Below are 144,179 nucleotides of genomic sequence, written 5' to 3' on the forward strand. Positions count from 1 at the left end.
GGCAGGATCCCCTGTTTACACAAAGTCCTACCCGGTCTTGCAGGCCGCCCCCCCAGAGGATCCTTAGATGTGAGGATGAACTGTGCACGGCGCAACCGGGGATTTGGTGTTTTTGTGTATTTTTGATTTATGAGATCTTTGAGATGACAATTTCTTTCACTGAAGAAAGGATAATATGTTCAGCACCCGGTATTCACTATGTGAACATGCAAGAAATTGGGAGGACATTTCATGGCCAGAAAGCACAAAGAAGGGTGCCACTAACCCCAGAAGTGTTTCTTTATGTAGTACAAGTGGTATTAGAATGGCTTCTGCAAATACATGACAGATTATTGAGATTACCAAAAGGATTCTTGTTTAGACTGGAGGTACCATGGATGTGGCAGAAGGACACATTTTAATGGTTGAATTACAAGAAGCATAGAAAGATATGACAAGGGTGATATAACATAGAGTTGATGACGAAGGAGTACCTTGGTGCACAGTAATAGCGCTTGACTCAGCACACAGACTCACTGACTTAACTGATGAAAACATGTTTGAAGATGATTATTGTGATGTTGAGGTGATGTTTAGCATTTGTATTACCTACCAGTTACAACTGGAATACAGAGAGGTTCCCCAAATGATATTATTGATGAGAAAAGTACCATCATTTTTGCAAGAAGATTTGGCAGATGTACCGAGTTCATTGTCGAGTAGCAGTCCATGTGATGTTGGCCTTTTAAAAGGACTAAGAGCAGTAAAGATAAAACTGAAAAAGGGTGCCTTCTTACCATGAGTAAAACAGTATCCCATGTCAAAAGAAGCTCACAAGGGTATTGTTACGCTCACCTTGTCTCCGTGGGGGCTTCGAATCCAAGCGGGGTTAAGTGGTCCGTTTTCCAGCATGGTTGAGCTCCACTCCCTAGCTGGTTCACTCAGGTGCCCTTATCTCTGCTTGAACTGGCCCGGAGTCAGCTTCCTTAGGAATTGTAATGATGTGCTCTCCTTCCTGCTCGTCTCGGCAGGGGTTCAAGTTGCTCCTCTGAATAGTGTTGCTGCACTGATTCCGGTGCAAAGTTCTTATGCTCCACTGATCTGTTACGAGGGCACTTGGATCGAGTTGCTCCACTGATCCGGAGCAAAGGTAAGTCTTTCTTGTTTAAGTATGCAAAAGAACACTGTTCGTTTATTCTCTGTTCCCTTGCCAATGTTTTCTAATTCTTATGTCTCTTCTTTCAACAGGTTCCGGACGTCGAACTAACTGTGAACAGCAGAAGCACAGATGAAGCTTCCACATGAAGCGTTGGATGGTGTTGAAGGTATGTAAGTTGTGGTTGCAAGAGAGAACTGTACTTGCAAGCTTTTCGTCTGAACTAACCTTGTTTGCTTTTCTCTTCTGTCTCCATAGACGCCGCGGGTATGCAGAAGTTTGAGCGGGGCATCAGAGATGTACCGGAGGTTGGATCAGCTGTTGTGTGAGAGGACATAGGTCGCGGACCACTGCGGATGCCGTAGATCACCGGGTAAGTGTCAGGTAAGCTGAAATCCTTGCGTGGTTGCAGGATTCTAGAAGGTCGCGGACCACTGTGGATGCCGAAGGTCACCAGGTAAGTGTCAGGTAAGCTGGAATCTTTGTGTACTCACAGAATTCTGGAATTGCTTTCAGATGTCAGCAGAGAGCGTTCTGCTGCCATGGGCAGTTCAACACAAAGCGTCTGACTGGGCCTGTGCTGGGTTTATATAGCCAGGCTCGGCCACACCCAAGATCTTGGAGCACATTCTGCTGTCCATGCCCATACTTGCCATACCCATTCCAGAAGAATGTTCAGGCCTACAGACAGCCCATGTTAGTTGTTCAGCTGGCTTCATACTATGAGCCCTTCCTTGATCTCTCTGGTTTTTAAACCCGACCGGGTGTCTTTTAAGCCCCAAAGTCCGAAGGGCAGGATTGCTTTGACTCTCAAAGGTGTTGGTCATGACAGGTATCTATGAAACTATTGCCGCTCCCGTTTGTGACAGGGGATACTACTGCCTTCAGAATCGCTATATATATATATATATAAAAATATATATATATATATATATATACTGGATCTATGCTCATTGAACTATACTGGTAAGTCAGAATTCCCATTCGTGTCAAATCCAGCCACAAAATTATGTAACATACCACATAAAGCCCAATGATTTACAGTGATCGATTTGAAAAAAAGCTATTTTCTAGATTTCTGTACATGAACATTTGAAATATTTGACTGTGTTTACTTGTCGCAGAATGAGATTACAGCACAACCAGCTCCCACAGGGGTACTGTGAGTCCCCAAGTGTTTTCTACGATGGACTTGGGAAATGTAGAAACAGGCAGCACAATCATAGAGTACGTGGTTGACGTAGTAGTTTGAAGTGCCACACAGGAAGAGTGCAGGAAGGACTTAGTGAAACTATTGACAGTATTAGCTGACAAAGCATACAAAGTGGACAAGGAAAAACTGCAACATTGTTAGGAAGAAGTATTGTACTTGGTCCAGATAATATAAAAAGAAGGAAGAAAGGTGACACATGAAAGGGCAGAAACTATTACCAGAACACCCCGGCCAAATGCAATAAATGAGTTACAGCAGCATTTGGAACTCTGAAATCATTGTTGTACATTAGTCTTTGACTACAGCACACATATTCACCCTCTCTTAGAAGGCTCAAAGAAGCACAGAAAAACAAAAGCAATATTGTGTGGACAGGTGAGATGACAGATTAACTCAAAAGAGCAATATGCACAGCTCCTGTGTTAGAGATCCCAAATTATGGTGAAGATTTGTTCCTGTTCTCCCATTTAAATGGAGTTGTGATGACAGCTGTTCTAGCGCAAAAGACTTCAATGGGGCTCATACCATTGGCATTTTACAGCGGGATCTGAGATCCAATAAGGAGAGGCCATTACCCATGTGAACAAGCATTGGCTGCAGCAACTTTTGCAAGTGATAAATAATCTAATATAACAATGGGGTTTTCAGTAACATTATATGTTGAACATGCTCTTTCGCTATTCTTGAAAAGCCAAAAAGCACACTGACTACCCAGAGAGCATCTGGTTGTGAGATTATAATATCTAACCCAACAATAAAAATTGTCAGGTATCGCATAGTAAATCCTGCAACATTCATAGCAGAAGCAGTGCAGGTGGGAGACAAATGTACATGATTGCACCACATACACTGACTTTTATGATGACGTGCCCCATGTTAAGGAGAATGCCATAGGGGGCATCATTCTCTTCGTTGATGGGTCATCAATGATTTACCAAAGCTCTGGACTAAGGCATAGTGGAACAACAGTAGTGATGTAAAAGAAAATGGAAAGTTTGAAGTGGTGAAAGTGCAGGATTGCCAGCACATTTTTCCACACAAGCGGCAGAATTGGTTGCCATGATTTTAATGATTGAAGTGCTTCAGGAAGAGGCAGTAACAGTGTACTCCAACTCCGACTGCATGATGACAACAGTACACTCAGGTCTGTCATGGTGAAAAAGGAAGAGCTTCCAGCACACCAATGGCACGCCAGTACAGCACACATAATTGTTAGATTAATAGAAGCACTTGAATGTCCCTCAGCAGTTGCCATAGTAAAGTGTGCACAGCATACAAGAGGCCTAGACATGATTTCCTGTGGCAATGAGGCTGCAGACACAGAAGCCAAAAGGGCAGTGAGATATTAGAATTACAATAGCCCCAAACAAACGCACACGTGAATGCAACCAGGTAATGAAAGAACATTTCAATACACTGCCACAGATCGTAGAGTTGCAAGGATGCACGTCCGAAGAACAGCAGGAATTGTGGAAGAAAAGTGGGTGTTCATTATGCCCCACATAGCTAATTTGGCAACACAATAATTTTGGATGTTATTATTGTCCTGGGTTCCCATAAGTACTGTGCATAAACACATGCTTCAAATGCTTAAAAGAGGTAGAACTAGAGGAGAAAGTCATTGTGAAAAATTAACAAGAAAGTAATGTACTGACTTTTCTCTAATGTTGGGACAAGTAGAAACTATCTGGAGAAACAAAGTGGTCTGAGTCCACGTGGTAGGCTATAGGAAAGCACTTTTGCATGCCCCACAAATGTGGTCACATCATTAAAAGAAGTTTAAAGTCTACCACCAATACGCAGAGTTAGACGAGGTGCAACTGAGGAACCGTCATTTTGTGACTCTAATGATAGGATATGAGATGATATGATAATGCATTTATAATATGCCTGAACACAGTGTTTCTAGGCACCATAAGACAAGTGAGGAAAGACATAGGGAAGACAAGACAATCCTAACAGGCCTTGTGCCATTCAGATCGTGCAAGTGCGACAATAGAAGTGCATGGGGAAGGAGAGGGGGTGGTGCAAGGGAGAGGAAAAAAGGAAGTGCGCTCAGGACAGCTTGACTCTGAGTAAGTGTAGCAGGGTAGTGTGGCTCTAGGTAAGTGCAGGAGGCAGAGGGGCTGCAGGGGTTACAGTCGCAGCCCCTAAGTGCATGGTAGGCCAGTAGGCAGTCCAATGAAGACTGGTCATGGAGGAGTCTGGTACCCAGTGAGACTCTGAGGGAACCAAGCAACCAGTCGATGCAGCAGACAGGTAGTAGCAAGGTGGAGAAGGCAGCAGAGAAAAGGGGGGTCTTGAGCTTCTTCTGGAACTGCGGGTGGCCCGGCTCAAGTCTGAGAGGGGCAGAGTGGCCGTTCCAGGGGGAAGCACCCACAGAGGAGAGAGATCTACCCCCCACTCTCTGCCTGGAGAAGCATCTATGTTGGAGGTAGCAGAGTGAAAGGATGTGAGAAAACCTTGTGAGTTTTTTAATAAGGTAGAGGGCGGTGTGCCATACAATAAAAGAGCCACATTTTTGAAGATGCGTTAGAATGTTGAGACCATATTAATGGCACAGGAACTGTGCTGTGTGTTTGCTTTCCGTTAGGTGCTGGCACTGACATTTTCGTGCCAGACATTATAAACAAAGACAGGGAGGAACACTGGTCTGTGAACAGAAAAGTTGCATTTTGGAACAAGGGAACGGGATGACATGACTTTGTCTAAAATGGTACATGGTAACACCTTTGATTTATTCCTGGAGTAGAATCTTAAGCAGGGTACACACATGACAGGACCATTCATTTTGGGCCTGCATGTTTTTTGTGTGTTATTGCAGATGGAATTTTGCTTTTAAAATCCTAGGAAAGGAATGGCAAGTGGGTACTACCCATAGCTTTTGAAGGTAAAGAAAAACCCTTCCTAGTTTTTTCTGGCTTACATTGTTGTGGTGGCTCCATGAAGTCAAGCTTTGACAGGGGCATTTGATGTGCCTTTTATGTCTTTGCAGCCATATTTATAATCTATTGTAAAAGAAAGTGATTGAAGGCAGGGCAGTCATTCTGTGCAGCATTGGTTCCTGTGCATTTGTGTACTGCCCTATTAAGTTTACTAATCAAGAAACTTTCTTTTGTGTGAGTATGCTGGTTCAGCCGCCCATTTGGAAATGACATCTCTTAAGTACATGTGTACGAATAATGGATTTCTAACCATGTTTTTGCTGTTGTACGTGGCACACTGTTGCAAACAAGAAAACAGTGTTGTAGTTTTCTGCTTTTGTAAGTGTAATTAAAACCACAAGATCAGGGAACATTGATTGACAGTGAGAGTTGGCTCGCTCCCGACGAATGTCCTTGTAACATTGTTTTTAAAATTGAATGAGTGGAAAGAAAGATGTAGGGTTAGGTATGTCTGAAGTAAAGTGTGGATGTGGTAAATGTAGATTCCAAGCACAATTCTCTACACATGATTTGTTCTAGGAGTTAATAGATAGTGTGGAATCATTGTATTGATTGTAAAGGGCTGACTCTTGATTATTTGAATGGCATTTGAAATATTTGTTATTTTATGTATTTGAAAAATAAAATTGGTATACAATGTATGCATTGTGTAAACTGCATATTGCTATAAGAAGGCTGCTAAACAAGCTCTAGTTTGGCAACGCTGCGCTTCCTACACAGCTTTTTGACCCAGGGGCAATCTTGTCCTCATAGACAAGATTGAGAACCATAGAACAGCTTTGCATAATCCCAGGGTAAATGGGCTTGTGGAGCGTACTAATGGTATAATCAAGGAGACAGTCCAGTTAGCTTGCTCAAATGGTTGGAAGGGTTGTCTATGGGAAATGATGAGGACATTCACAGATACCCCTCATGTTTTGACTGGTGTGTCACCTTTTGAAATGGTGAGGGGAAGGAAAATGAGATCAGAATTAATCACACACTGGATAGGTGATACTGGCAGCAAGCAGGCCATCGAAGAGGTGTCTGTTCAGCGTCTCATTAGGGAGGGAGATGTTGTGAAAGTGAAGAAACCTTTTAGCGTGCCTAAGGGATGTTCACAGTGCTTTGCTCATTTAGTAGTGGTGAAGGTTGGTAGGAAACATGTTGTGACTAGCAATGAAAAATTCTGGAGTTTGGACCACGTGGCTATTGTGAGGCATCCTGAATTAAGAAGTTTCATTGCTTATGAGTCAGACAGAAACATGGCCGGTAGGGGAAGAGGATGAGTGGTATGTGGATTGGCAAGCAGATGAGGGGGGGCAGTGGTGCCAGGAATACAGATAGTGGTCTATCCGGTTGGCATTATACTCCGGGTGCAGAAGGTGTTGTGTTGGAGGATGAACATAAGAGTGAGAATCTGAGTGCTGATGATATTGGGGAGGGGTCTGGGAGTGATGATTCCGGGTGTAGAGGTGGTGCTGGAGGCCGAATGAGAAGGGGAGGCCTGCAACATTAGATGATTTTGTGGTATATGGCTAGTTTTCTTGTGGACTAATCTGGTTAGTTAACCTTTATGCTATTATGTTAAAATGTGTGTGTGAATATGTGTATGCGATGACATTTGTACAAGCAATCATTAAGTCGTCATAATATGTTCGGTTGGATCAACACTTATGATTAGTTGTTTCTGGGCCTCATTAGGACCCAGGCGGTAAGGGGTTTATGGCGGCGTAAACAGCGCCGACCCTTACCGCCTGATTCCGAGGTCCCTTAGCGCCATGGAGGATTTAACACCTGCTTTTAGCAGGTGTTAAAATCCATGGCGCTAAGGGACCTTGTTGTTAATTACGCCACCGTAATTTACGGTGGCGTAATTAACGCCTTCCCCACTCCCATTATGCCCTATGGGGCAAAAATGGGAATGGGGAAGGGTAAATGGGGATTGGGGACTTACCGCCCCGCCAACCTCGGAATGGGGCGGTAAGTCCGCCAACCACCATGGCGTAAACATAGTTTACGCCATGGTGGTAAAGGTACGACCCAGGCGGTAACTCACCGCCTGGGTCGTAATGAGGCCCTCTGTCATAGTTGTTACATTTCTGTTTTATTTCAATTTTTATATAAGGAGAGACATATGTTGTATTGTGTACATCAGCGTGCGCACAGGGACATTCTGGAGTTCTATAATGGAATGGCATCACACGCAGCTGTTTCAAAAGGTTGACAGTTGGGTGTATCCTTGTACTGTGGAAAGAGAGTGTTGGGTCCTATTATGCCCTTATACTGAAAAAAACTAATTACAAACCTCATCATTGTCCTTGCCTTCCATTACCACTTACACCTCCCTCACGAGAGGGAGGTGCTCAGGAATGGGAACACACCCAGGACTCAGGCAGACGGTCAGTATTCCAGTACTTTCCTCTCCACCCTGTTGAGAACCTCCCCTCAGGGTCTCCCCGAATCCTTCCACCAAAGGGTATTTTTACTTCCACATTTTTGTTCCAGGCCAGTCCATGTGTGGTTGGTTTTCATTAAGCCCAGCAAGTGTGCAGATGCCATAGCGATCGGATAGACCTTGTTGACCCGTTTTATGAATTTCATCCATATTGAAAAACCCACATATGGAACATGGAGCCCTGGCCAAAGTTCATTTTTCTTCCACACAAAATAATTGAGCATAACAAAATGTAACTACACTAAACAAATGTTAAAACCACAACATCTCAATTATTTGTAAACATGTATGTTTAAGTAAAGAATTTCTGTTTGCAGATTGTGTTTTGGTGACCTAACTATATTTATGCTGTTACAGATGGTTAACCTATGAGGACGGTGGGTAATATTTGTCAAATTTTAGATCTCTTGTTCTGTCTTGTTTTCCTTCTCCTTGTATTTTTGAAGAATGTATTGTCTTTTTGCTATGGGGTTTTAGTCCTTTCAATTACAAAGACATACTTGAACATTGGTTTGCTTTCTTTCTCCGCTATATTTGTTAGGTTTGTTGCTATATCTTGATTTCACTTACATCCGGTATAAAATGTTAGGGGTCCTCTTTTTACTACTTCTTGTCCCATTCTGTCTGAATTCAGTTCTATCAACGGCCTTCAAGGTATCTCTTTCCTTTTCTTACAAAGCCCAGCCTTCTCCATCTCCACTTTAATTTGAAGTTTATTCAAATGAGCATGGGCCTCATCACAAGTTGGGTGGAATGGGTAAAATGCAGCAGTAATGCTACTACCACCACATTACTGCTCCGCCCCAACTATGAGCGTGCCGGAAAGCTTGAAATTTACATCCAGCTTTAAGATGGAGATAAATCTGGCCACTTTCCGTCCATTTTTTCAGCGCTATTACCGTGGCACTATTAGCGCCACAGTAATAGCATCCGAAAATGCCCCATTTGGTCAAATCGAGCCAATATGAATGGGGACTTAACACCCCACCTCAACTCGGGATCCGGCAGGAATAGAGCCGACTGGAGTTGCAGTAATGCTATTTGCTTTGCACAGTATCCCAGCGGATTTACCACCAGCATACCGCCCACATGTGATGTTGCCCTTTGGCTTGTCCTGTCCCCAGGTTCCTTTTATTAAGCGTGACATCCATGTTCACTCTGTTCACGGTTAAGATGACTCTACTGACATACGTTTCTTTCTTTTGTAACTGGAATAGATCATTTTGAATATTTTCTTTCTTTGCTCTTTCACTGCCTTCTGCCTTGATCTGTCATCCTGCCCTCTTATAGCGATCAGTTTATGGAGATATATCTGTTTGTCCCAAGTGATCTATTCGATCCTTTTCGGTCAACGCCCACCTTTGTAAATATGGATTGTAGTGATTGTATTGATTCTAACATTGTGAAAAATTGGCTTCTGCCCTGCAGGAGTGCAAGGATAATTAGAGGCTAAACTGCCCATTCAACCCTCATACATCTACAAATCAAGGGACATCACAATCATAAAGGTAAAACAGGCACAGTCAAGAGATATACCTCCTTTGCCTTTTGTCGTAACATGGGCACAGGGAAGGCTATACTCTTAAGATGGGTGTTCAGTAACCACCCAAACAGCGAAGTATAACAGTCCAAAATAAAGTTATGTGCAATCAAAGTTCTATAATATACACTTGATTAAACACACCATGTACAATACGAACTACACAAAATCACCCCTGAGGAAAGAACACATAAAAAGCATGAATAGTAGATGCATTTCTCTGGGTAATGAATCAGGGGTAAAGGCAAGCAAAAGCAACTATGTTCTTGAAAAAGGATATGCACTTGTGTGCAAAAAGGGTTCAAAGTGACCTAACCCATCTTTTGGGCCCGGAAATGAACCAAGGATGCAGTTAGCAGTTAAAAGTATCTTCTTTGCAGTTCTTGGTGGTTCGGGAGTGTCGAACCAGACTTCTTGGCACAGTGCGAAGATCGAGAGAGAGCAAAAGGCAGCAACTGCAGAACCTGAGCTTCAAATGTGTTGAAAATTCATGAAACATGCTCTAAGGAGTTCAATGGAAAAAAACACTAGGGTCCCGGTTGGCTTGGCTCTAAGGGTGCTGTGAGTCCCAATCGAGGGGCTCAGAGACAAGATGACTGCTTTTCATGTGCTCCCAAGCATGGCTGAGGTGGGCAAACAACTGCAGGGGTCTTTAAACACTGTGATGGCCTGGGTACCACTGTGGCTGGCAGAGAAACAGTCTTACTCCTACAGCAGGTCACTTCTTAGGTTGATACGAGTCCCACTGCAAGGTCTCAGGGACAAGATAGGTCCTTGTTCTCAGGCTTTGAAACACAAGGGAGGTTGGCACACAACTTCAGGAGTCCTCCAAGACGGTGGGTGAGGCCCTGGTTCTGCTGTGGCTGGCAGATAGGCAGGTCCTGTTCCAACAGCAAATCACCCCCCAATGGTCCCTGGGGATGGTTATGGGACAGAGGTGGTCTCTACCTTGAAACACCATCCTCCACCTCACAACTAGAGGACTTTAGAGAAGACTCCTCTCCCAGCAGGGTCCAGCATAATCTTCTCAATTCGCACCCGAGGAGGGTGAGCCAACCAGTCGGGTGGCTGGAACAGAGGGCAGGAATACACAAAATACGTATGATAAAAAAGGCTTTGAAATTTTCAGTGGAAGGCTCTGTGCAGCTGGGTGCCATTAGTGTTCCACAGCTTAATATCCCCATATAATGTATGCCTGCCCCATAATGAGATGTGTAAGAACATTTTTATAAAGTTTCTGAAACAAAAAGTTCATAATGTTAGAGAAAGTCCAGAATATGTTTTTGCTGCAGGCAGGGTAATTGGCAACTTCAGACGGACCAGATGGCTCTTGCCTGTCATTGATAGGCCAAACACAGTGTTTCAATCCTGCCCACCCCATGACATTGAATGTATTGCCATTAGCACTGTGGGCAGTAATCCTGTTCTTGATTTTTAAAGTGCAGCAGGCTTTTTGTGATTCATGTTTGCCTGCGTCCCTTAAAAAAAACAATTACTAACAATTATGTCTGCGGGAGGAAATTCCTTTTTTCAGGTCATAGAGGTGGGCTAGGAAGGGCACTGGTGAGGGGGAAAGGGAGATGGCAGGAGGTGGACCTGGGGGACTCAGGTGGAGACGGTTGAGGTGAGGAAACCCAGTGGAGGCTTGACCTGGGCCTCTACCACAAAAATGAAGACCAGAGGAGAGGCGCAGGGAGACGGTGGAACACAAGAGGTTACTTACGGATTTCATCTGCTTTTCTGGCCTCCTGACTGGCCAGTACCTCTCCCTCAGATCCTCATATATTATACAAACCTAATCGAAGAGCAAAGGGAGATCTGGATAGCATAGTGCCTTATTCACCTTTCCAGCATACAATGTCCCGACAGGCTACGTTCATCGAACAGTGGCCTGTCGGGGAACAACGCATGCACTTATGGCGTATCCAGGATGTGGGGCTGGTGGCAGTGTGAGCAGCGAGGTAAGGAGGTGGTTTGGGTAGAGATATGGCTAGGTGAATGGTTAATATGCCATTTTACGACCCAAATTACAGAGTAGTATATGTCATCACGGCCATAATACCAAAATACCACCCTTATAACGCCGCCCTAACCCCATTGTGACTCATATTAATCCCTTACCCCACTACCCCATATATATTTAATTAATATTTTCAGCGTTTATAGGTGTTATGTACCTCAGTGAAATGTACCACTCTGTTTTTTTTTCGGTAAAATGACTGGGTACCGGTGTATGTCAGTGCATGTGTGTATGGGATGTGTGTGTGTGTGTATAAATGTGTAACATATTTGGAACAGGAGGGTGGGTGGGGAGTCTGCAGGTTGTGGGGGTATCCCCCACGGAAATGATAGCATGTTGTAGGGTGAGAAGGAGGAGGTGGCAAAAAGAGGGTTGCAGGGTGATCCCCTGCATTAGAAGATAACAGAGGAGTGGGCACTGATAGGCAATGATGTTTTGATAGCGGAAGGTGGTCTATGCAAAACGGGTTTAAGTGAAAATGACCTACGTGGAAACATCATAGAACCAAGTATAGTGTATGTTTTTGCAGTCAGTCTATAGATGAAGACAGGATGGAACTACTGATATCTACTTTGAGTAAACATCTAGTGAACTTTGTGTATTCTTTGTGTAGAAGGAAAACCAAAGCTAGAGAATGAGTGGAGAACAGGGAAAATTAGGTGGAACATTATACTTTACAGACATGTGTCACTTTCAGGGTAGCTGCTTTAAAGAGACAGATTAAAGTGATAAAATGTCATGGAGTGTGTGATCAGCTCATTGGTTGAGCACCAGATGCACAGCTAAATATGACCAGCGGGTCACAGAAATAGGCTTTCCATCAAAAGCATGTTCCTTTGTGATAAAATACACTTCCAAAAGTGTCCTCTCATGGTTGTCAATATGATGCACTTTCATCTGAGAGTAGATGCCCTAGCCAAACTGAACTTTACTGAAGAATATGGAGGCAATGCTGTGTTTAATCGTGTACATAATGTAATTAGGCATTATGTAACAACTTACATTTTAAGAAAAGTAATTTCAGTGCCATCTCTAAAACAATTATGACACATTCTGATCCATGCAAAGCAGACAATAGTTAGCTTAGTAAAAGTATCATCGGATTATTGCTTATTTGCAATTATTTGAAAAGGCAACAACTTTTCCTGCCTAACGCTTCCAGCACAGGTCCCTGGCACTTTTAAGAGTTGAAGAGATATTTACTGCTGCACTCTACATTAATCTCTATTTACTTGCTTTGAACAAATGAAGAGAGGTGGGGACAGCCCGAGTGCAATAAAAAATCCAGGTTGAGCTGCATTTTCTTTGAATAGGGTCATTTAAATAGCTAGTTGTGCTACACAAGTATCAAAGTAATTCGTAACATGCAGAATTACATTGCAAATTGCATTGCAAAACTGCTTATTTTATACCTTGCAAGCTGATCTATAAACCAACTGAACAACTCAAGGCATATGTCTCCATATAAATACTCCCCTTTTCCCATATGTGCCATGCGGGCTTGGCCATGCCTCCTTTCAAAAGTAAATCCCTGATCTACCTTGCGTTACTGCATATTTAGACATATTGGGTAGCAAGTTTCTTTATTGTCTTTTGTGAAGAAAGGACTCACTTCTTTATTTCATGGGTATGACAGGCAGTAATCATGACAGGCCCCACCACATCAATGCCTCTTCTCTCACTCTGATCCTTTTTCTAACTGCCTTCTCCAGAGCACTTCTTCAAAACCCTTATTATCTTCATTCTGCATTCCACTCTAGTCCCATCCTGAAACTAAGAACACTACACATCCTCCTCCCCTTTATTTGAACGATAACAAAACCACAACAATATACAACAGTATGACTATAATTAATTTAAAAAAAATAAACAACATGTATAAATAAAACAACAGTGAAATATATTTAAAAATAAATACAAATATGCAACAAAAGATTAACATTCATGCAAAAGAACAGATGTCACAACTGCAGTAATATACACATACTTATCTACACATCATGAGTTCCTTAAATGTGCCTGGCAACCTGCGCACTCTAGTACTTTTCTTAATTCCTGCCTGAATGAAAATATCATCAGACCTAACATTCGGATCCACCGCCACATTACCATTTGCATTCACATAGTCCTCAACACTATTTCATTGTGCACTGGCATACACATCTCCATTAGCACTGTTGCTCTGTACCCTTAAAGGGTAATCCATGTGATCCCATTCTCTCACAATAACATTCTTGTCTTTGTTTACCTTCTCTCTCAACAATTTGAAAACTCTATTGAAATTCCACACTGTTCTACCTTCTACTCTGCACCTTTAAGACACTGAATACCTCTTACTGGTTTAGGATATCTAGACATCCCTTTTCTACTCATTCCTCCCTTTTTCACTCTCACCACATCTCTAACACAAAAGCTCTCCCTTTTCTTGGCAATGTTACCTTTAAACTTCTCATCATATTCTTTATATTTTTGCTGATTTACCCCAATCTTGTTGGACACAAAATCCTTGTCTACCATTGATAATCCTATAACATCATTCAACCAAAATGGGCAAAATGTACTGTTAGGTTCTCTGCCGCTCATCAAACTAAATGGAGAAACACCCATAGTACTATGCAGTGTTATCCTCATACTCCACAATACGATAGTCGCTTGTCTGTTCTCATCTCCTACCCCCCTCCCTCCCACCCCTCTCTATTTGAAATGTCACCAGGCCTAGTACGATAGTTAATTTCACATTCTTAATGTTTCAAGGCCTTGTAAGAATGTCATTGTTTTTTCCTCTTGCTCCCTCACTTGCCTTGAATCACTTTGAAACACGTGTGTATAGGCGCTATGCAAGTAAACTATCATTCACTCATTCATTCAAATCTCCCAGATTTTCTCTCCAATCCAGCCCATTAGCTAGTGCCAACTGAACACAATTGCCAATCACTCTATGTAATTTTTTTACAATTCCATTACTTTGGGGATGATACACTGAAGAATATGTCCACTGAAAACCCATCTTATCAACATACTCACAGATTTTGCTGCTGCGAAATTGTGAACCATTACCGCTCAAAATCACTCTCGATACTCCTTCCGTTCTGAACATCTTCTCTAAAAACTCAATTACCTTTTTGCTGTAACACAATCCATAGCTGCAAATTCCGGCCATTTAGTATATCTGTCCACTAACACTACCAGGAATCTTTTAACACGTCCCAGTCCTTCATAAAGACCCAAAACATCTATAGCTAACTCCATCCATGATCCATCCGGAACTGAAATGGGAGTTAAAGGTGATCTCTTAGTGACCATATTCTTATCACATTTATTACAAGCTGTACAAAAGCGCAAAAATCTCTCTACCTGGGTGTCCATAGCCGGCCACCAAAACTTTTCTCTTGTTTTCCTCTTAGTTATAGATAGTTCAGGATGACCTTCATGGGTCAACTTTATAATTTTCTCCTTTAAAACTTCTTGCTACCCCTCATCACTTCACCTACAATAGTTAATTGATCTCAAACTAGACAATAAACTTTGAATTCCTCATCAACTTTCTCAGGCCAACCGTCTACAATCCATTTCATCACCTGACTCAAAATGTTGTCTTCTGTACATTCGTCTCTCCATTTATCTTTACATACTGCTTTTAGCACACCACATAAGTATGTGCACATCTGATTCTCCCACAATCACTTCACATACTGGTTCATCCCATTCATTTTCTAATTCAGCCACTGTATTTTCCCTTTCTGTACTCTCCTCACAAGGCATTCTGGACAAAAAATCTTCAATACAATTCCTTTTCCCTGGAAAGTACTCTATCTCACAATTGTACTCCATTAATTTTATACTTAATCTGTCAATCCTTGGTGTGGCTTTAGACATACCTTTTACAGTTAATACTTCCACCAAAGGTTTATGATCAGTTTTAATTGTGAATTTCTCTCCCCACACATATTAGATGAAATGTTCTTCTCCCCCAACAACATGATGTTAATTTCCATTCAATCACAGGGTATCATGCTTCAGTGTCACTTATAGCTCTAGAAGCAAACATTATTTTTTCTCTTTCACCATCAGTTTGGGATAAAACAGCACCCAATGTTTTGCCACTAGCATTCATTGTGATTATAGATCTCCTTCCTGGTATGAAGCCACCTAATAATGGTGCATCAAGAATACATTTTTTACTATGTCTACACACTTCTCATTTTCACTATTCCAACAACATTTTACATTTATTTCATCATCTCTCTCAATGGTTGAGTTATTTCTGCAAAATGTTCAACAAATTTGTTATAATACTCAGCTAGCCCTAAGGGAGAATGTAAGTTATCCTTACTGGAAAGATAAGGTGCTTTTTCAATGGCTTCCTTAGCTTTAGATTTGGGCTTATAGCCGCCCTTAGAAAGCATGCACCCTAGATACTCTACTTCACTACTTCGAAACTTACACTTGGTATAGTCAATAGTCAACCCTTTTTCTTGTAATCTTTTCAAAACTCTACACACTTTTTGATCATGTTCTACCGTGCCTGATCCACACACCAATATTTCATCCTGGGAAACATACACTCCAGATATCCCTTCTAATAAGTGTGACATTACTATTTGATGAAATACTGCAGCGGCTGAAGCCAAACCAAACAGCATCTTCACATACCTATGCATGCCAAACCGGGTGATGAAGGTGGTAAACTTGTTTTAATCATGATGTAGTTGTATTTGGTGATAGAAAGCTGACAAGTCAATAGTAGAACATGTGTCAGCCCCAGCAATTAAATTCAACATTTCAGAGATGACTGGAAAAGGATACTTTTTCACAATTATTGCTTTGTTCAATTCCCTAAAATCAATGCATATCCTCACCTTGCCATTAGGTTTCCTGGTGACTACGATAGGGAATACCTACTCAGATGCACCCACTTCTTCAATCACCCCTTCATCCTTTAATCTATCTTGCTTTAACATCCTCTCTCAAAGCTATGGGAATGTGTCTCACTGCATGCAACATTGGCTGAACTTATGGTTTCACTAATATGTTATGCTTGTATCCTTGAAGTTTCCCAATTTTCTAACCAAGCAGATTAGTCATTCTTTCCTCTTATCCCTAACATATTTCAGCTCTACACCACCATTATTGGCCACTAATATAGAAATAGGTTCCAGCCCACCAGCATTCAATGTAATCTGTAGTTTGGCCTGATCTTCGCATCCCAATACATTTACACCTGTTGAGGCCACATATACTTTGACTCTGCTAATCTCCCTTTACATTCAATTAGCGTAAGTCTGTATCCTAATATCTGAATCATAGAACCCTCAAAGGCAACTGGATTCCTAATATATGACCTTTTAGGACAGGGTTAAAATCTTTTGAAAACAGTTCTTGCCATCTCTCTTTCATTATAATAGTATAAGGAGAACCAGAATCCACTGTAAGTTCTGATTTTGTGCCATCAATTTTGAATGTGGATTTAGGTGTGGCCTATTTGTTATTACTCCTAACCATCATGACCACGTCAACTTCATGTCCCCTTCTTAATCTTCCTCATCTTGTATGTACTTTATTCTTTGATTGCCTTTCTTATTCTTGCACATTATACTGAAGTGTCCTTTTATTCCACAACTCGAACATTTTTTATTCAAGGCCGGACAATATTGTGAATTGGCATAGTGTCCTCTCTTGCCACATCTAAAACATTTTTCTGTATATGTTCTCTTTTTGTTTTCTTCTCCATTCCTTTCCATAATATGCTTGGTAGAATCTTTATTCTTTCACTCTTTGTTTCTCACTGAATTAATTTCTTCATGTACTTCATTCTCCTTGACTGCATTCACTTTGGTCATCTTGGGTCCCAAATCATTTTCTCGATCCACCTTTTTAAAAATAGCCATTGCCTTGTCTTAAGACGGGTCACCACACATCCATAACCTTTCTTGGACCACTGTACTGTTAAATAATAATTTGGTCACGTATCAATTCATCTTGAGTCACTCCTCTGCCAAAATTGCAGCTTGTAGCTAATTTCTTAAGCACATTGCCCTACTTGTCTACGCTTTCACTCACTTCTTGTTTCCATGTGTAGAAATAATATCTATTTACTGCTACATTAGTTTTGGGCTGATAGTAAATGTCAAGGGCTTGTACGGCTCACTCATATTCATCAGCACCATCTCCATCTCCTTCTTCTTCTTTGCCTACTTGAGGGGGTAACTCCCTATAAACTCTGTGCCCATGTGGACACAACAAGTGTAACAGCAGCTTTTTGTTTTTAGCTGCTGTGAATGTTCTTTTGTCTATGGTGTCAATATAAATTTCCCAGTACTCCTTCCATACCCTCCATGGAATGGAAGGTTCTCCAACCATTGCTAAAAATGGTTGAGGTGGATGAATAGTGACTCCTTGCATCTTTCCTGATATTCCCAATAATTTCAAGTTCCTTTTTGTAATTGCAGTTTGATAACTGAAGACTCAATTTAGATACTTAGAAATATTTGATTATAGACAGTAATGGATGCAAGTTCCTTTTATTTCCTTTTAATTGTAGGCAGCAGTAATAATGTTTTCTTTACTTAAGATGGACTGTATAGCCAAAGTATAGAGTGTAGACTTGTTTGAAAGTGATTAGTAATTGTTTGACTATTTAGTCCATTCCTCGTTCACTTCAGAAACACTTCTTTGTGCTGCCCTGTATTTTCATAAGTAAAATCACTGAAATGCCTGTTTTTAGGATGGCTGTCGCACGCAATTGCACGCTTCATCGGTCCTTTACTCTAAAGTGCTCAGCGAACCATAACTCGATGAACGCTTGTCATTGGGCACAGGAGTGCACAAGTTTCAATTAATGCTGTATCAATGGGCGTGCGTGCACATAATTTATTCAGCAGCTTGCTATAAAGTTAATGTGTCGCAACGCGTTTGTTTCCCCTTCGCTCTGAATTTCCTTACTCCAAGCGCAATAACTTCTTGTATGGAGACAGACACAAAACTGGGAAAGTACCAGCAGCACAGTGGGGCCTTCAAGCATCCTTGAGTTTACTTCTTTGCATCACGGCATGACTTGCATCCCATCTTTGTCGCCATTTGAAGAAAGGACTCACGGTCCATATTTGTAACGAGAACACTTCTTTATTTCATAAGTATGACATGCTGTAATCATGACAAGCCCCACCACATCAATACCTCTTCTCTCACTCGGATCCTCTTTCTAACTGCCTTCTCCAGAACCCTTATTACCTTCATTCTACGTTCGAATCTGTAACTATACATTCTGCCATGCCACCCTAGTCCCAACCTGAAACTTAGAACATTAGGAACACTACACTTTGCATTGATGATTACTTTAAATCATTTTGTACATGTTTCTCTTGCCACTCCAGTTGCATCGTTTCATATCAATTCAGTATATCCTCATATATCTTCTTCATGACATCACTGTGGCATCATCAAATTTCACTCAGCATTACCTTATGTCCAAAGGTGCATGCTGACATCCTTCCACTCTCACATAATGAAGGTACATTCAATATGGTTGTCTGAGTGCATATCATCTCTCGTACCCTCGATGCAGTATAGGGACAACACATGGGCTTCCAGATACAGCTCTTCTCCTGCTGTTCCAGTATGATGGCGGTGAGGGTGCGGAAGCTAGGGAAAATGCATCTACCTGCTCCTCTTCATTTCTGTGTTTCATCATTTGCTCATTTATATTCAGCGGCATGTCTTGTCTCTTATGACTGTCAATGTTTGCTTTTTGAAGCACTCACCATTTAGGAATGTCTTCTGTTTCTGACAGCATAGTCATCATACATTATACACCTCCGAACATCTCCTCCTTGGTGACTTCAATATTCTCCTCGACTCCTCTGATGTAGTCTCTGGACTCTTCTGCATCCCCTGTGACTCTCTTTCCCTCTCCATTCTTCCCTCCAGTCCGATGCTCTCAGCCGGACAGATCTTGGATGCTCTTATCTCTGCAGAAATCCCCATCTACAACCCTCTCATTAGAACTCTCTCCTCGTCTGATCATGCTCTCCTATCCTCTCACATAGACCTCCTGGGTTCCCCGGCTAAGTCCCATCCCACACTGCCAGTCTCCTTCTCCATAATTCGGCCTATGAAGCGAGTGTCCGTTGCTGCTTTTGACGCCACCTTTACTGCCCCTCCTTCTCCTACCCCTGACTCCCACTCTGACACAGCCCTTGCTAACCTTCAACTCTCCATCTCCAACACTCTGGAAATCCTTGCCCTTGTCATGAGGATCCGCATGAAACCTGCCTCCAAGCGCAACTCCTGGTATGGCTTCAACCTGGCCTCACTGGGATGCAAGTGCAGAGCAGCTGAGCGGAAGTGGCAGGCTTCTAGCACATCCTCTGCCAAACTAGCCTGCTGGCTGCTCTAAAGGCAATGCATAATTTCCATCTGCTCGAAGAAGAGCACCTAAATATAAGCCTGCATTTCTGGGGCCACTAACAACATGGTTGAACTTTTCAAAATCTACAAGGTACATGCCAATCCTTTTGCAGTCTCCATTTCTCCTCTACCTATCCTCGCCCTCTGCACTTCTCTGACCTCTAACTTAATTACTAAAACTTAGGACATCCTGTCCTCTCTCTCCTCTAAACCACACCCTTCTCCCTCACCCGCTCTCAGGCCTTCTTGGCCCCTCTCCTCCTTCCCTCTTTCTCTCCCATATTATCTGATGGGGTTTCTAGACAAGTCCGCTCTATGAAAGTTTCATTGAGTTTATTTATTTGTAGAGCGCACCCAGCCCAGAGGCATTTGGGCGCTAATCTTACATATTACATAGTTGCAGACACTTATCTTACAGTTTACAATGTTATAAGTATACATTACATTTAGATCAAAGCTTGGCAAGGGAAACAGTATAAAACTAACACGATTAATATTTACAATAGAACAAATATAAACAGACCATAACAGTTCAGGGTAGGCAAAGTCTAGAGGAGTTATTGCATTCTTGCTCATGTAACCATAATTGTACATGTTTTCTGAACAAATGGTAGGCAGGTTCTGCTCTTATTGTCATGGGAAGCGCGTTCCAATTTTTGGCAGCAAGAAAGGGAAACTGCTTCCTCCTGCTCTTTGTAGATTGAACCTGGGAATCTTCAGGCAATGGGTCTGGGTGGATCTGGTGGGATGGGCTAGAATGCTCTGTACGAGGCAGTTGGACAGATATTTAGGTGCCAGGTCAGCGAGACACCTATGCGTCAGTGAAAAGATTTTGAGTACAATTCTTTGCTTGATGGAGAGCCAGTTTAGGTTACGTCTAGTTCCCGAGATATGTTCAGATCTCGGGTAGTTCATAGCTGATTTGATGGCATTGTTTTGTGTGACTTGCTTTTTGTTTAGGTTTCGTTGAGAGGTACCTAAGTAAGGTGCATTACAATAGTCAAGTTTGGACAGGACTAAGGCTCTAGCTATTGTGACGCAGTTTGCCGTGGATATGAATGGTCTGCATGCTGTGATTAATTTGTAGCTATAGGCAGAAGAGGAGGCAATTGCATTAGTTTGTCTTGTTAGTGAGAGAGCAGAATCTATGTAAATGCCAAGAGTTTTTACATCCTCCGAGATTTCTATTACATTTCCATCAATGTTAAAGGAGGAAAATTGTTTATCTAATTTGTTCATGTTAGCTGGGGAGCCAAGGAGGAGCAGCTCTGTCTTATCATCATTAAGACAGAGTCCATGCTTGGCCATCCATGCTTGTATGATGAATAAAATGTCATTGAGATTTTTACTGTCTGTGGCATAGTTGCCTGTGATAGGGATGAGTATCTGGGTGTCTTCAGCATAATTGGTATAGGTGACACCCAGATAATCAAGGCCATCAAACAATGGCTTTGTGAACATTTTGTAAAGTGATGGGGACATGCAGGATCCTTGGGGGACACCGCAGGTGACAGGTGTTGGTTCTGCAGAAGCTGAAGGTGCAAAGACCTATTATTGAGGAAAGATTGGACCAAGCGTTAGCTTTGTCCAAAAAATGTGCAGCAGACGTTAAATGATTACAGAGGACTTTATGGTCCACAAGGTTGAATGGTACTGACAGGTCTAATAGGAGGAGAAGGGCCATTTTACCTTTATATTTAAGGTCTTGCATTTGGGTCTTAAGGTCTCTGCACAGTTTCTGTCCTATGTCTAGGTCTAAACCCATATTGTCTAAGACCAAGGAGATTATGGGATTCAAGCTATTGTTGAATCTGCAGATAGGCTGCACGATCCAGTATTTTCAACAGAAAAGGTACTGTGGTAATAGGTCTATATTTGTAAGAGTTATTTGGATCTAGTGTTGGCTTTTTTAGAAGCGGAAGTACCCAGGCATCTTTTAGGTTATTGATACAATGCTGGATTTGAAAGATGCATTGATAAAGGCTGTGATAAAAGGGGTGAGTTCCTTGGTTCCCTCTTTAATGATAGAAGCCGAGCAGATATCTTCCTTGCAATTAGGTTTTAGTTTCAAGATAATGTCCTCAACCTCTTTGGTGGAGAGGGTGGAGAAATTGAGTTGGTTGTGGGTGTTCAGGTCTGGAGTCGTGGGCTTGAGTGTGGAGGATGCGTTGGTGATAGAGAGTTTTTTGCATTCTATTTTATTTTGAAGCATAGTAGTATTATCTTGTCGTGCTTTCTGAATGTTGGAGCACCAGGAGATGTCTTTGCTGCATATGTCAGATGGTGGGGCCGGAGATTCTAATTCTTTAAGGATGTTTAAGTCTTAGAGGGCATGTGCCTTTAAGTCTTTGGGGTCTTGAAAGCCAAGGTTCAGATCACCCATGAGGATAACTTGGGATTTTGTCTTAGTGTTAGTTGATAGGAGGAGCGAGATGTCATCTTCAAATGTGGAAGTAGGGCCAGGGGGTCTACAGATGAGATGGATAGTGATCGTGCAGGATGGTGAGATTGGTAGCTTAATGGATAATAATTCTGCTGAAGGCAAGGTTTGGTTGGCAGTGATCCGTAGGCCCAATGATGTTTTAGAAATAAAAGCAATACCCCCACCTTTAGTTTGATTGGAATCTCGGTTGTGACGGATGATGATGTAGTTATCCGGGATAGCAAGAGAGAAGGCAAGACCAGATGCGGCATGGAGCCAAGTCTTTGTGATTGCTAGGGAGTCGAGGTCCTGTGATGTTATATAGTTGACAATGTCTAGTGCGTGGGCTGGCAATGATCTAGCATTGATAAGAGCACCTTTAATCGAGGTAGGGAAGTTGACCAATTTACATTTACCTTGTAATGTACTGCATTTGGGTACAGGTGCATTGGATACTGAGTTCCTATATATGTTGGGTGCATTGGTGGTGTGTTCGAAAAAGGCGAGGTGTGCAGAAGAGTGAATCTGGAACCTATGCGAGCGTTACTGTGGTTTCCAGGGCATGGGCGGTGAGTTATAGGTGTTAAGATAGCTTGGTATTGTCTAGGAGTAGGTGCGATGCAACTACGGTTGTCTATGCGAATTGATACCAGTGGTGTGAGTTCAAAGGTTGCCAGAGGGTGGTGCTGTGGGAGTCCTAATGTGCGAGTATGGACAGATGAGGGCAGACTAAGAGGAGTGATGAGTGTCGCTTTAGGTTTTTCATGCAGACAGGGAGGTAGAAAGCATGTAGGTGATATGTGGGTCGATAGAGGTACACTAGATGCATGGATAAGCGGACACTTTGGGCCTCATTACAACCCAGGCGGTAAGTTCCCTACTTTACCACCATGGTGTAAACTCTGTTTACACCATGGTGGATGGCGGATTTACCGCCCCATTCCAAGGTGAGTGGGGCGGTAAATCCCCATTCCCCATTTACCCTTCCCCATTCCCATTTTTGCCCCATAGGGCATAATGGGAGTGGGGAAGGCTCTAATTACGGCACCGTAAATTACGGTGCCGTAATTAGTACCAAGGTGGGTTAGCGCCTTACATTTTAACGCCTGCTAAGCTGCTAAAAGCAGGCGTTAAAATGGTAATCAGGCGTTAAGTGTTAACGGCGCAACCCTTAACGCCTGGGTTGTAATGAGGCCCTTAGTGTTCTGGTGGTAGAATTAAGGTCAATGGTAGATGTGAGAGGGTGGCTATATCTGATGGTAGCAATTGTGGACATATATGTACATATAAGGCAAATAAAGGTGTAGGCTGTAATAGGAAGTATCATATGCATGACAGAGGATCTTGTGAATTGTGCTAAGGTCCTTAGTGTAAGGATGTTGCTAGTGGTTAGGCTAGCTAAGATATAGTCAATATAGTAGCTGAAGGATCTAATCATACCTTAGGAACTAGGTGTTATAGCGGTATCCTAGGCTAGTGCAAAGCTGAGTTTACTCTGATTATGGGACTGGGTAAGCTCAGAATAGAGCAAGCAGTACAGCAATGGGCATTGAATTGGTCACCAGAACTTAATATGAACTGGAGGATTGGAGTTAACAAAGTGGGCTAAATTGCATAGATCATCTAATACAGTTCATAACAACAAGATGCAGATGGTAGCGATTTGGTCATAAAGGCTGGAAGGCACTAATGCAATGTAGCTTCTCTGGCATATAATAATTAAAGCGGCTTAGAGCAGCAAATTGGTAACAAAGTTAGCAGTACTAGCCATGCGGTCTGAATGGCGTAGGGAATAAAGTACAGTTTAAACAACAAGATTCAAGTGTAAGCGAGTTGGTCACTAAGGCTGGAGTGCACTAATGAGCAGGGCTAACGATGCGGCTTCAGTGGTATAGAGCATATAAAGCAGTTTTGAGCAGCAAGAGGTTACAGTTGGCAGCAAAATTGGTCACATATTGAGCAGTGGTAGTGATATGGCCTGAATGGCATAGGGCATACAGTACATTTGAACAACCAGATGCAAATGACAACGAATAGGTCACAAAGCTAATAGAATCTGAGGGAACAAGGCAAATGTGCTTGGTAAGTAAGCTGAGAACAAGGTTGTGCCTTGCAAGGTGAGAGTAGCAGTGTACAGAATGGCGGGGAGCTTGATCACAAGCTTATAGAATAGACGTTATGTTAAATGGCAATGGCTTAAGATATGGTGTGGTTGGTGCTGTAGGAACAGTATAAGTCAAAGGCAGTGGTGCTAGCAGGTGCACTCAGTGCTGTAGGAGGCTGTGGCAAGGCAAAGGCTGTGAGACTGAGCATTACAGGACGTATGGCGTAGGAATCGGCTCACGTGCATAATAAGGGGTAGCGATGAAGGAAGTATGCTTTGCCGGCGCATATTGGGCTCACGTGGGACAATACACGTGGTTAAGAGATCGTTAAACTCGTCACTGAGTAGGCAGATGATAGTGGAGTTAGGATTTAAAGCAGTATGGACTTGCGGTAAACCATATGTGTATGGAAACAAAGGGAGGCAGTTTGCTTACCCTGCTGAGTGTGGGACGGTCAGATGAGGCTGTTTTGCTGGCCCCTGGGGTCTGGTACGGCCCGAACAGGTAGCAAGCCATTTTGTAGTGGCCTTCTTGTAAATGGCCAGCCAGCACCTTCCGGTTGCGCTGCTACGAAGTAATAGGCAGCGATAGCCTATCAGAGCGTGTTGAGGTGTTGCCTAGCAGCAGGTAAACAACACTACGTCAGCCATTTTAGGAGCTTTCTGCAAAGGCTCCGGTCCACAATTGATAAAAAAATGCTCTAACAATAAAGAATTTCTGTCGAGTCATTGCTGGGGTCACGGCCCGCGTCTAATCGGATTGGGGCACAAGATTTCAATCAGATTGAGAACGGATGATGTTGCGCACGCTTACCCTTGGTCCAGTGGGTGAGCGCTCGGTGAAGCAGCTTCTCCTGAAGCTGGAGCAGTGAAGAGGAGGATTAGGGCTCCTGCTCCCCCCCGTGACGTGGTGGCAAATAGGAGGCCCAGACAGGTAGCAAGCCTCATCCAAACAGTTGCTTCCCTGCTCCTACAGAACTATCAGGGACACCATTGTCTCCCTTGCTTCAGCCTTGGCTGATTTCTGCAATCACTCCTTTGCCACTGGATCCTTCCCGTCACTTCTCAAACACCCCCTTGTGCACTCTCTCCTCCAAAAGCCTTCTGCCGACCCTGACCTGTCTGGTAAACTACCACCCTTTCTCCATTATCCCCTTCCTGGGCAAACCCTTGGAGAAACTACCCATCTCCCAGCTTATCCACCACACTGAACCTGTTGGTTCTCTCCACGAGGCACGAGACCTGCACTCCTGAACACTTGAGTGTACTTTCCTCGGCTTTTTCGTTTTTTGTGAACAAAGTGAAGATGATTTCTCTGCAGCAAAATGTGTGCTGAATGACAGAAACACTTTTCACATATGCTCTGCGTCCACAAAGTAGTATTTCTATTAACAACTGAGTTGATTTCAGGATCACCGAGAGTGCAACATAATCACTGCACTGTTCAAAGACATTCCATTAGCATAGGACATTGTCAAAACTTCAGATGCGCACATGAAGCTGTGCAGCTGCTTTTCATTGTATGTCCCTTCGAGAGCCCACAGGCTAAAGGGATACGGACTGGCACAATACAGATATCTATGGCCCTATTTGTTCATTAATGAAAAGATACTTTACTATAAAAGTATGATATGAATCAGACATATTTGCTAAAGCCTATATCTTCCCGGTAAAAGTTGAGTTTTATTTTGATTCCTAAATCCCCATGTTACATCTCATTGCCATGCCCACTACTCTATCATACCTGGTGATGAAGTGTTAGCTCCCTCAATTGGATGCCAGGTAAAGCGAAATACTAATCGGTATTCTTAACGAGACTATTGTGACGTGAACCGATTTCATTGCTTTCAAGTTACCAAACATTGCCTCACTCTCCTTGGCTGATCTGATAAAAGAAAACTTTGCTGGGAATGATTCGTCTCTTCAAGCCTGATTGCATTTGGTTTCAGCCCCACTCAGGAAACCCTTTGTGTGGCTCAAGTGGGACATTTATACGTTGCCCGCACGTGGAGAGGCTGGTTTAAAAATAGCTGAGACCATAACAACTCTTTTGGAGTCTTCCTGACAGAGGCTGATTGAATAGGGGAAGGTAATTGCAGGGAAAGACCGTTCAGCTGCAGGATGCATGGCAAGAGAGGAATCTTTTTTTTTTATTTCTAAGATTTTATTACATTAAAAGCACACATTACAGATCAGCAATCTCAATGACAATAAAGGGCAAATGAATACTGTGGCTAAAAGGTATAAATCAGAATGTCATATTCGAATACATATTAAATGGTGAAGTGAAAGAATAAATCATTTGAGATTGATAGTGAAAGAAAAAGAGAAAAAAAGGGAAAAAAAGAATAGTCATGGAGTGAAGCTATAATAAAAACAAAGTCACTGCTATTAACACAGACAATGTTGCTGATGTAATACATGACTGGGTTAAACACGTATATCAGTTTAACTAGCGAACCAAGTATTGCCATTTCTTATCATGTTTAAGAGAGAGACGGTGAGTTGGCGAGTTGGCATTACATTTCTCAATTCCATGAACATCACATATATTATTCCACCATTCTTTAATAGAAATCTTTGTAAAATCTCTCCAATTAGATGTAATTAAGCGAATAGCAAGGAGTATGAATAGATCCAAAATAAATAATAAAATATGTTTTAATTTTCCCAGCATTAACTGCTAAACTACCCATTAGAATGTTGGACAAATTTAGAGGGATAGACATTTTAAAAATGTGTTGCAGAAAGCTGCAAACTTGGTCCCAAAAGGAACTTACAAGAGAACAATCAAAAAACATATGACTAAAGGATCCAGTGGCTGACCGACAGGACTAGCATTAGTCATTGTTGGATATCTTGGATATATAAAGAGTTTTTTTGGTGTAATAAAGGCTCTATGAGTGAAGAAGTATAACATTTGGATTAAATTTGCCGAAGGAGATACACTCTTAATTTTAGTCCAAATCTTAGACCATAGTTCACCATCAAAATGTATTCCACATTCTTCTTCCCATTGCAGCTCAGATGTCCACTTCATATTAGGGGATCTTTAACATATTAACATCCTGGAATGGATCCCTGCTTCTATCATTACTATGCAGAAGTACTCCTCCTTTGAATGCCTGGTCCACACTCTCTCTCTCTCTCCTGGACATTCTGGCTCTGTGGCCACTATCTACCGGCTGTCCCGCCAGGTAGCCTCTTTCCTCTCGGATTGAGCAGACTTCTCGAACTCCCTCCTCACCTCTTCCTCTCAACTTCTCCTCCTTGGAGACCTTAACATCCACTTGGATGCTTTTTGTTCTTCAGCAGGACTCTTTTGCAACTTCGGTGACTCTCTCTCTTTCACTCTCTTTCTATTCTTCCCTCTGACTTGACTCACTCTGCAGTACACACCCTGGATGTTCTGATCTCCTCACACCTCCCCCTCTACAACCCTCTCACCGCTCCTCTCTCCTGGAGTGATCACATTCTCCTTTCCTCTCACCTCTCTCTCTCTACCCATCAGGCCAAGCCAACTCAAGCACTGGCACCTACCTTCTCCGTCAACCGACGCATGGAGCGCGTGTCAGTTGAGGCTTTCACTGCTACTTTCACTCCTCCTTCTGCACCTATGGCTGAGTCACATCCTGACACAGTCCCTTCTAACCTTCATCTTTCTATCTCTGACACTCTTGATGTACTTGCCCCTGTCATAAGGATCCACTTTGAAAGGGGCCCCTAGGCGACCCTGACATCTATGGAAACAAGGCGAGTCACCACACACGATAGATACGCCAGACACGAGGTTGTATTCCCAAAGCTAGGGTTTATTGCAAAGCAAAAGTCTCAGTTGGCCAACTCGGTCTCATGCCCCGCGACGTGTATCTCTAGACCTCGAGGGACGCAAGAGAGTGAATTACGTACATCAGTTACATATATTCAAAATGCATATCAAACAATCAGCTATGACATGTTTAACACTCCCCTTTATTGGGTTTCTTTGAACTTGGTGTGATGATGGACATCTCCGACCACTATGACACCTTCTAACATCTATTCTAGTAACAATTTGCAATTTGTGAGTGCGAAGGCATTTTCAGTTGTTGAATAGAACACAGCGCTTCTGTTCTTGGAAGCGAACTACATACGGGGGGAGTTGCATTCCGGACCTTGCTATCTATCAGGTGCTATTCGCGTCCTGGGAGCTGACATGCTCTAGCGGGCTCAGCAAAGGGGGGCCGTGAGAAAGCATAATTCAAGCCTTCAGCGGTATTATTCTAACATATTCTACGATATAACGAGACTGGCTGGCAGCTGTGAAATGATTAGATGCCCTGCAGGTCTGCTTCAAGGCTACATTCGGGAGGGAGCCGGGCATTCTTCCTGGCGCTGCCTACGTTTGTGTTTCAGCGAACTCTTGTTATCCTCATGGCCCTGCGGCCTTATCCTTTTCACATACAGACAACAATGTTTCACAGTCGAGCAGTGTAAGCGGAAAATATACTGCAAAGCAATAGGAACAGAAAGCAATGAGCAATGGTTAGAAAACAAAATGGCGATTCTTACATCAAAATGGCCGTTCATTGGCAAACTAGAAAACCTATATTTTGTCATATCGTGCATGAGACGGTTGGCCCACGGCAACCAAAATGCGTTTGCGGCCTCAAAGTAGAGGTATCCGTATTTCTAGACTGACAACTTGAATCCCAAATCCAAGTGCAACGCTTGGTACGAATATGACCTTGTCACCCTTAAACGCAATTTCAGGGTGCCTGAGAGGAAGTGGAGAGCAACAGGTGCACCCTCTGATAAACTGTCCTGCCGCCTGCTCCAAAGGCAGTACAGACTCTCTGTCCTCACCAGGAAGAGAGCATGCATCCAAGGCCACATCTTTGCGGCATCTTACAACTCGGCTGAACTCTTCAAAATCTGCAAGGAGCTGGGCAATCCTGCTGCAGTCTTTACCTCTCATGTTCCCTCCCAGGCCCTCTGCATGGCCTTGGCTTCTCATTTCATCACTAAAACTCAGGACATCTGGTCCACCCTCTCTTCCCCCCCCCCCCTCCTGGGCTTCCTATGGCCGCCTCTCCTCCTCCCTTCTCTTCCCTTCCCTTTTTCACCCCTGACAACATTTCTAGACAAGTCCGTTCTATGAAAACTTTGTCAAAACAGGTTCTTCCTTGTTCATCCAGAACCATCAAGGACCGCATCGACACCCTTTCTCTAGCCTTGGCCGATTTCTGCAATCACCCTTTTGCCACTGGAACCTTACCCTCCCCCCTGAAGCACTCCCTTGTGCACCCCCTCCTAAAGGAGCCCTCTGCCAATCCTTCCTCTTTGGCTAACTATCACCCAATATTCATCACTCCTTTCCTGGGCAAAATCTTGGAAAAGCTGGCCATCTCCATGCTTAACCTTCACACTGAATCTATTGGTTGTCTCCATGACCATCAGTCTGGCTTCAAACGGCCAGAAGCATGGAAACTGCTCTCCTGAACATCCGTGAAGACCTGGTCTCTAACCTTGATTCTAATTTTCCTTCTGTCCTAAATTCTTTTCGATCTTTCTTCTGCCTTTGATACGGTGAACCATGCCATCCTGCTCAATCGCCTCCGTAATAACCTGGGTATCACTGATCAGGCCCTGGCCTGGCTGACCTCCTTTCTCACTGATCGAACCTCTCAGGTCCAACTGGAGTCCTGACTCTCGTCTATCTCTGTCTCTACCTGTGGTGTTCCCCAGGGGTCTAACCTTTCTCCCTGGCTGTTCAACCAATACTTGGCACCACTTTCCCACCGCATCGCTGCTCTCTGCTCCAACTTTCAGTGTTATGCGGATGACACTCAGCTCTCTTTCGGGCTCCCTTCAGCTGCCTCTACTCCTCCTCTCATTCCAGACTGTCTGTCTGCAATTCAGGAGTGGTGTGCTGCCAATGCTCTCTGCCTTAATGCCAGCAAGACAGAGATCCTCCTCATTGGAACACCAGATCCCTCCTTTCCTCTCTCTCTCTGGCTGCCCACTCTGGGGCCTCTTCCTGCTCCTACCTGTGAGGCTAAGAACCTTGGGGTCATCTGCAACTCCACCCTCTCCTTTTCTCCTCACATCTGTGACGTCTCTAAGAAGCCAAACTATCAGCTGCACCTCATCAGAGGTATTCTTCCTTTCCTCACTTTCCCCCAGAAGCTCACTGTCTCCAGAGGTCTGATCCTCTCTAGGCTGAACTACTGCAATAGCCTCTTTCTAAATCATCCTGCCTCTACTCTCCGTCCTCTACAACTTATCCAGAACATGACTGCAGGACTTATCCTTGCTCTCAATCCCAGGGATTGTATCCATCCAGCTCTGAAATCTCTTCATTGGCTCGCAGTGACAGCATGGATCAAGTCAAGACCCTCTGCATTGTCCACAAGGCTTTCTGGGTCCTGGGACCGCACTTCATCCAACTCTCTCTTCCTAAACACCTCCCTTCTTGAGCCGTCCATGCATCCACCTCCAACTCTCTGAGAGTCAGTCGCTTTTCCAAGAAGAGAGTTGGTGGCAGATCTCTTTCTTCATCTGAGGCCTCCCTCTGAAAAAGCCTGCCTGCCACTCTCAAATTTGCGCAGAACCACCTCTGTTCTGGAAGCAACTCAAGACCTTCCTCTTCGCTTCTGCCTTCTCACTTCCACTCCCCTGCTGATGACCTGTCTGATCAATGCACTGGTCACCTGGCCATCCTCTGAATTTGGGTCCAGGTCCCTGCCTGTCCAGTTGCACCTAGTACTGCATCTTGGCTCCCCCAGCCCTCCTGGTCTGTATCTGTAACCCTAGAGTCCCCTTTCTCTGTCACCCATTGGCTGTACCTTCTGAGTACCTGCGATGTGCCACACGCTGGCAGAACTTTTTTGTATTACCTGCACTTCTCCACCACCCTCAGCACTTCTCCCCTTCCCCTTCCCGGCAAATGTGCATTCAGAATGACACAAGGCCTTGTAAGATTGCTGTTTTGTCCCCCCTCTGTTTCCCCCTCCTTGTCTTGTTGCACCTAGAAACACTTGTGTACAGGTGCGTTATACATGCCATATAATATCATATCTTTCTCCTCTTCATATTTTGTAGAGGCAAGAGGCTTTGACGGTATCAAGAGTTTCCATGAAATGTAGTCTAGTAGGATCAGGAGCCAATTAATTAAATTCATTTCTACTTCTGGCATCAAGACAAGCATTCATTACATTGAGATATTGATTGACAGGAAGTCTTGGAGGTGAAAATGTAATTTTAAATTCTTCTATTGTAAGGATGTCGCTTGCCATGATTATTTGATCGATAAACGTAACATTTCTTTTTCTTAGAACCCCAAAGAATAGAAACACAGGCACAAGCATCATCTTTACGGCCTCTAATCTTGCCCACCATGTTAAATATAAGGGGGACGATGTAGTTACTGATTCATTTATTTTTATTGCAGATTTTGAAAATGTATCCTGAGAAAGTAAAGCGGCAATTGAAATACCCAGATATTTAATCGATATTGAGTTCCAGCTGAGATACTGATGTGCAAAATCTTCTTTCATGAAGGAAATACGAGGGGAACTTTGGCCATTTATAAAAATTGATGCTTCAGGTTCACAATGTGAAAGTTTAACCAAGTGAATGTCGAAAAGATCTGAGAGACAATTAATAATTTAGCTAAGACACATATGCCTTTAGTATCTGCATCTTTATGGAGAATTCCATGCCGTTTTAAGCCCTGGAAAAGAAGGTCTCACTCAACGCGGTCAAATGCTTTACCAGCATCAAGTGCAACTTCCATATAGACGTTTGTTAGATAGTTCTTTTTAATTATGCAATGGATCAGATTCATAAAAAGTCTAGCGTTAGCTGAGAGAAATCTTCCCTTAATGAAACCTACCTGATAGGATTTGACTAATTTATACATGAATGAGTCTATTCTATTAGCTACAATATTTGCTAAAATATTACAGTCAAAATTAATCAACAAGATTGGCCTATAGTTTTTGGGTAATTTGTTAACCTTGTTGTGTTTAGGGAAAAAGGACTAGGAGAGCGTCACTAAAGGAACCTGATGATTTGCCAACCTTGGAGAACAATGCATATAATGATTCTAGTTTTGGAGAAAGAGTAGGAGAAACATTTCCTAAAAAGTACATTGCAAGACCATCAGGTCCAGGAGCTTTACCTTTCTTAAGGTTTTTGATAGGCCTGGTAATTTAATTAATGTGGATAGGTGTAGTAAGGCTTCTTAAATCAATATTTATTGGGTGATTGTTTTTTAAACAATGAATAAAAAAAGTGAAGTCAATACTATAATGTATGTGCTCTGAGGTATACAGTTTTTCCATAAAATGTGTCAAATACATTCAAAATATATGTATCAGGGGTTACTACTTTGCCTAGATCATTTTTAACCACAGATATCCTAGTTCTTTCTTTTTTGACCTGGAGATATGAGGCTAGAGCTCTGCCTGCTTTATTAGATGTTTGATAGATTCTGGATTTAAACTTTAGTAGAACACCAGAGGCTAGTTCCGTTAGTTATTTTCTTAAAAGAGAAATGAGGAGCAAGAATTTCTTGAAAGAGAGTATAATTTGCTGTAGAATTATATTGTTTCTCTAAATTCCACAGTTGGCCATGGTGGGTTTCTAGATCCTTTTGGCATCCTTCTTTCTCTTAACTGAAAAATAAATCATATGTCTATGTAGAGCCACTTAATAGGTATCCCAGTTATTGGCAGGGGATGTTTCATCATCTTTATTGCTTTGAAAGAAAACATTATGAAAATCAAGGGAATATTTTTTTTAAGTTAACCTCTTGGATTAATGAGTTATTAAATCTCCATTGATTACTACAATTTCACAGTATTCCAATTCAATGTTGGTTATCATGGGAGAATGATCTGAGAGCATTCAATAGTGTAGTCAATTATTGAAGTTACTAACATTTTGGCAGGACAAATATAATTAATACAGGAGAATGAATCATGCGGGAATGAAAGGTAACATTTATATATGTAGGATGTGACATCTCCATGAATCAAAAACACCAGTTTCTGTTAAACAACTTGTCAATTCCATGTGTAATTTATTCTGTTTTATTTTAAATTGACAGGGGTATCTTCTATCTAAAACAGGATCAATAATATTATTAAAATCTCCGCATAATACCAGATTAGGGAGGTCAATTTGTAGTATCATACGTTTCAGTTCTCGCCAGAATTTGGATCGAGATTAGTAGGCCCATAGACATTAAAAATACAAAAGATCTGAGAGCCAATTAATAGTTTAGATAAGACCCATCTTCCCTTAGCATCTGCATCTTTATGGAGAATCAGGTAGTTAGTGCCTTTTTTAATTAAGATTGTCACACCATTATTTTCTGTGTGCCCTCTTATATTGAGGACAATGGATGAATGCAAATTCAGGATTCAGAATGTAAGGCAAGGTTTTCTTAAGGAAGAGGACAATGTCATCTCCTTCCACTCCATCTGGAAAACCAAAAATGCAGATGTTATTTCTACCATTTCTATTTTCCAAATCTTCATTTTGTTTTTGGCCTTTATAAGGTGGCTGTCACTTGTGCTGGTGTTTCCTTGTTAGTAGAGGCTTTAGTCTGAGCTTTTAGTGAGGCCATAATGAAGGGCAAAACAGATCAACTGGGACATATTTTAATTGCACTGAGAGCCCCTCACAATTTCCTGCTATTGCTCTAATTATATGTAAATGTTACAGCATGTCAACCATAAATTCTTGAGGAAAATTGGCAAAACAGTTACATGATATTGCACTGAGGCCAGTACCTCTTGCGAACAATAGAGATTAATGACAGATTGTTGAAAATAAAGAATTATACTTCATCAATGGTTAACTTATTCTTATATGACAGTTCTCATATAAATATCCCTAGTGTCCTGTCTCCCTACAACACAAGACCTATATCTGGCCTGAACATTTTGGTCGATAAGGCACCATGTTATAAAATCATTTGCTCAGGATAACACTTTTTAATTAAGATGTGGAGCGATGATTTGAACCAAATCTGCACTTTATACTCTTGACCACATATGAGAAAAGAGAACAACATGGGCAAACCAGCAGACAACATGGACATAAACTAGTGAGTTTAAAATGAGTGGTTTATTTTGTGACTCAATTTAATTGTTTGGACAAAGACATTGATTAGGTAATTGATCAGAGTTGTGCTGGGGCCTCCAATTCAAAAGCACACACCCATTTCTTATTGCATAGCTTTCTGACCCTTTGGGAGGGCTTGACACGAACATTGGTCCAATCACCACTCAACGCTGCATTTGCTGCCACGTGCTTAGACCCCATGTAGATGCACACCTGATAACAATGAGGTTTGCCAGACCTAATTCCAGACACAGCTATGCATTATTCCTCTTCTCATAACGATGTTAGTGGGGACTGACGAGATTGCCAGGCCACCAGAAGATAGGCTCTGTACAGGGGCATGGGATCCCACGAATTCTATGTGAGGCACGCTTGACAGCTCAGGGGCAATGCGTTGGTCTTGGAAGCAGGACAACGCAGAACAACACCGTTTTGAAACCCAGTCTTGCGCGTAGAGACTGGTCTCTGGTACTAAAGTGCATTATAAAAGATTATTAAATAATTAAACCTGAATTGCATTTAAGCCAGTCACTTGGTGCGAGCCCCCTCTGTCTCCTGTACCTCTATCTAAAATGGGTACTGTTTATTTGGGAAATCGAGTTAAAATGTTGTTTTCTGGAACCAATGGGGATAGAATGGTGCTTAATACCCTTACAAAACAAATATGTCACATAACTCAATGGGGGTCATTACGAGCCTGGAGAGGCTGTTTCTTACGGCCACTGACTTGGTGTCCTAGGTAAGTCACAGTACCCTCTGTTTTCTGGCACTTGGAGGACACGATAGTCAAGCCAGCCTTCTGCATGGCTTGAAGCACCTCTTCCAGCTGCACTGTTGAATACGGCAACGTCATCGAGGTAGGCGACACTGAAGACCTCTAGCCACTTTAGGACCTGGCTTACTATGCTCTGGAATATGGCAGTGGCAATTTTTAGTCTAAATAGCATAACAGTGAACTGATAATGCCCATCCGGGGAGAAGAATGCAGAGCTCTCTTTTGCAGGTTCAGTCAGACTGATCTGCCAGTACCAAGCCTAACCGATCAATCAGCTCATCTTCTCAGAGGATGGGTTGTGCATCTATCTTCATGACAGAGTTGAGCCAGCGATAGTCCACACAAAAGGGAATCTCAGTCTTCCTGCTACTGGACTTCTTGGGGACCAATACCACTGGGCTAGACCAGGGGCTGCAGAATGGCTCAATCACCACCAAGGCCAACATCTTGAAAACCTCCTCCTTGATGGTATCTTTGATCTTGTCCAACATCCGCTGAATCCTACTCTTCACCAGCTTGCTGGTACTCGTGTTGATGTCATGGACGTACCAATTGATCTTCCCAGGAGTCAGGGAGAACAGACTGGCCTACTGGTTCAGCAAACTTCTGGTAGTGCTGTCTCTGCTGTTCCGTGAGGTCTGGCAAGTGTTAAAAACCCTTGAGAGACCCGTCGGTAGGGAATACATCTAGTTCTCCATCTCATCATCTGTGACCAGAGCCAAGACAAAGTAATCCCGGCTGTACTGATGTTTTAGCCAGTTGACGCGAAAGACCTGATGCGTCTACCTCAGGGTCTTTGTATCAATATGGTAGTTAACCTCACTGATATTTTTCAGCACCACTTAGGGCTCAGTCCACTTGTTGTGCAAGGCAATGGGCATGATGGGTTCCATGATCCAGACCATCTGGCCTGACGTGTACTCCGTCACTTTCATCTTCTGGTCATGCCAGTGCTTCATGAACACCTGACTGGCCTTCAGGTCTGGGTGCTCTCTTGCCTGTACGTGGCCATCTGAAATTGAAGGCTGAGCACATAGTCCACTACGTCATGGAAATGATTTTGAGGATTGCCCTCCCATTTGTCCTGCACCAGACTGAGCAGGCCCATAACTGGATTTCCAAACAGCTGCCTTAAAGTACTGAACCTGACACCGCTCTGTGGCACCTCCCAGTGGGCAAACAGGAGGCATAGCAGGAAAACATCCCATTTTCTCCTGAGTGTTTCTTCTAGACCACGGATCATGCCCTTTAGAGTCTTGTTGAACTGCTCAAGAATCCTGTTGGTTTGGTGGTGAAAGACTTTGGAGAACATATAGGTAACTGCACATTCCTCCCATCTTACCTTCATGTACGTGGAAATTAAGTTTGGTCCCCTGTTGGAGACGACTTCCTTAGGGAATCCCACATGAGTGAATATCTCAATGAGAGCATTTGTAAACACAGGGGCCTTGATGCTCCTCAGGGGGCAGTCTCAGGTACCAAGTGGCGTGACTGACCATGACCAAAATGTACCTGTTCCCAGAGGAGGTTTACGGATCCAAACGACCCACAATGTCCATACCTATTCGCTCAAAAGGCCCCCCAACCATGGGTAATTGAATTAAGAGCAACTTGGTGGCTCTGCCCACCTTGCCAGATGCTTGGAAAGTGTGGCAGGACCAGAAAAATGCTTTTATCTTCGACCCCATCTTGGGCAAGTAAATGTGTCAGTCTTCATCATCCTGAGATGACCTGCCAATGGAATGTTGTGAGACAAGTTCAGAAGGAGCCTTCTGTGGCACTGAGGAACTATCAAATGGCAGCTGGTGCCTGCCCCATAAGTCTTGTGCTTACTGTACAGGAGTCCATTATCCCAGTACACCTTGAACATCCCAGGGGCCTCCCCTGGGGCTTGCTTCTCTGTTTACGCAGATCTGCCAAAGTGTGACATTCACGCTGTGCTTGGCAAAAGCCAGCCTAGCTTTGGCTCCCACCTAATGGCAAGTCACTCTGCTCTGGGAGGCCCTCGAGGTCAGAAGCTACAGTGTCCTCAACCTAAGATTACATTTCTATGCCTGTAGGCAACCCTGAGGTCACTGAGTTGTGTGTCACCGCAGAAGGCACTTCAGTGGCCACTAGACCCTCTCCGGCAGAAGCAGGCATCTCTGTGGACTCTGGATCTGAACTGGGTAGTACCGGTGGTCTCATGCTATCATCAACTGGAAGATCCCCTGGACCCATTGCCACCAGGGCTGCTAACAAGCTGCTTCCTTGGCACTTGATTGTGTGACCAAAGCAAACATTTTGACATCAGGTCTACCGTTTCCTAACAGACAGTGTACCGGAATGGCATCTTTAACAGTGACGCAAATCTGAGAGGTTTCCCGCCTCTAACTGAACTTCATGATAGCCCCTGGGCATCGGGTGAGACCATTGAATCCCCTAACTAACCTGGGAGGACCAGGGATTATCTGATCCTTGCACACCCACTGTCATTGGACAGCAGTGATACTTGTAGCAGTATCACACTTTGCTCCCATTAATGAACATTTGGTCCAAAAATATCTCTTTAAAAGCAGGAACTGGGGCCTCAGTGAGAGACCCAGTAATTTTCCTACTAAAGGATACAAGGGTGCATTCGGCCAACCCCAGGCCAAGTGGAAATGTATTGTCTAAGATGCACACATTGACCATATCTTCCTCTTAATCATCCTCCATGAGCATAGCATTGACTTTGGCTGACTTGGGTCTAACTTTGCAAGCAGGATTTCCCTTCCTATGTCTCTGATCTCCACAGGCAAAGCAGCCTTGTAGGGCTTTGAGTGTGGACCCCCCTGCGCTAGAGGTGTCCTCATTTCTCCTTTAGATGATGGGGTTTTCAACTTTGGCTTTTGGGGGACTTTTGGAAAGAGGGTGTGAACATTTGTCCTTACACTCTTTCAATTTATGGTTTTCTACCCTTTTGTCCTCTGATTTGGATGCACAAACCATGGCTTTCTTCTGGACACGAGTAGCCACAAACTGATTGGCAGTCTTTGCAATCTCCAGAGGATCGGTGCTGGTCTTGTCCACTATATGCTGGTGTAACTCCATCTCGCATTGTTTAAGCATACTCTCAAATGCAATCAGATTAAACATGACCAAAAATGTGTCAGCTTTGTTACCTTTGACCCAACCACTCAAATACTTTGGGCTTGATGCACAAAAACCTGAAAGGTTTGACTCCCCTTATGGCGATCTCTCTAAAGCTCTTGAGGTACTGTTCAAGGGTGTTGTAGAACTTCTGGAGGACTGCAGCCTCCATTTTGGCATAGATAGGCCTCTCCTCCAGAGTCAACTGAATAAATACACCAGCTAAATACACCAGCTACAACTGTCATTATATGGTTCATAAGGGCTGCCCCCTGCAACTCTTCTTCCACCTCCTAGAAGCGGAAAGCTAACTCCGGATTTTTGAAACAGCAAAAATATACTTCCCCATCTCATAAGGCTGATCTAAGACCTTGGGGAGGTGACGCCAAAGCTTTCCTTGGGAGCCACCACTGGAGACACTTCCTTCTCCACTGGAAGTGTTGGTGGCTTCTTTCTAGGCTTGAAGGTCCATCTACAACAGCATCACAAAGTCCTTCTGCTTCTTCTCCTCCAGGACTACCGTCCTTTCTTCCCGGACGTCGTGCCTGTCGGAGTCGATTACAGCGAGATGCCCTATGTGTCTGGCTGAAGTGCAGGAAACCCTGTATGCGTGCGATTGACCAGTGGCTTGTGACCTTGGGGAGACCACCCTTCTCGCCCGGTGAGAGGAATGCCGAGAAGCGCTATAGCTCTCCTCAATGGTATCCATACACCACTGGTGCGTGGGCACCAGGGTAAAGGGGTCCAGCTTGTCACTGGTCCCCGGGCAGCACTCTATCCCCCTAGCTTCCTTGAAAGCTTGGAGGCTTTTCATAAGTTTGTCTTTCCTGACCTTACTGCTATGAGGGAGACCCCTCTCTCATCAGAGCTCGCGCTACACACTTGCTGTCAAGGCCTGCGCTGTGCTTATGTCAAGATCCATAGTCAAAATAACTTACCAGTTAAAACTTACGTTAACTGCAGACACTTATTTTTGGCTGGCTAAGCTGTAGGCACAGTCTGTTTCAGGCCCCACTCTGCCACCCATGTGATGAATTGGATTCTACCTCACAGGATAAAAATGAAAATGGACAGTCTTTTACATCCCCAACACCACAATTACAAAACAGTCATATCACACAAAGGTGTCTTGGGGGGAAGGATGTATGAATCAGCTGTGAATTAATCACCTAACACTAAACTTAGAAGCACTAGGAGTCCTTACATACGGGGCAGATGTCCCTAGTTAACGGTGGTGCACCGCGTATCTAAAAGAAAAGGAGAAGGAAAATCACAAAGGCAATTTCTTAACCGCAATGGGTTTACAAAATGATAGCTGAGCAACCCAGAAAAAAACATTACAATCCTGTGAGTAACCCAGAAAAAAACATTACAATCCTGTGAAAAGCACCTTATAACCCTATGACTGTGTCCCAACCCCTTCCTGGGGCTCAAACAAATCGCATTCCAGTGGGGATTCTTATATGTGTATTCACCCATGCTGTAATATGCTACAAAGAATGTGGGTTTACAAAATGATAGCTGAGCAACCCAGAAAAAAACATTACAATCCTGTGAGTAACCCAGAAAAAAACATTACAATCCTGTGAAAAGCACCTTATAACCCTATGACTGTGTCCCAACCCCTTCCTGGGGCTCAAACAAATCGCATTCCAGTGGGGATTCTTATATGTGTATTCACCCATGCTGTAATATGCTACAAAGAATGTAAGCCTGGTGTGTATTAAAGACACAAACAAATGTGAACATCTAATACAAAATATGTGCTCAAAAATACAAACGTAAAATAACACATATAGTCCTCCGGGTATCCTGAGCAAAAGGGTATCCCGTATCAAAGCGCTCGACCGGTTGGGATAGGATATGTGAAAATCTGTCATCTTCCTCAGGACCCAAACAACAATACTGGCTATTTTCACAAGGACCCACTGTCCTTGTTCACTTAAGCGTACAGCATCCCATACCTACATGAAGGACAAAAAGACACATGTCTACTTTGAAGCCCTAAATACTGCTTCATGATGTCATATTTTGCATTTTTACTTTCAAAGGCTAAAGTTTGCCCTAGTTTTATTATTTTTCCATGGTGAAAAAATGCATTAAAAAACTCTGGGCCTGACTACGAGCGGAAACATGGCAGAAATTCTGTTACTGCCAATTTACTGCCGCAGCCCAGCCACATCACTGCACCCCCACACTATGAGTTTTGTCATTAAGGTGGTGAATGTACTCCCATAAAAAAGTGGGGGGGAAATTACCAACCTCAGTGCCAAAAAAACATTGGAATTATTGCAGCAGAATTACTGCCCGCTGTAACTTCTCAAAATGACCCATGGTGAATGGAGCCAAAACATGTGGAATAGCACCACTGCGCCACCACTCATACTTCTGTGGGAAGTTCATGGCACCAAGTGGCTGTAAATGTAATCGATTTTGCCAGAAAATCTGCAGATTTACGAACAATTTGTCACTAAAATCGTAATGAGGCCCTATGTTGTTTGCTCTAGGGCAATGTTGCCCTATGGTACCCATAATATACACATTCTTTAACACATTTTCTCAAAGAATGCACGGTTTTAAATGAAGACAATATTATTGGCTAACATCAATAATTTATCGTATGACTTCTATAAGGTGCGCTATGGAGGTAGAAACTCTGATCCTTGTCTTTAGCTGTAGACTTCACAATTAAAAACGAAGTGTGCGTGATAGAAGGGGCTCTTCTGCACGCATTGGAGGTGTGGCGAGGCATAGCTCTGGTTTTACTTCTAATATCTCTCACCAAAGGCTTTAGGCGGGATGGGCGATGATTAAGAAACTACTAAGTGAACCTGGGTAGAGGGAAACCCAAGCCAACAGCTTACAAGGGTTGTGGTCTATTATTGTAACGTCAGACGCAAAATGGAACCCACTCATGACCTTTCAGAGGTGCCTTAATTAAGGTGGATAACGATTCGCTGTCTTTCGTTCCTTTGTTAAGAGGCAACCCGCAAGTCACTGGGACTTTAAAATGTGTGTAATCCGAGCAAGCCTGTGCGCGGCACCCATGATTACTGTCATCTATTAAGTATGGCACAGACTCGCGTCTGAGTAAAGCACAGTGCTAAACCCCAGTGATTTTACTCTTTGTCTCACCACAAATGAAAGAAAAACAAAGGAAACTGCTTAGCGTACAATTTGAACAACCCATGTTCTTTAAAAGTGTGGTAGAAAAAACGTGTGGTGGTTCGTTTGGGTTTCAATGGAATGTCAGCCGTATACCTGGGGTACTTGTCTGGGACGAGCCTGATGTTCTTAACGAGGACACGTGGGTGTGATAGGCTGCACAATATGGGCGATGTAACAGAGAATATGCAATTAAATACAACAGCAACATCGTAAACTAGAGAGAAATGTTAATTTATGAACATGGGCGTGCATTTTGTGTCAAGACGCAACTGCTGGGCAGGTGTATGGGATTATTATTATATTTAATGTATAATATTCCAGAAACACTAGTGTAGACGGTGGTGATGTGGAGTATTTAATGCAATCTGCGTAGAAGTTGGGGTGGGTGTGGAATTACCCTCTTTTCCCTTTAATGTGTCTCTCTTTTGTTTCCTTTTTTCTGGTCTGACTATCGATAATAGTCACTTTAACACAGATCCATAGAGAATTACCAAAAGGTCACTGGGATGGTGGTTCTTTGCATAGCTGCCAAGTAGTAGCCAGTCTGGGTTTTGCATTTAACTGGTCATCACAATCTTTGTGTTGCTGTTGTGTTGTTCCCATTGTAACTGCGGCCAAACAAATCTCAAGGGACTGTTCCTTAAAACGCCATTACCTCCACGTCCACTCTTCCTTGTCCCAGTACTCAAACATGAGGTGGCCCACCTGCCACACGAACCACTTTTCTATTTTTATTTCCCCTGGCCACACACCCTATTCCCCCTGCCTCGGGGGTATAATAGTCTGCCTCCCGCAAGCCACAACAGTTCCCTTTTTCCTGCCGTCGGCAGGGACTCCTATTCCATTTTGTCCCCCTCCCATAGCATGGACCGTTTCTGACTCCCTTGCCTCGAACTGCCCCTGCTGGGCTGTGGGCCGCTCAGTAATGGGAGCGTTTTGCTCTGGAGAGTCCCTGCTGGACAGGGACCCTCTGTTCAGTTGGGCAGGGTGCCCGGTTCCTCCCACCTTCGCCAGCATAACCGGGGGTGATGGTTGAGGATGCTCGCCGGTGTCGGGGCAGGCCCCTGCATTCCCGGCCATGGAGCGGCTTGGATTCCTGCTGCTGCTGGCCCAGGGTGATCGCACCCCGGGTGTCGGCGAGGAGTTGGCTCGGGTGGGGGTCCCTCATGTGCCCTAATATTCCATGCCTGTCACTTGCCTACGGGCCCTGATTGGCCTGGCTCTGTGGAGCTGGTTGTGTATGTGGTTGCCTGGCTGAATGTCAGGCGGACTGTTCTGGTTTATTTGGAATGCAGTAGGGTTCTTCGTTCCTGCTCCAGCCTGTTTGTCACCATTGGTCGCGCTGCCCCTGTGAAGAAGGCATCTGTTCCCACAATCAGTCGCTGGATGCAGGATGCCATCTCCTTGGCTTATTCTTCTGTGGGTTCTCCCCTACCATCTGGGATCCAGGGTATGTGCACATGGGGGATGGCTTCCTCTTGGGCTGAGACACGTGGAGTTTATATTCAAGGCATTTATTTCACCACCAGCTGGTCTGACCCGGACACGTTTGTTCGGTACTACCGTTTGAACCTCCACCGTAGGGAAGCTGGGGCTTTTGGGACTGGCTGTTGAGTGTGGCACTTCTGTGACTTGATTTTGTTGGTACTGTCTTGGAGTGTATGCTTCAATAAATTGTTGTTGGTTGGGTTACATATCCCAGTTGGTCTGTGTTGTTTGCGATCTCGGCCCATTCTGCCTAGAGTTGGCATGCCTCATGTTTTAGTACTGGGACGAGGAAGAGTGGATGTGGAGGTAATGCTTGGATTACTTAACGGTAATCTTCATTACTAGTCCTACTCTTTCTCATCCGAGTACGAGTTCCCGCCTCCCCCTCCCCCGTAGTCCAATGGACCTTTCAGGCAGTGTTAATTACTGTTGTGGCTTGGAGGGAGGAGGGAGGTGCACTATTATGCCTGGAGGCCAGGGGGAAGAGAGGGCGATGTGACGTCTTGAACTGAAGGCGTGCATGCGCGAGTCTCGCTGTGGCCCGCGCATGTGCCGTATGAATAAAGACAGTCCGTGCGGCAGTTGCCGCCTGGACCCTGTACGGCACAGACGTGTTCCTCATTGTGTCATTGAGTGTTGCGTGTGGATGCAAGTACGGGGCGGCCCGAGGCACGGGTGCGCCCATCACATTGGCAACGAGGACGGGTGTGGTAAGGGAGACATTCTGACACGCGCGGGCATGTCAACGGCAGATTTCTTCCCCAACACACCACGGACCTGACACGAGTGACCCCTGGCTTCCCGGAGATCCTATGCTCGGACAATGGGGCGCCGTTCACGGGGAACCAGTTTGCGCAGTACCTGAAAGAAAAAGGAATACAGCAACGTAAGGTATCGCCACTCTGGCCCAGGGCCAATGGAGAAGCTGAAAGACTCATGAGGACCCTGAACAAGGTGTTCAGAATATCGGCCAACGAAGGGGGTGACCTGAAAAGGAAACTGGTGGAATTTCTTCGGGAGTATCGAACCACACCCCACCAGTCGACCAGAGTTGCTCCGGCAGAAGTGTTGTTTGGACGCTGCCCAAGAGGCCTTATCCCGGAAGTCGAAGGCCGCGAGCCCGGAGTCATCGATAACGACAAAGTCCGAGAGGAGAGAGCGGCGCGCAACGAGAAAGACAGTGTGCTGAGAGGTCTGCAGGAAAAGGAGATTGCAGTGGGAGACTCAGTACTGGTGCGGAACCGTCGGCCAGAAGGGAAGCTATTGCTCCCGTATGAACCCCAACTGTGGACAGTTACCCATGTCAAGGGCACCATGGTCACCGCGGCCAATGAGAGAGGGACCGTCACCCGCAACCAGTCCTTTTTCAAGAAGGTGGATGTGCACTGTCATGAGGAGGAACCGGAAGAGGTTTCCCCGCCTGAAACCGGGGCTGAGAGCCCGAGGTAGACCTGCCTGCGGATACACCGACACCAATGGATAACCCGCTGCCGCCCCCCAGGAGCAGCAGCCGGTATCCTGTGCGACATGGTCGCAGACTGCCTGTTCGTCTCAAGGACTATGTCATGGACTCAGGAGACTGAGCCGACGCTGCAGTCAGTTCAGCGGCCCCCGTTGGGTCTGTATATTGTTATCTTGTTATATGGTTGTTATCAGTTGTTTTTCTGTTTAAAGAAAAGGAGGGATGTGACGTCTTGAACTGAAGGCGCGCATGCGTGAGCCTCGCTGTGGGCTGTGCATGCGCCGTATGAATAAAGATGGTCCGAGTGGCAGTGCCGCCGGGACCCTGTACGGCACAGACATGTTCCTCATTGTGTCAGTGAGTGTGTGGGTGTGGATGCAAGTACGGGGCAGCCACAGGCACGGGTGTGCCCATCACAGGCATGGCCAGGGGAAACAAAAATAGAAAAGGGGTTCCTGTGGGAGGTGGGCCACCTCATGTTAGGAGTAATGCAGATTACCCATAGGTAATCCAAGCAGAACTGACTAAAATTCACACATGGCACAAGCAACATGCGAGGTATTTGATAGAGCATTAGGAAAAACGAAGTTCAGAAACAAAATGGTGACCGACAATGTTGCATTGTGCTTCTTTAAAGATCCTAGATAAATGAATGAATGAATAAATAACGGTAATCAATGGGTATTTTCTAAACAAATAAAAAAGCTGCTATGTTATAGAATGTACTGAAAAACGCACCTGATAAAAAAACAATTTACATAAAAAATCTGGCATTAAATAGGACCCAAAGAACACATTCATTACAAAACCTGCAGGTGTTTTTATACTGACAAAGAAAGCCATTGATGCTCAGTAATTGAGGCAATAAAAGATAGAGACATAAGTCATGTATGCATCAAAATCAAAATAGAAGTGACAGATCTACCTGCAAGTGCTGCAAGTGCAGTGTCCCAAAGCAAAACCTAGTTGAGGTTTTTGAACATTTACTAATTATCATGTTGAAAATAGACTCTAATTAAATACATTGGGCCTCATTACGACCCTGGCGGAAATCGAAAAACGATGGCGGAAATGCAATACCGCCATCGAATAGCGCTCGGTGCGATTATGACCCGTCACCGCAAAGTACGAAGCCATTAGCGACACCGTAGTGAACGCCAACGCTAACTGCACCAAGTACGCGCGCGCGCGCCATGCCAAACCGCAAACACCACCATGGCGCAAGGGTACGCCAATTCCGACCCTAGCGGACATGTACCTAACGCCATCAAGCATGGCGGAATGTACCATACCGCCATGGTGAGAAGTACGGCATCGCGAATCAACCGTAAACGGCCCCACTGAGTGCCTGTACACCGCTCCCTGCCCACAAAGTCCAACTCCCCGTAGGTGCAATGAAGTCACAATGCAACCATTGAAATGTACAAGTCACCCATGCATGCCAACGAACAAAAGAAACACAACAGGGGCCAATGGGAGCTGCAGGGCACAGATGGCACGAATACAGAAGCCATCCCAATGGACATGACCACAGTCCCCCACCAAGAAACGCACGCAAACACAGGCACCTGTGACCAGCAATATTCCGAGAATCACATCATTCCACCAGTCCACCTGGCTGACCGGCATCTGTTACACAAAACCCAATCCCCCGCCCCTGAGCATGACAACATTCAAACAGTCATATTGGCAGCCCCCATCCCTGACCTCACGGGCTTCGTAGGCAAACGCGTCCAGTACAGTACCACGCAACTAAACTCCGAAGCTGGAACCCAATGCAGATCTCCTCACAATACATCGCTCCCCAAATAGGCATATGCCACATCACTTGCAAAGAAGAACGCTACACGGGCCAAATCAGAATAGAAATTTAATGCACATCAAAATCACCAAGCCCATACAGCCATCAGGCCATGAACTCCAAAACACTCTTCACCATTGTGGGCTGCATCCGCAAGAAATGACCAGCCACTACTTGTGTGACGCCCTGTTCCCTCATGGTACACAGAGCCACATTCACGTACGAAAAGGCAACATGGAAGCGCACAGAACCGCAGGGCCGTCCCAATGGGGAGGCACTAGTCCAGCAGAAAGGCCGAAATGTTGCTCCGAGCCACCAGTACTGCGTAAGGGCATGTGGCCCATTGGCGATCGTCCCATAAGATCGTAATGCTGCTCCACTGATTAACACGAAGCAGCAGGTGTCGGGAGTAAAAGCCATCTGCAGGAGTGGCATACAGATGGCAGTGGTAAAAGGGGAGGAGATACCTGTCAACCATAAGAAAAGAAAAAGAACAGAATGGCCATCAGAACTACATTCGAACAACTCACTTCAATGATCACACTAAATCCACAGCCATATGCATGCTAGCCCACTCCAAAGGATCATCACCACCCCAAAACCACTTGCGACTCATAACCATCTATATCGAGGTGCAAACACCATCACAAACGAGTGTACCTGTGCATGCGTCTGTGAAAACAGAATCCATCAGATGGGAATGTTAACGTGCATGGACACAAGTGTCTGAGGGCGCGTCGAGACAGGGAGGGCTCAACAAGGCCAGATAGACGATGGTCCCACTATGGCAGCCCTGCATCACATAGCGTAGGGGAGGCGGATAGATCCCAAGAAGCCCTGTACATGGCAAACTCTGTATCAAATCACCTGCCCATGCATCCATTCATCATTCCCTCATCCCGGTATGAAAACGCCTGAATATTTACTCACATGACATTAGAAATATCCATTGAGTCTGTGCGTTATGCAGCCTGCAAAATCCACTGTGCCCCAGCCCGTAATTCCAGTGTAGTGAAGTAACATGTATTTGGGAACGTCCGGCCTCATCGCCCACGTCGCTATTGCGCATCCCAAACTATTCATGTCAATCATTGCATCCTCGCCATGGCCCCTGTCCCAAGGACATTGAACAATAGAACGTTATATTTGCAGTCAGACCTGTGGGCATCTCCTCGCCGCTAGCTGATAACCGAAAGCGCCGGCCTTCGAATTCCTCATTTGCAACATCACGTCGAAAAGGCATCTGTGGCCGCTTGAAATCACAAATTAATCCATCTAGTGCGGCTGTGTGTGAAAATGGCAACTGCCTTCACCCACAAATGGGACGCCCCGCCCGTCGTTGCAACTCGGTACAGTGATGCATGAGGGCCCACCGTTACTCGAGTACCACGTTCCACTGACCCTTCACAAGTCTGTTCGCGACTGCACAGATAGTATGTGAAACAATGGGACCACAGCAGAATGAACATGTCAACCAATGTTACACGGCCATCGGGTACAAATACATGATTGCAATAGCAAGATGCCATTCCCCGAATTGCAGCGTTGTGCGCGGGACGTGCTCGGCCAAAGGGGAGAGCAGTTTGCACAGGTGGAATGAATCACCACAGGTGGAGGCCATACAGCCTGAAAACACATAAATTGCACACCCAGTCTCCTCCCACAACCACACCGAAATGCTACCGGCAGGACTCGCGATGTTGGCCCTGGGGGACCTGATAGCACTGCAAGTACTCCAACTCCAAGAAGAAGACGAACACCAACTACAACCGGCCGCACGGAGGAGACGCAGGAGGAGGAGGAGGCCAAGGCAGGGCCAGCAAGGGCCGCCAGCACAGCCACTACCACCACGCAGGCAGCCCGCAATCCCACGCCTCCGAGCACATCCGTCCAACCTCACTGATGAGCAGATCCACACCCTCTACCGTCTGGACCGGGACACCATAGCCGCCATTGTGGCCATGACACAGGCTGACCTTGTCAGCATGATAGATAGCCCAACCGCCATCCCACCCCTACTGAAGGTGGTGTCTGTACTACACTTCCTGGCCACAGGCACCTACCAGCACACAGTCGGACAGTTGCATGGCATTTCTCAGCCACTGTTCTCACGGACACTATTGCAAGTGCTCGATGCCCTCCTGCAGCACGCAGACGACTACATCTCCCTACCACGCTCGGAGCAGGAAATCACGAACGCAAAAGTGGGATTCCATGCACTTGCCGGCATACCGGGTTGCATTGGTGCCATCGACTGCACCCATGTGGAATTGGTCGTCCCACATGCCATGGAGGCCCAGTACCGCAACCGAAAACAATTTCATTCCCTGAATGTACAAATGGTGTGTGACTCCAACAGGATCATTACACATTGTTGTGCCCGATTCCCTGGATCAACCCATGATTCTATGGTCTTGAGGAACTCTACAATACCACGCTACATGGAGCGACACGCAGGGAACAGATCCTGGCTACTCGGTGAGTCTCATTACATGCATGATGATGTGGGCTATGTGATTCGGCAATGACCTGGCAGGAAGGGGGGGGGGTGTGCGTACGTAGCAATGGCATTCCACATCATACGTTTCTCGTCCACATACAGGTGATGCTGGATATCCACTGAAGAGATGGCTCCTCACACCAGTCCGGAACCCACGGGACCAGCATGAGGAGGACTACAACCATGCCCACTCACGTACCCGTGTAGTCATAGAACAGGCATTCGGCCTACTGAAGGGTCGTTTCCGCTGCCTCAGCAGGTCTGGCGGGGCACTCCTGTACCGCCATGAGAAGGTTGCAAAGATGGTCATGGCATGTGTCATGCTACACAACATGTGCGTACGTAGAAATGTGCCCATGCCCCCTGACGCAGAACTGCATGCACCTGAAGATGGTCATGATGAGGGTGGGGATGTGGCAGCACCTCAAGGAGTCCGCGAGGCACAGGAGGCCCGTGAAATTCGTCAGCATCTCATTGATGTATGCTTCTAGCACTCACGCCTGGTGGCTGATACATGGACACGGGACTCGTGGCACTGTGTGTGTCTGGGACATGCACAATATGGACTGTACGCCTATGATGGCCTAGTACACAAAGATCAATGTCCACACATCTCATTGGTTGATCGTGCATTGTTTATGGCATATGTGATATCATGTTAAACACCCTATCGACCCGCCACCCAAGTGAGCCCAACACACCCCCTCCACCCTCCTACCTCCCCCCCGAACACCAGTGTCCAAAGATGCTCATTGTCAGTGGGCAGTCGCTATTGCAAGCCCCCTCTGCGGGTATCAGGGGCACCCCTGCCTGTGGAGCGCAGGTTCCTCCCAGATCTACGTTGGGGGCTGCCCTGGACGGAACTTGCAACGGATGATGTCTCTGCCTGCTCACGTCCATGCATGTCCCTAAGGGTTTGCGAGAGCTCAGTGAGCACACGGCGCACTGCGGCAAGTTCGGCACATACGTCCTTGGACGTCGCATGCAGTTCCCCCCTCAGGCTCTCGGTGCTTCTCTCCATTTGGACTCTCAGGCTCTCGGTGCTACTCTCCATTTGTGCCCTAAGTGTCTCAGTTGATGTTTCTATGTCTGCCTTAGTGCCCCCACATTCATCGGCATGGTCCTTGAGGAGCGTGGCCAGTTGCTGCTGTTGCACGATTAACTGGTCGAGGTACTGTTGCCTCTGCTGGGCCATGGCCATTTGCGGGGGTGTCACAGAGGGGCTGTTGTCCTCATGTTGCCTTGCCACAGGGCTTGTGGGGGATGGCCAGTCGTCGTCTTGTGGGTGCCCCTGCGTGGTATCCTCATGTTGTACGGGATGGGACAGACAGGGGGATTGGGACAGGTCATGGATGGATCTGACTTCGACATCCCCGTCTTCTGTGTCGGAGCATGCTGCCATCAATGGGGTGTCACCTATGGTGCTGCTGCCACCGGAGCCAGTGCCTTCTGTGGCATCCGTTGGGGGGACCTGTGGTGGTGGTGGTGTGGGCATGCTGGCTGCTGGGGTGCCTGTTGATGTTCCCTCCTCTGTGCTGCCACCTGATTTGTGCTGCTGCCGTGTCTTGATGCGTGCAGCTGAGGTGGAGGGTCTTTGGCCGTTGGTCTTGGCCCTCTTTGCAGGTGTGCTGGTAGGGGTGTCCTGGAGCTCGTCGTTTGGATCGGACCCTGTGGTGGAGTAAAGGAGGGCGAGGGTTATTGATGGGTCTGTGGGAATTGGAATGGCATTGTATCACATGCATTAGGGTGGTACCTGAGGGTGATTTGGGTCGGGGCCTTGGAGGTGCTTTCATTTGTGTGTGGAGTGAGGGTGCAGTTGTTTGGCAGCCTGCAGTTAGGGTGTGCCTGCTGCACGTGTAGTGCGTGTTTTAGGGGTTTTTAATTATTTATGTATTTATTGTGGGTTTTAACGTGCGCTATCAGGCCGATGTGTGTGGACGTTCTCCTGGACATGTGTTTCTGTTGCACTATGTGGACGCATGGTACTTCACATGGATGAACTTTGTGGATTTGGCATTGTTTTATTTGGCCCACCTACCTGAATCTTCGGATGTCTGCACTCCTTTCTCCATCCCTCCGACTCCCTCTATGCTCTCCATTCCGATGGTGGAGGCACAGATTTCTTCCCAGGGGGTCAACTTGATGGGTGATTCAGGACCGCCCCCGGTGGCTGTGGCAATGTTGCGGTTGGCAGAGAGTATGCTGCGGACGCGTATCCGCAGGTCGTCCCATCGCTTACGGCATTGCTGTGGGGTGCGGGGTGCGGTCCCCACCGCACTTACCCGCTGTGCCACCAGATCCCATATGGCCTTCTTGTTTGCAAGTGCCGTCCTGGTCATTTGCGTGGAGAAGACGACGGCAGCATTCTCCTGGAGGGTCTCTGTTAGCACGGTGAGTTCCTCACGGGAGAAGTGGACCTGCCGCTTGCGGTCGCACGCTTTCTTCGCTACTTTTCCCATTTTTCTTGGTTTTGCTAGGGTGGATGACGGGTTGGGGTGTGTCTCAGGGTAGTGATTTTAGTGGTTGTGTGGTTTTAGTGGTTTTATAGGTGTACGGCGGGATGTTTCCCGTTCCGGGCCCATGTTTTTACTTCCGTTTCCGTATATTTCCGGTCACCGTACTTTCCGGTAGGCGCACACTGCGGTGTCCGCTGTGATGGGTGGCGGTATTGCACCTAGGGCGCCGTACGGCGGCGGTGTGGGCCGTTTTGGGGTCATTTCCGCCATCGCGGACTTTGCACTTCCGCCATGCCGTGGTGCTCGTGCCCGATGGGTCGGAATGGGCCGCACTTTGCTCCTTCGTGCAATGGCGGAAACGCTATTTACGCTGTGGCGGTCCGGTCAGTCACTTTCCGCCAGGTACGTAATGAGGGCCATTATCTGTCAGCAGAGTTTGTGCATATACATTTTTCTTCAGAAAAGTTTGTGCATATACATTTTTCTTTTAAGGAGGGATGAAAACAAATGAGCAACACCCACAACCCTCAGAATGAACACACATATCGCAAGACAGAGGACTAGACCGTACCACCACAAGTGCAGGGAGCTGGAGAGACTTCCGAGGGGGAGGGATCCCCGGGAAGTTAACAAGAGAGATGGGAGCATCCTAGGTTGATCCACAAACAGATGGCAAAAGCATTGAAGGGGAAAGAGTGGCGACCATACAGATAAACCCCAGTGCCCAGGTAACTCAAGGGAACAGGAAATCAGGTCCTCGCCTCCCCCTCAAGGTGCCACCTGGAGGCGATGGCAACTGTACACCAGAATCGGTGCAGACATCCGTTAGCCTGAATACAGGGGTTGCGGGTTGGGCGGTGGAGTCATCACCTGTATAGAGACCTGCAGACAACACACAACCCGGTGCAGAAAATAGGAGGGAGGCTCCCTCCCCCAGCACACCACAATGTGCGACACTGGAAGGGACATGTACCACAGGTACCCAAAGTGGAGGAGTTACAATGGAGCGCCACCACTAACCAACCCACAAAAAAACTCTCCCTCTGCTTACACCCCTCAAACTCCAAACAAAACACAACCATACTTAGTCTGCACAACAAACCGCACGCACTTCACAAGACACCACAACAACGAAACAAACCACACATAGTCTCGCACAACAGCACATGCCAACTACAAACCAAAAAATGAGTGCATGCTGGTGGGGGACACAGCCGAAGGTCATGGCCAATGGCAAGGGTTGAATGCCATGGCTAGTTGTTACCTTCATTTATGAAAAAGTGTCAGGGACATTTGTTCAAAATGCTCTTTGCTTTTATGGAGAGCAACAAGAATCATCATTGGTGCCATTTGTCCCCTGCCTCTTTCCTAAAGGTGTATTTCATTTACAATAGACTAGGAGTATAATAGTCTGCCTATCTTGGAATGATAACATTCTATCAAAAAGTATTTCTATGCTTATTCTAAGTTTTTGGTGCTGTGCTTTGCTCATTACGGCAAGTGTAACATACTTAGTATGACTACAATGTATACTGGAAGATATTATAAGAATGAACATTGTAAAATTTAGAAAAGAGCAATTTTACAAAGTTAGTACAATTTAACAATGTCCTTGTTGCAATAGCTTATTTTGCCAATAAAAACACACCATTGTGGCCCTCTAGTTGTCCTTCTTTCTTTGAAAGTGTTGCGCTTAGATTCAAAACAATGAACTCTTTCTTCTCTGAGCACGAAGGAAATGTTTAGTTTTGAATCCTAGCCACTAATTATTTGGTAGTGCCACACATGTGTTATAGTATGCACAAAAACGAATAGTTCACAAAATAAGAAAATTAACAAAATTGTAGGTTTTGCAGCATATGCTCTTGTCTCTTACAAGGTCTATAAGAACCCTGCTACCCCCACAATCCAGATCTACATCCCCCTCCTCTCTCCCTTAAGGACAATGTGCTCTCTGTGTTGGAGACATTCTGGCAGGTCACACGCATTAACAATGCATGTCTCCAAATATTAGGCGTATCCCCCCCTTGGGGGAGGCCTCTGGCACTGCTGCTACCTACACAAAACTCCCCATCAAGAAACCTGAGGCCATTATTGCATGGTCCAATCTGAATACAGTATTTTCCAAGATCCAATCTGGAGACGGCTCTAAGGAATACATGGAGCCAAAGAAGCTGAAAATGTGTGGCTGGTCAGCTGTTCAGATCTGAGGGGCTGGCATTAAAAGGGAATGGAGATGAGAAAGAGATGGTCCCCCCAAAGGCCAATGTGATTTCCTTGAACCTAGAAAAAACAAAGCCCCTCTTCATTTCTTAAAGTAAGTTAAAACAAGGTAAAAGTATTGTACTCCTAGTGTCTTACCATTTCTCCCCTTTCCCTTCTCATTCTCAAATCTGTGCCACTCACCTGGCACAGTATATCTCTTTTATCCCTTCTTTTCCTTGTTGCCATAGTGTGCTAAATGTTGAATAATGTTGGGCATCAACAGCCATTCCAATAAAGTTGTCTGCGCCCATAGTACTACTTTGAGGGTCATTATCACAGCCCACACACAACCTACAGTGCGCCCTTATCAACGCTAGATCCATCCCTGCTCATGCCACTGAAATTCACGAACTCCTAATCAATTTGGACCTCGACATCCTAGCCATCACCGAGACCTGGCTTCATAGCGCTGCAGGGCCAGCCCTCAACCTTGCCATCCCACAGGGATACTCCATCATCAGGCAAGACCGCCTTTCCTCAGTAGGAGGTGGGGTGGCACTCATCCTGAAAGATCGCCTGGAGGCCAGACAAATCACATCTAACCTGGGTGACACCATAGACTCCCTAGCAATAAAAATCGCCCTCTCCCCCAACTCCACCATCACCATCAACCTCGTCTACCGCCCACCTGGCCCACTATTGGAGTTCCATGAGAACCTCCTACATCACTAAACAGAAAACCTAAAACTCACCTCCAAAAGCATCCTTTTATGTGACCTTAACCTAGGATACAACGACAAAAAGGATAAGCCAGCCAAATCTCTTTCACTAGCCTTAAAGGAACTAGGCTTCGACCAAAAGATAACCTCACCCACACACAGCAAAGGCCGCATCCTTGACTGGGGAGCCGACCACAACTGTCACATTGACATTAGCTCCATCACCCCGACTCCTTGGTCAGACCACCACATCATTCACTTCTTCATCCCCGTCGCATCTAACACCAAAAAGCCCATCCCCATCCCCCCAGCCCTGGCAAGATGCACCAAAAACCTTACTAAAGATAAGATAATACTACACCTAAGCATCCTCACAACAGATCTCAAGTCCTCTGACCCATCAGAGCTAGCAGATATCTACATGAGCACCATAAGCTCTGCCATCAACGCCATGTAATGCTCACCTGGTATCCACGGGGAAGTCACTCAGCCTGTTCTGACCTTTTACGACCTCAAACCCTTCCCTGGAGGCTATTCGACTGGAGACTGGGCCTGAAACACAGGATTGGTAGAGTTTAACTCCCTATTGTCTCTGTGTGCTTGAACCCCTTCTTCCCCAACCCTTCCCTTTGATCCACAGCTCACCTTGTTTTCTTGGATAGTGTGCTCTCTGTCCTGCTTTCAGCACAGGGGTGCGTTGATTGATGCGGGCTCATTGCTGCCTAGTTACTTCACTGGCAAGAGTCCGATAGGTAAATATAATGAGTCTTTTGAACAGTTCTCTAACTTCGTTCCTTTCCTTCCTTAGATGATGGCCGGCGCCCGGGAGACAGTGTTCCCCCAGAGCGGCTGGGATTCAGGTAAGCGTTTGAAGCTTGCACAGTATTTAAAAATAAGCAAAGATTTGCAGAATGCCTTTTTTCTGTTCTTTTCCTTAGGAAGCGGCGTGCCGGGATGGGAATGACACCGCCGAAGATGCCTGCAGAACAGAAGGAGCGATGAATGATGGACAGAAGCGCCGCAAGGTAAGGCTGTTCCTAACAGTGTTCTTGTTCTTGCAGGAGCTGAGTGCAGAAGAAAGATGCAGGCCTACTGGAGACCGATCCGAACATGGTGAGTGTCACGCTGCAGGTGCAGAAAACACAAAGCATGTTTCTCAGCCTGGGTGTGGCTTAAATAGTCTCTGGATATCCCAGGTGTCTCTGGGCTGAACCACACCCAAAAGACTAGACCGCACATGCAGTTCTGGGAACCGAAATATGTGGGGGCATCCATCTTGTCCCCATCAATGCACTACAAGTCCAATCCCCAATGTTATCCTATGGGAGTGAGTGAGTCTGGTGCCAGAAGCGCCAAGTCTGACTCCAAGTGGGCCTTTGGAGGGATGGAGAGGCCCTTGAGGGCCATGTAGGTGATCGTGGCCGGCTCCAGCCTGACACCTTGGAGCGCTGGGGACATGAGGAGCAGGAATCATGACAGCACTCCCCCCCCCCAAGTCCCTTCTCAAGGTGGCACTTCTGTCTGGTCCTGGTTTGGTTGGATGGTTTTGATGAAATCATCTAAGCAAGCGAGATGCATGGATGTACTCACAAGGCTCCCATGTCCTGTCTTGTGGACCATACCCCTTCCAGTCTACTAAGTAGTATAATTTGGATCTGACGTACTTTGAATCTAAGATGTCCTTGACTTTGAATTCTGGTTCCCCGGCGACTACTACTGGCTGCGGTGGCATTGCTACCCGGGTCCCAGGTTGAACAGGTTTAAGGAGAGACACGTGGAACACAGGATGAATCTGCATGTTTGACGGCAAAGCTAGTCTGACCGCCACAGGATTTATCACAGAGGTGACGGTGAATGGACCCAGGTATCTTGGACGGAAAGGTCAGGCTCCTTTAATGGACACGTGTTTAGATGCTAGCCAGACTTTGTCTCCCACTTGGTAGTTGGGGGCCTTAGCTCGGTGTTGATCAGCAAACTTCTTTTGGTGATTCTGAGCTTGAAGTAGGTGTTCAGCTGCCCTTTGAAGGGTTTGAGAAATGGTCGTGTGCAAGGTTTTGACTGCTGTCATTTCCAGGGTTGTCGGAACGTCCAACTCAGAAGTACGTGGGTGCCTGCCATACATGGTATAAAAGGGTGTCTGCCCACTGCTGGTGTGTAGGGAATTATTATAAGCATATTCAGCTATCGTTAATAGGTCGAAACAGCTTCCTTCAGCTTGGTGTAACATGCAACACAGATACTGCTTGAGCGTCTGATTTGTCCTCTCAGTTGGACCATCCGTTTGGGGATGGTGACTGGTGGATAGTAGTATGTCGATCTGGGCCAAAGAGCAGCATTTTCTCCAGAAGTTAGATAAGAATTGAGTACCTCGGTCTGAGACCAAAACTGAAGGAAACCCATGGAGCCGTACGATGCCTTCAAGAAATACCTTTGCCAGAGTGGAAGCATTTGGGAGCCCCTTAAGAGGAATGAAATGTGCCATTTTTGAAAATAGGTCCACGACTACAAGAATAGTGTTAAACCCTTGACTGGGTGGTAAGTCAGTAATAAAATCGAGGGACAACGTGTGCCATGGTGCTGGTGGGATTTCCAATGGTTGTAATAGCCCAGCCAGTTTCTGCTTGGATGACTTGTTTTGAGCACACACTCCACAAGATAGGATGAATTGGATAATGTCTTTACGCCACGTGGGCCACCAATAATTTTTGTTTTACCTTGGCTAGGGTTTTAGCGATTCCCGGGTGGCCCTCGATCAAGGAATCATGATAACCGGACATGACTTGTTCTCGTAGTTCTTGGTTTGGTAAGAATAAATGATTCCTGAAGTAGGGCAACTGATCTATTATCATGTAATGTTCTCCTTGTGCACTCCACGCTTGTAATTGCTCCGGACTCATCAGGTTTTGGATTTCTTCATGTAATTCTTTCTGAGTTATGGTTGCTGTGATTCCTAGGAGCTTGTCACTCGGGATGATTGCTATTGGGTCAGGGGTCTGATACCCTTGCTCTTCCACCCCCATACGGGAAATTGCATCGGCCTTCCCGTTTTTCATCCCTGGTCGAAATTTAATCACGTAGTCATATTCAGCAAAAAAAAGAGCCCAACGTAGTTGTCGTGAGGATTGGGCCATTGCCGTTTTTAGGTACTGGAGGTTCCGGTGGTCAGTTATTACGGTGATTGTGTGTCTGGCGCCCAAGAGGTAGTGCCGCCATGCCTTAAAGGCTGACTTAATGGCCAGGAGTTCTTTGTCTGTGATAGCGTAATTGAGTTCAGGGGGTGTGAATTTACGCAACCAGAAGGCAACAGGGTGTAACTGGCCTGTTTTGAAGTCCTTTTGTAAGAGGACGGCTCCCATAGCCATGCTTGAGGCGTCCGTTTCCACCAGGTATGGGAGATCAGGGCGAGGGTGGCGTAAGATTGGGGCAGATGTGAATCTTGCTTTGAGTTCCTGGAAAGCCTCCTCAGCTTCTGTTGTCCACTGGAACTTTTTGTTGCTTTTCCTTAGTAATGACGTGATGGGATGCACGATTTGCGAAAATCCTGTGATGAACCGGCGGTAGAAATTTTCAAAACCCAGCATACTTTGAACCCCCTTGAATGAATTTGGGGATGGCCAGTTCAGTATAGCATCTACCTTGTGTACATCCATTCGGATTCCACTCGGGCTGAGAATAAAGCCCAGGAATTCCACCTCAGAGACGTGGAATGAGCACTTTTTGAGCTTGGCGTAGAGCTGGTGTTGACAGAGTTTCTCCAATACGGATCGGACGTGTTTAACGTGGTCCTGCTTTGATGCAGAATATAATAGGATATTGTCGATGTACACTAGAGCACAGACATCAATCAATTCCCGTAGGACATCGTTCATGAAGTATTGAAATGCAGCAGGCGCGTTGCAAAGGCCAAAGGGGATTACTTGATATTCGTACAAGCCGGATTTTGTGCGAAAAGCGGTTTTCCATTCGTCCCCCTGTTTTACGCGGACAAGGTGATATGCCCCCTTCAGGTCTAGTTTTGCGTAGATTTGGGCATCTTTGACTTGATCAAGCAATTCAGGGATCAGTGGCAGGGGGTAGTGATTTTTGACGGGAATCTGGTTCAGTGCGCGATAGTCGATGCACGTTCTCAAGTCCCCCTCCTTTTTTGGTACGAAGAATAAAGGACTGGCTGCTGGAGACTTCGAGGGACGGATGAACCCGTTGGCCAGGTATTGGTCAAGATAGGCCTTCAGGTGCTGGTTTTCTGGTTCCGTAAGTGCGTAAATTCGCCCACAAGGGATTTGTGCGCCAGGTATCAGGTCGATTTGGCAATCGTATGGTCTATGTGGTGGCAGGGTATTAGCCTGTTCTTTCTGAAAGACATCTTGAAAGTCCTGGTTTTCACTTGGTGGGGTGCCGATTGCCACAGTCACAAGCGTGGAGGTTCTGGTGTCTATTAGTTGTTTCTCTTGGCGATAACATGTGTGGGCACAAGTCTCGGGAAAGGCCAATTCTTTTGCTCGCCAATCGATTCGAGGATTGTGAGCTAGCAACCATGGCATTCCAAAAAACAACCGGAACTGTTGTGCCTTAATGAGGTCGAAAACGATAGATTCTTGGTGTCCATCCTGGCAGAGAAGGGTTAAAGCTGCAGTGCATTGGGATACTGGACCAGAGGCTAGTTCTGTGCCGTCGACAGTGGTAACAGTGTCGGTGGTTGATTTAGGGCGTAATGGAAGCCCCATCTTTGTTGCAAGATCCTGGTCGATGTAATTCCCAACGGCTCCACTGTCTATGTACGCTCTTACTGCGTGCATCCGAGATGGTTGTTGGAGATTGATCAAGACCACAGATAGTGCAAAATGTGAGGTCTGTAGTTCACTTTCTTAGCTCGACAAGTGGACCCCTACACTTGCCGGGCTGGGGAGTTTCCGATTCCTTGATGGTATCTTCCTTGTCCGTGGCCCCTACCGTCCTCCTCGGAGGCTTCACAGGGCACTCTTTAAGGAAATGACCTGACCTTCCACAGTACAGACATAACTGCTGCTGTCTCCTTTTATCCCTTTCCGCTTTAGTCAAGGGGGATCTGACCCCCCCGATTTGCATTGGTTCTCCTGAACCTTCCGTTGTTCGGGCAGTATTTTCCTTTGAACGCACATACATAGGGCGAGGTTCTGGTCTGGTTCGATCTGCTCTTCGGTCCTGCAACCTATGATCCAGTTGAACAACAAGGTCAATGAATTCTGAGCAGTCTTTCGGGGGGTTCACTACTTGTGCGAGAACATCCTTGAGCTCCCCCCCGCAATCCCCAATGAAATAACGTGGTTCTCTTCTCCACTGGCCATTCTGCTTCAAGTACGATTCTATTGAACGTGGCTATGTATAATAATAGGTCTTGATTCCCTTGGCGTAGGGACAGAAATTCGTTGTCTAATGCCTGCCCATGAGTACGACGGGAGAACAGCTTTTCCATCTCCTGCTGAAATCCCCTGAAGTCATGCAGCAAAGGATCGTCTTGGGCCACAAAGGATACAGACCAGTCCGCGGCGCTACCACTCAGGTAGGATAGCACAAAAGCGACCCGTGATTGGTCATTCGGAAAGGCCCCTGGCCTACAAAGGAAGTGCAGGCAGCAGTGGTTCATGAACGTTGCAAACCTCTTGGGATCCCCTGTAAATCGTTCGGGCGGGGCCAAGGGACTGCCCCAGGAAGGGTTATCTGAACGGGATTGGCTGATGCCGCTGGCATCGAGGGAACGCTTCCCGGCAATGGTGCATGCCCTGCTTGTGACTGGAGAAGTTGCGGGCTTAAATCATCAGTGCCGTGCTTTGGCTACTATCAGCTCTCTCCTCAGGGTGTTGGTCTCCTGCCTGGCTGCATGTACTTCGGAACATAGCTGCCCCAACATGTGGGCTAACTGGTCGGTTTCCATGATCCCAGGTGGATTTTGATGTGAGGCTTTGCGTTCTGTAACGCTCACCTGGTATCCACGGGGACGTCACTCAGCCTGTTCTGACCTTTTACGACCTCAAACCCTTCCCTGGAGGCTATTCTACTGGAGACTGGGCCTGAAACAAAGGATTGGTAGAGTTTAACTCCCTATTGTCTCTGTGTGCTTGAACCCCTTCTTCCCCGGGGTCCAACCATTCCCTTTGATCCAGAGCTCACCATGCTCTCCATCCTGCTTTCAGCGCAGGGGTGCGTTGATTGAGGCGGGCTCGTTGCTGCCTAGTTACTTCACTGGCAAGAGTCTGACAGGTAAGTATAATGAGTCTTTTGAACAGTTCTCTAACTTCGTTCCTTTCCTTCCTTAGATGATGGCCGGCATCCAGGGATGGCGGCGTGCTGCTGAGATGAGTAGCGCTGAAGGTGAGTGAGAGCGCGATGCGCGATGCACCCCTTTCGTATTTGTATTGAACTGAGTTCTTTTTCTGTGTTTTTTAGGTGCCGCAGTTTTCAGCGTGGATGCCGGTTATGAAGCACAAATGCGGTGGGTAAACGCGGTATGCGGCGCCTCTAGATGTTTCCACGCTAACCTGGAGTGTCTTTTCCCTCTTGCAGATGGATGAGAAGTTCCGGAGACAGATCTGGAGACAGAGTTCCCCAGAGCGGCTGGGATTGAGGTAAGCGTTTGAAGCTTGTACAGTATTTAAAAATAAGAAAAGATTTGCAGAATGCTTACTAATGCCTTTTTCCTGTACTTTTCCCTTTTCCTTAGGAAGCGGCGTGCTGGGATGGGAATGCCACCGCCGAAGATGCCCGCAGAACAGAAGGAGCGATGAATGATGGGCAGAAGCGCCGCAAGGAAAGGCTGTTCCTAACAGTGTTCTTGTTCTTGCAGGAGCTGAGCGCAGAAGAAAGATGCAGGCCTACTGGAGACCGATCCGAACACGGTGAGTGTCACGCTGCAGGTGCAGAAAATGCAAAGCATGTTTCTCAGCCTGGGTGTGGCTTAAATAGTCTCTGGATATCCCAGGTATCTCTGGGCTGAACCACACCCAAAGGACTAGACCGCACATGCAGTTCTGGGAACCGAAATATGTGGGGGCATCCATCTTGTCCCTATCAATGCACTACAAGTCCAATCACCAATGTTATCCTATAGGAGTGAGTGAGTCTTGTGCCACACACGCCAAGTCTGACTCCAAGTGGGTCTTTGGAGGGATGGAGAGGCCCTTGAGGGCCATGTAGGTGATCGTGGCCTGCCTCCAGCCTGACATCTTGGAGGGCTGGGGACATGAGGGGCAGGAATCATGACACGCCATCGCCCCTTTACAGAATAAAAAAGCCAAAACAGTGAAACACTCAAACACATGGTTCTCCTCTGAACTTAAAGAACTCTGCTCTCAGAAAGAAAAGCACTGAACATTTGGCAGAAATCACAGCCAAGTCAGCCTCCAACAATGAAAGAATTGTGAATGCTAGCTCCGAATCCAAAGAACTCTTCGCCATTTATAAAGAACTCACCAAACCAGCCACCAAATCACATGATATTGTTAAAGACCAAACCTGGTGTAACTCCATACAATCTGCCCTGTTGAATAAAATCGAACTCCTACAAGCAAAAATTAAGGAGAACCTCAAAAACCCATCACAGCACCTCCAATCTACGTCCACCACTAACCACCTGCCCAGCCCAGGGCCCCACTCTGCCAAAGCCCCCACAACCCCTTTCAAATTCAGGGAAGTAACAGAACAGGAAGTTGTTGAAATAATGAACAAGTTTAAACCATCTAACTGTAAAGGAGACCCATGTCCAGCCAGTCTGATTAAAGACTGCACTGCAACATTCGCCCCCTTCCTGAAAGCATTCATTAATGCCTCCTTCAACGCCAACACAGTCCCAGACAGCCTAAAAGAAGCGTGGGTACGCCCTCTTCTAAAAAAACCTACTCGACCCAAAAGTGGCTAATAACTACAGGCGCATCACCACCGTGCCCTTCCTGCTCAAGATCCTGGATAAAATTACCTACACGCAAATCCAGGAATATCTTGAAACCAACCATATCCTAGGCAAAAGACAGTCAGGTTTCCGACCAGGTCACGGGACAGAGTCAGCCCTACTCGACTTAAAAATACAACTTGGAGACATCCTGGACAAAGGCAAACCAGCACTCCTTCTACTAGTGGATCTGTCCGCCGGCTTTGACCTTGTCAACTATGATATCCTAGGCATGCACCTAAAAAATGAAGCGCACTTCTCCCCAGAAGCCATCGCATGGGTGGCCTTGTTTCTAAATGGTACACTTAGGAAGGTCTTCTCAGACACTGCCTCAGCTACCCCTACTATCATCCACTGCGGCGCCCCCCACGGCTCCTGTACCGCCCCTACTCTCTACAATATATTTACCCTTCCACTCTTCAATGATCTCGACTGTCGCAACATAGCGTACACCAACTACGCGGATGATACGCAGGTACTACTCCCACTAACTGGGACCTATGAAGAAGACGCTACAGCCCTAACCAAAATTTACACAGCTATCCAAACCTGGGTGGCTGATGACGGCCTCTGCTTAAACGGGGACAAAACTGAGATCCTCATAGTATGGACTAGCGAAACTCTCAACAAACTCCCCCCACAATATAAATCCTTCAACATCGACAACTCCATCATCACAGTCTCCAAGACTGTCAAAACCCTAGGTGTTCACCTAGATGCCTCACTATCCATGTCCCGCCAGGTCAACGCCATAGCCTCCTCCTCAGCGCTCACCACCAAGGTGATCAATGTAGTCAAACCTTTTCTCTCCATCAAAAACTGCCTATCCATCGCCAGAGCCACAATAGGTACCAAACTGGACTATTGCAATGCCCTTTTTTAGGCACCTCTGTCAACAACATAAAAAAACTCAAAATCACGCAAAACAACGTGCTCCGAGCAGCATTGACCATTCCCAAAATGGAACACATCTCTCAAGCAAGGAAAGATGCCCACTGGCTACCGGTAAAGGAACGCATACTCTTTAAAGCCATGGCCATCACACACAGATGCCTTACACTAGATGCACCTTGTCCACCACCCTATCTCGCAGAAAGAATCACCCTCAACGCCTCTAACAGACCCATTAGAGCCCACTGTGCCAACCAGATCTATGTTCCCACGTTCAAAAGCACAAGAGCTGGAGGATCTAGCTTCCAACACCTCGCACCCAAAAACTGGAACTCCCTACCAACTTCATTAAGGAAAAATCATAGATCACATTTCGCAGAAACCTAAAAACTTTTCTATTCCGCTAAATGTTAACCAGCATGCACAGCTATGCTTGCACTGTAACCATAGCAAAGCATAACTCTCTGACCCTCTTGTCTCGTACCACATATCAATGTACTATTGCAACCGACTGTTACTCTATAACTATGTATGTCTAAGCTTAAGCCAGCTGCAACAGTGCCACGATGCCTCAGGGCAGTTCTGCGCGCTTTATAAATGCAAATAAATGAATAAATAAATTGTTATCAATCAATATTCAAATGGTGTTGTGTTCTAGGTCAACTCGGGGTGTTGGATGTAAATACAAACCTTGTTAGAGACGATCATTCAAATTTATATAGGCATCCTGGTGTTGGTTGTTGGTACCTCCTCTGCTCTTCTCTTCTGAACTGTGGACTGCTGCCCTGCATCTCTTGGTCCCCTTCCTATACCGTTATTACCGGTCAGGAAGTTGGTGGTCCAGATTTCTTCTTCCCTTGCCATGGATGAACAGATTTGCGGTGGAGTGCAAGACTGCCCACTTTAAACTTTGTGTCCTTAGGAAAGTCCTCCCTTTCATCCATGAAAGCTGTCAGGTCCCTGTGGTCACTGCGCTTGTGATGAGTGGTCTAGATTACTGTAACTCGCTGTATCTAGCTCAGCCACGGTATTTGATAAAACAGCTCCAGCTATTGCAGAATGCTGCTGCCAGGGCCATTCTTCGACCTCCTTTTGGAAACCATATGACCCCGGTGTTGAGACAGCTCCATTGGATTCCGGTGGAAAACCAAATTTTATTCAAATCCATGTGTATGGTGCACCGGGCCTTCTATGGCTTGGGGGCTGAATACATTCAGGCTGCATTTCTTCACTACATTCAGATCACTGCCGTAGTTCACATTCCTTTTCTCTTGTCGTGGTCCCTCAGTTCAGATTGACTCGGACAGGCGTGCCTCCCTGGTGGCTGCCGCCATGGCATGGAATGCTCACCCTCTCGCCTTGCGTAAGACTGTGGACCACCTCTCCTCAGTCAGAGAGGAGAGGTGGTCCACAGTCACTAAAAACATTCGGTCACTAAAAACATTTGTGTATAAACCTGCTGATAATCTAGTCTGCTCACGTTTCAGCGCCATGGTGCCTTCGGGCGTTTGCGCGCTTAATAAATCTACCTAACATAACATAACATACCTAACCCTGTACCTTGACAGGAGCATACAATATTCCTTCTCTCTCCTCAAGGGGGCAAAGAAAATGTGCATTATGTGCCAGCTTGGTGGTTAACTTTTTATATTGAACTCCAACACTGATCTTGGACAGTTTTCTGTGTTGGAGTCCGGGGATCTGTAAAAAAAGAGTTTGCACCCAGAAAAAGATGGGAGTGGGAAGTCCCCTTTTGCCCCCGATTCTTTGCTGTCCCCCTTTTCCAGCAGACAGGTCCCAGAACCTGTTTGGGGGGAGAATACCTCAGTGATGTCTGGGTCATCTGGCTGACATTGTTGGGGTTTAAGAACCTTTTACTCTGGGTCGGTGTTCATACTTACCACATCAAAATCAGGGTCTTTTGGTACCCATTTTTCCTGTGGGGGATCCCGCCATCCCTAGAAGGATTCTTCTTTCAAAAGAGATTATGTGGACTTCCACCACAAAGTGAGTTTTCTTTTGCTTTCTGCTAGTTACCCTCTGTTTATTTAGGTTTATTCAGCTTTTCGGGGGTAGAAGATTCATATTCAGGCTCAGCGGTTTCCAGGGGTTTTGTTCCGGTGGGAAATGATGCTTACTTCAGGGCTTTGTACTTGCCTTCCCCCCAGATACCCTCCATTGGAACCTGTTAATTGTCAGAATTTTCTTCCAGTCCTGAAAGCAGGTAGAGAGAGGAGGATTATTCTGGAAATTATGATTTTGGGGGTACCTGGGAAAGAGTTTTAAGTTTGGAAGTGAAGTATTACTCCCCTCTGGAGGGAAGTTTGGAGGCTGGTTTTCTGCGACAGTACTTACCTGATTGGATTCCACTCCTTGTGCCGATGGAGTCCATATATATCCGTGTATAGGTCTTGTACCTTTGTATTTTGAACTTACACAGGTGGCAGGATCAGAAGAGACATTTGTCTGGTAACCTGCCTGGCTCCCCCTCGGTTGGGCTGAATCCGAGGGTCTCCTCTGCCTGTCGCTCTGCTTGTCGGCAGAAGGAGTATTTTTAGGCCCCCCTGTATCCAAGTCCAATGGAGGGGTATTTTTCACCTCCGCTACCTGTGCAGCGGCAGGTGTGCTGGATGGTTAGAGGGCTTTAGGGTTTCAGCTCCTGAAGAAACTCTCTAGGCGCCTGGTCTTCCCCACACTGCAGGTTGTATGCCGCCTTGCGGGCCTCCTGTGGGTTTCTTTTAATGGAGAAGTGTTTTGAAATGGCCGCGTTGTACGTGGACCATTTATAGTGATCTTGGTCCTCCAGCCCTGCAAATAAGCTGGAATACTCAGGGGAGAATGTCCACTTGACAAACTTCATGCAATTTATATCATTTTTAATTCCAAATGATGTCATCATTTGCTAATAAAGCTCTATATGCTCGCATACTGAATATGTGGCATTCTTATGGTAGGGAGTCATAAAGCTCTTTATGGCCTTAATCTGCCAAATCGGGTCTTTCACAAACCCTTACTTCTGTTTGGCCGACTTCCTTTTCCGCTGCACCTGAGTCCACTCACCCTCTGACTCAGAGCTGCTACTGTTGGTGGTGCATTCCCTGTCCTCTAGGTGCTTGTGCTCCCTACCTCTATAAGACTGGAAAAACCTTCCAGAATTACGGGGTCTGGACTCTTCTCTCCTGTGGTGCTGTGAACTTTCATGGTCATTTCCCTTGTAATCCCCTTTTTCGCACACGAGAGCAGTCATCCTGCTCATCCCTTCTTTCAGGTATGCTGGGCAATTCCCCCCTTCTCCTTGAATGTGTGGAGGTTTTTAAAATACTTTTTTGAGGCTGAAACTCTGGCTCTTCTCTTTCTGCAAAGTGGACCAAGTGGTCCCTTTGTAGTTTCATTTTCTGCCATTCTAACTCCCTTTTCATCATAGGAGTCCTCCTGGTCAGAAGTACTTGCTAAGGTATTTTTGTTTTCCCAGAGCCCACTTAGCTGGCCACCTTCCCTTCTGCTTTGTAACACTGAATCCTCGTTGATGTCAGATAAGGACTGGCCTTCTGGATCCATTTGACTAGGCCTGGGTAAATCCAGCTGCCTCACGTTTCCCTGTTCTTGATAAGTGGTAAGCATGAGGTTAGCCACACTCTGGACATCTGAAGTGGTTAATTGGGTGGAGGACCCTCGTAGAGGTCACCACTCCATGATCAGAGGGCTCTTTCCCATACCCTGACTGGCCAGGGTGCCTCAAAGCCTGTTTGTATTTGGCTATTTCATTTGCCAACCACTCACGCCTATTTTACTCAGTCCCTATCTCTTGGTGGGATGCAGAGACTTGGGTTTTCAATTCTGACACAAGTGCTTGAGTGGCTTCTAGCACCTTACTTTGGGCCATCAGTCAATCTTTTAAACTCTTGATTTCTTCATAATTGGACTCATTTTCATTTTGTGAGGCTTGCATCGTGCCTGCATATTCAGAACATTTCTTTTTCAGGAAATTAATCTCTTCCTCTTGCGCCTTTCTGCCCCGGGCTGCCTGCACTAGGTCAATCTCTGCTTGCCCCACATGTTCCATTAATTGTGCATTTTCTCACCTAATGTCAGTCAGTTCCTGATAATCTTACTCATATGTCTCTGCATATGTCTTTAACTGATGCACTTCCCGAGAAAGGAAACTATTCTCTTGATTTAATATATCTTTCTTTCGTCAATTGCTTTCTCTGTTTTTTCAAGGTTTTCAGATCTTGGTGCATCTGATCAAACTCACCTTGGAACTCTATCCCTTTGATAATTAATTGCCTATTTTCAGTTTTCAATTGGATTATTTGCAATTGGACAGTGATCATGTCCACCAACAGGACTCCGTTATGAGTAACCTGATCATTTAATTTGTGTTGCAGTGTGCACAGATTTTCATTCTTTATGCTCCCCTTGCAGTACGGAGAACTGCATTGCACGCCCTGCATTTTCTCATTGCTGTATTTGTAACTAATTTCTGAGCTGCTCAATAAGGCTTTCCTATTTTAACTCTCACATGTGTCTCTGTTGCACTTTAGTTTCTAATTGTTTAAGCTCTTGCTGGGCTTCACTCAAAAACTCAGCCTGGTTTCTGCACAGAGGCCACACTATGTTGATGTTATTCCACTATCAGCAAATGGAAGTACATATATGGTGTGAGTTAAGCCATTTTAGTCTGCTCATCTCTAGTAGTCTGTGTCATATAAAAGTCTGTTAGAGCTTGATGCAACACACCCATCATCCTGCCACATGTCAACATTTGCAGAGGTAATCATCTGCATCATTCTGGCTCGCCACATTTCATGTTCTTCCTCCACCCACTCACCTTTGATAAATCATTTTGATAGGAGGGGCTTCCTGGCCGTATTGATTTCTACGGTGAATGCATTCTGCAATCTTATATACTCTCTGTGCAGGGCAAAAATTTCAACTCAGTTCCTGCTTAGTTTCCACTCACAATGACAACTTAAAATCAACACTGTTCAATCTATACACTGCTCTGGAACCCAGGTTACAAGTCTGAGTGGCACCTTAACAATGTAAACACAACTTTCTTTCCACTGCAATGCAATTACACCCAAATGAATAGTCTGCTGCTACTGCCAATGTCACAAGTGAAACCTCTAAACCAAATCCCAGCTAAGAGCCCCAAACTTGTCACAGTTTATTGGACGGCCACTCTCAACTCAGGGAGTTCCTTCCCCACCCCCAAGCAAAGTGGCACACAACAAAGCGCTTAGCAGATTCAACTTTAGTGAGGGCGCCAACCTATATAATACCATTCAGCAGATACCCTCTGTACCACCAATAAGCTAGGAACCAGGCCGGTGCATAGTAATAATATATATATTTATTAAAATGTTACTACAATGAATAAAAAATCAATTGCACAGACAGCAGGCACCAACTCCGTGGCACAATACAATATCACAGTTTCACCTTACTTTCATCAAATGATGGACATCTATTTCTAATAGACTTTCAGTTACTACAACACAGGTAGAATTTACAGATTTGCAGCCACAGCTTATATCAGATTTCTTTGCAAATTAACCAATAGAAGAATTTGAAAGCACACACAGTGGGCCTCATTATAAGGTTGCCGGTCCAGAAACAACAGTACCGGTAAGCTTGCTGGTACTGTTGTTTCAGACCGGCAAACTACAAGTTCTGCAAGCGGGTGCCTTTTTGCCCACCAGGTCTGATCTGGCGGGCAGAACGGCACCCACTCCTAGACCTTGACGGATGCACCGGCACCATTCATGAATTTTGCCGGTGCATCCGTCCTCCCCATTCCCATTGAGTCCAATGGGACTCAAATGGGAATGGGACGTAATATTTTCTGGCACCCGGCAATGAGGAATTACCAGGACTGCCAGGGCTTTAATGCCCTGGTAAGTCCCCATTGCCGGGCACCAGAAAAAAAATTACTCCGGCGGCAGCCGTACGGGTATTTCACGGCACTGCTACCGCCGGATTCATAATGAGGCCCAGTGATTCCTTAGTTTATACCAATGCTCTTTTCTCCCAGCAACCCCCACTGTCTAGGCATCGATTAGATATGACCCCTTTAGTTTGAAGGCAAGGTACAGGAAGTGGAACTACAGTGGGAAAACCGTTTTGGATTTTATTCGAAAGGCTGGATCTGGTAAATGATCTCAATAGGAAAATCGTGTTGCCTTTTATTTGAAAGGCAAGGTTTGGGGAAATAAACGCAATGGGAAAATCGTTTTGGCTTTTTATTTGAAAACCAAGGTTTTGGGAAAAAACTCAACGGGAATATCGTTTTAGCTTTTTATTTGAAAGGCAATGTTTTGGGAAATAAACCCAATGGGAAAATCGTTTTTCAACACTCATTGATGTGAAATACAGGGCTTTGGACTTCTGTTTTGGGAAAAAATGGGAAAAGTTGGAAAATTCGTTTTGCACACATTAACTACATTCACGTGAAAGGCAGAACTTTAGGGATTCTTATTTTGGGATTAAGGACACCCCTCTTTTGTAAGAAAGTCTGGGGTTACAGGAAAATAGCATTACTTTATTGACTATAATGGCGGTAACACACTGGGCATGAAATGTGTTAGTTTTGAATTGTAATAAAACTCATCCTGAGATATTTTCTATTTGGTAATTAATTTAATTAAATGTAATCAAATGTACTAAGAGTCTACACAGTTTTGCCCCCCCCTCACCCACAATCAAATGGGCAGAATTAAGTTCCCAACACAATTCAATGTAAATGGGTAGGTGTTTTTTCTATGAGGAATTAATTGAGTAATCTTTTAAGTCAAATATGGCAGGGTCTACACAGTTTTCCCGCCCACCCACTATTCAAGTAGGAGATGAAGGCTGCCAGAATCCCCCACACTTTTCTATCCATATAACTTATTATTGACATTTTTCAAACATTTCAACAAAAACATAACCCCCCCGCTCCCTTGCCTTCCCCGCCTCAGTCCGATTCTGACCCTTTGTTTGTCCCTTGCCCCCTTTCTTCCATAACCTCCTCCACCTTTGTATCTCAGGCCCCTTTGGTGTGATGGGGTTCCTTCTTTTTATGTCCAAGAGTGTTTACCCATGCTCCTCGGGCACCAGATCCCCTTGGCTCCCTTGTGTGTGTACCCCAGCACCAGAGACCAATCAGCCAGGTATCTTTGATGATCTCCTGGCAGAGAGAAAGAGACCCATTCCAGCGCTGCAAAATTCCACACTTTACCCACCCATTCATGTATAATAGGAGGGTCCTTTGCTTTCCACTTTTGGGCTAGTAGCAGTGCTCCAGCCCTCATTAGGATCACATATATTTAATGTTCTGATTTCAAGGGCAATTGATCCAAAGGTCTTCCCAGGCCTATCATTGCCAAGCCTCTGTTGCCCCCCCTTCTTCACTAGCAGAGTCTCCTCCACTGACTCTTGAATCAAAATATATGGCTCCGGAATCCCTCAATTTCACATTGTCTCCTGCATAAGCTGGATACTGTGGGGTAACATTTATGAATTTTCACCAGGGTTTGGTGCCATTGTATCATATGTTTTAACTATATGTTTTAACCATATTTCCTGGATTTGAAGAGACCTCATGAGTTTGGGAATATTGGCACACAGTCTCTGCCAATCTATCTCTTCTATTAGTTGGCAAGTTGCCCCTTCCCAAGTCGCCATGTACCTCCTTTCCACGGGATCCTCCCCCTGTTTACTATATTTGTTAATTGCTCCCACCACTTCTGTTCCCTGATTTCATCAATAAATATTTCTCGAATGGTGTTAATATTCGTGTTGCTGCTTCCTTCATAGGCGGCTGCATTAACCAGTGTGTTATCTTAGTATACCTGAACCTCTCCCCTTCTCCCAGAGCAAAATCCACCTTACATTGGGTGAATGATTTTATTTCGGTGACCTTGAACATGTCTCGAATCTTGTGGCACCCTCCCTCCTGCCATTTACTAAACCCTTTCTCATTCATCCCTGGCGAGAATTGCGGGTTTCCAGAAATTGCTGTAAGTGGAGACGGGAAGGTGTTGATTTGAGCCTGCTTTATTGCCTCATCCCAGGAGTCCCCCACCACAGCAGTAATCTTACTAGAATCCATATTTAGCGGCCTATCCTCCTTGGGTTTCCATAGTACTTCTTCTAGGTTCTCCCTAACCATCGCCCTATCCATTACCCTCCATGTCGTAACCTGATCATCTCTCAGCCAGTCCCTCATCACTCTTACCTGAGCCGCCAAGAAGTATATCTTAAAGTCTGGTTCCCCCATTCCACCCTTGTCCCTTGGTGTCATCATAACCCTTCTTGCTATTCTGTCATATATGGTTCCACACAAATCTCCCGGTGTATTTTTGGATAGCTCTGAAGTGAGAAGCAGGGAGCTGTATTGGAAAAGTAATGAAGAAATACAGAATTTGGGGAAGGATAACCATCTTCATAACCTTGATTCTGCCTAGCAATGTTATTGTTACGGGGCCCCAATCAACCAATTTGTTTTTTATAGCCTGTAGCAAAGGAGGATAATTGGCCAGGAACAATTCCTCTATCGTTCTCATTAATTTAATCCCTAAATATGTTATGGTTTTCGCTACCCATTTATATGGTAGCACCTTTCTGATTCCAGTTTTTATTTTATTTCTGTTGGTGCCATCAGGTTCAGGACTTCTGATTTGTGGGTGTTTATTTTCAGTCCCGATACTGTGCTGAACTGTTGCACTTCTTTCTCCATGGCTCTAAGGGAGATTTCGGGGTCTGTCAACGTTAGTAACATGTTGTCCGCAAAAGTGGCGATTTTGTGATCCTTTCCCTGTTCATTCTCACTGCTGCCAAAAGGGGCTCCAAATGGATTGCGTAGAGCATTCGGAGAGAGGGCATCCCTGCTTTGTCCCCCTCTGTACTTTTATGGCCTCTGTTATTTGGCCAATGATTGCCAGGCATAACGATGGGTTCTTGTAATTAATCCATTCTATGAGGTTTTCGCCATATTGCATCTTCTTCATGGGGAGGAATAGATGCTGCCATTCTACCCTATCAAAGGCCTTTTCAGAATCTAGGGCAACAAGGAGGAGAGGGATATTCTTCTTATTGACCTTCTCTATGAGGTGAAAAAGCCTCTTTGTGTTGTCACTTGTCTGTTTGACCCTAATGAAACTGTATTGATCTGTGCTAATGATGCGTTGGAGAATTTGATCTAGGCGGTTCGCTAAACTTTTCATATAAATCTGGGCATCCACATTGATTAAAGCAATCGGCCTATTTGAGCCGCACATGGTGGGGTCTTTTCCCCCTTTTGGAAGCAGAACCACCTTTGCCTCTTCCATATTTGGGGTAATTTGCCCTTCTCTACCAAATTCATTAAAAAGATGCACCAGGTACGGCATTAGTGTTTCCCGAAATGACCTACAAAACCATAGGTAAATCCACCCAGGCCTGGGGACTTATTGATGGGTAATGATCTTATGGACTTGCACTCCTCCTTAGTGGAAATGCTGTGCTCCAGAGCCTCTTTCTCCTGCTCTGTTATTTCTAATATAGTGCATTTATCTATATATCCCGCTTGTTGCTCTGATGGGTTTTCTGAGCTGAATGGTTTCAGTGTAGTTTCTGGAGAATTCTCATGCTATGTCAGCTGTATTCATACTCGTGCCCCCTCCTTCCATTCTTTTATTTTTGGCCTTCTCTTCCCTTCTCGAAATCCTGGCTAAAAGCCTATCCATTTTATTTGCCTTGACGTAATATTTTTGTTTAAGAAATAGTAGGGAACGTTCTACTGCCCTGATCTGTATTATTTTCAATTGAGCCCTTATATATCTACATTCTTTTCACGGTTCCCCACTCGCTCCCACGCCCATCCGGGCCATTACCTTCCTCAATTTTCCCTCTGGGTATGTTTCAAGCTGGCTAATCTCTCTATCCCTATGGGCTTTGATGGAGATGATCTACCCCCTTATTGTTGCCTTGAATGTGTCCCACTTCATCTGCTCTGATGTATCCCCACAACTATTATCCCTAAAGTAGCCCACTATCCCCTTTGTGATCTCCTCCCTTATGGTGTAGTCCTTGAGTAGGAATGCAGGGTATCTCCATTTCCACAAACCTAGGAGTCCTGTTCGTCATCTAGTTGTCAGAGTCAAGGGTGCATGATCAGAAAAGGTTATTGCCCACACTTCTGTATCTGATACTCATCCCAGCAGCATATGGGATACCCATATGTGGTCAATCTTGATGACGAGTGGTGTGCATGTGAAAGGAATGTGTACCCTTCCTTGTCCCCTTCCGTTTCCCTCCAAACATCCACTAATGCCAGCCTGTCAATTTTCTCTACCAGTTCTTTCGAGGGTTTACCCTGAGCCCCATAGAGGTTTCCTGCTCCTGTCCTTTTCTGGGTCCCAGGCCAGGTTGAAGTTCCCTGTCAAGATTATTGGGCCTTTAGCAAATCTTTCCAATTTGTTCAGTGATTTTTGGATGAAAGCTTCTTGTCCCATATTGGGAGCATAGATCGTTGCAATCATATATACTCCCCCCCCTCTCTTTTAAATTCAAAGCTAGGTATCTCCCCTGGGGGATCCTCTCTTTGTCGGTGACTGTGAGGTTGAGATTGTTCCAGATAGCTATCAGTACTCCAACCCTCTTTCTCTTATCATGGGATTGGTAGTTTTGACGGACACTTTGTAGGCCCATTCTATCCCTGTCCCGGATCTGCACATGGGTCTTTTGTATGACTATAATGTCCAGTCCCTCCCTTTGCAAGTATTTCTTTTAGTTTCCTCCTTTTAGCAGGGGAATGTGTCCCATTAATGTTTAGGGAGAAGATACGTAACCTACTGTGTTCATCCATTTTCTTGAGGGTGCAATTTGGAAGTGCTGCACTCGTTTAGGATCTTGTTTGGACCCCCTCCCCTCTCCCTGTTCCCCTTTCCCCCTTTCCTCCCTCCCCCCATCTCCCACACTGGCTGGGCTCAATCAGCCTCTAGCCTCCCCAAATTGCCTTCTCAAGGATTGAGCCCCTTACTACCCCCAGTTTGTGCTTCTGCGCGTTCTCCCAAACCCATTTCATATTCCATCTCCACCTTCACCGCAGAACCTTCCATGTTGTCCCTGTTATTTTCTCTCCCCAGGCTTATGCTCTAGATATCCCCCTATACCTTTTTAACTATTCCATCACATTATGTCCTTTGTAGGAGGGGTCCCCCTCTTTTGCCGTGTTCATGGTGACAGACCTTTTAATTGGGGTTGGTATCCACCTTTCTTGCTTCTTTTGGGTCTCACCGCCTACCACTCACAACTCTTGAGGTTGCTCTGGCCCTTTGCTGTGGGGTCCCATAGGCCCTGGTCCTCTGCTTCAATCCCTAGTATTCTAGCCCCTTCTTAGTGGGATGTTATCCGGTGCTGCTTCCCCTGCCACTCAAAAACCAGTCCAAAAGGGAAGGTCCAGCGATAGCGGATGTCCTTGTCTTGAAGTACCCTCAGGACTGGGGACATTCTTTCCTTTTAGATCGGGTTATCTTCAACAGATCTTGGAAGAGGAGTATATCTGTGTCATCGTAAGTTATCTGCTTCGCCTTCCTCGCACTTTGCATAAACTTTTCTTTTGTTGTGAAATCATGGATGGCTGCTAGGACGCCCCTTGGCCTTGCCCCTGAGTCTGATCTTCGTGGGGCCCACTCTGTGTCTATTATTTCTATTCTTACATCTGGCAGTTCCTCTGCTTCCAATAGATCCATGAAGATGCTTTTAATTGTCCCCTCAATTCTTTGTCCAGGATCTCCCCAGGAAGGCACTTCATTCGAATGTTTGACCTCATAGACCTGTTTTCTAGGTCTTCTGCCTGCAGTTCAAAATTGTGGGTAGCCTTTGGCAACCGTTCCACCAAGGTTTCTGTCCTCCTTAAGTCTTCAGTCAATTCTTGGATTGCTCTCTCATTAGTGTCCACCCTTTCTTCCATTTTATTCACATCCTGTTTAATATCCTGCAGTGCCACTGGCAAGTCCTCTCTCATTATGTCCATTTGTCTTTGGACCGTGTCTGCAATTTTGTCGTCAAAGTTGTTGAAGTACTGTTTTAGAAGTGACTGAGTCACCATTTGCTCTTGTGCATCTTGTAATTGGGGCCCCTCTTGCTCTGTTTGCTCCTGACACTACTGCACACATTTGGGGGTGCTCGTTTCCCCTGTTTTTAGACATTTGTATGCCTCTCCAGAGTAGCCCCCTCTCTAGGAGAGTTCCTCCTCCCCTTTTCCTCCACAGGATATTTAGATTTTTCTGGGGTGTTTCCTTTGGGCTACGTGTGAGGGGGGTTAGCGTGCGCTGTCCCAATCTCCAAGGGCCCACTTGGTTTTATAATGATTCTTCCCTCTTTTTCCTGCTCTTGTTGTGAGCCCCTTTCTGAGAGAATCTATCAGTGGGAGGGCTGCTTTTCTTGCTGGGGTATTCTGCTATGTTTCTGGGCCCTCAAACCGGTTGTGGGCTAGGTTATGCCCCTATGACGTTGTGGCCAGATTTGGAGCGCAGTGTTCTGTGTCCGCCAAAGGCCCAGTTTTGCTCTTAGTGCCTGCCGGTGGGGGCACTCTGCTCTCCACCATATTTGGGGCCTTTTTCCCTCCACCCTCCGGTCTATCTCCCCTTAAGGCCTCTTTCCTGTTGGTCCAGGCCGTTCTCCTTATCAGACCGTGACCCGCTTTATTTGGGGCTGGGCTAGTACACCTTTACCGCCACCCGTACGGGCTCTAGTCATCCTCCTCCTTCCCCCTATGGCATTCTCTTCGCCCCTGCACCTCTTTCCCATCCTTTGCTTACCACATTGATTGCGCTGGAGCGGCCGAACCAGGTGAGGGCCCCCGCAGGAGCTCTACTTCCTTTCTCCTGGTGGTTGCACTGTCGGCTCTCGTGGCAGTGCTTCCACACTCCCTCCACAGGTTTCCATATCTGCCTTGGTGCTGCCAGGTAATTCTGCTGTGCAAGATCTTATGATTGCCTTTCCCTGCTCTGTAATGTTCTTTGTTCCACTGGGTTCCAGTGACATCCAGAATTGCTCTTTTCCTCTGGAAAAGAAATGCAGGTGCCTGCTTGGTCTTCTTTTACTTCTGTGAAGTGATGTGCCCGGGGAGGGTGTTTATCGCTCACAAAAGCAGTTTTTTTCGGTCCCAGGGTTCGGGACAGCATCGACTACAGTGCTGGCCTAACGACTGCAATCTTGGAATCCTCCCCCACACTTTTGTTGCCATCTGAATCAATCTACTTACATGGGAGACCTTGATTATTGTGCACTCAGGGAAACAGCAGGGCTCATCATGGGAAAGCACAGATCTGGACAAAGGCTTCTGTCAAGGATAGTCACCAGCACCCAGTCCTCATCTGGCTTCTTCAATGTCAGGCCCGGTTAGCTTCTAGGTTTCCCTGTCTCTGCCTCACCTGCAAGGTTTAAGGCCTCTCCAGGTAGACAATGTTACTCCTGGCAAGGTGGTATCCCGGTGGTTTTAGTAGCTCTCCTTGCCTCTCAGGTTAGTTGTTCCTCTCTAGAATTCCCTCTAAGATGGGAAATTTATATTAAATTATATTATATACATTTATATTATATAGTGCTAACGACACTTACATATTATCAATATTCCCACTGTATGGTTTGGCTACCTCTCTCCCTCACCCTCCCACCAATTTCGCATGCTACCTGCTGATAGGACAAGGAGTTGGAAGATGTGGATTATGGAGACTAAAGGGAGGAGAAAAATGCATCATTCCAAAATGACATATTGGTTTATAATTTTGGTTTTCTTAAAATCTCCCTACATGACAACTATCTTTATTTTTCAGATAACTGCATGTATATATATATATATATATATATTTGAATTCCACATTTTATGGCAAATCAGGAAATACTCATTTCACTTCAGCACGCCCTTCCTGGGAGGAGCTATTGTTTTTCATGATTTGCTCCTAAGCCGAAATAGTGAAAAATATGCCACTTCAAAATTCAAACATTAATTTTTCAGACTATCACCTCACCAGCTTTCCACTTCCTTGGAATTATGAGAAGGCCAGAATCATGGTTTTCTATGTAACTCAAATTCTATACATCACACATGGTTAATATTCACGAGTACTGGATGAGCTCACTGGGACGCACAATTCTCTTTTTAGAAAGGAAAAAGCAGTACAATGTTAATAATAGGCAATGCATCACATGGGCCCCTGAGTTTCACATACAGCTCCCCTCTGCTCATAAGTTTCATTTCTCCCCAGTAACATGGCACGGACATCTGCATGGCTCATGTTAACCCACCCTGCCATTAAGTGTCTTTCAAAGGTCTCTGTTCGAAGCTAATACAAAGTTAATGAGGAGTACTGACCTTAAAGGTAATTTCTGCTGGCCATTTTATCTGTACCCTCCACAATTCGGATCTACTCTTTATATTTCTATGCATTTTAAGCTGTAAACCAGACCTACTTCTCCTGGTTGGCCCAGCCCAACGGTCTTGAGGTCAAGGTTTCAGAGGCACAGACCATTCAGTTCAGTGGGGACAACAAGCTACATACATAATTCTAACAGAATAGCATTTTAAATTGAAAAGATATATTTTACACATTACATTCTGTACTGCATCGGGTCTGTTGTCTAGGAATGAAATCTTTCTTTAGTACAATAATTAAAAAGATATGATTCTCACTTTCAGTATTATTCACACATAGGCCACAGTTAACATATGAAACTAGTGTTCACTTCTACAACCTCTCCTTTTAAATTGTCATGTTGAATGTTGAAAAGTAAGTGTTTTCTTTGTAACAAATGCAAAGTGCTTGGCTTCACTTTAGATTTCTGGATCACAGTCAGCATTGAAGTCAATGTAACATTCTGCTATCTGTCTCTTTAAGAGAAATTGCAGCTTTTCATATTTTATGAAAACAGCTTTTTCAGCCACAACTGTCTTTTGCAACTGGATTGGGCACATTCTGCTGTATTAATGTTATAAGACACACTTCCCATTTTGGTAATGTTGAGTGGGGCTCACTTTTCGCCTTCACTACGCCTCATGTTGGAAATCAAAGTTTGAACTGGCCTGTGTATTCCAATGGGCTTGAACATATGCACGCTTTATTCTCACAATAGGGCCTTGCATGGTCTCTCAATCCCTGTCACTATGGGGCTGTGTTTTCACCCCACACAATGAAAATGCACTCCTTCCTAAAGTTTCTACTGCTTGTCTACAAATCTATTCCCCTCACTCTCCTGTAGAATGTAGCTTTCCCTACCCTCCCTCTCAGGCTCTCTAACACCCAATGAAGTATCGGTCCCCCACTCACCCTGTGCCACATCCTGCTTCTGCCCCTTGTCTCTAATATGCCCCCAACCCCTCAAATCTGGAATGCTCTCTGCCCTCCAATACAGTCCATTTAGCTGTTCAAGACCAGACTCAAGTTCCGCCACCTAACTGGAGAAGGAGAAACATCCTTAAACATCCTGATACCCTTCCATTATGAAGGACGTACACAGTGTTGAAAGAAATCTGTATATATAAATTGTGTAAATGTAAATACTGGTCATGTATATACCATATGTATGTATATCCTCATTTTATCAAATTTCCCTTTCTATGGTATCAACCCACAACACCTTCACCAGCCGGCTCGCCGTCACAAATAGAATCACTGAATCTTTGTAAAGAAATCATGCTTATAATCTTCCACTGATCACTGTATTTGTGTCATGTATATGGCACTACTGATAAATGTGTTTGCCCAACATATAAAATGAAGACAAAATACAATAATATAAGTAAAAGCCACCACAGCCTGCAACACACTGATACAGAATGACGCTTTAATGAACTCCCAACCACCAGCATTACGTCTGCTGACAATATCAAACATGACTGCACACTTAACTGTGGTGCATTTTTATGTTGCTCAAAAACATTGAAGGCTAAGATCCATGCCTGCAATTCATTGTGTGCTCTTGCCTTACACGAGGGCCTGCCCTATGAAGTACAGATTTAGCACTTGACTTGCAATGCAACCGTATACAGTACATTAAGGAACAACAAGAGCAACTTCCTGTTTTACACAAAGATGCCATATCTGCTGTTAGTTAGCCCTTCCTTTATGTAAACAAACATTCAGGGGTGGCAGTACTGCAGCACAAAGCAGAGCAGCAGTTCATAGCTACAGAATGCCAAACATCAGTTCGCCGAAGGAGCATTTGGGGAACATTGTGCTTTGCACTACTTTTCGGCAAGCAGTAGTGTACTGCGCATGGAAATAAAGATCATTTGAGATATTGTACACACTACACGAGTTACCAGTGGACTCATGCTGTTGTAAATGCTCTCACTGATGTTTGAGAGCAGCAATATGAAAAGAAAATATATCAAGAAACATTTAGACAATGCAGCAACAATGGAGTCAAGGATTGCCATATTCTTTTCCAAGCTCAGTGCAGGACATACCCGAGGGAAAATGTCACTATGTCAGGACAGTTCAATTGGTTATGTGGCCGAAGCTTTGTCCAAGTGACAAACCCCTATTGTAAACACTTTAATATTGTGCTAGATAAACAAAGCCATTGTGTGCTTCCTTTTTTAGTTTGGGCTATTACGTGTTGCTTACTTATAAACTGAAACTATTGCATGAGAGTAAATATGGGGAGGATATGCACATGAAGAGGGACACACAGTGTGTTTGTGTTGTTTGGCTATTTGCCCACCCATTGACTGCCAATGCCCATCCCAATCCCTAAGGCCATTCCCAACCTCTTCCTGCCTCTCACTGCCCGAAATACCTCCTCATGGGAACTCTTTGAGCTTGCTTTAATTAAGCCTTGCCATCAAACGTTGCCCTCGAAGTGCTTGCCAGTGTTCTTTCCAAGCAGTCTTCTGAGAGTTAATGACTTAACTGGAGTTGTAAACTTACTACTGGTGTAAAATAAAATGTCTTACCAGTTCTGCCTTCAGCCAATCGATTCAAAAGCACTCTGCATGTCCTTCAATGAAGTTCTGCTAAAAACAATTAATGACAATGCCAACAGTTTTGGCTTGTATGTAAGTATGAGGCATTTGCCAGGTACTGTGATTAGATGCACAGGCACCATTTTGCACCTGCTACCATCAATGAGAATTTAATTCCACTAAGTCTGTACCTGGCAAGTGCCTTTCCAATGCCTCACAAAAGCCCAAACATATGGCATTGCCAACGCTTGTTTTATAGATGTTGTGAACTACTATAATGTTTTATATAGTGGACACCCTGCCAACTGGGCAAAGGTCAACAAACAAAAAACAAACAAGCATTTACATAGACAATAGTCTTGCTTTGTAAACAAAATAACAATAATGTAATAACACATACATGTACCAAATACCAGGGAAACAAGACTACTTTTATAAGTATTTTTAAAAAATCTTGTACCATTTTTAACAGTTCCAGTAGCTCCTACAAAATAGCCCCCACCATAACACTGCTTTCACCAGGATGCACTAGTTCAGCATCACAGAGAGATTGGCACTAGGGATACATTCTAATGTGTGTCTTACACTGCTCTGGCAAAGCTAAAGCGCTCTCTCTTCAGGACGAAAAAGGCAGCCACTATAACAGAGCTTTCCACTTGCTGACTCTCTTATCCACTTTGCCCTTATGAGGACCAATCATTTTTATTATATTATTATAATTGCTTATTTATAACGCGCTTAACACCAAAGCACGGACCCGGGATTCGAACCAGTGTGCAATAACACGTGTATTGGCCTATGGTGCTCGTCTCATCCTCATATACGCCCCCTCCAGTATCAATGGCAGTTGGCACCTGTGATCGTGCACTCGCAAGGGGGCTGGGTGGATGAGGACACTCTGTTGAAACAGAGAAATTGATATGAGGCCGGGAAGCCCAAAGGAAACACACCAACACAGGTTACAAAGAACATACAAAGCGCTTTATTCAAAAGATACAACAATTACCAAAAGTCAATTGACAAACGGATAGCTATTCGGCCCTCAGAGTAACAGAACGAACTATCAACGGTAGTTTGCTGTGTTAGTGTGAGAGACCGTACATTGGGATACTCAGGTTTTTATACTTTTTATCCAGCTCTGGCCAACCCCCTCGCGGGTTAACCATTCTTAGAACCAGGCCTAAAGTTTGTTGCCAGGTCAATCCCATAATGTATGCATTTCGATCAGTTTCGCTGATACAGTTGTTCATTTACACATAGGTCAGGGATAGGACAAGGTCTCAGTTCGCGACCCCAACAAGTGGCCTGCAGGCATATTACTCATTCATGTGTGCGGAGGTCACGGCCAGAATCCCACTCGAAATGTCGTTCGGCCTCCATTTTGTTGTTCAGGGTGACTTCCACACTACAAAACCTAAAATGGCGGCAAAATCCAAAATGGCGATTTACACAATACATTAAGGTCAAGACCTTGCCGCGGAATATATTAACACAATGTTTTTAGACAACTTGGCGTAGGCCAACATACATTCAAACAATGCGATAGGAGGTATAATATTATTTCGATTTCGACAACTCAAGGTGCAGTACACCATGTGCACCTCAAAGGCACCTCAAAGGCATCTTATGCACCATGACCACTGTCCAAATGGCAACTGCAGTCCCGGTGTCTCCACACTCCCCTTTGAAGACCCTGTTCCTGCAATGAACATATGTATGTATCACTTGAACATTGTCCCAGGTCTATGGCACTTGCCCCATCCTTATCCTCCCACTCCCACTTTTACCTTGAAGCTCAACTTCTGTAGATCCCTGGTACTTTCTAGGCTATACTATTGCAACAGCCCCTTCTTTAATCTACCCACTTTCTCTCTCGGCCCCCTCCAGCTAATTTGAAATAAGGCTGCAAGTTCTATCATTGGCCTCAAGACCAGGGACCACATATCTCACTGTGGCTCTTCAACCTTTACTTGGCAAATCTAGCGCACCTAATCTCTACATTCTCTTCAACCTTTACTTGGCAAATCTAGCGCACCTAATCTCTACATTCAACTTTCAGTGTTATGCGGATGCCACTCAGCTCTCCTTCAAGCTGTGCGCTGCATTCTATCCTCTCTTGATTATTGCTGACTGTGTGTGTACCTCAAACAATGTATACATTAATGCCAGTAGAGACTGAGATCATTCTTATTGGACCCCTGTTACTGCTTTTCCTCTTTCACTCCGGCTGTCCTCCTTGAGTCCTGTACCAGCTCCTTCCGGTGAGGGAAAAACCTTGGTGTCATCTTTAACTTCACCCTCTCCTTCTGTCCTCACATTACGGATGTCTTTAAGAAGTTCCACTACCAGCTGCACCTACTGAAAAAAATGGTTGCTTTTGTCACTTTCCCCCAAAAGTTCACTGTCTCAAGAGATCTAGTACTCTCTCGGAAGGACTATTGTAACTGCTTCTTTCTAAATATTCCTGCCTCTACTCTTTGACCTCTGAAAATATCCAGACTGGACTGCAAGGCTTGTCCTTGGCCTTAAGCTAAGGGATGATATATCTCCAGTCCTGAAATCTCTACACTGGCTCCAATTGGTACCTGCAAGGATCAATTTCAAGACCCTCTGCATTGTTCACAAGGCTTTCTGGGGCCAGGGACCCCACTACCTGCAACTTTATCTTCCTAAGCATTTTTCTCCTTGAGGCCTTTGCTCATCCACCTCCAACTCTCTGAGGGTTAGATGCTTCTCTAGGTAAAGAGTGGGGGGAGAGGGGAGATTTCTCTCCTCGGCTGGTGAATCCCTCTGGAACAGCTTCCCTGCCTTTCTCAAACTTAAGCAGGGACATCTCAGGTTCTGGAAGTAATTGAAGACTTTTATTTATGCTTCTGATTTCTTTCTCTCTCTCCCCTGCTGATAGTCTTGTTCTGCTGCACTAACTGTTTACATGGCCACCCTCTAAATCTTATCCCTCATGTCCAGTAGCCCCATGCACTATGGAATGTATCTGCAACCCCATGGTGCCATGCCTATTTGCACTTAGTTAGAGCCGGCCACCCCAGCTTTACTTACTGGAGATTGCTTATTGCACTCTCCCCTCCAATCCCCCTGGCACTTCATCTCTCGTTGTCCATTGCACTTGCATGATATGAATGACACAAGGCTGAGTAAAATAATTTATTCTGTTTCCCTTTGTTTTTCCCTTCCTTCTCTTGTTGCGCCTAGAAACATCTGTGTACAATAGATGACTTATCATAACATATTATTGTTGTTTTGTTCCCTGGCCCCACCACCGTTTCTGGTCTTGTGGTGACATGCACATTTTTTTAGGGTGTAGGGGTTTCACAAATAACCAAGAAATAAATAAATAAAGTAAATTAAGTCTGGACATGCTGGAAAGTAGGTACCATGATAAGTGGCTGCCGATTGCAATAGACCAAATGTTTATGTGCCACAGTATTAGGCAACATTGAAAAAATCGGCGAAGGAATTTATATTGCCAATGAGTATTATGAACATGCGCCTATGGCCTATGCACATTTACATATTGCTCTGGAGGGCAATGAGGGGCACGTGCATGAATGCATAAATGGATATGATTACAGGAATAGGTGTACACAAAAGCTAGTAAGCATGTACTCCACTGTTCGTGTCTCTACATTTTTACGTGATCACTGTACTTGTCTTTCCATCACTATTATCCCTTCAGGTTCCAGCAATGATGCCAAACAAACTCTGATGCCTTTGTGGTTGCTTTATGGATACAATTCAAGACCCTTGCATTATCCACAAGGCTGTCTGGGGTGTGGGAACACACTGGACCCACGAGTTGGGCAGTAACGCCGGCGCTATTACTGCCGGTGCTATTAGCCCTACTGCCAAACCCCCCCGCGCTATTAGCGCCAGATCATGGGTTTGGCAGAACGGTTAGTGCCCATTCCCCATTGGGCCCATTCAGGAATTCCTCATTCCCCATTGGGCTCAATGGGGAAAATTTGCGCTATTACCGCCGGTGGATTTCCCGCCGGCGGTAATAGCACAGAAAATCAGCAAATTTGCTGCAGATTTCCCCCCAGCTCAGAGCTGGGGGGAAATCTGCCAAGGCCATGATCTGGCGGACCCTTAAATGTGGCGGTAATAGCGCTAACGCCGCATTTAAGGGTTTCCGCCAGACTCATGATGAGGACCACTATCTGCAAATCTTTCTAACAAACTGCTTTTCTTCACGATACCTTCGATCTTGTCGCTCCAACTCTCTGCTGGAGAAACACGTCTCATAGCAGAGAGCAGGGGGCAGATCACAATTAATGCGTAGGGAAATCCGTGCCTGTGTGGTCCGCGCCTGAGGTTAGTTTCGAAAGAAAATGTAAATGTATTGGGAACAGGCACATTGATACCGGTAGAATGGAAGTCAATATTGTCATTTGTGGTTTACTTTAAATATTTTGTTGTTTTTCAGTACACTTCCCGTAATATTGTTCATTTTTGTGGCATGTGTTTCCAAAACTAAACTGACTTGGGCATGCTGTGAATGGTACATGAAGTGTCTCATTGTTATATGTCCTTGAATACACTGCACTAAGAATTTGAAGGACTAAATGTGTCGAAAATCCACAAAGAAATTATAAGATTCACTATCTGCAGAGTGGTGTGTTGCAGTATATACAGAGGACTGTTGTCTTCGAAAAATATGAACCACTAGCCTCTTTTATTGCTTTCAAGGTAGCTGGTGGGATTGTGTGTCCCACAGAAGTAGGGCTGTGTGGTTACAGTATTGGTTGAGAAAGATGAGGTGGAGGAAGACAGCCTACTACCTGCTAAGAAAGGAACAGCCTTTCTGAGAGCATTGCGGTGGTTGGATTGGGTGTGTTGGTGCATGGAGGTGGTCCCATAGGAGTACTGTCCAGGTAGTCTGCGACTGAGTGGCACTCAGTGCATTTCACTTTGGTAGCTTTAGCCTTTGGTACATTCCCTACAGTGGTAAAGAACTGCCACACCCATGATTCTCTCTTGGTGCTAGAGGTAGGCACTTCCTCTACCTCATCTTCTTCGTCCTATTCATTGTCTTTGAAAGTACTGCACTTTTTTGTTGTGTAGGTCCTCCAGCTGGTGGTGGTGTTGCCTCTTGGGGATGAGGGATGGCAATAGCTGGTGCCATTTGTAAGATACATAGCAGTTGTGTAATATTCTCCTATGTATGTGCTCTGTGCTGGATTGTTGATGGATAATGGTTAGGAATAGGTGTAGGAGCTGTGCAAAGGTACATTTTGATCTTCAAAGTTCCTAGATCAGCAGAAAATGCAGTTCTGAACTGTTCACAGCACAGACTCGATCGCGAAATGCGGACACGTTCGTGGACACGTCATCATGCCGCGTGTGAGCGTGAGGTCACGTGGCTGTGTCCAGAAAGTCTGCAGTGACATCAGACATTCGCAGACTCCGACAAACACAAAAATGTTGCTATATTGGGGTATGTATGATATTAGTCAGTTTTACAAAATTAAGGGTACACTGGTAAAAACCCATAAAATTCACTGAAAAAACTTTGTTAAAGGGACATTATTGTTACAAGTAAAACCAAAAAAAACCCAGAAATTCACCAATTATGGTAAGCTAAGCAACCATAACCCGCGCCACCATTGTGCACTGCTAAGACCCACACCCAGAACATCAAAGATGACATCACAAATGTCATTGATGACATCACTGATGACATCATATGTTGAATTCATTTTAATAAACAGTCCCTACAAGGGGTTGAGTTTATAGTGTTGGAAACAAGATGTTAGGGGTCATTTGTGATGTCATCTTTGATGTCCTGGCTATTAGTGTTAGCAGTGCACAGTGGTGGCTCGAGTTATGGTTGCTTAGATTACCATAACTGGCAAATTTATTGGGTTTTTCAGTTTTACTTATAACCAAAACATCCCTTTAACAACGTTTTTTCATTGAATTTCATTTTTATCAGTGCAACTTAACCATAACGTCCCTTTAACAAAGTTTTTTCAGTGAATATATATATATATATATTTATATATGTACATATATTCAGTAAAAAACTTTGTTAAAGGGACATTATGGTTAAGTTGCGCTACTAAAAACCTATGAAATTCAGTGAAAAAAACTTTGTTACAGGTACGTTATGGTTCCACGTAAAACCGAAAAACCCTTGAAATTTGCCACTTATGGTAAGCTAAGCAACCATAACTCGCGCCACCACCGTGCACTGCTAAGACTAACACACAGGACTTCAAAGATGACATCACAAATGTCATTGATGACATCACTGATGACATCACATGTCTGGCTCCCTCTTTTCTCCTTTACTGACATATCTAGGCCAGTAACAGTCAGGAACTAAAATTCATATACTCATAATTCATATTCAAGTACTATATTTGTAGAGTTATACTTCAAATATGTTCTTACAGTAATCCACTTGGGGTTCACTCACTGCATATGAAACTTATACATAGGGGAAAACACAGATTTGGAAAACAGCAATGCTTTGTGTGTATAAAGCTAATCAGTAAGGTTATCAACACTTTCTTATAGTTCTGCATTTTTTTTATTACTATACTTTCCTGGATATACTCATATGTGTATACATTGTATGCACACTACTCTCCAATTTGACTGTCACTTCAACAGACCTACAGCAACAACTACTATAAAACTCCCCAAGATTTCTACTTGCAGATTCATGCACATCCACATGCATGAACACAGACTACAGGTATGAATATTTTCTACACAGTACATGTACAGCTCTTCTAGGAATACATATAAACAGAGTAACTGCCACTTACCCTGTATAAATTGTAAAATGAACTTACTGTCATTTCTCCCATCTGCTATGATGAAGTGTCAATTGCAAACCTGTTTGCTCTCCAAATTTTTGTTTACTCACACAGCTATCTAAAAAAAAAAATTCATATTAAAAGATGGGAGAAATAACAGTATAATTACGAAAAAGGCTGTCCAGTGTGTTATAAAATTGCACGCAGCCAGGATGAGTACATGTATCTTCATTCAGGCACACACACAGACAATATCATTAGAAAGGCTGCCAGCTCAAACAACACCACAGCCTCTATATGAAATCCTTCTGCTTTATTTCCCACACCTTCACAAATGCATACATTGCATGCTTTTCTGTACATTCTCTGCCATTTAATGTGTAAAAATAGCAAAAAATGCATATTATTCTTTCTTCTATCTTTTACCATCCAATAACATTAAAAAAACAGGTGTGCTCTATACACTTACTATTATACAAATTTGTAAAACATATTCAACTAACAGATTCTAAATAAAATATACAGGATGCACATAGGCAAAGGAAAGTGCATGTGCATACAATCTCAGTGATAAGAAAACACTACTACTACAATAATAAAAAGAAACAATGTCTACATTAACAAAAGTGCTATAAACACACACATATTCACTAACCTCTTTCTTTTACAATTGCAGTGAAGACCACTCTCCTGAAAAGCAGCAGCATCTGAAGTATGAACAAGAATTTAGAAGAAACCTACTCTTTCCATACAAAAAAGTAAGTACAATACTAACATTATGTTCTAACTGTTACTCAAACACACTAGCATTTTAGTATTGTAGAAAAAACAAATACATTAACCCTTTACCATTAGATGTAGTATTAGTGCTTCCCCTTGCCAGCTGCATACCTTATATTGTCATCTGAAGCCCAGTATAGTAACACACAAATACAAGAATAGCCTTCCCAACTTGATGTAGCTGCCCATTGCAAAATCACACACCTCCACAATCATCCTTACCATCATACTCAGACACCCATGCACAAAGCACGCATACACCGCACAACAGCCCAATCCACACTTTCTTTTTTCTCCAACAGACCCCAAAGAATGCCTACCAAAAAGCAACTCAGTAGAAAGCAACGCAGAAGTATAGCAAATCAAAATAAAATTGTCCAAAATAAGCAACCATCTCTAGCAGATTTTGTACAAAAAGTTCAAACAAAACAGCCAATACAGTCCTTAAGCAAAACAAAACAAGCTTCCAGAACAGAAACTTTGCCTCCTCTATCAAAATGTAAAACGAAACAGAAAGTGATTAACAAGACTTCAGCTACCACTACTGCTAACGCTGCACCTATAAATCTTGATGTAGTGGCAAGTAACCATAGCAAAAAAAATATTTTACAAAAAATGTTCTGCCACACAGTCCTTCAGAACCTTATAAAAACAGGAGAGAAATCACGCACAACCCTTAAAACCTACCATAGAAAATGAATCCTAGAAGCTCCCATAGGCAGTGTAATCCTTCTCAAAAGGAAGTTATTTAATTTAGTTTTAAACAGAATGAAACCACTAACAAAACAAACTACTAAACTACAAAAAAAGACTTCTCAATAAATGGAATATCATCAAAAATAGCTTCTTAAAAATCTGTGGAGGTGAATGGAGTCACACCACGAGCACAGAACCATATTGTAATGAAGAAGCATATAAACAAAAGCAAACAAACCCAATTGCCATACATAGCAGTGGACAAGGATATGAAAAACTTAATAACACAATTATGGAACAAGACAATCTGCTCACAAAAATATCCTCAGAAAACTCAGTATCACCTCTCCCTTCTACTGAACCAAAACATCCAGTCTACAAATGGCCATGCACATCAATGTGTAACATTGCCAAAAAATCTTTCAAATCTTTACGCCAGTTCCTCAATCAGTATGTAAAAAGCAAAGACAAATTCAAAATAAAACTACTACACAATGTGGATGCCTGGCCAGTGCACAAATACACAGGACTACAAGGACATTCATTAGCCTGCATTTCAGGACCTATTTGCAAAAGCACCTACCATCATACCAAAATGATATCAACTCATCATTCAACTATAAGAAATCTGGTCCATAAACTCTACTATGCTAAAAGTCCTGCTTTAGCAGTAGCCAATTTAAATAACAATCTTCTACATGGTACAGCCAAACAACTACTCGAATAAATAGAGCATATGCAGAGAAAATATTTTGGAAGTGAAAGCCACTTACAAAATGCAATAGCTTTACAACAAACCAGCAACTACTGTACAAATAGCAACCTTCTATTAAACACATACAAAAAGAAATACTAAAGTTTAAAAGTACCTCAGCTGAAGTACCAAACCATGAGTGTGTGTGTTGCTGCAGGACTTTTTATAAAAGTAGCACACAAACTGTAGACATAACGTACAAAATAGAAGACAATGAAGATTCCAAATGGTTCCAATTAGCTCTCCTCCTTATAGCAGAAAACAAATACAAAATTACTGACCCCTTAATACTTTGCAATTACTGCACTGCAAAACATGATAACAACCAAACACCTTCACGTGCTATCACAAATAACTTGGAATTATTCCCACTACCAAAACCCCAGTAACAACTAAATGTATATGAGAGCATCATAATTCAAACAGTAGACCCATTTCAAGCAATAATACGCCTTCATCCAAAACAGCAAAATTACCTCCCTCTGAATTAGTGAGAGGCATTCATAGCAAAGTAGTTTATTTACATTAGATCTCAAAGAAAATGTGCACACTCATACACCACAATCTAAAATGTTTATTTCCAAGGGTATCTTATGACGCAGTCTTTGTTACAAACTCTACAATCTGAACTGCATAGCCTAGCCAAAACTTCACATACAAGCTCTACAAATGAAACAGTACACAAACTTTTGGGTTGTGGATATGGCCTTCAGCCGTGCACCTAAGACTCTAGGCCCTGGCCACAACCACCACAGCATAACACACCTATGCTACCAAACAATTTGACTGTGGTATGTGGGCTGCTTATAGTGGATATTAATTACAATCAATGCTCTACTAACAACCCAAAACCAACATCAAACTAAAGTAAAATAGCTAGTAGTGCATTTATTATGTCCACGGACAGCCGCAAACACATCAGGGGCACCTGCCACCTAAACAAATACAGTATTTGACCCATCACTTACTCCCCAACCCTCCCCAAGCACTCCTGCATGCATAAACACTCCCAAAAATTGCATTTTGCCTCTGTTCGCCACCGTGCTGTCGGCAGATCCAAGATTGCGGGTGCATCGAAAAAATGTGACGCCCCTCACACCTCACTCTAGCCAATCGGCGGACATGTTATGTGTCCGCGGACATGACACAAGTCGATCAGCCAATCGGTGTCCTATCTGGGGAGCGAACAGGGAAGTGTGTCCACGGAGCGGACATAGATATCACTAATTTGTTTGCAAAGTTTGGTGAGGTTTGGTCAAGGGGGGACAAAGTTATAGGGGGGGGTCACAAAATGTATTTTTTTCCCATAGACTGAATGGAGAAAATCTTTGCTCATGCCTACAGCCCAAACCGCTGGATGGATTTTCACCAAATTTGCGGCAGGAGCGGTGGCTTGGTCCCGAAAGATTTTGTAAATTTGCTGGAAATCTGTCCAGAAGTTTTTTTTAAATGACCAAAAAGTAGGTCTAAAAAAATTAGTGATATCTATCTCCGCTCCGTGGACACACTTCCCTGTTCACTCTGCGGACAGGACACCGATTGGCCAGTGGACCTACGTCGTGTCCGGGGACAGTTTACGTGTTCGCTGATTGGCTGAGGTGAAGCGTGAGGTGCATCACATTCTCTCAATGCACCCGTCATGTTAGATCCGTGGACATCCACGGACAGCGCAGCGTGGAACTGAGCATAAATCTAATTTTGGGGAGTGTGTTGGTGTGTAGGAGTAGCGGGAGAGGATGGGGAGTGAGAGATGGCTCAAATGCTGTATTTGTTTAGGTGGGAGAAGGCTGTGATGTGTGTACGGTGTCCATGGTCACCGCGGGTGTCCGCGGACATACTAAACACTAGGCGCACTACTGGCTATTTTACTTTACTATTATGTTGGGTTTGCGTCGTTAGTAGAGCATTGGGTGAAGAGGGTATGTATTGAAGAGTTTGTGCATTGGTTGTAATTATTGTTTTAGAATGTTAATTGAAGTGGATAGGTTTTGAGGTGGTTGTGTTATGTTTTTTGGGTTGTGGTCATTTGGCAGGTGTTTGCTTCCATGGGTGTGTTATGCTGCGTGGTTGTGGCCAGGGCCTAGTGTCTTGGGTGCACACAACCACCACAGCATAACACACCCATGCTAGCAAACATTTTGACTGTGGTATGTTGGCTGCTTAGGGGATATGTTTTCAAAAGTGTGTGTACTGATTGGTAGTAGTGTAATAGTGTTTATAGGAAAGTGAGATGATGTGTGTTAGTTTGTTGGATTGTGTTCAGAATGTTGGTATTGAAGACTCTAGGCATTTTGTGTTGTATTTATTGGTCAGGTGTTTGTTTGCATGGATGTGTTATGTTGCAGTGTTTGTGTGTCTAATCATTATATACTTACTGTTTCCTTTGTTGAGGTTGTATGTAGACTTTTGGCCAGGCCATGCAGTCAAGATTGTAGGGTTTGGCAACAAGCACTGCAGCATAAGATACCTAGAGAAGGAAACATTTTGGATTGTGGTCTATGGTCAGGTGTTTGCTTGAATGGGTGTGTTATGCTGTGGTGTTTGTGAGTCCAATCATTATATACTTACTGTTTGACTTTTTGTGGTTGTATGTAGTTTATTCATGACATGGGTAATTGGAGCAAACATTCTTTTTCAATCTCTGTGATAAAAGAAAAGATCACATGTTAGTGTAGGTAGTTTATAATGAGTGATTGCATTGCATACTAGACATTTCTGTATTTTGTCGACCCTCATAGTTAGTACTTTAGAAGTATTATAGTTCAAACCAGTGTACTGTGCAATTTGCTCAGTTCCTGTGTTGTTTCATTAAAACATTGGGTCTGTGGGAAAAAATTCCATGCTGGATTAAAAAAAAAACTTTCTACGTTATGGTACAATATATTTCTTTGGTTGATTTCAATAGAAGGAATTGAATAGGTGTATGCTTTTTTTATTTGAAAGTGGTGGTAGTATTGTTGCAATTAGATACCAGTTGGTGTATTCTAATTGTTTATTTCTTGTTCCATTTTAGTGGTATTCATATATCTGTTTGCTTGTTGCACAATTTTGGGGCAGTTAGATACCTGTTGGTGTATTCTAACTGTTTCTTTTCTGTTACTTTTTAGGGTTGTATACGAATTGTTCGAACTACAATTGTTCGAATTAAAATTGACCTTTGCACAATTGACCGAATTGTAAAGGTCAATTGTTACATATATGCGGGGGAAACCCCACAGCCCCTATTATATATCATTTATATTTCATAGAAGTTTTGTTTATGTTCATACACAGATTAGTTATTCAATTTTGGTTTTAAGAATATTAAGTACGCATTTACAAGATTTGCTGGTAATCTCTGTTTTAGAGTAATGGTATTATCACTACATTCGAACCAGCACAATTATTTTTTATATATGCAGTGTAGTGACCTGCATTGGTTGTGGCTCCTGTGTGGTAGATCATACCTATTGTTGTGAATGTTTTCTTACCAAGTGATACTTGTCCATGTGTGAATCCAGTCAGCTTGCAGTTGTTTTTGGTACCATCTGCATTGTAATATAAAAGCATTACTATTACGTATTTACTATGCGTCTGTATTTGTAAGGTGGAGAAATTATCTGAATTGCAGGAAGTACATAATCTGCCATGGTTTGCATTTTGTATAAATTGCTGAAATGGAATGGATTCACAGTTAGGTGTGGATACATACACAAAGCGTTCATTAGGGACTTGTTCTTGTGCCACGTGGCTACAAAGAGTGCATGTATGTTTCCACATGTATGAAATCTGAAAGATTTCAATTATAGGTATGTTTTTGTTTTCTAGTACTTGTAGTAAGTACATTAGAAATTCTTGTGGATCTTCGTGTGTGTTTATATTGAATTTGACCATTCCCGCACAGTAGTCCAATTCCTGCCTTATTCCAGAAATACTGTAAGTGTTGTCAGGATTGTTGGTTGCATTTCTGTGAAGGACTAACATTTGCAAATACAATTGGTCTGTCCCGTGTAAGTAAATGTTGTCAATAATTGGTGGCAATTGGAATAGAATATTGATTGTTACATTTGCATAGCATTTTACACCAGTTGTATTTGAAAATTTGAATGGACCAGACAGTTCTGTTTCCAAGTCATTTGTTCCGAGTGTGTATTGTTTCTTTGAAGAGGAAGTTGACTTTGTTTGTACACTAGATGCTTCTTTTGTTGTGGGCCTTAATGGAGTGTTAGCTTCTTTTAAATTCTTTGGAGGAATTGCTGTGAGATCCTGCATAATTTGAGTCTGAAGTAGTTTCCTTTAACAAACTTTTGCTTTTTGGGGAACAGGATAGGTTTTTAGATTGGTGGGCATAGAGTGAACACAGTCTATTGTATTCTAGAATGCAAGGAATATCAGCACTTACTTTACTTGCTCCATGGTTCATGCCTTCTTTAAACACTGTGCTACCAATATCTATCAATGCTTTATCTAGGGTAAGACCTTGTGATTTGTGAATGGTGACTGCGTATGCTAGTGTTAGAGAAAATTATTCGCTGCATACATACATGTCTTTGAAAAGAAGGAAGCGGGCTGTTGAGCGTCCTATCCTTTGTTAAAGAGAATATTGCCAAACTGAATGTTGTTGTCACGTGGGTATGTTTGAAAGCCAACAACTGTACCAAGTGCTCCATTAACTAGTCCTTGGTCCATGTCAAGGTTCTCTTTAAGCATTACTATACAGTTTAAAAATAATTTTAATATTTTCTCCAAACCAGCTGTGTTAGAGATAGAGTTTTATAAGGTATTTTGTCTTTTTGTGGCTTGTTGACACATGGGTAGTGTCATACCATGCATGGCCAGTTTGTCGGTGGAGCAAATTTGGACTATTGGTTGCATTTCTTGTTTCAACATTGTTTCATTGAATTCTGAACAGCTTGCAAGAGTTGGCATCAAGGTCATACAGTTTACATTTTTGTGTGCAAATTGTTCCATAACATCAGTAGCACATGACTTATGGCCATAGAGTGCATGGATGTGCCTGTTTTTTCATATATAGATTGTGCTTCTTGAGATAGTACACCAACTCTAATACTTTTTAAAATGTTGGCGTATGTAAGGTCTGCAGATTGACGCATGTTTTCAGTTAATTATTTGTATTGGAAATGTGGCCAAAGGTTGACATTTCCTATGCTGCTGCCAAGAATTTTAGGGCATAGTTTGTGCCCTAAGGTTTTAAAAATAGGTTCACCTTTAACTGGTGTTAATTGAAGAATATCTCAGAAACCTATAATGTGTTTTCCTCCAAATAAATCTTCACGGTCTGTTTTCAGGACCTCTTTTAATCTGAGGTGAATGAAGGCTAACATTGGATTGGAAACCATGCTTACCTCATCTATTAAGAGCATTTTCATTTGTTTGAGAACTCTGCGTAGTTCCATTGCAGCTTCTGGAGAAAGTTTGTAATAGTCTAATTTGTTTTGGTGTTCTACTGGAAAGAGTAGTAATCAGTGTAAAGTGACACCTCCTATGTTGTAGGCAGCTAAACCTGTGGGGGCACTTACAAAAGCTGACAGTTTGTTGTTTGTCAATTGATGGAGGAACTTGCTGATGATTTTGATTAAGAATGTTTTGCCTGAACCAGCTTCACCACTCACCTATAGCAGTATAGGTTTGTAGTCTTGGCAGGTACAATTTTTAGTTTCATGCTGCACACCATGTTCAATTTGTTTAGTTATTTCGTGGAAAATGCTATGCTGGTCATTGTTAAGTTGTGATTTTAGTAGAGCAAAGTCTTCTGTAGATTGCTCATACTGACACATGGTGTTTTCTACTTCAGACATGGCTAATTCTGCCTCATTTGCTTTTAGTGGCTGTGCAAGTGGTTCTTGGCTTCCTGTTACAGAAGGTTGAATACTGTCAGGAGTGTCCACATATAGTTGCACCTGGAGTTCTTCTTCTTGTTGCTTTACATGTTGCAAGATTGTTTTGTACTGTGTAAAGTTTACGTATGTTATAGTGCTTTCATTTGCTTTGAAAGTGTCTTCATAGGAGTCATAGGTATCTAGTTAATCTTCTTCTTTTCTCCATGGTTTAAAAAGTTGTAGCAGGGACATGTAATACAGTTCTTTATGTTGAGGAATTTTTAATGACAATTCGATATGATTAATTAAGCTTTGTGTGGTAAGTTTCACTAAGCTGCCTTCACAATTTTCCACTCTATATCTACCTTTCTTATTATCTGGTTTAATATTATTTTTGTATGTGAAGTTTTGGGCTATGTGATATAGACACATGGTTTCCAAAGTGGTACTTCTGTTTGGGTAGTGTGTGTCTATCTAGTAAGTTGATTTTCAAAATATCTTGGCTGTTGGGATCATTCTTGGCTATTGTTTCTATGTCTTCATATGATTTGAGAACTCTTTTGCTAGATTTAGCAGGACCAAGGCTTAGCCATACTATATTTTCAGATTTTCCATACAAGGCAGTACCGGTTAAACGGTCTGCAGCTTCATAGCCGCCACATTCTCTATGGGAGAGCATTTTTATGCCTAAGCTGTACAATTTCTGTGATAGTGTTTTGTCAGATGATATGTCATCCCAGAGGTCTTTGAGCTCTATCTTTTCTGCTTTGGTTAAGTAGGCTGTGACTTATCATGCAACTGCAGTGGAATTGTCTGCAATGTACTGCACATCTATTTTTGCATTCCACTGGAGGGCAATGATTGCATTGTAATCATTGATGTATTTTGACCCTTCTGTTCTTTTTATGTAATATGTGTTCTTATGTGATTTACCTTTGACACTATGTCTAACTGAAGACATGAAGTTGTTTAATTGGCCTGTTGTTGAAACTGGTCTAGGGAAACCAAAGCGGCATTTGGTGTAGTATTTCCCTTTGTTTTTATATTTGCGACAATACTTCCCACATTTGTGTCTTTGAAATTGTAAAATTTGTGCATGAAGGTCACTATGTGTCGTTTGTGAAAGGATTTCACAAGTGACATATTTTTGGATGAACTGCAAAACAGTGGCATCACTGTCCTGACCAAATTTAGGAGCATCTTTAATCCACAAAAGCATGTGAATGCGTAGTGCTCCTCTGGCTTGGTATTCTTTTCTCCAAAAGAAGTGTTGCACTTCTCCGAGGGCAGGAACAGTTTTATTACAAATGAAGTGTAGCATAGTGTCCTGGGAGGATAGCTCAGCAGCAACGTGCTTCCTTGGAAGCAAGACGATACGATGCAACACAAATTCGATCCTCGAGTCTGTGCTTAGAAACCTCTGGGTATTAAGTGCGTTATAAATAACCTATCATATCATATTACATCATAGCAATTAAGCAATGATGGAAATATCTTGATAAATGTACAGGATCTAGAGAGCAGAGTTCTCCTGGTGTTTTTATATCTATATTTGATTTGTTTTTGTTTGCTATGCGTAGGAAATAGTGTAAATCTTCCCATGCATATTCTGCACAACTTAATGTCACAAACCAAGTGGGTGGGCCAAGGTTTCTTATCATACAGCGTACATCTACATGACGTCGGAACCAGTATTCTTTTGTACCATCCATGTTTGCTAAAGGATTTGTAATGCTTGACTGTAAAACTTCATCTTTTTCTTGCACTTTTTGTAGTAATTGCATAGCTGACATATTTTGAAAATTGGTACCTGATTTTAATTTGTGTGCAACTCCGTAGCATAGAGTTGCGAGTTCACTTTCAAAGAGAAGATGGAATATGTATTCCACTTTTTTTGTCTGAATCTGGGGTCTTCAGAATGCATTCATAAATATCGGTATTCTGATGCTGTTATTTGTGTGGGTCTTTCATCGTACCTTCCTCCTTTTCCAGTAGGGAAGAGTAGAGGAAAGGCTTATGCTTCTATAATTTTTTACCATACGCTGATTGGAGATCCTTTGGCTTGTCGCATTTGGTACGTTTCCAGTGCATCATCTATTGTGTCTTTATAGTGTAATGGGTGAATTGAATAATGGTCTAAAATATTGGATTCTGTAGTAGGATCTACAAGTTGAAATTGACACGTTCCTGATTGGTTTCCCTCAGGTTTTCTTAAATATGTCTTTCTTTGTAGTATTCATTGTTGTCTTTTAGATATTGCGTGGCTTCTGTAACTTTTTTGTAAGTCCACGAGTTGTTGCCAAATTTTTTTGTCTTTTATAGGTACGCCATTTACTAAGATAATCAAAGATTGAACTATTGGATGTTGCACTACCAGAGTTTTCTTTGAGATCTAATGGCAAATAAACTACTTTGCCACAAATGCCTTTCAGTAATTCAGAGTAGTTTTGCTGTTTTTGGTTGAAGGCGTATTATAGCTTGAAATGGGTGCACTGTTTGAATTATGATGCTCTCATACAAGTTAAGTTTTTGCAGTGGTTTTGGTAGGGGGAATAATTCCAAGTTATTAGTGATAGCACGTGAAGGTATTTCTTTGTTGTCAAATTTTGCAGTGCAGTACCTATAAAGTATTAAGGGGTCAGTTGAATGGTGTGTTGATATCATTTTGATATGGTGGAAGGTGCTTTTGCAAATAGGTCCAGAAATGCAGGCTAATGAATGTCTTTGTAGTCCTGTGTATTTTCGCACTGGATAGGAGTCCATATTTCGTAATAGTTTTATTTTCAATTTGTCTTTGCCTTTCACATACTGATTGAGGAACTGGCATAAAGATGTGAAAGATTTTTTGCTTATGTTACACATTGATGTAGCATTTGTAGACTGGACGCATTCCTTCAGTGGAATGGAGAGTTGATACTAAGTTTTCTGGGGATATTTTGTGAGCAGCGTTTCTTGTTCCATAATGGTATTATTAAGTTTTTCATACCCTTGTCCACTGCTATGCATGGAAATTGGGTTTCTTTGCTTTTGTTTGTATGCTTCCTCATTGAAATATGGTTCTGTGCTGGTGGTCTGACTGAACTCGCTTCCACAGATGTTTGCAGAGCTATCTTTGTTGATATACTGTTTATTGAGAAGTCTTTTTTGTAGTTTAGTAGTTCGTTTTATCAGTGGTTTCATTCTGTTTAAAAGTAAAATAAATAATTTCCTTTTGAGAAGGATTGCACTGTCTATTAGAGCTTCCAGGATTAATTTTATGTGGTAGGTTTTAAGGGTTGTGCATGATTTCTCTCTTGTTTTGATAAGGTTCTGAAGGACTCTGTGGCAGAACATTTTTTGTAAAATATTTTTTTTGGTATGCTTACTTGTGGCTACATCGAGATTTGTAGGTGCAGTATTAGCACTAGTGGCAGCTGCAGTCTTTTTAATAACTTTCTGTTTAGTTTTACAGTTTGAAAGTGGAGGCTAAGTTTCTTTACTGGAAGCGGCTTTTGTTTCGCTTAGTGACTGTATTAGCTGTTTTGTTTGAACTTTTCGTATCAATTCTGCTAGAGGTGGATGCTTATTTTGGACACTTTTATTTTGATTTGCATTGTTTTCTACAGAGTTGCTTTTTGTTAGGCATTCTTTGGGGTCTGTTGGAGAAAAAAGAAAGTGTGGGTTGGGTCGTTGTGCAATGTACGTATGCATTGTGCATGAGTGTCTGATTATGATGGTAGGCATGTATGTAGAGGTGTGTGATTGTGCAATGGCTGTTACTTCAGGTTAGGAAGGCTATTCTCGTATTTGTGTGTTACTATACTAGTGTTCAGATGACAATACAAAGTGTGCACCTGCTGAGGGGCAATCAGTAATACTGAATCCAATGCTATAGGGTTAATACAATTGTTTGTTCTACAATACTAGAATTCTACAGTGTTTGAGTAACACTTAGAACATTATGGCTGTATTGCACTTACTTTTTTGGATGCAAAGTGTAAGTTTCTTCTGAGTTCTGGTTTGTACTTCGGATGCTGCTGGTTCTCAGGAGAGTGGTCGTCACTGCAATTGTGAAAGAAAGAAGTTAGTAAATATGTGTGTTAATAGCACTGTTGTTAATGTAGACATGTATTTGTTTGTTTTTGCAGTAGTAATGCTTTCTGATAACTGTGCGTTACATGTAGATGCACTTTCCCTTGTATATGTGCATTCTGTATATTTTACTTACTTTACTTAATCTGTCAGTTGAACTTGCCTTAGAAATGATTACAATAGTAAGCACACAGAGCACACTTGGCTTTTTAAGGCAGTGTTATTTGATGTTAGGAGATAGGAGAAATAACCATATGCTTTTCTTGCTGTTTACACAGGGTAAAGGGCAGGAACACTGTTGAAAAGCATGCAATGTATGTATTTGTGAAGGTGTGGGAAGTAAAGCAGAATGATTATATGGGCTCAGCAGCTTATTACACTCCAGTATAGTTGTAGGGGAGAAGGTTCAAATAACAAAACCTGGAAAAGTGCCAAAGGGACAAAGCAAGTTTACCAGACTGCAGGTGATTAGCAAACTACTGGGCGATCCTGTGGGGCTTGGAGATGGGAGAGTCTGAAATAAAGTAAGGGTTGCAATGAAGGGTCTGGTGCTTGCGTTGGAGATTGAAGGGAGGGGGGAGATGTTATATGTGTTGGTTTGCTACACTGTTTGTACATAGTTGTACATGATGGGATAGACATCACTGCACCTGTGTATAGTTGACTGCTGTTGTAAATTATAGAACGGAATGGGCAACCAGCTGGAATGGGAGAGCTGTCTAGATTGGAAGAACAGTTGTAGAGGCAATGGTGCTGTTTCAGCTGGGAACCTTTCCAATGATATTGCCTACCTGTGTGCATGAAGATGCATGTACTCATCCTGGCTGTGTCTCATCTTATAACACCCCACAATATTGTTAGAAATGTGTGGGAGGCAGTGGGAGGGCAATTGGATCTGCTGCCAAACTCTGTGCCGCTCCTCAACTCTGTAGGTCCAGAGTGCATCTTCTGGGACCTTCAAAACTGCCTCCGGACTGAGGTCAGCTATGTGCTGTGCATTGTGTCACACAATGATGTCAAAGTATTGTATGTTGCAGGGGATGCACACCCAACCTCGTTTTTCTGGTTCTATGTGAACATTTCCCTGGGGGTGGGGGGTGTTGCCAGTTAGGTGAATGTATTTTTCCCTGCACCCCTGAAAGCCTTCTCCCACGATCATACTGTTATTTCTCCCATCTTTTAACATAAAATTACACTTTGGTAGACAACTGTGTGTGTTGTGTCTGATTACTGTTATAATCATTCCTAAAGGAAGTTGAAATGATAGATTGTATGTAAAATATCCAGAATGTATAGGATGGAAATTGTATGTACATCCTAAGCACTAAAATGCATGAAATGCTATTATGGTTGAAATGTGGATAAATAGGTGGCAGTCGTTACACAAATGACAGAATGAATGAAGCGAATAACAGTTTGCACATTACAGTTAGTAATATGGGTGATCATAGCAGATGGGAGAAATGACAGTACGCTTTCTTTACAGGTTATACAGGGTAAGTGGCAGTTACCCTGTTTATATGCATATTTACAAGAGCTTTTCATGTACTGTGCAGAAAATATTCATACCTGTAGTTTGTGTTAATGCATGTGGATGTGCATGAATCTGCAAGCAGAAATCCTGGAGAGTTTTATAGTAGTTGTTGCTGTAGGTGCTTTGCAATCACAGCAGAATTGTACTCAGAGTGATCAACAGTACATCTAAAGTGCTGAACTGTGATGATGGAGTTAGATGTAGAGTTCTTGGATGTGATTGGTGGATGGCTGTGTGAATGCTTAACAGTAGCCAATGTGGGAATGGTGCAGTGAGTGAAGTGGAAAGAGAAGAAGGGCTGCTCCAGTGTTATGCACTCTGTGGACACCGCAGCTGTTCGCGGACAGGGCGGGCCCTATCCGGGGCTTCTGAGCATGAAATGGGAGTTTATTTTGGGGATTAGCCAATCAGGTGTTGAGGTTCTGCTTTGTATTGAGAGAGGCTGTGTGTAGTCAAGATGGCAGAGGTGGACAAAGTCAGGGAGTTTGTGGTTGGAGATATATTTCTGAATGGTTCGGAGAAGTATGCTAAATCTAGGAATGTGGCTAACAATTTTGATATAAAAGGAGTGGAGGTGGTGTGGTGCACTGTGCCTGGTTTTAATTTGTAGGGAGTGCTGGAAGTTTTTCAGGAAATGGCTAGGTTCAATAGTCCAGATCTAGTTGTCCTGCACTGTGGTGCTGTGCATTTGGGCTATGTCAGTGCCCAAATGCCAAGGTTATTTTTTCTGCTTTGTTACCTATGGCAGTATGGGACAATAGTTTTGTTGGTTGTCCTCAGCAAAATGGTGCTAGGTGTTTAGTTAACCAAGGCATGTTGGCTTTTATGATTAGAGCTGGGATGTTGCTTTGCAATAATGACAACATTGAATCTGGTAATGTTGTTTACTTTAAAGCAGATGGCATGTTTTTATCTTTCATGGGAAATGCCATGCTGTTTTGGAATATAAGGTTTGCTTTGGAGAAGCTAATGTGAAGATATGTGGAGGAAAATAAGAAAAATAAAAGTATAAAATAAAAGGTCTTTCTGAAGCATCTTTAACAAAAAAAGGCTATTTTCAGAGCCAACTGCAGGGGGGAGTGGGGCACACTATTTAAATGTTCACTCCCCACTCAGATTTTACAATTTGTCCGCAGACACCGCGGTTGTCCGCGGACAGCATGTATTACATACAGGGATTTTGAGGCTTAGAGTCATGCAAATGAGACTTAGCAGGGCAAGGGATTGGTCAATAAGGTTTACTCGGTGTGATGTGTAAGGGGAGGCTTTGTCAGAAAGTCTTTTTCCTGAGAAGAGAGCAGATAGCTATGGCTGTGTCTTTCAGAAGGCAGATTGTCTTGATTTTGGGAGACTCGTGGATAAATTGGTTAGAGGTGCATGCAGATCGCTGTGGAGTGGCTGTACATCTTGGATTCCCTCATGTGGAAGTGCACTGGCATGGAGTGCGTGAAATGAAGTGGCTGGATTTGGTTCCTCTTTGTGCTACTTTGGTGACACAGCGTCATCCATACATGGGACCCGGTAAATCCCCATTCCAAATGCCATTCCCCATTCCCATTTGAGCTCCCATAGGGCTCAGTGGGAAGGGGGAAGGCGCTAATAACAGGCCCGTTAATTGCGGGCCCGTTATTAGCTCCAAGGTCCCTCAACGGGACCCATAAAGAACGTGTGGTCCGACGACGCGTCCTTTGTGGTTCCCGCTAAGGGACCTCGGAATTGGGCGGTAAGGGATTACCGGCACCGATCTCCTTACCGGTGCCCGGTATCCCTTATCGCCCAACTCAGAATGAGGCCCATTAGTATTATTCATTGTGGAGGGAACAGTTTAGGGCATGTCTCTGGAATCTCTTTGTACTTTGCAATGAAAGAAGGACTTGGGAAAATCATGGACATGTTTCCAAACTCCCGAGTAATTTTTTCTCATATTGCGCAGAGACAAATGTGGCTGCGTTCTTCTTCATTTGGTCCACAAATGGAGAAAGCAAAGCGCAATATAAACAAGGCTGTTTGTTTCTTTTTGAGCGATGTTGGCATGTCCCCTTTTCACAATGAAAATATTATGTTTCGTAGTACACACATTTTTCGCAGAGATGGAGTACATCTTACTTATGCTGGCAATCAGATTTTTCTACGAAATATTCAAAATGCATTGCAACCCTTTTTGGAATTATAGCAATCCTTTTTCCAGTAGGTGTTGACCTTTTCAAATTTTTGAAACACAAAAAAACACCACAAAAAGGCTCCTTTCAGGGCCACCACTTCCTCCCAGAGAAGAGTGCAATGGTTTTGATAGCACAGCACCCGAAAAATTTACATGTCTGGGGACTGTCCGCGCACTCCACAAAATGCATAGGGTCCTGCAGCATTTCATTGGCACTTCTATTTTTAAACTGTGAAAGGCGGCTCTGAAAAGAGCCTTTTTTCTTTTGGTTTTTTGTTGTTTTGTATTTTTTTTTACACAAGACACAAAAGGAAAGGCAGGGAAGGGAGGGTGGGAGGGTAAGGAAGGGGCACCAACCACGGGGATAAGAAAGGGCAGGTGGAGAGAGGAAGATGTAGGATGGGCCTTAATCAGGTAGTGGGCAGCCGTTCTCATGCTCCCGGGCCTCAGCCTCAAAAGCACTTCAAGTACATATACAATACTGTGACCCTCGAAAGGTAAGATTCTACAGCATCACGTATGGCTTGTGAGGCAGCTGGAGGGATGCGCTGCCCCACAGGAGTGCCTCTTGTGGAGGCAGGAGCAGAAACGGAGGATGCTGCAGAGGAACTCAACCTACCATGTTTATTGCAGGGTACAACCATACGAATAGCCCCACCGTGGAATTACCTTAGGTGTCGCTTCATTGAGGTAGTACCATAGCTGTACAAAGCTGGTTTGCCACGAGTGAGCACCAACTGGCACTCAGCGCAGCGCACCTTGCTTGCACAAGCTTTCGGTACTCCATCAAGAGTGGTAAACAACCTCCACACCCAAGATTCACAGTGACTGCTAGTAGTAGGGACTTCCACTACCTCATCCTCATCATCCTCTTCATCCTCCTCTGCATCCTCACGCCTGCTCCCCTCTACAGGCCCTTGGGGAGGTGGTGGTGGTGGAGGGGTTTGGGGTGGTGCTGAGGCAGAAGTAGCACCAGCACGAGCAGCAGCAGCCAGCCATTTGCAGAATATCAAATTCAGCAGTGTTGTTCCTGGAACTCCAAAAACAGAATGAGAAGCAGCTCTGGGGTGTGGCCTTTTATAGGGGTGCTGGTGCGCGCTTAGCGGACACCCGTGCTGTCCGCAAACACTTTGAACAACTAAAAGGGTTCAAAAAGTTTTTAAAAAGTATGCAGATCGCTAGGGACCTGGTCTGGGATATGTGCAAGGGTGAAGTTTCACAGGAAAATACCTTGGATTGCTCAAAAAAGCACATGCTTAGCATGGGTGCGGTCACATGATGATGTTGCAGACACGTTCGCGAATGGGACGGGTGTCCGTAGAACAGCAAATGCACGGGGTCGTGTGTACGCATGCGTGCGGGTATTCTACGGACAGTGTTTGTGTCCCCAAACTAATTAAAAGTGTGACACATGTGCGGCGGACAGTTACGGAGAGGCGCGATGTTCGTAGGACCCAAGGGTGTGATACGCATGCGTGCAGGTGTTCTATGGACAGTGTTCAGGTCCCCGAACTAATTAAATGTGCATCGCAACTTTGCGGACAGGCAGACGGCTAAGTGTTCTGCGGACATATTCATTCTGATTGTGGACAATGCGAACAGGGGGGATGTTCGTAGGACACCTTATTTTGAATAATAGCAGACATGCAGACATATTTTGTGTCCTGCGGACACCTCCATTTTTATTGCGAACAGTGCGGACAGGTATGGTGTCCTTAGGACACCCCCAATTTGGCTAATTGCGGTCATCCCGAACAGTTGCGCCGTCCGCGGACACCCTAACAGCTTTTTTAAGAAAACCAAAACACAGAGGAATATAGTAACAGCATGCATAATATTTTATTATTGTATAAAAATATAAACATTATGAGAGGGGGAAGCAGAAATTGATACAAATACAGGGGAATTAGGGTTTCCTACATGTTGGATGGTAGGGGAGGAAGGGATTGAAGTCTCATCGTAACGTGTTTTGTGATGGGGATATTTTGCCAAAGGTTGGCTTGCACATGGAGAAGGGTTACAGATACATGTGGGACAGTGATATACATTTTCTTCCATGATATGGTTTTCTACAAAGTTTTTCAAAATAATGAAATTGGTCATTATTATGAACCATTTTTTGCTCTAAATGCTGCAGATTATTTTCCAAAGTGTCTGTTTCAGTATTATTCTTATTGTCTGTATGTTCTGTTAAAAATAAAATGTGTTAAATACTCATAAAATAATGTTTATTAATTGGCTTATTTAGAAAAGTGTAGTGTCTACCATTAGTATCACTGTTCTCACTCATTTCGTCCAGAGGAAAATTTTCTTCTAGCCATTCCAAAGTACTAGACATTTCTGTGTAAAAAAAAGAACATTATTTTTCAGTGTATCCTACTACAGAAAGTTTATAAATATAGGATGTAGTGTACTTACCAGTTTGTTTTTTAATTTTCCTGTTACTGCTATGTAGGTGTTCTGTTGATATTTGTTGTGCAGTTTCTGTATAAAGCATCAGTGAGGTAATTCTGTTGGAGGCATATGTTATTTGTTTTTTGTTCCATTATGTTTCATATGCTATGTAATTGGACTGTTCGTGTCTTACATATACAGTTTGCACTTCTTATTTATTTGTTAATGTAATTTATTTATATGCTGCTCCTTGAACATCTTCAGTGTGTTTATTGCATGATACATCAATGTAAAATAGCCCCTGAGTTTTTGGATAGTGTTGATGATGACCGAGTCTGTACGCGGACATGCACAGGTCCACGGACATCAGAACCACTAGCATAGGACAGGAGGTTGAATATGTTGTATGGTACATGTATATAAACTAAGGGAATCCTACTAAAAACCTATCAAATTCATGATATATATATCTATATTCAGTGAAAAATCTTTTTTTAAGAGGATGTTATGGTTAAGTTGCGCTACTAAAAACCTATGAAATGCAGTGAAAAAACTTTGTTAAATGGACGTTATGCTTTTAAGTAAAACCAAAAAACCCTAGAAATCTGCCAGTTATGGTAAGCTAAGCTACCATAACACGCGCCATCACCATGCACTGCTAAGCCTAATTAATACCCATGACATCAAAGATGACATCACAAATGACATTACATATGCATTCAGTTTTTATGCGCAGCCTCTACAAGGGATTGTTTTTATAATATTGGCAGAAAAAAGTCAAAAAATAATTGGAAGAACTATCATGTGCCAAATAGTTCATTAAGTGATGCATTGCTATAAACATCATTGTGTTACTGACTTCTTTCCAGTACATGAATGAACTTGTATAGAAATGTAGGCATACTCTGCAGCATGCGCCATAGAGCTGCAATATTCAATACCTTACTATGTTGGATAATAAAATGATGAATCCTTTCATTTCAGCATTTTGTCTACTGTTACACATATACTAAGTTCCTAACAATGCCTTCTTTACTGTATAATTGTAGTAGTACACATAAAATATAAAATGACCATAATGCATAGAAACATGAGTATATACAAGGAAAGTAAAGTAAGCAAAAAAAACAGCAGCATTACCAGAAAGCGTTCATAACCTGCCTATTTAAGTTCATGCACAGACGTGATTGCTGTATCTCAAAGCTGCGTATTCCCTTATGTTTATGTGTTGTATAATGTGAGTGAATTCTATGGAAAGTAGTGTAAGTATATAAAAGAAGAGTAAGGTATAGAAACATAGTATCTTTTGCATGTTTACTTCCTGACTGTTACTGAAAAAAAACACCTGGCATAGATATGTTAGTGAACAAAAAAGAAGGGGTAATAAGAAATGTAATATTATCAGTGATGTCATGAATGACATTTGTGATGTCATCTTTTATGTCATGGGTATAAGTCCTAGCAGTGCATGGTGGTGGCACGAGTTATGGTTGCTTACCTTACCATAACTGGCGAATTTCTAGGGTTTTTTGGTTTTACTTAAAACCATAACGTCCATTTAACGTTTTTTCACTGAATTTCATAGGTTTTTAGTAGCGCAACTTAACCATAACGTCCCTTTAACAAAGCTTTTTCACTGAATATACATATATATATATGCAGCAAATCTCAGCTCTTTAAATTTTTAAGTAGACCACTGGAAGAGAGGTTCAAACCTAGTTCCCAAAATGACTCCTATTTTCAAAGTCAAGTGTTCAATCCTCTTCCCTACCAATGTCCTGTTTATGAGGCACGTACAAGCATGTATATGAACTTAAAACAGACCACAACCAACAAGTTGATATTCACAGAGGGCCATCTTTAGGGTCACATTCATTGCCTACACTGAAGTACAGAATATAAGGTAACAGGTTGGGTAAGGCTAATTTCCCACAAATGGCGTCCAAAGTACTTCTGGCACCCCTTTGAGGAATGGGTGGAGTTGTGCAGTTTGTTTTCTTCTAGGTGTGTCGTGGAAGGGCACACAAAGTATTAGACGCAGAGTGCCATATCAAAGCAGTGTGCCACCGAAAATTACAAATGTCCAGGACAACTACTGTACACATTGTTGCAGTCCATCCCATAAAGCTTCTGTGTGGAATCCTAGAGCTGCTGAGCAAATCCAGGTTCAAGTATTTACACGCAGAGAACCCAGAGACTGATCATACCAAGCCCCATTTTAGAGTTTCCGTTGTCTCGCCCCGGTGACCTGTCTAAAAAGTCTGAGCAATCATGTTCTTCTAACTCTGTCAAAGTCAGCTGAGCGATGTGCAGGGCTTTCTACTAGCTACCGCAGGAGGTAAAGTAACATGTTCAAGCATCAGAGCAGATGAATGGCTCACTGCAAAGTTTGGTGGGGTAGCTCTTGTTTCTTGTGTGGAAAATTGGACCAAAGCTTTGCAAAGAAATGATGGAGCGGTTATCTTGTAGGTGAGGACTGGCAATGCTTATTTCTTCATTTATTTTTGCATTTGTAAAGCATGAGTGAGCCTGCATGCAACTGGACGCTTGTTACATGATGTACTAAACAGAGAGGATGCCCTATGTGCTGAAAAATTCAATAAATGTGTTTCAGAAAGCGCATGCTGAGGACCAGAGAGTGTGTTCTTATTAAAAATATATCATTTTATTCTGTTACAATTTCATAAAATACATCATTTTTGAACAATTATAAAACAACAATTAATTTCCAATCAACATATATTTTTGTGAACAAAAGTTTTTTTGTGCAAATAGCGCATTTTTGTGTAGACATTTCTCCTATGTGTATATCACTAACACACCATTCTACCATTCATCTTCACAATCAAATCTGGTTTGTATAGAGACATTCTAAATAACTTTTACAGTAGTAATATTCCTACTTTGACAGTCCACCATTATGTTTCAACTGTAAGTATCCAAGATTATTCTAGAAGTATTCCTCTCATCATTGGATTTCCTTTTGTATAGTTTCGACTTGACATCAATTGGCCAGATTTTACAGAACCATTGGTCAACGTCTTCTTCAGGATTAGTAGCCTTATTCAAAGGCTTCATCAGTGCTTTAAACGTCCATTTAGAAAAAGTTTTCTATTTGCAGTTCGGATTCCCGTGGTTTCCCACTGTGTCTTTCCACTAGTGTTCAGTAAGCAAGTGAAATATTTATAGCTCCACCTCAAAGGCAAAGTATACCGCTAAATACAATTCCTTCAATAAGTTTCTACCGAGCTGGGGCACACTTGCTTCCCTGCTACCGAATTCGCTCAACAGTAAATAACTTCAAAAAGTGTTCTAGAGTGCTGGGACACACTTGCTTTCCTGCTGTCAAATTCACCCACCAGTATTAGACTTGAATGCTGGCTTCAAAAACAAGGGCCTCGCCTACTCAGGAGCACACGAAAAACGGCAGAGCAACAGAACTGCGGCAGTCAGCTGTTCCGAATTGGACCGATGAGAGTAGCAGGTATCAATGAAATGTCAAGTTATAATGTCTGGGCATAGTGGCGGGATGAAGGAGTCGGAGAAGTGTCATGGCAGGTGAAGGAATAGTCAGTTGAAAAGCCTCGTCTTAAGTTGTTTCCTGAAGGATTTGTAAGAAGGTTATGTTCTGAAAGCATGTTGAAAGCATGGAAAAGTCTAGTTCATATGTAGTGTATAATTGAAGTAGTTAGATTGCTACTACGTCGTTCTCCCACCAGGCCTCATAAACATCATTTTGCTTCCTTTCTTGCAGCTTCCTTATGCACTAACCATTGCTTGAGCAAATCACATAGCTAATCAATCAGAGATGTTAGCTTTTGTCATCACTACAGTATATGCCCTTTAAAAGAAACTACTGTTCCTGAATTTCACAATTTTGAATGACTATACTACAATAGTCTGTATTTCCTTCTTTAAATGGGGGGCAGGGCCTTACAATGAATAAGTCCCCCGTGGACTGTATTGCAGCCCACGTCCCACTTGCTATAACCTACAGTAAACTACACCAAGCCCTGACCACTTCCTGTTCATCAGGAAGAGTTTTGTTTTTTTAACACAAACTACACATTCGTGATGAGGGAGATTTTGCTCCTTTTGATTACTTTATGTTCGTGAAAAGCACATGACCCCCATTACAACATTCACCAGATTGGCTATTACACTGAAGCGGCTGCAGCAGCCAACCTAAATGAGTGAAGCAATGAATAACTACATGAATAAACAAAACACAATCATTCTTACTGATGACTGTGATCAGCAAATAGGAACAAGTGAACTCTGTAAACAGACGGTATTGTGTCTGCATAGTCAGTAAAGTGGAAGCGATGCCCACCAGCTTATAAGTAAACATTGGTTGGGGTGACATCTATTCTCCCCCAAGTGTCTTCTAAGCCTCTGAGACTCTCTGCTTTCAGGTTCTGCCACTCCCGCGTCTGCGCGTGCAATCAATGCCATGAAGGTTAGCCACTGCTAAGGCAACTTATTATGTCATTGGGGCAGAGCTGAGGCTTTTAAGCGTGGACTTTATGTCCAGTTTTCATCAGCACCACATTTCTGCCTTTTGTCTACCTCTGGGAGATTTGAGCACACTTTTGTTCGTTTTTTTTCTTATTGTAATATTTTGGATGCCCTGCCTGTGATTTCATTAGGATCAACCTTTGTTTGATGTAATTTGCCAGGAAGTCATTGGGGAGACACTTCCTGTGACGTCATAACAGACAGGTTCTCTTTCCCACCACCCTTATGATTTCATAGAAATTACACCATGTTGAATGCAGTCTTTTTTGTAGGCACTGCTCTACAGTGCCATACACCTCCACTTTCCCATACTCATCAGTCGCCTTGAAGTATTGTTCAGTCTCCCAGTGTACTGTCATCTTTTTGTGTATTTCATCAAGCTTTCTACACTGCCTGAACTGCAAGGAAGACCCTGTTGCCGGTCATTGTACTGGTTAAACTGTATGTCTGTGGGTATGGCGGGAATTCTGAATAGGGCATTATTAAATACTGTTTCAGTGCATGCCACACCACAACCTCAGAGGTATGTACTGCTGGTTGGACGGCCAGGTGTAGCGCCATTTTGGAAAGTCTCCAGTTTTTACTTCCACCCAAGAGTAGGAGCTAGGAATTGTAAAACGTCGACTGATGTATTCAAATTGTATTTCCTGTACAGAAGGAAAACGCAAGCCCCTTTAAAGAGAGTGAAAAAAGGTTTCCTAATAAGACGTAGTAGAGCAGTGAAAAAGTGGGAATGTCTGATGCGCACCTTCTCACCAACTTTAAAATGTTTTGAATAAAAATAAAAGTGTGCTTCTGAGAAGTTGGAACTTTATTTCGATTTGAGGTCTAAGGTTTTATAGGACATGTTTTTAGAAAGAAACTTGGAAATTGAAAATGAATTAAAGGAAAGTAACAAAATGTAAAACAAATTGTGCATAGAACTAATTAAGATAAGATTTTTGAGACCCCAATGTAGTCCCTCACTATCAGCAAAGTATACTGATGAGGCAAGAAACCTAAGAGATTTAATTCAGAGATTTACACATGAGCACAATTAAAGTGGAAGCAGAGTTATTTTTTTTTTAAAAAGCGTACGTCAGACATAAGTGATACGCATTTATGACTCGGGATGATAGCTCAGGGGCAACGTGCTCTCCTTGGGGCACAACAAGACTGAACAGCACAGGTTTGATCCCCGGGTACGCGCTTAGAAAAAATAACCTATCATATATAGTCAAACCATATGTCATTTCTATGTAAGCACCATTTTGAGAGTTTTTATGATTTGTGGCCTCTTTCACCTAAAACTTTATCTCAAAGTAAATTTCACAATTCCACCTCAATCAAACCCATGACACACCAAGTGACCATACATGTATGGCACTCTGAAGGTTGGTTCAGACTTCCCACTTCTTTCCGCAGCATTCGCCTTGCACGCAGTCCACTCTGGGCTCTGCTATTTCTGACAGCTGGCTGGGCGATGCCAGATTGGTCTGTGCAGGTGTCTGACTGATTACATTAACACCGAGTAGACAAACACGCACCCATACTTCAAGGGTCCCTGGAGCACAGCTCAACCCCATCTCAAAACCACTTACTGATACATTCCAGCACTCCTTTGCAGCACTAGAATCTGCCTGCATGCACTACATGCTCATTCTCAGGGGTATTATGTGCTAGCCTTTTTCCTGATCAGTGATTTGCTTTGAACGCTCTTCACTGACACTACAGGCATGCAAGCTATCCCAATCCCTGCATTACACCCCTACTCTTTCCCGTACAAAGCTTTCATGTTTGCTTTACTCTTCTTCCCCTCTATTCTTACCCTCCTCTGGTGCCCTTTTCATGCCTCCTTAGCCTGGGCTCTAAATGCCCCCGGTGGGGACTGAACACTCTACTTATGGACAATCCGCTGCGCTATTATAGAGATAAATCTTGGGTGGGAGGAGAGGGAGAAGGAAGGATGTTAAAGGCCCACCAGTCCAAGCAAGGTAGGCCTGAGTGCAGCAAAGACAACGCCTGGTCTCAGTGCAATTCCCAGCCTTGTCTTTTTGCACGTGCCCAATCGCCTCGAGAAAAAACAATGATTGCCACAACCATGAAAAATAGAAAAGGGAGTAAATCCCTTTTCATATCTCCTTGGCAGAGGCAATGAGCAGATAAGGGGTTTAGGTGGGGAGGAGAGGGAGAGTTGCAGCAGAAAGAGAGGGGGGCCTAGGGAGATGGGAAAGGAGAGGGCTTCTTGGTGACCCAAGGAACAAAGTTTTAAAAAAGGGCCGGCACTCAGTGCGCTTAGAAAATGCACGTGGCTACTGTGGCATTCCTCCCTCGTTCCTGGCCACCTGATTGGTCAGCACCTCTCCCTCGGGTGCTAATAGACAGTGGTAACTGCTGCAGTATAACAAATAAATATCGTAACCTACCAAAAGAGAGATTTGATGCATTAAAACAAGTGTGCAGTAGGGCTATGATCCGCTGCTGTACGTACACCATTTCCGTCCTCAAAGGAACACACTTTTTTTTTGCCGAAATACCATTTGTAATATTTCAATAGATTTGCGTACATTGCTGCTACGATGGTGGTAATTCTGTACCGAGGTGTGCCCTCAGATTACCACCAAGGAAAATGCTAATTACCGCCGGCAGTATTCCCGCACACACAATTCACCTGGTCTGTACCGAGGCCTTTGTGCCTTAAATGTTTCTCCTTCCACATATGTAAGCTGGTGCTTTTTATTGCTTCTCTGTATTTTCAGAAAACCAAAGAACATATTTTGATTCGAATAAATCCATCACACTAACTCTATTGACTCTAATTCTTTTGTTCGTTTAAAAAAAAATGCTATGGCACTTCACATATAATTTCACTGCATGGCATACATTTGAAGCCATGTAAGGTGTCCAAGGCTGCTTGGCCGGCCACTGGGCCAGGACTCCCCATCATCCATGCCTAATCGTAGAACGTGCAATTATTATATTGTTGAAGCTTTACTTACATTTGCAGTTGTTTGTTCTTTATCTATTTCCTTTAGTTGTTTGGATTTTTGTAGTCCATGGTTCACATACTTTTAGTCATTGTTATCGCTGCTAGAAGCCCTCTGGTGGTGGTACAGTGCATCCTACAGCAAGGGTAGGAAATGGTGGTACATTGCACCTTACATCAAGGACAGGCAATGGTGGTACATTGCATCCTACAGCAAGCGCAGGCAATGGTGGTACATTGCACCCTAGAGCGAGGACAGGCAATGGTGGTATATTGCATCCTACAGCAACAGCAGGCAATGGTGGTACATTGCACCCTAGAGCAAGGGCAGGCAATGGTTGTACATTGCATCCTACAGCAAGGGCAGGCAATGGTGGTACATTGCATCCTAGAGCAGGGGCGGGCAATGATGGTACATTTTATCCAACAGCAAGGGCAGGCAATGCTTTCCATAATCATTTCATCTTAGTTCAGCAATGTTCGAAGCAAGGACACTTAAGCAGGTCAGTCTGACAACGTTCTGTCAGTTCTGCGGAACTACCCATTGACTTTATGCCGAAGCCCTAGAACAGTAGATTGATCCATGAAGACCAGTGCATGCACGAGAGCTTGCCATTGGCTGGGGATCCGCCGCTGAGTTCAATGGCCATTGATAATTCATATAATATCTGGAAACTGTCTAACTTAGGCGGTTAACGACTCTGATCCTCCCCTTTCATTAAGGTTGCGACAGGGCTTGGGGTCTTTGGGGACACAAGGAGCCGTTGCCGGTGATACATTTCACATTCCAATGGATCCCGCCACCCCGGGAACATAATTTCAAGCACCAAGCGGCACTGAAAGGAGAGGCTGTCAGCGGTGATCCCACGGAATGTGCTAACTGCATACTTAATTCAATTGTAATGCTCAATTTGCTTCCTTTGGAGGACATTTTAACTGTACAGTGAATTTAAATATAGGAGTGATGGATTCTTTAATGCAAAGCACAGCAAACAAAACAATGCAACATGGATGCTCCCAGTTACAAAATAAAAATGATCTTGGAAGAGCGCGAATGACCCCTGTGAGCATCCGTTTATAACCTGTTTATTGAGAATCTGTCCTCTTGATCACTTTTAGCGGCTTTTATTTCCAGCTGCTGCCTTCAGGTTTAAAAGCATTTGATATTTAGCACATACAATATCTCTTGGACTTGAACTTAATATAGGAGCTTGTTGACTAAATCAAGTGACGCAGAGGCCTGTGCAAATGCTAACTCATGACGATCAGGATTCTCTAGAAAGAACAACATTTTGAGAAACTATCAGGTTATGTCTCATTAATGCTTATGCATTCCTTATGCTGCCATTCAACTCACAAAGCTATCGAAGTGATATTAGGACCGAACCAATTAACAAAAGATTGCATCAGCCAGCATGATCTGCTTTTTATTTTAATGACACTGTTGTGCTGCCTGCCTTCTTCATGCATGACTTCCTGAAATGCCGTCGGAGACTTCCAACAGGAGAACATGCACTCACTCTCTGGCCCTTCAATGTTGCTATGTCTTCTGAAAAATACCCGAGTGTAATGAAAATGCATTCAATATTAGTTGTACCACCAATCGAGTTCTTTCTCCCCTTCTCTCTCTCTCTCTCTCTCTCTCTCTCTCTCTCATTTTCTGTCTCTCCCTATCGCTCTCTCTCTATCTCGCCTTGCTGTCTTTCTCCTCTTTCTCTCTTTGTCTCGCTCTCTGTCGCTCTGTCTACTGTTTCTGTCACTCTATGTCTCTGTCTCTTTCTATCTGGAGAGAGGTACGCAGTCATTTTCCAGGAGCCACCACAGCTTCTGCTGACAGTTACATGACTCGAGGAAAAAAACAAATAACCTGGAGGGTTGGGGGTTCTGCGTTTTTTGTTGTTGTTGCAAAAGCAGCTATTAAAGAAGAAAATGGCATTATTTAATTGTACTAACGTTTAAATTGTACAAATGTTGTGAAATGGCCCTTTTTAAAAATTGGCAATATTTATTTGTATTGATCACTTCCACTATAACTTGTAGTCATAGTAAGAAGGTTACACTTATTGATTAAACCTAGAATATCACATATTTTCTGATAGAAGGTTATTAGGCTTGATGTCAGAAAAACGGCATGAAAAATCACAAATCTAAATTTCCCTATCTCACACGGACAACTTTCCATACCAACCATACATTATGCAAAAAATGTAGCAAATGAAATAAGAAAGAAAGGAGTTTAATAGTAGGGAAGAAATATGAGGGAGGTCGACACTCATACGAACTTTAAAATGTTTGTACCAGTGAGTCATGTGTGCTGATTTGGGCAGCTGCAGCGTTTCCATGTGAGGATGAAATGGGATCTCACTAAACAATAGCATTAATGATGATCCGGGCGTGGAGAGGCTAAGAAGAAAAGTCAAGAATTTAGCATCGCAAGCACTCTTGATCAACCAACGCTACTGCTCATTTTCATGTCGACCGCTCATCGATTTTTATAAATTAAAAGTATCACCTATCCTGATTACGCTGCCGAGGCCAATTTTTTTCTGGCCCCGAGGTCTGGAGTTTACTGGAAGGCTTATTTTGGAAACGAGTTTTGAGGCTTCCAACATCTCTACCCATTGAATGCGTGAGGAAAAAACTGGGGTTAACCTCCCTCTATACTGCTATGGTTTGGAAATCTATGACTCTATACAGCAAATGCCTTGCTCCTCCTGAAAGAAGTGTTTTTTGACTATTAGGGAAGCGCTGTTCACTAAACAGGTTACAGTTTTAAACACATGGCAGAAAACTTGCAAGTGCATCTTGGACAATATTGCCCAAACAGTAAATCTGCTAGAGGCCAACCCGTCCAATGTGAAGAAAAAACTCCTTCACTGGGATTGGATCTTGACCCAGGACAGGCTCAATTCATTTAAGTCCCTGTCCTTGATCCGGGATGACTATTACTGTAGAGGCACAGTGCTTCCTTATTTAGACAGATTCCCTTCTCCCGAAGAAAGGCATAATTTCCTGAGATTTCGTCTGAAACTCTACCCCACAAAAGAAGTCATGGGAAGAAGGACCAAAAACAGGGAAGATCGGTTTTTGTTATGCCGTTGTTGCGGCCAGGAGACTGAAACGCTTTACCATCTGACAATGAGCTGTACTTCATTAACATTTCTTAGAGACAAATGGTTGGCAAATACTTTGAGAATTCTAAATTTAAACCGCCACTGGAGAGGTGGTCTATCTTAAGATGGGGAGGAAAAGTATCTCTGACTTTGGCACTGTTGAACTTTGTGAGAGAAATCTTTTTAACTTTGGACACTTAGCTCCTTTATGGCCTATGAACTCAATTCTGTGCATTGAGGCCCAGAACCTTTGTTTCTTACACTGCCCTGCTGCACATTGGTGGTTTTTAATCATTGTTTTCCCTTTTATTTTTTCTCCCCTCTAGAGTTGATTCATTTACTGTTTCTTTTTCTTTTTCCTTTATTATCGATGTATTTTTTTTCATATGTGTGCATTTAAAGTTTTTTTTGGAAACTAATTGATGCAATAAAAAATAAAAAATAAAAATGGCTGCAACATAAGTCACACTTACTGGTACATCAGAGTTTTAGCTGGGCCTCAGTGTAAGGATGGTTATGCACATGCTCACCTTGAAATGCACAGACATGGGGAGAGAATATGGTTCAACGTAATGAGATAAATACATTGCTGAAGAACAACTATCCCTCAATTTAATTTGCGGCTATGATGAGCATGTATGTTTGTTTGTCTTTTATATGCTTTCATCCGGTGGAGCTTCCTCTTTTCGTGGAAAGGAAAACAAAGACAAATCCTGCACGACAGTGAGATAATGTCCTGGGTAATTTTCATTGGTTGGCTGAGGTAACTGTGATGATGCATGCTTTCAAACTAACAAGCTGCAATAGACAACACCAGAAAACATTGGATTGGTGTAGGTTGACAGACGGCCATGGGGGCCTATCAGAATGTAGTATTACAACAGTTCATCCTTATAGGATGTTTTTTCAGTGAGAAGAAGGAAGAGCAAGTTGAGAAGTTCTGATGCTAAAATGGCCCAATGTCTATAACCCTGGTCAAAGAGTCTTGAATTCCTAAACTCCAGGGTTTTCAAATCCTTCAGTTATGGGAGGGGTGCCCATTACAACTACTGGTATTTTATTGCCATACTTATATGGCTTACAGGAACATCAGACAAGGTCCTTCAAGAGGTGGAGTATCTCAAGCCTATGCATGGCACATCCCCCGGCAAGCTTTGGGCGCTGATGATCAGTGTGGACTGATTTAATAGCTGACAGAATATTACTTCTTCAACATTGATGGACTGAGGTGGAGAAGAAGGGGTTTATTCTCTGAAAGGCTGGTTTTAGGAGCCAAATTGTTCTTGAAGCTGGTCAGTTGTTTGGATCAGGGGATGGACCTAAGACATAATAATCCTGAGAGCCCCCGATTTGATAGTTTCCTGTATGCCATTTTAGTTCCTCCTAATCATATCTACCCAGGTGGTGCCCCATAGGTCACAAATGCTTGATTTGTGTATATATCTACACCAAACTGTGATAGTGTAGCATTACAGCAACTTTTACATAAAGAACGGCAATGCATGTTGTGCTCTTTTTACAATGTAGACATTATTTGCACTATGAAAAAGAAGTGCCAATTTGTCATACTAATTCTTCTAAGGTATATTGCAAATGGAACAGAAAATAGCTGTACACCGACCACCTTCATGAATGGACAAATCTCTCTTGGTGGAAAACATTCACCACAGTTGCCATAATATACTATACAGGTGTCAATACTGCTTCTGACCCTTACACAGCATTGGTAAAGCACACAGGTGGTTAGTTGGAGTGCATGATATGTATACCACTCCAAATCAATGATTACCTTCAAATCTATGAAATGCCTACTTAATATTTCTTAATCCAAAATGTGCATAATGAATGTATACTTGCATTGTTTGTTCTTTTACATATAACAGTTAGAATACAACCAGTATCTAACTACTTTACAGTGTTAAGTACACTAGAAGGTTTATTATAGGGAATAATTTGCAAACTTCCATCTGTAAAACTATACTATTTGAGAAGGAGGGTAAAACAGTAATGTTGGTCATGTTCTCCAGAACGCATTCCATTTCTAACTACCTGTCAAAAGCATAGCTCCCGCCATTCCCACCAGAAACAAAAGAAATATCCCAGCTGAAAATCTCACTCCCCTGATTCTCCCCACTTTGAATTCACTTCCTGTCCACACAGATCCTTTCACCTTGGTAGAAGAGTACAGCAAAGTAATGCTATACTCCTTAGATATCATAGCACCATTGAAAATCAGAAAGAGCAAACCGAAAAAACATGTGAATACATGGTTCTCTCCTCACTTGAAAGCAAACAGACTAGAGAAACGCAAAAGCGAACAAACCTGGAGACTATATCCCTCTGACACTAACAAAAACAACCTCAGTAAATTAGCCTCCCTTTACAAAAAAGAAATTATCCTCGCCAAACAATTGTCATATAACCTACGTATTACTCAAGCCAACTCTAACACCAAAGAATTTTTTCACAATCCTTAAAGAGATAGAAACGCCCATCCAAGCCCCAGACACCTGTCTCAAGGACAAAAGCTGGTGCACTAGCATACATAGCGCCCTATCCAACAAGATAATGACCCTCCAGGCTAAGATCAACAATAAACAAGAAACTCTCCTCCTTGCCCCTAACCTCAATAAAACGTCTGCCTCTGCCCCAGACCAGCCTGCCTTTCCCTTAAACCATCTAAATGCCACGGCGACCCCTGCCCAGCACAAATCATAAAAGATGCTGCACAGTACCTCTCCCCATTCATCGCCAAATTCATAAATGCCTCCTTCTCCACCAGCACCATACCCAACAGTTTGAAACAATCTTGGATCCTCCCACTTCTTAAAAAACAAACACTTGACCCATCAATACCCACACACTACCGGCCTATCACCACAGTCCAGTTTCTGCCTAAATTTCCTGCTAAGGTGGCTTACCTTCAAATCCAACAATATCTGGAATGTACCCACCTTCTAGGAGTATGTCAGTCAGGCTTCAGACCACAACACGGAACTGAAACTGTGTTTATCAACCTTAAAGCACAAATAGACGCACTGAGAGAGGATGGTAAAACATCACTATTGTTGCTACTTAATCTTTCAGCGGCGTTCGACATGGTGGACCATACGATTCTATGCAACCACTTGGACTCTACCGCCCACTTCTCACAAGAAGCAATAGGTTGGATCCAATCCTTCCTTGACAATAGAACAATGCGCGTCTTCTCACCCTTAGCAGCACCTGACCCCATACCCATCACCTGCGTGTGCCCCAGGGCTCCTGCGTATCCCCCACCCTGTACAACATTTTCACAAAGCCCCTTTTTGATGATCTAGACGGCCTGGGTATCACCTACACTAATTATGCCGATGATACACAGATCCTCATCCCATTGACGGGCGATTATAACAAGGATTTGGCTTTTGTGAATAGAGTGTACCTCATCATTCAGGCATGGATGGCATCTCATGGTCTATGTCTGAATGATGACAAAACGGAACTCCTCATTCTCTGCACCTCTGCTAACATCTAGGCCACAACTACTCTAACTTAAAAATAGACAACAACATCACAGTAGCTAAGGAGGTCAAAACCCTTGGATTCTATCTAGACTCCACATTAACCTTCAAAAAACAAGTCAACTACATGGCCTCAGCTACTGCTTATACGTGTAAGCTGATCAGAGTAGCCAAGCCCTTCCTTTCATCTAGCAACTGCATTACCCTAGCAAGAGCCCTTGTCTTATCCAAACTGGATTACTGTAATGCCTTATATGTAGGGAGCAATAATTACATCACCAATAAGATCCAGATTTTACAAAACAATGCCTTGAGAGCAGCCCTAAACATCCCTTAGAAAGCCCACATCTCTGACCTCAGAAGATCTAATAACTGGCTCTCCGCGAAAGACAAAATTCTCCTCAAAATAGCCTCCCTGACACATAAATGTCTCCACCATGCGGCCCCACAATACCTCATAGCCAGATTTACAAGACAATCCTCCAGCCGTCCCTCGAGAACGGCCAACACCGACCTCCTATTAGTGCCCAGATTTAAACGTTCGAAGTCTGGTGGAAGCAGCTTCCTGGTCAAAGCTGCCCAATACTGGAACTCCCTCCCTCCGACCTTGAGGGAAGACCTACCCTATCTACGCTTTTTGTCTAACCTCATCCAATGGATCAAGGAAAATAACCTCTAACGCGCCACTACACTTAGAATACCAGACCTGCCCCACTTGTACATACTGTATATAATGTTCACTGTGTCTTTTGCCGTAGTGTGTAACCTGCCTTTCTTATGCCTGTTTTCTGTACATATTTCCTACCCACATTCTTTTGTATAAAATGTATTGTATAAAATGTCTGATCTTGCACAGCAATGTAACCTAAGCTGAACAACCCTCTTGATGCCTATTGCGCCCTGATACCCTCGGGTCTGGTGTGCATTATAAATATTAAAACAAACAAACAAACAAACAACCTTTTACTTTTTTTGTAGGCATACTGGCATGTACGCACTTCACCCTTGCACCAAGCATAGCCAAACCCAAAAATATACAACCACGTCCACTGTGACTGACTGCAGAACACTCACAACCCACAGTAAAAAGTCCAGTCCTTTTCTGATAACTAACCGGGCAGTACATTTTAACCACATTTAACATTTAACCGGGGAGTACATTTAACCGGGGAAAACAGTAAACCAACAGGTGGCGCAGAAGCTCGGCTGCCTGATCAGATGTCTCCCTGAATTCAGGCTGAATCAAACCTCTTAAATCAGTATTTATTACAATTTCTTATCGTCTCACTCTACGCTTCTGTGCTTTTACCTCTGGAGCGAATTTCGCTGAAATTCGGACCCTCCATCCCTGGGCAGGCGCACTGGGCCTCTGCCGGCTGCTCCGGGCGCCTCCAGTGATCTACTTGCTGCTGCCTTCCTCCCGAGATCTGCCTCGCTCCTGCTGCAGCCGCTTTGTCTGGGTGCCGTTGCTGCCTCCTCCCTGCCTCCTCATCCAGCTTCTGCTTTGTGTGCTCTGGGGGCCTATCCACTGTGCCCGCTCTTTTCAGCCTTGGGCTTGTTGGCATCGGTGTGGCCTTCTCGCTCTGATCCTGGGTGGGTGTGCACCTCCCTCGCTTGCCACTGCCGTCTGCCTTCTGCCACTCCTCCATTGGCTGTTCGCCCCTCCTCCGGCGGGGTCTCTTTAGGGCTACGGCCCTTCTGTCTTCCTCTGCCTGCTGTAACAGCTCCCGCCTGGACCCCGGATCCCGACTCTTCAGCGGGGGACTCCCGCACCTCCTCCATGTTATCGGGAGTGCTGTGGCTGCTCCGGCCTCGGATTCTACTGCTACTGATCAGTTGGTTCTCCACTGATTGTCATGTCGAAGCTTTGTGGACCCGTCATCTCTGGATGTGTTCTTCTTTGGGCTGGTCAGCTCGTCCCTGCTGAGTGTGCGCTCTGCCTCCCCGCCAAGCGTTCTCTGCTGCTCACACCGCTCTCTCTCTCCCTTTGGTGGGCCACCCACCTCCACTGGACTGCCTTGACTTCCTAGCCCTTTCTCCGACTGTCTTGGTTCTGCTCCTGCTGCTGACCTGGCTCCTACGGCTACAGAGGTGATATCAGGATCTCACTGCACCTCTGCTGCCTCTCTCCTCCTATCAGTCTGCCTCACCTCCATTGGTCTCTCCAGACTCACTGACCCTCGCTGCATCTGTCTGTTGTAACCTGACTGCTCCGGCTCCTGGTGACATAGAAGAGTGACTCCAGTGTTCTCTGCACCTTCTTTGCCTCTCTCTCTTGGACTACTCGTTTCTAATGTGACATTATCTCCCTGACCCTCTTTCCTGTCTAGTCATAGTGGCTGCATTGCTCCAATTCCTGACATCTAAGCCTCCGGAGAGTGAATTACTTCATGGACGCCCTGCTGCCATCTCCAACCACTATTCCCTAATCTAGCTGCTACTGTCCACGATCCAATTTACCCATCGTAGCCCTCCTCCTTACAGCCACCTTCTACCACCTTGGCCTCTGCCTAGCATTTCCCCTTCTTTAACAAGCCGCATAACCACAGTCTGGTATACTCTACCACTGGCCACCTGCCACCACTTTTCCCTTAATACTGAACCCTTCAGCAATCCACCTGTTACCTTCCCCATTACCACCTTGTTCTCCCGGTCTGCTGGCTCCCTGTCCACCCTGTCCACCTCGTCTCTTCACTCCCACTGGTTGCCTGCCACCTCCGGATCTCTTTAAGCTGTGGTCTGCTAATCTCCTACTCGACCCTCCTACTGCCTCCTCCCAATCCCTCCTGATCCACCTACCACCTACTGCCTCCTGGGTCCCTCTTGTACTGGCCTCCCGCCTCCTTATCGGCTCTTTCTCCCTCTCCCCATCTGTTACCTCCTTACCCTATGGAACTACGATTAATCTCCGTAAGCGGGCACTCTCTACCCCTGCCCTTGGCTCCTTCCATCTGAGCCTCTAGCCTCGGATTGTCTGCCTCCACCTCCTCTCACCGCCCCTTCCCCCTGCACTCCCCATCACTTCACATCTTCCTCTCCTTCTCTATCTCTCTTTATCACACCCTGCTGCTGCACTCTCCTCCTCCCTCTCCAGTCTCTCACCTTCTGCAATCTCTCCCCCTCCCTGTCATGCGCATTGCCTGATTTCTCCTTTCTCATCCTCCTTTCTCCTCACCCCCTTTTTCCCGCTCCCTCTTTCCCCCCTCCCTTTCCTCCTCATCCTTCCCCTATTCCTCATGTCCATTCCCTTGCACAACCCTCTTCCTCGTACACCTCCTTCCTTTTCTTCCCTTCCTTATCGTCTTAACCTCATCTACCCTCCAATCCAACATTCCAGCCTAATCAACATTGCTCTTTGTAATGCCAGATCTCTTTGCAATAAGACTGCAGCTGTTTTGGACATGTTCTTTCATCTCAACCTTCCTTTCCTCTGCCTAACTGAAACATGGATCCCACCTCACAACTCTACTGTCCCTGCCTCTCTCACCACCCCTTCCTCTTCCTTTTCTCATGTTTCTCGTCCCACTGGTCATGACGGAGGTATTGGTATCCTCTTCCATCCTAAATACCTTTCATCTACCTCCTCACTGTCCCTTCCTACCTTCCCGTCTTTTGAATACTTGTATAAATCCTTTACTTTCCCTCACCCCATTTCCTTCCTAATTATCTATAGACATCCTGACCCCTCTCCTCCTTTTACGATGAGATTCACCACCTCCTCTCTCTTATCTCCCCTTCCCTTTCTCCCCTCACTGTACTTAGTGATTTCAACCTTCATCTTCCCACTCCCTCTCAACCCTCACCTCTTCTCTCGATCCTTGACTCCTACCTTCTCTCTCCTCTCCCCTCTTCTCCTACTCACTCTTCTGGTTCCACTCTTGATCTCATCTTTAATTCTACCTACTCCTCCTCCCCTGTCTCCTCTTTACCCATCTATCTATCTGATCATGCTCTGCTCTCCTTCTCCCTTACTCCCTGCATCCCACCTCTCTCTCCTTCACCCCCTCCTCCATATCTTTTACTGGACATGACCTCTGGAACTTTAGCTCTTCACTCTTCCTTGATATCTGCTCTTCTTCTCTTCCACCTCTCTCTGATTTCTCCTCTCTCCCGGCTCACCTCGCCCTATCATCTCTGTCATCTTCTATCTCCTTTAGTCTCAATTAACTCAACCCCCTCACTTCTTTCCGCCCTACTAGTAAGCCTTCCCAACCCTGGCTCTGTCCTCACCTCCTGTCCATGTGTCGTCTCCTCTGTCGCCTTGAGCGTTGCTGGCTCAAATTACCCAATCTTCCTAACCAAACCTCCTACTTTTCTTATCACTCTCTATATGACTCCTGCCTTATCTCTGCTAAACGCGCATTCTTTTCTAACCTCCTCCACTCCCAAGCCTCTAATACTTGTCTTATCTTTCAAACCCTCTCTTCTACATCCCCTCTCTCTCCTTCTGACTTTGCTAACTTCTTCTCTGCTAAAAATGTTTCTCTTCGCCAAAAAATTATCTGTTCTCCTTCTTATTCCCCCCTCTTTACACTCCCTCCCGACTTACATGTTTGAATTTTCTCCAATCACTCCCTCTGATGTCTCTCTGCTCCTAACTAAATCCCACCCTACTGCCGCCCCTTCTGATCCCATCCGAACCATTCTTATTCCCAAGATTTACCCCCCTCTCATTCCCTATCTAACCTCCTTCGTCAATACTTGTCTCTCCATGGTCACCTTCCCTTCTGCTTTCAAGCACGCCACTATTATCCCTATACTGAAGAAGCCATCTGCTAATCCTCTTCTCGCTTCCAACTTTTGCCCAATCTCACTTCTACCTTTTCTCTCTAAAAATACTTGAACGCTTAGCCTATTCTCAGCTCTTGACCTTTGTCACTAACCTCTCTCTCCTTTCCCCCTCTCAATCTGGCTTCCGCCCCAAACACTCCACTGAGACCGCTCTTACCTCTCTGCTGCTTTTGATACTGTCGATCATCCCTTACTTCTCAATACTCTTTCCTCCTTTGGATTCAAAGGCTATGTCCTTAACTGGCTCTCCTCTTACCTCTCCCACCGCTCTTTCGCCGTTTCTTGGGGTGGTCGAACCTCCACTACCTTCCCTCTGGACTACGGCGTTCCCCAAGGCTCTGTCCTCGGACCCTTCTTATTCTCTCTTTACACTTCACTCCTCGCCCCTATCATCTCTTCCTTCGGGATTTCTCACCATTTCTACGCTGGCGACACCCAATTGTTCCTCCCCTTTTCTTCCTTCACCTCTGAATTACATCTAAATCTCTCTTCCTATCTTACCGCCATTAAAAACTGGATGTCATCTCACTATCTCTCTCTTAACACTGACAAGACTGAAGTCTTATTCTTTCCTTCGAACACACTTCCTCCTCCCTCTCCCCCTCCTTCTATTCATTTTCCCCCTTCTAATCTTCCTATTTCCACCCATGCTCGTAATCTAGGCATCCACTTTGACTCTTCCCTCTCCTTTACTCATCATATCTCCCTTAATTCTTGCGCTTGTCGCTACCATCTCTTTAATATCCGTGAAGTCCGTTCCTCTCTCACCTTCCATGCTACCAAACTTTTATAATCTCCTCCCTCATCTTTTCTCACCTTTTCTATTGTTCTTTTCTCTTCTTCGGTCTCCCCGTTTCCCATCTTGCCCCCCGCAAATCCCTCTACCACTCTGCTATCCATACCATCTGTCTTCTCTCTCCCCATGACTCCATCTCCAACTCACTTTCTTACCTAGGCTGGCTTCCTTTCCACTCCCAACTTAAATTTCACTTCCTTTGTCTTGTCTTTAAATCTCTTCATGACCTTGCCCCTCCTCACCTCTCCTCTCTTCGCTCATTCTACACCCCCTCTCACTCCCTTCGTTCTGACGATCTCTTCTTACTTTCTGTCCCCCCACCCCTTGTGCCTCTTCTCGTTTCCTCTCCTTTCAGCTCCTTGCCCCCTGTAGAGGAGGTACCAAGCATAATCCACACTCCAACCACCCATTTTGAAGTACCAGAAACATTCACGCCGAAATATGTGACATATGATGAGCAAATAAAACAGCAGAGAGCCGCAGTGGGGCTCTGTCCAGTACCTATCAGACTGACAGCACCTGTTGAAGTACCGACACCTAAGAAAACCTGGACAGTGAGGTACCCATTGAGAAAACCATACCGACAAGTGAGACAGAATGATGATTGTCAGAATGCAATACCTGAAGAAGCCAAGAAGAAACTAAAAGAAGGCGAATGGTGACGTCATAAGAACCCGGACTGACTCACATATAGAAGATATGACGACCAGTGGAGGATGAACAGAGATGAAACACTATGGATAAGTGGCATCCTAAGTCTAAAGTGAAATAATTGATGTCAAATGTCAGAAACTTATGCCATAAGCATGCTGCAGATATTCAGCCATTTCAAATGTGTACATATGCAAGGAACCGCAAGAAGCAAGAATTCATAAGGCTTGCTTAAGCTTAGTATTAAGATTGCGGCAAGCGCCACCTATACATATCTACCACAAAAGGAGCACTTTATATAAGTATACTTCCACTATGCACAAGAGCAGAACCGACCAAAGGTTACTAGAGGTCTCAAGAGGAGAGCTTTGCAGCAGGAAAATCGAGAATTAAGGACAGCGAGAAACTCAGACGAAGGCAAATCGTGCCAAGAAGCCATGGTCGTATCAGCTGAAATAGAACCACAGCGGATAGAATTAATGAAGAGAAGAACAGAGTATCCTATTCAGAAAGGTCACGATAAGCCACAGATGGAAGATGGCTGGCAGCATTAAATCAAATGCACAAATTGCATGAAGAATAAGACGATTTTACTGTGTCGAAATCACGTGACCGAGCAAGCAGAAGGGATGAAACTTTCGCACTTACGCATTAACTTGTGCCATGCCCAGATGCCTTAACTTTTCCAGACCAAGAAGTGGTCTCGAGGCCAAAACACAAAGAAATAATTGACACATGACCACTGAAGTGATGATTGATTGTTGCAATAATTGGAGGGAGGCTGGGGTTGCAGACGAACTCCCTGCACCTGGCCGACTATTCTGCACGCTGCTAAGCTAGTGGAAAGTGTGAGTGGGGTTGATGCCAACCCAATCATAGTGAACCAAGTAATCTAGGGTCCTACTCCACACTTGGTAGCAGAGATAGATGGTTATCGATTATCAATTAAAATAAGACACCCATTGACCGTCGACATAAGTAACTCTAGGTCCTCTGCAATATCACAAGTCCTTTGCCATCCGGCTAAGTAGACCGAGAGGCTCCCTGTAGATAGTCGTTAGTCTAAAGTGTAAAACCTGCATGTTGAGGTCTGAAGGAACCTATGCTTTCTCCCACGAACCCCTTCCCACTTCTACGAGCAACTGACCAGACGAACAGCAGGGAGAGGCAGTAACGAAGGCGGTGATCCCGAGCATCCAGAGAGGAAAAAATGCAAATGTTGAGTGAAAAAAGACTAAATACTTTGGAAAAATGTTGCATGCCTCAGGACAAGTAAGGGAAGGTAACGGAGGGAGGTGGGACAAAAAATAACGTCAGAGTAAGAGTATAATGTATATATATATATAAGGGGAAAGAAATATTGACCCAAGGGTGACAGAGCAATAGAGAGAGATACCGGAAGGTTACCCGAGCATAGAGAGATACTGGGAGGTTACGCGAGCTAGAAAGAGGATACAGGGCGGATACCCGAGCTAGAGGATACTCCCAGATACCTATGCTTTAATATAGCGCTAGAAGAAGCCTGCATTCAAAGTCCTGAAAAAATGGGACACGATACGAGACGAAAACGATTAAAAAAGATGTTTTGAAAGGGATAGGCTTACATTCTATGTCTGAATAGTGATAGGGGCATGAGATTCATGTAGCTGGCCAGAGTCGGTCTAGTCTGTCACATCTGTCTTGTGTTTTTTTCTCTGATGTCACAAGAACATTTTTGGGGGAATTAGCGTGAAAATTATGCGATTGTATAGCTAGGATGTTGTATTTCATGAATTGATAGTTGTTGTTTGAAAAAGTAAAAAGATTTTTTTGGTGAAAAATGGGATTGGAGCTTGAGACGATTGGTGCTCGCTCATATTGTTGATTTTGTTTAAGAAACATAAAATGTAACAAGTGTTGTATGAGGAGAAGATAAATAAATTTAAGCATGGAAGTCATTACACCGTTAGTACACTTGTGCAAACAGTTGCCAAAACCTGCACCTAAGCTGAAGAAGTACAGTACAGAATGGGTTAAAGGAACCGCCCACAAAATGTTTATGCCATGGCCCCAGGGTGGTTCGCTATCTAAAACGGTCCTACAACACATGACGACATATTTGCACGCCACATACACTGGAAAAAAGTTAGATAAACGCCCAGCTTGTTTAGAGCTTTGGAAGATGTACCAAGAGGATAAGGAGGAGGAGCCGCCGTTAGATTGGATACTTAACATATGCACAGAGGGGTGTGAAACGCCTTCCGTGCCACCCGCCCCATCTGAAACAAAAAGCACAGCCGGTAAAGACAAAGGATTATATCCGTTGAGGGAACTTAAAGCAGCCACAGGATAAAGCAACCCGGCATATGAGTCACCTACACAAAGTAATGACAAAAACCCAGACAAAGATAGAGATAGAGATATCATCTCCAAAGTCCCAAGGGACAAGGAGAGGCGTGAGAAAGAAAAAGGAGATCAAGCACAAGCAAGTACATCTCCAGATATGAATAGAGAGGGAAAGAGATGGAAAGGAGATGAGGACAGAACTGATGAGATGGCATTCACAAAGAACGAATGTATGGGAGGTCAGATTCTATTGAAACTCGATGGTAAAGGCATTGAGGACGTGAGACCAAAGGGAGAGTCAGACGATTCAAAATGAAAAAAGAAGGAAAAAGGATTGAGAGACGAAAGAATTAGGAAAAAAGATAGACAGAGACGAGAACAGTTGTATCGCGAAGAGCAAAAATGGAAACGCGATCATAAGCGAAAATCAGCTAATGATCAGGAGAGGCAAGAACAATGAAGAATAGAGGAAGAATAACAAAAGATAAGGGAGAAGAGAATAAAAAGACGAAGGGATGAGGAAATACGAAGGGCAAGTGAATGTAGAGATGCAAAGAAACAAGAAGAAGACAGGGTCAGAGAGAAAGCAAGGAAGTGCGGAGAGTTCCATGACGACATAGAATGCAAGCTCAAGACAGAGGGCACGGGATCTTGAATATCTGGAAAGAGAGGTTAAAAAACCCGATCCAGTAGTAGACTGGGAAAACATAGAAGAATTCTTTCCTGAGTACGACTTAGTACCAGGCACGTCTAGGGCAAATATTCAAGATGACTTCGAGATCAGAAGCATCGGAGAAACTATCGATAGAATATATGATGAAATGGGGCTAGAACAAGTACCCCAAGGGAGAGGAGAGGACGAACATTTTGAGAGCACTCAGTTGTATGACACTGAGGACGCCTCCCAAAGCAGCAGAAATAGAGAGTTGTCCCTAGACAGGTTGACACTAAATAGACACAAGGAAGATGTGAGGAGTTACATGAGTTGGGCACAGACAATATCAGATGCGGAGAGAGAGGAATATGAAGAAAAGGAAGATGAGAGAAGACGCGAAAAACGCTTCTCTGAGGAAAAGGAATAAGATGGTCAGATTCTAGCGAGTCTGCACCTAAGGCATCAGAGTCAGCCACACAATCAGACAGACACGAAGGAGTATCTTACGGTCAGAGGGGGGTGTCTCCACCGCCCTATGTGAGCCGATTAAGGACATTGCCAGGTAGACGGCGCTGCAGGACTATTCCCCCTGCAGTGGATAGAAAAATGATGAGAGAGGAAAAGGAGTGTCATGTATTACAATTCCCGCTGCTCAAAAAAGGAGGAACGAGGCCACAGTATATACCATGGTCACACATGGATCAAGAAAATCTGAAAAAAAAGCTTCCAATGCTAACATCGGGAGGCAGAAAGTGGATACATGAGCTGGAAAAAATGAAAAAATGACAGGGGGGAACACAATAGCTATCGGGGACATCAAGGGTCTTTTAGTCGCCATACTTGGTGATAGAGCTGACGATGTGTGGACACGAGCAGGTTATCCTGGCGTGACTACAGTTAATACTCTGCATGATGGAGCTCCATTTCACAGTTGCAGAGCTGAGGTATGGAAAGCATTGCGATTGCTATACCCGGATACTTCTGACATGGGAGCTATAATGACACACAAAATGAAGAAATCAGTAGATCCTTTGCTTTACATTCATAATTTCCAAAACGCATGGGTGCTGGAAGCACGGAAATCTTGGGGGAAAGCTATACCTGTGTTTTACCATATATTATGCCAAGGGATGCCAGATCAGGTACAGAAGCAGCTCAAGCAATTGGTAGGAATCGAGGCTAAACCGTGGTCTGAAATACAGTTGGCCATAACTCACTATTGCAGGCTACTGCAAGAGAAGAATCACAAAAAAGAGGCTGCACAAAATGCTGAAGAAACAAAATGAGTGCAGAAAAAATTGTCAAAATATGCCATTGAAGGGGCAATGATAACTAGCACAGACGGATCGAACATACTGCAGGTCAATAATCAACAACAGGTTAATCAGGGGAGTAATGGGTTTTACCCCAGAGGGAGAGGCTTTCAAGGAAGAGGATGGCAGAGTAATCAGGGAGGTTTTCAAAGTAATCAGGGAGGTTTTCAAAACATGCAAAATGGCAATCAGGATTTGTCAAATGGGCAAATAATCAGACCCCCGCCAATATGTTGGACGTGTGGGATGACAGGGCATTTAGCACGCACATGCAGAAGTCAAGGCATGGTGCAACATGATCAAGGAACAAGAATCGGAATGGTGAAACCACCTGTGTTTTTACAGCACGGTGGAAATGGAGTTGCACAAAATCACATGGTGCAACAGCAAGCGCCAGGAGCACAGCAAAGCTTGCAACCTCAGAACTTGATCCATTTTCCACAATGACTGTCTCAACAGTCGCTGATGCAACTGTCACAGACAACAAGTGCAGGACAGGCATTGAATTCTGGAATGAGAACCAACACTGGTGATGGAGGAAGTCCATTCACGCAGCATGGGACAAATTTATATATGGATTAGGACAGCTCACTGGGAAACCTGATTTGTTCTATCCTATCAGTGACACCGGACCCTCACGAGGAACCAAGGGTAGATGTTATATAGGGGATAAAGAATATTACTTCTTAGTCGACATGGGTGCAACACGTTTGTGTGTACGTGAAGGCAAAGTTTTCCTTGTCCGGCGATACCATAAATACTCAGGGTTTCACAGGAGCAACAAGTCGTGTTCCTTTTACAGAAGAACTTCCAGTCTCTATAGGAGAATGTGACATGAATGTGCCACTGCTATATTCAAGACAAACCCCAGTAAATATATTGGGTCGAGTCCTAATGACGAAGCTAAACATGACAATATCGTTCCCGGAGAAGGGCATAGTATATAGAACTCCAGGGATGCATTATTTGAATGTATGCAAAATGATTAGAGCATACGCAGGACAATCCGCTATGAGAGCTGTTCCATTGGAACCAGAAATATTTGCATATGGAGTACGCATACTAATGGCAGGGCTACCAGACCTTGCAGACAAAACCCTGAGAACCCCAGATGAGTTTTTATTTAGGCCAAGTATACCTATGCATGAGGAAAAGGGACAAGTATTTCCCTTGGCAATACACACAGCCATAGGGAGAATGGCTTTGATTGATGGTTGTGATGATGAAGGCAGACAATGGTGCACAGTAATCACCATTGAGGAAGGGTACAGATTGACTGACAGCATTGATGACGATATGTTTGATGAACAAACAGGTGTAGATGAAACAACAGTTGATGTAAATCTCTTTTTCTGGGAGAGAATGATCAAAAGAGAGGTGCCCCAGAGAATGATGCTGGCACAAAAACGTCCTGAATATTTTGCTGACGACACGGCCCAGGTGCCTGTCTCAGTGTGGACCACAGACCCCTATGACGTAGGCTTGTTAAAAGGAGTAGGTGAAGTGAAGATTACATTGAAACCAGGAGCAATATGACCAAAAGCACAACAATATCCCATGTCTAGGGAAGCAGATGAAGGGATTTTCAAAACAATTTCTGCCATGATGGAGCAGGGCATCTTAGTGACGTCAGAGTCGTCATGCAATACCGTGGTGAAGTTACAATACTGTCAACAAGAAGTGCTGTACATGGGCCAGCTGATATCACATGAGGGGAAAAGGGTTACCCTTGAAAAGGCTGAAGCCATATTGAACACACCCAAGCCACACACAATAAAACAGACGCAGAGTTTTCTAGGATTATGCAATTATGTCAGGGCATGGGTCTTTGACTACAGCTAGTATACCAAGCCCTTGTTGCAAGCCTTAAAGAAGGCACAGGGGACGAAAGATAAAAACTGAATGGACTGAAACCATGGAAGAAGGATTTATTGAACTAAAAAGGGCCATTTGCACGGCACCAGTTTTAGGAACTACCAATTATGCAGAGGAATTCTACTTTTTTCACACGAATGGCAGTGTTATGACAGCAGTACTCACACATAGAACCACATTGGGGTATAAGCCCCTGGCATACTACAGTGGGAATTTGGACCCAGTGATGAGGGGTCACTTTCCATGCGAACAAAGTTTAGCTGCTGCAGCGTTCGCCATATAGAAGGCTACAACCATTGTGATGGGATGCTCAATGACGTTGTTCGTTGAGCACGCACTATTTGCTATTCTAGAGAAACCAAAAGGCACATTGACATCTCAGAGAGCTTCTGCATATAAAGTGATCATATCGAATCCATCGATTAAGATAATTCAATGTAAAATAGTGAACCCAGCTATGTTTATAGCAGAACCAGTCACTGAAAGGGAGCCGATCCATGACTGCGCAAATTATGAAGAATTCTATGATGAGATTCCGAGATTGAAAGAAAATGCATTGGCAGAAGGAGAAATTGTCTTTGTTGATGGTTCTTCGAGAATTGAACAAAATGATGGGCAAAGATATACAGGCACCGCTGTGATGAAGCACACGGCAAATGGAGAGTTTTGAGTACTTATTAGTGCATGATTACCATCTCATTACTCAGCACAGGCTGCAGAACTATTGTTGTTGATACTTGCACTCGAGAATCACGCACACCAGGAAGTGATGGTGTACAGTGACTCCGCCTATGTGACATCAACAGTGCACGCAGGCTTAGCATGCTGAAAAAGGAGGGGCTACCTCCGAGCGGACGGCATGCCAGTGCAGCACGCATCTCTATTGGACAGACTGATTAAGGACCTACAGCTCTCAGTGGGCATAGCGGTCGTGAAATGCGCTGGCCACACGAAGGGGACAGATTTAATCTCACAAGGAAATCAAGCAGCAGACACAGAAGTCAAGAGTGTGTCGTCCAAAGACGAAGTTACAATGGATGTGGAAATAACTTATGTGCATGAGAGAATGATTGTGGCACAAAGTGAACGGGACAGTTATAGCAACATGGAGAAAACCCAATTAATGGAACTCCAAGGGGAGGCACGACAGGAGGAGAAAAATCTTTGGAAGCAGTGAAGGTGTTATTTAAACCCCTCCAAGAGCTTTTGGTGACAAGACAGCACTGGTAAACCGGTGATGCCTATAGCCCTATTGAAGATAGCACTGGAACAGTTGTATTATCCAGCACACATGACAAAAGAGAATCTAGCAGCAACACTTGCTGAAGACTGGTTTAACCCAACTTAGCAGAGCATGTTGCATTTTTTATGATGAACTGTATAATCTGCCAAAAGTTCACAGCTGGGCACACACTACGAGTAATTAGAGGAGTCATCCCAAGGCCCAAAGGACCGTTTCAGCGCTTGCATGTCGATTAGGTCGATATGATTCAAGTATGTAACGGGTACAGGTATCTAATTGATGTGGTGTGTACATGCTCTAGATGGATAGAAGCAGGTCCATGTACACACCCAGACTCTACCTGTGTGGCCAAACTTCTGGTAAGGGAGGTATTTCCCAGATGGGGAGTGTGTGAGGTCATGAGGTCAGATGATGGGCCTCACTTTGTCAATGCAGTCTTTGAACAGATTGGCTTGCTGCTTGGTATAAAGCACAAGTTCTCTTCAGCGTATCATCCGCAAGGTAATGGGATATGCGAGAAGCTCAACAGCTTGTTAAAGGAAAGGATAGCCAAGTTGAAGCTTACGCTAAAGAAAGGATGGCTGCACTGCCTTCCATTGGCACTATATGTGCCCAGAAACCAGCCTGGTTCTGACCATCACCTTACACCACACAAGATCATAACAGACAGAAGGATGCACATGCTACAGACACCCAGAGTTAGAGCTAGATGTGATGTTCAGCCAACAGGAGAAGTTTTAGGGTCTGAAATGCAAAATTACTTGTATTGCATGACATCTTGTATTACTATAATTTCAGGACAGCTGAAGTGACGCCAAAAAGGGTACAGAGCAGCACAGAACACAGAAGGAGATACTTCAACACACCAACTTCAGGGTTTACATGTTCCACCACTGTTCCCTGGGGACACTGTCCTGGTGAGAAACCACATGAGAAAGAAGTGGGGCGAGCCAAGGTTCAATGGTCCATTCAGAGTGGAGAATGTTACACCCTCTGCAGTCAAGCTACAAGTAAGAAGAGCTTGGATATTTCTGGGTGACATCAAGACATACATCGGATAAGGCCCCCTGCCCGCACCCCAATGCGTAGAGACTACAGACGACAGGGAAGAACCACAGCACGTGCAAACGAGATCCATGACGAGGAAGAAGGACACATGACGAAACAGGGACAGAACTTTTGTGCAAGTTGTGGCTTAAATTTGGACATTTTCCTCTGAGCAAAAAATGGGATAGGGACATAGAACACGGACACTCTGTGCATCCTGGTTGCAGGGTGAAGAAGAAAAATTGCACGTATAAGCCACAACATAGTCTGTTGACTTTGAACTTTGGACTAAGGCATACTGAAGCCTTGATGAGAAAAGGACATGCCAAATTTTGATCGAGGACACAAAAACTGGAAGAAAATAAAGTATCCAGATTCTCTCCAAACAGGAGCATTATTTGGACTTACTTATGGTGCCCCACAGCAGTGACATCACTAAGGACATTTTAACATATTTCGAGTTAGTACTGAGATCATACCCGTCGTTAGTGGGAAGGCTCACTAACATCACTGAATTTCTTCAAAACGCTGAAAACGAAAAAACAATAAGGAGACTGTTCATTGTGATCGCCGAGCAGTTACTTCTGCTTCCGGAATACAGGGAGGACAAGACAAATTTGCCAAGCAGAGGAAGCAGCGAATAGGCTTGCCAGTGTGCTATTCTTTCGCTTGATTGAAGACTGTCCAGATCTTGTTGGGAGACGCACTGACGTCTTGACATTTCTTCAAGATCCAGCAAACACAGAGCGTTTGAGTATATTCCTGAATGGAATCATAATTCAGGTTGCTCTTCAAGCTCATTGAAATCACAGAAGCTGCTCACAGTGAGTACTGAGCAGTTCCAGAATTCAACAAGGACAAGACAAATGTCCCTGTCACCAGAAGATAGCAGACTGGCAGGCAACGTCTTCTTTTGCCTAATTGAGGACTTTCCAGAACTTGTGGGGAGGCCTTCCAGTGTTGACGTCCTCACTTTCATCAGAGACCCAGCGAACTCACACATATGAGCATGCTCCTGCATGGTATTGTAATGCAAGTGGTACTTTCTAATCATCATCAGAATGTCCGGAGAAGATTGTAGACTTTCCGCGAGGGACAGATCGAGGAAGTGTTGACAAAAAATACACTTTTGCTGGCAGAGAAGCAACATGTCTTCAGGAGTGAGACAGATAAGAGGCATTGACTGGGAGCTTTTTTATTTTGAACACGCAAACTAAGAGACTTGCCAAACCTAATCCCTTACTTTTTGACAATTTTGTAGACAGAAAAAAATACTGTTTCCAGAAACAAGAGACAACCTATTGGTCAGGCAAAGAAGGACAATTGTTCCAGTACCTGCAACCTACGAGCAGAAACAGCAGAATCCAGCGATAATGATATTCTCTAGAGTGTATTAACCTGTTAGTTTTCTTTCCTTAAATGATCGAGATGGGTAACCTAAGTAGTAATGTTGTCATCCCTCAGGAGGAGAGGCGCTCGTACTGTTCCAGAACTAACTGCTGCAGACTGACCTAGAGAGGAATTATGTACCTATGCATTATATTCATCGTTGTTTTACTGTCACTGCCGATTCAAACTGCATTTTTTTATTGGTGCACAAAGCGTTCCGATTTCAGTGCATCCACCTAATGATGTAAGCATGAAACCCACAAAGGCACCCACACCTTACATAGTCATTCCAGTCCCTAGAAAGTCTGACAGGGAAATTAGTGAACTTGAAATGGATGTGACTAGCAATGACACACACACACATTTGGTAACAAACAAATTGAAAAGCCAGAGACAGGGTCGGCAGAGCAAGCATGAGAAAAGGTTAATGAAAAATACATACACACAAGCGATGAGTGCACATACACCAGGTCTAGTGTCAACAACTGCAGAACCACAGGCCAAAGAAGGAGAGAAGATTGGACTACCTACTATGAGAAGTTCCACACCAAGTGAAGTCAAAAGACAAATGGAAAAAGCTGAACTTTTAAAGAGACTACAGAAGTTGGAGAATACACCAACAGATACAGCATTGACAAGCATACCTAATCCAGCAAAGAGAACAAGCACAAGTCCTGCAAAACTCTCACGTGCAGAGATGATAGCAGAATCAATCTGGCCGTTCATAGCCAGAGCCAGGAAAAGACAAGCGGACAAGCAAGAATTGCCAGACTTTCGCCTACTGAAATGGTACAGATGAAGACGCCTGGACCATGAATGGAAATGCCCGAGAATCCTCCAGTGAGAAGAAGCTACATGGATGCTATTAAGGATGTGATGCTAGCAAACTACATGAAAACCTTGAGAATAAAGAGACGCATACAAGATGATAATAATGAACTAAACGACTACATGGACAGCACAGCACACTTGGGAAATAGCATCTGGTACGAACACATGAAAGAAGTTGGACGATGCAATTCAGAGGAGGAATGCTTTGTTTGTGCACTCCTACCTTACAGCATGGGGAAGTCGAAAATCTTTGTAGCTGTGGAAATTGATGTCCAGACAGTGCACTGTCTATCACACGTAACAATGTGCAAGACCAGATGCCAGTTCATGGAAAGTGATGCTTCGCTCAAATGGGCAACTGAAGCAACTGATCCAAATGAAGACGATTATGTCCAGGATATAAAGACAAGAAACAATGGAAAAACAAAGCACATTGTGATCAGATATGAGAAATCTGGAGTTAAAGGAGCAGAGATCAGAAGAGAAGGGAATAACAGAGGCCAAATGCAAATTGGGGGAACAGTGCTTTCACCAGACGGATGGGAGAAAGGAGTAGTGATCTGCAGAGCATGGATGGTCTTCAGTCATTGCCAGCCCACCATTGACATATTACGAATTGGATGCAAGCCATTATGGCCAAAACTTGCTAAACTATTGACATGGGTCCAGGACAGAGGAGGACACTTGCAGATAGTGCCATTGGAGAGTCCAACATTCTGCTTCAGGAATAATGGCACAAGAAAAATGGGAGAGAATCAGAATTGTGGCTGAGTTTTTGACGCTCCAGCAATGGTACACGGTACTGCAATGATCATGGATCATTATTGAGCATGTGGATCCAAAGCATATATCAGGCTGCCGAAGAATTGGGGAGGTATATGCACCATAGTGAATGTCCATGTTCCAGTGTTGGTTATTCCAAAAAGTGATCTGAATATGGACAGTTTCCCAAAAGCAGATGCTCACCTGAGGAAGAAGAGATCTGTGCAACTGATGAGCTGAATGAAGAGAGAGAATTACTTTTCTGCCAAATCAGAAGAAGCTTTTCATGCAATCCCATATGAACACAAGCTGTTCAGCCTAACCTCATCAGTGTTCACAACAATTTTTATGCCAAGAGTTCACGTTGGAGCAAATACGTAATGGTTGCAAATAACCAGATGGGAGTTACTGCAGACCATCAACACGACCATAAAAGGATTCAATGAAATCAGAGAAGAACTGAGGGCAATTCGACTAATGACTCAACAGAACAAATATGTCCTTGACATGATCACAGCTATGGATGGAGGTGTTTGTGCAAAAATCGGAGTATCATGTTGCACATTTAAACCATCTCACGACAAAGAAAATGGAACTTTAACAGAGGGCATAGGTATGCTGACAAAACTACAGAATCAAATGATTGATGAAGCTGCGTGGATCCAGAGCACAAAATAAAAATGCATCCAGAGGATGCAGAAAAGGTGGATACCAAGAAAGAAGTGAAAGTGGTTGGTCGATGAATCGCCCAGAGGGCACAGTGTAGAGAAGGTACCAAGCACGATTCACACTCCAACTGCCCATTTTGAAGTACCAGGAACGCTCATGCCGAAATATATGACATATGATGAGCAAATAAACCAGCAGAGAGCCGCAATGGGGCTCTGTCCAGTACCTATCAGACTGACAGCACCTGTTGAAGTACCGACACCTAAGAAAACCTGGCCAGTGAGGTACCCATTGAGAAAACCATACCAACAAGTGAGACAGAATGATGATTGTCAGAATGCAATACTTGAAGAAGCCAAGAAGATACTAAAAGAATGCGAATGGTGATGTCATAAGAACCCAGACTGACTCACATAAAGAAGATATGATGACCAGTGGATGATGAACAGAGATGAAACACTATAGATAAGTGACTTCCTGAGTCTAAAGTGAAATATTTGATGTCAAATGTCAGAAACGTATGCCATACGCGTGATGCAGATATTCAGGTAGTTTAAACGTGTACATATGCAAGGAACCGCAAGAAGCAAGCATTCATGAGGCTTGCTTAAGCTTAGTAGTAAGATAGATTGCGGCAAGCGCCACCTATACATATCTACCTCAAAAGGAGCACTTTATATAAGTATACTTCCATTATGCACAAGAGCAGAACCGCCCAAACATTACTAGAGGTCTCAAGAGGAGAGCTTTGCAACAGGAAAATCGAGATACAAGGACAGAGAGAAACTCAGATGAAGGCAAATTGTGCCAAGAAGCCAAGGTCATATCAGCTAAAATAGACCCACAGTGGATACAATTAATGAAGAGAAGAACAGAGTATCCTCTTCAGAAAGGTCACGATAAGCCACAGATCACAGAGGGCTGGCAGAATTAAATCAAATGCACAAATTGCGTGAAGAATAAGATGATTTCACGGTGTCAAAATTATGTGACGGAGCAAGCAGAAGGGATGAAACTTTCACACCTACCCATGGACTTGTGCAATGACCAGACGCCTTAACTTTTCCATACCAAGAAGCAGGTTTGAGGCCAAAAGACAAAGAAATAATTGACACATGACCACTGAAGTGATGATTGATTGTTGCAATAATTGGAGGGAGGCTGGGGGTGCAGACAAACTCCCTGCACCTGGCCGGCTATTCTGCACGCTGCTAAACTAGTAGAAAAGTATGAGTGGGGTTGATGCCAACCCAATCATAGTGAACCAAGTAATCTAGGGTCCCACTGCACACGCCCTATACTGGAATTACCTACCTTTTTCTATCTGCTCCATCCCCACCTTTTCCTCCTTCCGCTCCTCCTCGAAATCACTCCTGATTCATTCCCCTCCCTACCACCTTTTCCCCCTCTCACCTTTCTCTCTCTCCTTCTAGTACCCTCTTCTTTGTTCTCTTTATCATTTCCCGTCTCTCCTAAGATCTCCTTTCTTCCTACTACTCACTTTACTCCATAGTCTCTCTTCCTCCTCTTCCCTTCCTCACCCCCTCTTCTCCTCTTCCTTCTCACATGCAAATTCTACATGCTGTTTTTCTGGTTTGATTCATGTATACTGTTATTGCTTCTACTGTTCCACGTTTGATGTATTCTTGTTGTTAAACTGTAAAGCGCTTTGGATTAAAGCGCTATATAAAACAATAAATACAAATATGAATACATTTACCAAGCCCCATATCCACTTAGCCCTGCCAACACCATGATGACAAAACACGCCTCATTACAAGTTTGGCAGTATTTTGGTGGTAAATCCACAGGAATACCATCAAACAGAATTACTGTTACCACCACTTGGTCCTGTGAAATTACCACAGGATTACAAGTGGTGGTAATTCCCCATTTTTGAGTCCATTGGACTATATGGGGATTTTTGACAGATTTACCGCTTGTGGAATTACCGCACAGTAAATCTTCTGATTTTCAGAGGTAATGTGGAGGATTTACCTCCAGCAATAAGCTGGAGGTGACTCCTCTACTTTTCCACCAAGAATCAGCTGATTTAAAGTGCAGTAAAACCGCTGGTGGTGAATCGGCAAAAAACTATAATTTGGCGGTGTTTGAAAAGTGGCAGTAGCGGAATTACTGCCACTTTTGTCCCGCAACGCCAACTTTGTAATGAGGCTCTAACTCTTTTACTATAGCACTGACATTGGCAACACATGCTACCGCTTGTCAACACCTGAACCAGTGCAATGTTCGTGCCAGGATAAAGTGGCCATGTAATGGAGCTTACACCAAAGCCCAATGGACACTTTACCGTCGCACTGATGATTGCAACAACGACAAACCTCTTTACAGTGCTGCCAGTAGACCCCCACCCACCCAAAAACTCCCAACGAAAGTTACAACTCATTGTAAAAAGGTCCAATTCCTTGCCCACTTTTCCTTGACACTGACAATGACAAGACCCACTAAACTCTTTACAGAACTAGCACCAAACCTGCCACACAACCAACATTCCACAGACTCTACCTTGTGAGAGCACTATAACCAAAGCATTGTCAGTGCCAGAGAGAAATGGGCACAGCAGGCCCTGATACCACATCAGCATGGCAAAGATAATGGATGACAACACCCACTAACCTCTTTACAGAAATACAACCCAACCTTCTAAACACCCAATATTCCACAGACATTACCTCTTTAAATCACAACAACCGGTGTATCTTCAGTGCCAGGGAAATTGGCCACAGGGATTGGCGCCCTGGTGTTCACTACTACAAGACCCACAAACGTCATAACAGAACTACCACTAAACCTATGAGGCACCAGACAACTTCCACCAGAACTTTTTCCTTTTATTTTACTCAAATAAATGGGGCCTCATTACGAGTGTGCCAGTCCGGTAACCCCGTTGTTGCTGGACCGGCAAACTACGAGTCTGCCTGCCGTAGTCGATGTGCCAGGCACAGCGACTGCGGTCAGCAGACCGTAACAGAGGCACCGGCAACGTTATTTACGGTGCCGGTGCCTCCGTGTTCCCCATTCTTATTGAGTCCTATTGGACTCAAATGGGCATGGGGAATACCATTTTCTGGCGCCTGACTTCCCGGACCGGCAGGGTTAGAATCCCCCACTATTACCGGCAAGCCAAGCGCCAGAAAAATGTGCTAGTCTGGAGGCAGCCTGCCAGTTTTACTTTACCGGCACGGCTAATGCCGGACTTGTAATGAGACCCATGGACAAGTTTGTATTCATGGCTACCCGTAAAAATATATAAATATCAAAAAATCAGGATGCGAGATCCTACAAGCAGCTTCGTGGTTCTGAACATATACATTTATTCCAAAACACAACGTTTTTTGAAGATGAATTCTTAATTATTTTACAAAACTTTCGATAAGCACAAAAGTGAGTGACAACCGACAGGTGTAAATTATATACAGTGGAAATACGAGGTAAGTATCAACCTCTATAATGTTGAGGTAAAAACTCCACAAAAGGGCACAGTCACATATGACAGTAGGGTAGACCTACAGTTGAACAAAGTGCACCCAGGACGCAAAATGGTCCAGGGCGTAGTTAACACAGGGTGTACACAACAATATCTACAAAACATACACAAAAGTTTTTTTTTGACAGTTGTGTCACAGGAGATTGACACAGGTGTGTTTCAGCCATGGAGGGCTGGATTGGAGCCTGTCCGAGTGTTGGCCTTCATCAGGTTGGACACCAGATGTGGTGCTGTCCGTAATATCTGCTGCTGTGATAGCAGTGGTGATGCTGTGTGTAGACAATCCTTGATTGGTTGCTGGATTGTGGGTGCGAAATGCACTTCTGGGTTCGCCGTGGGTTCCTGATGTTCTCTTAACTAAAGTGTTTTCTTGTATATAGATATATGTATACATTACGGTTATGGTTAAGATGCTCAACCCAGAGGAAGAGCACTTTTTGGGCATCTTATAACTTTGGCACCGTTTGATGTATCCTCACCAAACTTTGCAAACCAAAGTATGTGGCCACCTCCAAATGATTATGCAAAGTGCAGTTTTGTCAAAGGGGGTCAAAGTTATAAAGGGCGTCCCAAAACTTTTGAAATCCTCATAGACATAATGGGAATTTTTCTTGCACACACCTACAGCCCAATCCGCTGGAATGATTTGCACCAAACTTGCGCTAGGAGTGGGGGCTTGGTCCCGAAAGTGTGCTTTTGCAAATTTGGTGTAAATCCTTCCAGTCGTTTCTTTTTAAGAAGTCAAAAAGTAGGTTGAAAAAAAGAAAATTAGTGATATCTGCGTCAGACTCATTTCCTGATTCGGTGTCCACGGACACTTCTGGACCAATCAGAGATCTGTGTGACATTTGCGGATAGCATAAGCCCCCACTGATTGGTCAATTAAAAACTTGAGGTGCATCTAAACATTTGAAATGGACACCATGTTGGATTTGTGAACTGCACACATAGTCTGCGAACATTGCAGTAAAAACATATTAAAAAACATAACTTTACACTAATTTAAAAATGTCTGGGGAGGTGAGGGGTGATGAGGATGGGATGGCATATGGCCATAAAAAGTCAAAAATTGTGTGTTGTTTCATCTCCGGTGTCTGCAAACATCTCAGATGTCCGAGGAGCTTCCTGTGATGTTCACGACTTGCCAAACGTTAGCAGACATTCATGCATATTTCTGCATTATAGGGTCGGTGAAAAGCAATTTTTGGATGGCTTATAACTTTGGTGCCACTCAATGAAACTGCATGAAATATAATTTTTGACCCAACCTCAAATGGGTCTACAAAGTTTGCTGCTTTTTAGCCAAGAGAGGGCAACATTAGAGGGGTGGTCTGGACATATTTGAAAGGCTAATAAAATTGGTATCGTTTGACAAATCTGAACGAAAGTTTGTAAAACGATTTAGACCAAAATTTGAATGGTTCTGCAAAGTTTGGTAAGATTTTGTCAAGATGGGGCAAAATTAGAGGGAGGGTCTCAACATTTTTAGATGGCTTATAACTTAAGTGCCGTTTGACGAAACTGTGCCAATGTTGATGAACTGATTATAGACCCAACCTTGAATGTTTGAAAGGATTTTGGCAAGTGGGGGCTAAGTTATATGACTATTTTTCATACATACGTTTTGGCACTTTTCAAAAAATAAAACATGGACGGATTTGCAGCAAACTCGTGCAAGGACCCAAAAGCATGGTTTTTCAAATGTGTGTATGTTTTTTTAAAAGTGTCATAATGTAGTACAAAAAAAGTGATATACCTTTGGTGACTAAGGTATAGCCTGTGGCCATGGCCAGTGGCCAGATTGTACGGGTCATGGCCTTTAGCCTTACAGACCAGTCTGGTTCTGACCATCACCTTACACCACACAAGATCATAACAGACAGAAGGATGCACATGCTACAGACACCCAGAGTTAGAGCTAGATGTGATGCTCAGCCAACAGGAGAAGTTTTAGGGTCTGAAATGCAAAATTACTTGTATTGCATGACATCTTGTATTACTATAATTTCAGGACAGCTGAAGTGACGACAAAAAGGGTACAGAGCAGCACAGAACACAGAAGGAGATACTACAACACACCAAGTTCAGGGTTTACATGTTCCACCACTGTTCCCTGGGGACACGGTCCTGGTGAGAAACCACATGAGAAAGAAGTGGGGCGAGCCAAGGTTCAATGGTCCATTCAGAGTGGAGAATGTTACACCCTCTGCAGTCAAGCTACAAGGAAGAAGAGCTTGGATATTTCTGGGTGACATCAAGACATACATCGGAGAAGGCCCCCTGCCCGCACCCCAATGCGTAGAGACTACAGACGACGGGGAAGAACCACAGCACGTGCAAACGAGATCCATGACGAGGAAGAAGGACACATGACGAAACAGGGACAGAACTTTTGTGCAAGTTGTGGCTTAAATTTGGACATTTTCCTCTGAGCAAAAAATGGGATAGGGACATAGAACACGGACACTCTGTGCATCCTGGTTGCAGGGTGAAGAAGAAAAATTGCACGTATAAGCCACAACATAGTCTGTTGACTTTGAACTTTGGACTAAGGCATACTGAAGCCTTGATGAGAAAAGGACATGCCAAATTTTGATCGAGGACACAAAAACTGGAAGAAAATAAAGTATCCAGATTCTCTCCAAATAGGAGCATTATTTGGACTTACTTATGGTGCCCCACAGCAGTGACATCACTAAGGACATTTTAACATATTTCGAGTTAGTACTGAGATCATACCCGTCGTTAGTGGGAAGGCTCACTAACATCACTGAATTTCTTCAAAACGCTGAAAACGAAAAAACAATAAGGAGACTGTTCATTGTGATCGCCGAGCAGTTACTTCTGCTTCCGGAATACAGGGAGGACAAGACAAATTTGCCAAGCAAAGGAAGCAGCGAATAGGCTTGCCAGTGTGCTATTCTTTCGCTTGATTGAAGACTGTCCAGATCTTGTTGGGAGACGCACTGACGTCTTGACATTTCTACAAGATCCAGCAAACACAGAGCGTTTGAGTATATTCCTGAATGGAATCATAATTCAGGTTGCTCTTCAAGCTCATTGAAATCACAGAAGCTGCTCACAGTGAGTACTGAGCAGTTCCAGAATTCAACAAGGACAAGACAAATGTCCCTGTCACCAGAAGATAGCAGACTGGCAGGCAACGTCTTCTTTTGCCTAATCGAGGACTTTCCAGAACTTGTGGGGAGGCCTTCCAGTGTTGACGTCCTCACTTTCATCAGAGACCCAGCGAACTCACACATATGAGCATGCTCCTGCATGGTATTGTAATGCAAGTGGTACTTTCTAATCATCATCAGAATGTCCGGAGAAGATTGTAGACTTTCCGCGAGGGACAGATCGAGGAAGTGTTGACAAAAAATACACTTTTGCTGGCAGAGAAGCAACATGTCTTCAAGAGTGAGACAGATAAGAGGCATTGACTGGGAGCTTTTTTATTTTG

This window comes from Ambystoma mexicanum, chromosome 4q (genome assembly GCF_040938575.1).
Source record: "Ambystoma mexicanum isolate Mex_15411 chromosome 4q, UKY_AmexF1_1, whole genome shotgun sequence".
Lineage (NCBI taxonomy): Eukaryota > Metazoa > Chordata > Amphibia > Caudata > Ambystomatidae > Ambystoma > Ambystoma mexicanum.